This window comes from Antedon bifida, chromosome 10 (assembly GCF_963402885.1).
Source record: "Antedon bifida chromosome 10, ecAntBifi1.1, whole genome shotgun sequence".
NCBI lineage: Eukaryota > Metazoa > Echinodermata > Crinoidea > Comatulida > Antedonidae > Antedon > Antedon bifida.
This window is the reverse complement of record NC_136235.1, coordinates 3,282,150-3,405,361: the sequence shown is the minus strand read 5'-3', so window position 1 is coordinate 3,405,361 and position 123,212 is coordinate 3,282,150. Positions and strand designations below refer to the sequence as shown.

At 32.5% G+C, this 123,212-nt stretch overlaps 8 protein-coding genes across 8 annotated transcripts; 3 read left to right on the top strand and 5 right to left on the bottom strand.

Moving 5' to 3' along the window:
• Positions 1–3,367: 3,367 nt before the first annotated feature.
• LOC144854580 (acid-sensing ion channel 2-like) lies at positions 3,368–14,628 on the bottom strand. Its single transcript, XM_078712520.1, has 12 exons — positions 14,504–14,628; positions 10,707–11,254; positions 9,397–9,659; positions 8,269–8,387; positions 7,347–7,510; positions 5,984–6,091; positions 5,481–5,619; positions 5,107–5,179; positions 4,893–4,950; positions 4,521–4,606; positions 3,922–3,997; positions 3,368–3,565 (listed from the first exon to the last, which is right to left on the bottom strand). Exons 2-12 carry the CDS (start codon positions 11,136–11,138, stop codon positions 3,368–3,370), a joined length of 1,716 nt encoding a protein of 571 aa, XP_078568646.1. The 5' UTR covers positions 11,139–11,254; positions 14,504–14,628.
• A 3,254-nt stretch (positions 14,629–17,882) lies between these two features.
• Positions 17,883–42,600, bottom strand: LOC144854067 (uncharacterized). The gene is made up of 3 exons (XM_078711949.1): positions 42,026–42,600; positions 40,915–41,567; positions 17,883–20,939 (listed from the first exon to the last, which is right to left on the bottom strand). The coding sequence occupies exons 2-3, from the start codon at positions 41,470–41,472 to the stop codon at positions 18,702–18,704; spliced, it is 2,796 nt and encodes a 931-aa protein (XP_078568075.1). The 5' UTR covers positions 41,473–41,567; positions 42,026–42,600; the 3' UTR covers positions 17,883–18,701.
• Positions 42,601–49,817: 7,217 nt separating this feature from the next.
• LOC144854072 (ubiquitin-conjugating enzyme E2 W-like) lies at positions 49,818–59,919 on the bottom strand. Its single transcript, XM_078711957.1, has 6 exons — positions 59,782–59,919; positions 59,360–59,451; positions 58,915–59,017; positions 57,606–57,761; positions 57,117–57,192; positions 49,818–50,938 (listed from the first exon to the last, which is right to left on the bottom strand). Exons 1-6 carry the CDS (start codon positions 59,794–59,796, stop codon positions 50,925–50,927), a joined length of 456 nt encoding a protein of 151 aa, XP_078568083.1. The 5' UTR covers positions 59,797–59,919; the 3' UTR covers positions 49,818–50,924.
• Positions 59,920–60,780: 861 nt separating this feature from the next.
• Positions 60,781–64,367, bottom strand: LOC144854579 (leucine-rich repeat-containing protein 28-like). The gene is made up of 9 exons (XM_078712519.1): positions 64,304–64,367; positions 63,595–63,821; positions 63,424–63,461; positions 63,219–63,256; positions 62,877–63,014; positions 62,290–62,496; positions 61,814–61,916; positions 61,510–61,664; positions 60,781–61,240 (listed from the first exon to the last, which is right to left on the bottom strand). Exons 1-9 carry the CDS (start codon positions 64,365–64,367, stop codon positions 61,011–61,013), a joined length of 1,200 nt encoding a protein of 399 aa, XP_078568645.1. The 3' UTR covers positions 60,781–61,010.
• Positions 64,368–68,093: 3,726 nt separating this feature from the next.
• Positions 68,094–72,123, top strand: LOC144854873 (acyl-protein thioesterase 2-like). Its single transcript, XM_078712874.1, has 8 exons — positions 68,094–68,206; positions 68,961–69,068; positions 69,265–69,296; positions 69,439–69,504; positions 69,644–69,762; positions 69,896–70,071; positions 70,186–70,350; positions 71,151–72,123. The coding sequence occupies exons 1-8, from the start codon at positions 68,153–68,155 to the stop codon at positions 71,199–71,201; spliced, it is 771 nt and encodes a 256-aa protein (XP_078569000.1). The 5' UTR covers positions 68,094–68,152; the 3' UTR covers positions 71,202–72,123.
• Positions 72,124–74,548: 2,425 nt separating this feature from the next.
• On the top strand, positions 74,549–88,835 carry LOC144854578 (uncharacterized). Its single transcript, XM_078712518.1, has 22 exons — positions 74,549–74,564; positions 74,920–74,999; positions 75,828–75,941; positions 76,382–76,483; positions 76,924–77,043; positions 77,514–77,616; positions 79,781–79,946; positions 80,345–80,448; positions 80,603–80,733; positions 80,836–80,881; positions 82,043–82,290; positions 82,546–82,665; positions 82,806–83,006; positions 83,285–83,521; positions 83,737–83,937; positions 84,211–84,381; positions 84,635–84,961; positions 85,471–85,560; positions 85,728–85,917; positions 86,329–86,376; positions 86,558–86,590; positions 87,029–88,835. The coding sequence occupies exons 1-22, from the start codon at positions 74,549–74,551 to the stop codon at positions 87,568–87,570; spliced, it is 3,390 nt and encodes a 1,129-aa protein (XP_078568644.1). The 3' UTR covers positions 87,571–88,835.
• Positions 88,836–94,140: 5,305 nt separating this feature from the next.
• LOC144854577 (uncharacterized) lies at positions 94,141–110,214 on the top strand. The gene is made up of 21 exons (XM_078712517.1): positions 94,141–94,366; positions 97,301–97,397; positions 99,198–99,311; positions 99,603–99,704; positions 101,041–101,160; positions 102,433–102,532; positions 103,142–103,307; positions 103,668–103,771; positions 104,255–104,364; positions 104,455–104,491; positions 104,606–104,853; positions 105,012–105,134; positions 105,366–105,557; positions 105,967–106,203; positions 106,558–106,758; positions 107,075–107,245; positions 107,467–107,796; positions 108,555–108,644; positions 108,811–109,000; positions 109,519–109,569; positions 109,673–110,214. Exons 1-21 carry the CDS (start codon positions 94,326–94,328, stop codon positions 110,212–110,214), a joined length of 3,366 nt encoding a protein of 1,121 aa, XP_078568643.1. The 5' UTR covers positions 94,141–94,325.
• Positions 110,215–112,987: 2,773 nt separating this feature from the next.
• LOC144854466 (uncharacterized) lies at positions 112,988–118,197 on the bottom strand. The gene is made up of 7 exons (XM_078712426.1): positions 118,100–118,197; positions 115,002–115,205; positions 114,716–114,897; positions 114,213–114,401; positions 113,766–113,836; positions 113,524–113,625; positions 112,988–113,163 (listed from the first exon to the last, which is right to left on the bottom strand). The coding sequence occupies exons 2-7, from the start codon at positions 115,125–115,127 to the stop codon at positions 112,988–112,990; spliced, it is 846 nt and encodes a 281-aa protein (XP_078568552.1). The 5' UTR covers positions 115,128–115,205; positions 118,100–118,197.
• Positions 118,198–123,212: the final 5,015 nt, after the last annotated feature.

The window sequence follows — 123,212 nt, the reverse complement described above, 5'->3', positions numbered from 1 at the left end:
CTCTCGCTATTTGACCACCTGCCAAATACTGGACATCACTGGTCAAAGTGCAATCGATCAGTTATTTCAAGCTGGTATCGTTCTCATGTGTCAACAAAAACTATTTAGTAAAGTCTTAAGTGGACATCGATGGGACATACTGTCAGATATGAGATATGATATTAGAATATCTAGATAAGTTGGTAAGAAAACTATAATCGGATTTAATGTACACCGTGATACATTTTTGTTTAGAGAAAAATGCTCTTATTAAAGAATAAACGAATTCGTTCAAGCAAAGAAAGTATCCACTCGTTAGTAGTAGTTGTTCTGTTCATATGTATAACTATTACTACTATGGATTCATCTTTGTTAAATAAAAAAATCTCGTCATTTTTCTAAAAGCATTAATTACACTAGAAATGTTAATTGCATCGGTTCAGAGTTCACTTTCAATTTAACGCGACGGAATGGCACGCGACATAAAACCATCTTGATTGTAAATACCAATATAATTTGGTCATTTAGCAGTTTCATAAATCGTGTTGGCGATAATTGATTTCTTATACTGTTGGAGAAAGTGAATTTTCTTTTAAATACAAATGTCAAATGATTATTTCAGCACATAATTAGCAGTTGTAAATTTAATGACGAATGTTTTGCGCATTAATACAACTCGTGAAAACATCTACTGTAAACTTACACATGTATCATAATTTATGCAACATAGTGTTATCACCATAAACTAGGCCTATAATATGTATAACTTTTAAAATTAGATTGTTCTGTAGGTATTACTATTACACTCTAATAGCATAGCTTAAATGCAGGTCTACACTAGGACGAAACCAGAGACCATAAATCTAGATACATATAAATACATACATTTTTTCTGAAGAAAACAAAAGAAATTAGAAAAGTTTCATCCTAGAACAGTACTATAGAGTAACCATTTATACTATTTTCAATGAAATTTAATATCTCCACAAAACCAATCAAATGACGTCATAATCAGTAAGAACAATACATAGTAACAATACAACTATTATTGTTGTTATTGATCATGACGTCATTTTATTGGATTTTTCATTGACCGTATAAATGGTTATCCTATAGTACAGCTAGGATGAACATTGTCTTTAAAACTTCGATTGATTTCTGTAGTAAAAATGGTTGGTTATCATCTGTCGTATAAACGGACCTTAATTTGTACATTTCTATATGTGACAGTGAGCTGATACCATTCTATTCTCATATCATCATGTCATCGTAAGTTCAATGCCACTTTTATCACAACTCATCTTTTTCATTTCTTAATTTAAAGTAAAAGGTCTTTCACCTCCCTTTCTGAGAATCTGTTTTTTCTATTTTACAATCTACCTTTCATCTAGCCAATAGACCTTTCAGAAGTCCAAACTAAAAGAAGACACGCACCCCTTATATTTACGTTTGTGTATACGAGAGATCAAGATCATCATACGTGCATCAGTGTGCACAGTATGTGATACTTTGGTACCGTATCAATGTCCAAGGTTTTTCTTTAAACTGCCTCGTTTTATTTTCATTAGCAACATGTCTATCGCCCCATGATGTTATTCATGCACCTAACTAGAATATAATATTTACTTAAACTATTGAATGTTGTGTATATTACTATCAACGTTTATGTGTTTTTTTCCTATTAATTAAAACAATTTTATATTTTTTCTATTAATTAAAACAATTTAATTAATTGTAAAGATAAATTAAATTAGGCCTACAGTCACACACAGACACTTTTCATAACTCAACCCTTAATTGCCAGCAAACGCTGTTTAGGGTCACCCTATATAAATAAGGTGAAAAAAAAAAATAAAAAAAGTTCGTTCGTATCGTTAGTACCGATACTTTGTCTAGATGATGAATGAATAATTTACATATACTAAAATATACGTCATTATGACATAAGCCACGTGACGTAATATGACTTGTATTTATACTATTGCTCGTCAGTTGTGTTACACATCACTCGTGTATAACGAAAGATGCGAACTAATCTGTTGTTTAATTTAACAACGAGTCATCTTTAATTGAGCAACCCCAGTCTCGTTTTGAAATAGACACCAAATACATCCTGTTTCCAAAGATTATTTTCATGTAAATATCGACACACCAGAGGCAATAGATCAATAACCCATCTTTCAAAAACAAGTAGAAATGTACTCTAAGAAATATTAACTACATCATCATAATTGACAGCGAATATTTACAACAGAATACCTACAAAATAAAGAAGTAAGCAAAACCTCATAGCAGCTCAATATAGTAACTCAAGTAGTTATTAAGAAGTGAATTCTAGGAATTCTATTTTGAAAAATGATATACCTGTACACAGAAGGTAAAAATAATAACATAAAAGGTGTATATGCCTAAATCGAGAATTGAGACACTGTATAGAGATAAGAAAAATGTATACCTTGATGGACAAAATGAGTTAATAATTTCTGAACAATGACGTATTTCACCAATATATCCAGTGAAATAACATACGTTTAAAGGGTTTCTAAAAAAACAGTCATATAAGGTTATATTCATTTACTAACTAAATATTAATTTTTGTCATCCACTTATTACATAAGTTAATAGTTAATGTTAATATATAGCGCGTTCGACAAACAATGCCGTCTCAATGCGCTTTGGTGAAGTGGAGAAATAAATAAATAACCAGAAAAAGTCTACCAAACAAAACAAATTGACCAAGACAACAGAATGAGTCCGAAAACGGAACCTCACTCACCAAACTGTTTCACCAACTTGTCAAGACAAGCCAGCTAGTGGTTCTGAAGCAAGTATGAGAAAACTTTGGTCAAATAAAAGTAATTATCAAGTTTTTAAACAATTATGAAGAAAAAGGTAATAATACGTCACCACAAGAAAAACGCCTGATTCAATTTACACTATTTGCATGTCAGTAATAAGCAGAGGCAACTGTGGAAACAGACTGGAAATAATAAGGATATTAATTATAATTCAAATATTTAGTACATCAGGAAAAGAATACGACAAATGAATTTCGATATACATAATGACTAGTCATGACGACCATTCCAATATGTTTTAGAAACAATAGAGGGCAGCATTCACATGTTCTTAAAGAACATTTGAACTTTAAGTTTACATATTTAAACGTTTACAAATCTTCTAATTAGCATTAAGAAAGTTTGCACATCAAGTTGCATGGTATTTGGGGTGCTGACTGATTAATGGTAAAAGTGTGCACTGTGCTTACTAGTACTAGTACTTCATCTACGGTTAATTGTTACGTTCGAGTTGCACTGTGTAGTGCAGAATTGGTTATAAAATATCTATTTTATCAAGAAATGCTCTCAATATATATAACTAAATTAGTTTAATGCATTGTAAAGACGTTTCCATCTACTTTTCTTGTAGGTCGCACTGCCAAATTACTTTTAGATTTCAATAGGGTTTTGTAGAAGAAAAATCGCGATAAGTTTAAACACAGCTCAACTGCTTCGAAAACGGTGAGAATTGATAGCCCAAGCCAGAGTCCGACCAGTCCACCTACTGCCCCAACTAAGTCAATAGACTGAAAAAATAAAACATCGTTGTAAATTATTAAAATTATTATTAGGGACAACATGTAAATATTCTTATAAACAAAGGTCAGTTCAAACGGGAGAAATAGAAGAAATAAAGAAAAAAGGAGAAGAACATGGCGATAAGCATGGGGAAGTAAAAAATAAATAAAAAAAAAGAAAAGTAATAAGAGGGTAGAAGAAGGAAGAGGGAATATAATATACAAGGAAAGAATTGGAAAAGGACACAAAATAATACCAGAATAAAGAGGAAAAAAGGAATAGCAGGAAGTAGACGAAGCAGTAAAAGATAAAGAACTAGAAAACAAATACAACTGAACTTCAAAATAATGTTCCCCATAATTACCGTATATGTATAACTTTGTTGTATTATTTCAAAGTTGAGATCTTGGTAATATATGTCCAATGCAAGTAGATTTTGCCTAAGTGTAAACAAAAAAATGGAATAGTAGAATGGTAACATTATCAAACTGCACACCCGCCGAAAGGAAATGAATGTTAATAAAAAAAAATAATTGTAAATGCAAGACGAATCATTGTGTTTTGAATTTGAGATGAATAAATAAATAATAATAAGAAGACTTCAAAGGACGAAATATATACGAAAAGACTGACGGACCGATAGTAATGGTGATGTAGATACCAGTGTTGACCTATTAAAATAAGTACGATGAGCCATGATAAGGACGCATACATTTTCATGATGGTGATAATAATGATGTTGATGGGACATTTTGCATACTGTCGATGTTTTGTAAAAGAAAATTTGACACATATGGCGTGTCATAATTTACTGGAGCTGCAAAATCAAAGCACCCGTTGGTGGCGCTACGTAAAAAACAACAACTTCAGACTTGAGACATAACAATTTTAGTGATGAATAATTATGATAACATTATTTTTGTAGTGATGTTATAGTAATTATAACAATTTAAAAATTCAAACCTGATAGATTCACTGTCTTTGCAATCATCCTCTAAAACACGTCTTAAAGGTTTAGAGAAATTGAACAAACTTTCCTTCAGATTTTCCTTGTGAATAAAAAAATAAGGAGTATTTTCATTAAACTAATCACAATAATACCATGTATGAAATGATTGTTCTCATAAACAAGGTTTATTGATTGCATGCTAACAAACTATGTTACAATAGTTTTATACAACTAAACGGAGGAGGATTCTTATAGAATTTAGATTTGCGACGAACTACCTGCACATATGAAATGAATAGTTTTGGCAATTGTTGTCATTGGATCCAATTCCGTCGATTCCAGGTATCGGAATTAGCCTATAACCAACATATCATTCAAATACTTACTTTGTAGTTTTGTGAAGGCCAGTAAGACATCGAAATGTCACTATTATAGCTGATAGTTCTACATCAAATAAAAAAAAATACATTATGAATTTTGTCTCACTTGCAAGTTAATTTCAAAGACAATTGTGCTTATCTTCCAGTAGAAAAGCCTGATTATTATGTTTGTTACTGTATCAAAGGTCTATGTGTATTTAGACTTAGTGTCGTAGCCTACCTGCATGGCTGTTCGCAGGGACAACCGTCACTTAAATAAGTGAAATTCTTGGCGAAATCTTCAACACATTCATCTTTCAATAAAAACAATAATATAATATCATTGATTTAATTCACATCAATGGAAAATATATCGTGCTCTTATCTATGTTTGTATCTCGACAATAGGTAATATATATTGTGATTGGCTGTTTTGTATCACGTGCTCTATGCTATTTTATAGCATTCAGCAGTTAGAAATATTCAATGGTACTAATTAACGATCAGCCTTTTTGTAAACAAATTGCGAATTTTGTTCCATTCTGTAATAGGCCTACCATTATAATGTTGCTGTTTAAATATGTGTGTTGATGTGATATATTTTTTTTTATTTACCATCTGTATCATTAGAAAGGTCACACGCCCTAATTGTCTTTTCTTCTATACTTAAATGCGTCTCGTTGTAAGGATAGTATACGTCGTAACATTTACACGTTTCTATTAGTTTTTGTTGGTAGCAAGTCTTAGTACAGGTCTGAAACAGAAACAAATGAATATAAAGTTCTTACACCAACATAATTGTTATGTTTTATTTTATTAAACCATCACTTCCACTACCTGTCCTGCTACCTCACTGTATCAATATCTATATTATAGGCCTACCCCCTGTGTATAATACAGAAATACATCTTTATAAAATTCAAACATTAGGAAAGCCGCAAGTTCCATCATACCGTATAACTAACAATATTGTAAATTGTGGTTGTTTTATTAAGCCAACTGCCCATCAAGTGCAATGTTAACATCCCAAACAGTCGATTTTTTCTGCACTCCGTATCACAATCATTTTAATCATCTTCATCTTATCATAAAATCAGCATCTTCATTTAGCTACTAACCTGTTGACTGTATCCTACTCCATACATTGAATAGTGGTCAACGTAGTCTTCAGTATCTTCTAAGGACGTACAAGGTCTTAATGATCTTGATATTCGGTCAATTTTCACCTGTAATGTGTAATGTTTAATTTGATTAATGAAGCTACGTCTGTTTTACTTGTGCTACTTTTATTCGCTGCTTAAAATATTTTCCCAAAAAACTACTGATATTAGAATGTTTCAGTACATGCAGTCAAAACCACAGCTTAGAAAGATTGGTCAATTTGTTTTACACATGCGTTTACAGATAAGAGTAACAATAAGAAGGTACCGGTATGCTAAATTTTCTGCTGTAAGTTTGTTTAAAAAACATTTTATAATATGAAGAATGTTACAAATTATGTCAGTCACCAATGGATAATAGAAGTGAGAATAGGCTAAAATCCATCAAATTCTGCACTCACTTAATATACAAACACACACACACAAAAGGCAAGTTACTGGAAATTCAATTCAATCAGTTTATATAATTGTTCGTATATTTCAGTTTATGAATGTTAATGACTGTCACTGGAGATTTCATCCTTTCTTGTAGACAGACACGAAAGTGTAATATTCCAAAATAAATCGATTGATTGACTCGGTATTATAGTTCGTTCTTACGATGTAAATCTAATTGACATTGGCTATATTGACAAGTTCCCTTTGATAATGCTATCAGACAAAAATGACAAACACTAACTTTCACATTATAATAATGATAAACAATCATACAGTTATTTTCAAGAGAATATTAGTGTGTATTGTAGAAGAGGAATGAATATCCAATATTCAGTATTTATTTGTCTTTTTCAAATAATAAACAAAACATACAATCAAAACATCATTAGTCTCTCCATGAAAGGCATCTTTAATTAATTACGAATAAAGTCAATATAATAGAGTGACAGGAGACAGACTATATTATACTACTTTAGACTAGAGAAAAGAAGATGAATGAATATTCAATTCAATATTTAATTTTCGTTTTGAAATAATAAACAAAATATAAATGAATGAATGAAAAGGAAAGCATGGAAATTCTTTCAAATTAATTACGATTAAAGTCAAAACATAGTATTGCTGCATTTATAAAAACATTGTACTTATTTTCGTAGAGACATATGGAACGATTTATTGAAAGTTTAACATCATCTGAGTATACTATTTCCTCTATCACCACCCTCTCCCCCACCTACCTTATTCACCACCCTCTCCCCCACCTACCTTATTCACTGGGGACGGTCGCAAATGTAGATAAATAAGCACAAAATATGTTCAACTTCAAACAATATTCCTAGGCCTCATTGTGCAAGTTATTTATAAAGATAGCATATGATCTTACTTTTCTTAATGCGATTGATGTGTGGTAGCCAGGTGGAACATAGTAACCCTCGTCCTCTGGGAAGGGCATTCTGTTTTGGTCGTGAACCACAACCCGTACCCCTGCGCTAGACGAAACATCATACAGATATTCATCTTGCTCGATAAACAACACCAGACGCAAACCTGCAATAACAATACATTTTTTTATTCCTTCCAGCAGACAAATAAACAGAACACAAAAACAAATAGATGATGCAAAAACAACGGAAGTGGAGAGATGAAGAGAGGCAAGAGCAGTACAATCACCGGGAATGGTGTGCCCTTCCCATCCAACTTCCAGTACATTAAATAATTATTACAAATAACATTAAAATAATAGAAATATGTTTATATACAATAAAAAAAATGTTATTGCATTGTTAGTTAGTGTACGAGTTCTTGCAGAATGTAATGGAAAGGTTTGAACGCATTTCGACATTAAACTATTATCTGAGAGGAAATTAATTGTTTTAATTGAAAATACAGTACTTTAGTATTGCAAAGTAAATGGAACTAATAGTATTTGACATGGTGTTATTCTGAACATTTCTATATCAAGGTCGTATAGATACAGAGTTTAAGTGCCATCATTATTAACTAACACTAAAAATCAATCAGACCAAGGCTAATCAAAGAAAATCGCTCATTCTTCTTAAACACTTATTTATGTTTTAATAAAACAAATTTAATAATGAAATAAAAAGAAAAGAAAGACACGAAGGCATGTACTCCTTGTGAGTGTCGCATACACCACGTTGTATGAAGTTAATCAAACATAACATATTCTCTTTATTTCAATAAAATGTTAGACATTATGTTCAGATGTTTTCGATATACAGTAATATCAAAACAATTTTTGAAACGAAAACAATTCTATACTAATTAACCTTAATATACTTTACCTGAACTTGGTCCAGACGATTTAGTCCGTTTTGTTGTAAAATCTGATTTGTTGTCCTTTTTTCTATTGAAGGTATAGCAGTTACCATGAAATGAGTTGAAATATTCAAAGGTAAAATTTCTAAATAAAAAAAAACATAGCATTATTATAATATATAATAACAAGAATTAGGAGGTGTGATAATCAGGTTTTTGGATTTGCTATACCATTGGTATACAATAGTTTAAAGAATTAAATCAGACTTTAAATAGGTTATTTTGTAGTTTTAATCACTTCCACTTCCATAAAATGACAAAATAAATGGTATAAATTCAACTAAAAATCCATTGGTTGACAGCCAATTTGACTATTTTTTTGCTTTAAAGATGTATTGTCCCCCTGAAAAAATAATTCTAAAAACAATTTTTGTTGAATATTCCATTTTAATGTAACAGTTATCCACTTCGACCAAAAATTGGATCGAAAAAAAAATGTATTTACCTGAAAAAAAATTTTGGTTGAATTTAACCATTTATTTTGTCATTTTATAAGTGAAACATTATTTTTTTTCTATGGAAGTGATTAAATTTATTAAAATTACAAAATAACATATTCAAAGTCTGATTTAATTAATCTTCATTTTTCATGTTTTTGGGGGACAATACATCTTTAAATTACAGGTTTTTTCAGGTAAATAGATTTTTTTCGATCTAATTTTTGGTCAAAGTGGATAACTCTTATGTGACATTAAAATGGCTTATTCAACAAAAAATTTGTAATAATCATTTTTTCAGGTGGACAATACATCTTTAATAATGAAGGTTATGTTTTCGTACGGTTGTTCCACCTGTCCATACTAATTAGCATGAACACAAACCATCATAGTATTAATGATATGTGAATTAACAGTTAATAAAATATGTTAGTGTTTTTACTGGTTGGTATGTGTTTCGGAGTCATAAAACATTGTATAACGAAATCAAATTAATAACATCAAAATTTACATCCAATATTATACTTATAAAGGTGTTCTACCACGTTTTTAAAGATCTAGAATATCAGATGTAAATCACCATAACAATTTTAATGTATAGTCATGGAAAATAACAACTATCATATTTGCGTGAGAGACATAAACAAAAAAACTTACTCATGAGAACAGGCCAATCCTGCCCAAGAGCAGCTGACAAGCAAATCTTTTATCTGGTGTCCGAGTTTCTTTCTTTCTGTAAGGTTTTGGCCTGACAGTAAGGTTGCAAGTGTTTCCATTTCCTCACGAGCTACTGTCTCAGTCCCATATGGATCAGGCTGCGAGATAAAGTAGTCCCAACCTTGGTATTCCACTTCTTCGTCTTCTTCCTCCGGCCCTACATCATTGGGTCCATTTTGTTCTTCTGGTGGTAATCCATCACACTACAACACATTAAAAAAAAAATTTGAGTTCAAGTTTTAAGTTGAAACATGAAATCCAATTACATCTGATAAGCGTGGTTGCAATTAATTTTATATGATAAAATAAAAAAAAAATATAATAAGAACACATTACAACTATTGTTCTGTTTAATGGCCCCTCATGGCAAGGTGATCCTTTGTAATCGATTCAAGACAAAGCTAGCAGTTTTCCTTTTTTAAATGTTTTCTTTCAGACATCTATCAAGTATCCATTTAGATGTACTATAAGTTCAGAATATCAGATATGCGTACACCGAGTTTATATTGATTATAACTTTAAGTATGGAACAATAAAAACGGTATTCTAATATATAAATAACAAATAGAAATGTTTGTTTGTCGATGATGTCGCCTGGGAAATTGATTGAGATAGGATGGATAATCGAACCTCTATATTATGGTAATATTGATTGATGAGAAAAGTAAATTATTCTGGTAGACCAATACATTTCATTCGAATGCTGATTGTTTTGTTTTTGGTATATACAGTTTTCTTTTCAGATTTGAAACATTTGAACATTGATATTGTGTATCTGTTGAGGCAACAAATAGATAATGTGACTTGCCCCGAGATAATTTAATTTATCATACTATCTATCTACTATCATAATATTGTATTAATGATTGCAAAAACAAACCAATTAAACATAATATAATATGGAAATCAAGAATAAAAGTTATTAAACGGTTTATAAAGATTTAAAAAAAAACTTGAAATTAAGAGAAAATGAAGTTTATTCTTAGAAACGAATATTTCGTTTGAAGTTTTTAATGAATTGACTGATACATTTTGAAAAAAAACTCTTTTAGAGAGAATATATTTTTGGGAAGAAATAAATATTTCTAATATAATAATACTGTATTAACTCGTTGCAGTAGAAGAGAGGAGTTTTTCACTCTATTTTTTCCACTCTGGCTATATCATTTCAAGATCTTTTAGTTCAAATCAGGACTATTTATTTTTGTGGATATTATTTCAATTGTGAATTTAAATATAAATAAAGTTACCTGATCGCTTTCTTTTTTCTTATTCGATTCTTGTAATTCTGGATCGTCTACGTCTCCTAATTTTGACACTCGAATCGGATTGATATTACAAATGGTAACAGCAGGGAATTCTAGCTCACTATTATATTCAATATCAAGCTGAACATCAACCGGGTACGTTAGAAACTTTTCCACAAGTTCTTTAGTTTGATAAATTAAAAATCCGACTGCAACCGAGAACAGGAGGCTCCAAATAATCTTTCCTATCGTTGTTTCCGATCTAAGGATATTTGGTATTCCATGAGCAGTTGTGTTTTCAAATACAGTACACATCATATTTTTGAACGTTTTTTCTTCTTTTGTTCCACTACTAGTTGTAGAATCTTGTTTGTCAACAAATGCGTTTCTATAGTGGTTTCCTCCTCCATACGGAGGTTCCAGTTGGTTCGCCATTTCCAATGATGTTTTAAAGTCAGGATAAGCTACGATAAACCTTCTTTTTCTGATGTCATCGAATACGTACGACTCGTCGACGTTGTCATGTCGAAATGCGGGGCCAATTATAGAATCTTTAAAATAAGTAAACACATGAATTGATTTTAAATTATTCACCGGGACAACCTATAATTCTATAATTTCATGTGAATACAAATATGGATAGATATATTCTGTATAATTATTATGGATGACACGCTACCTGCACAATTTTATCACACTGAATTAGTTTTTTTTTTTAATAACCAATCAATTTATTCCTAGTATTAATCCTCACAATGAAAAAAAACCACTTTTGTTTAAGCAAAAAATTATATTTTATCCAATAATAAGGAATGTTTGTAGATTCTAAACATTATCTCGTTAAAAAAAATGTATACGACTTTGTGTTATGTTCAATCAATGTAAATCCAAAGATCTATGTATACTCATAGTGACACGCTCCCTACGTCACAAAAGATAACTTCCATTATCACTTAATACAAAATAACAGCCTAAAGAGCCTTGTGTAAATGAAGAAAGTTATAATTGTATTCGACACTGAGAAATGTGCGTGTTTGCATAGAGCAGATCGATATGCACGGATCTTAGACCTATAAAACATGTTTACGAAAGGATACCTCACCACAGAACAAAAGTTACAGTATGTGTTTTCGTGTAATCTATGCATAAACGTCTTCCAACTAGGTCATATACTGTACATGGCTTCAGTCGCGTGCTCAAGTTAGTGTTTACCGACCAACCGACCGACCGACCGACATAGTGAGCTGTAGAGTCGCGTTGCACGCACGCGACTAAAAATTGACATAACCACATTGCTGATTGAAGAAACACTGCCAACTTTATGAAACAAACTACAAATCTCGCATAACCTAGGTATATTGGGATTTCCTAAACTGTCAGCATAGTTATTACTTTTCTCTTTGTAGTGTCTGAAATTCTTTAATCATCCATTTCAAATATTTGAACAAGAGTTAAGCTGCCACTAGTGAGAAGATTGGAACTAAGCACCGCATCAGCCTGACGTAAACGTTCACCGGTTTCCTGTATATAGATGCCGTCCGCAAATGAACTAAAGCATTTGAGATGACACCAAGTATGCATACATGCCATATATCTCTTCAATGCCAAATTTCAACGAACCAAGAACACTAAAGCAGAACTCGTCGTTTCCTACTCCAAATATAATTATTCTCGGTTTGAGGATACCTAATATATTGATAAACAATCTAATACATTCAAAAGACGTTCTAAAATTCGGGATATTCTTCTGAAAGTAGTTCCAAGGAAAAGCTATTGTTTACCACAAATTGCATCACGCCATTTACTAGCATACCACTACATCCATTAACATTATAAAATATTGTTTTCTATTGATGAAAGTGCACTATTAAATTAATACAAAACATAATTACGAAAGTTAAATGATGTAATGAATTAATATATTTCTTAGATAATTGATCTATAAACCTACATTTGAAACCTTTTAGCTAAATTAACACAATTTTAAAACCAAACAACAATAAAATCAAATCAATAACTTTCTCTAACAATAAAATCAATCTTCGATAGCGTACGCAATTAATAAATAACAATCGATATGACATTCAAATACTTTCCATATACACATTAAAAACCAGGGAGGAGTGAAACTCACTCTTCCCTGTTATAAATAAGTGGCGATAAAATTATTTGTACACTGACGCTGTTTGGATGCAATTTCTGTATTTAATTCCGATCTGTATCTAAATGGTGAAAAAGTTACGGTCGTTGATTGATAGTAAAATGTGCTTTATACTTATTATAATTATCGACCTTTAATTAGTTTACAAACAATGTGCAAGCACTATAACTTACATGAGGGTTACATTGATACATTGTTCCTCTGAAATTTTGTTTACAATTGTTGGTTGAATATCCAATATTAATGTCACATACTAGATATTCACTTTGACCAAAAAATGGGGGAACCAAGGCCATATACATGACTGCAGTCGCGTGTGCAAATTTGAGTTAGTGTTTACCGACCGACCAACCAACCAATTTTATTAATCTTCATTTTTATATTTTCTGGAGACACCACGTCTTTAAATACATGTATACATATGGGATTAATATTCAAATAGGCCTACATAGATAAAACAATGAAAACAGGTTGGCAATAGATTATTATATATTACATATTTAACAATGGAAATAAAATAATGTTTTAATAATAAAACATAATTAGGCCTATATATATATATATATATAAGTTGCAGATAATGATGTAGAAGAATAAGCTTAACCATTCTAGGTATCAGATACAGTTACTGTACGACTCGTCAACAAAGAAACGATAAACAATGCTGGTCATCAAGACCAAATAAAAAAACTTTGTAGGTCTCATCAACAAAAATCTTACAGTTTGGCGATTTCTGTCACGAAGGTCTACGAAAAAAAAACTCGCGTTCGACTCGTCAACAAGACAACCTCCGTTAGACGAGTTCGTTCACCAAGATCGAAAAATAGAATTTCGTACGACTAGTCGACAAGAAAACTTACCGTTAGGCGATTACGTTCGATCAACACAACGAAAAAACTCGCTTACAATTTGTCGACAAGAAAACTTAGCTTTAGACGATTCCAGACACCAAGACCAAAGAACTAAGTTGCGTACGATTCAACAACAAGAAATCTTAATGTTGGGCGATCCGGCCAAGCATGACCAACGGAACAATTCGATCAACCACACATACAACCTTAATTCTTCATTATCCTAATATGAACAAGTGACTCCAGCCGTCGCACCTTATAGATATTCCGACGCCACTCGTCAAGTCGATTATATTGTTGGATGATTAATCTTGACATTATAGATAATTAAGTTGTTATCATAAGAATAATTTGACAAACAAATCTGTATCAGCGATTTGTAAGGATTTTAATAGATTGACTGTCACCAAGATAATTAATAAGTAGGCAAAAATAAAGAAATACAGAATATTAAAGATAAATTTAGATTATGCTGACATTATGGTGGTTAAAAGCCTAACGAATAATTTATTTGACCTCCGTTAATGAAGCGAGTGAGAAAGATAATTCCACAGAGGGCCTAATCCGAATTTCCTCAGTTTCCAGTTAAGCTTGAGGAGGACCAGAGTATAATACCTTTATTGAAAAGTTCGTAGTTTGTTTAAAACGAACACCAATTCATGAAAGGTCCCTTTTTCAAATTAGGAGCAGCACTGTTTCTTCTAAATCACATGAATGAATTGATTATGCACACCACGCGCCTATAATCAATAGATTTCCATATTAAACTGATATAAATTGAATTTTACCTGTTCACGGTTGTGTATGTCGTAAATACTGTACGACGCAACAAGTACTTTTCACGTTGTCCGAGTTCTGACGACGCCGAAAGTACATAATATTCTTTGATAATGTCCACCAGTAATGTCGACCATCAACAAAATATTACCATTTTTAGCACAGACTTTATATTATGTCGATCACCTACTGAATACCAAGTACGAAGTGACACCTGACGAGTGCTTTATTTATATTCCTTCGCACCATTGTTATGCAGATCTGGTTTCCTGGAGTACATTTTATGTGCGCCAGACAAGTAGTATTTTATAGAATACATTTTACATTTACCATTTTAAACCTAGTGCCACGGGTTACTTTTATATGTAAATATTGCTCATTTAGCGTACAGTATGTAATTATTTTGGATCAGGAAAATAATAATTACCACAGAGAATGACATCAGTATTATGGCCCTCGGCATGATCGTCGCATATGATTTAATTTGGTCAAGATCAATAATCAATGGTTGAGGCACTTTTCAACATAATTTCAGCGTCTAAATTAAGCCAATGTTGGGCTAATTTCATTTAAAATATAGCATAAAACATTCATCTTCGTGGCGTTTGATTCGTTAATACCATTTCACTCTTGTCCGATCGTACGTCATTAAATCACACCAAGAAACGCCCATCAATGATTGATGATCAATCCGCAAAAATTGCCTGGATTATGAGTTTGACTTGAAAGTAACTGAGCATGCGCAAATAAACCGAGCTGTTATTTTTAAGAGTTATCCACTGGTGGCGCTATAATGCAAGCGTCCAATGCACCAGTCCAATCCCTTGTTTACTCAATATTATTATACAGTAGCAATTGAAAAATATTAATTAACTAAGCTGTTTATAACTTTAGTTCTGTGTTACGGTCAAATTCTGAATAAATTCCCTGAATGGAGAAAGTAGAATTTTAATTAATAAACAACTTGGTAAGTGAAATGCTTAAGACAATGAATGCTAACAACTCGACACAACAATAATAACAATGTAATATGCTCCATTAAAGATATATTGTCCCCCTAAAAAAATATTTTTTGTTGAATATGTTATTTTAATGTCACATAATAGTTATTCACTCTCACAAAAAATTGGGTCTGAAAAAAATTTATTTACCTGAGAAAAATGTAATTTAAAGCAAAAAATGGTCAAATTGTCTGGAAGACAATGAGTTTTTGGGTAATTTAACTGTTTATTTTGTCTTTTTATAGGTGAAATAATTTTTTTCCCCCGTTTTTTTTCTTATGGAAGTGAACAACTTCATTAAAACTGCAAAATGGCCTATTCAAAGTCCGATTTTAAAAATCTTTATTTTTCATGATTTTGGGGGACAATACATCTTTAAAATATATACCGGTGAAGCTGTAATTTGGTGGTTAACGTGCTTGCCTTCCAATCACAAGGTCCAGGGTTCAATCCTGACCTAGTGCCAGGGTTGTAACTCACGACTCTTTCAACTCCACTCCCTAAACCTCAAATGAGACTTCGTTTATAAGCACGAGAAATTATAAAATAGTCTATCTTGCTTATAAACTTACAACCTGTAATTGGCGAACTGTGCTCGCTTTTGGATGAAGAAAAAAACAAAAAACAACTAGAGAGTTATAACCATAATGATAATAATATTTACCTGTAGCAAATATCTCCATTGTTATGTCATCAACAAACTATCAAACTGAAGAGACGGTGACGAGGCAAATCTCTAAAATACAGTGAGTTGTGATTTAACATCATTCAATGTTCTAATGGCAAATAACAATAAAAACGGGCGATTGATTGACAAATGCAATATTGTCTAATTATATTTATATTAGAAATATAGTCTAGTTTGAGGTTGTCAATAATGAGACGGTAGCACAGCTTGGAGGTAAACAATTGACTTTAATAATTATTCAATTATCGTTTTAGATAATTACATGATTACATTTAACTCTGATTGGTAACCTGTATACAAGTGTAATTGCTGAAATTAAAAACAAGAAAAACAAGTAAAACAGAGAACATGATGGTTTTAAAATAGAAAAAAAAAAATTATGCACACTTACTTGAAAAATGTATATAAATTATAAGTAAAATGCGACTTTAAGTGTTATAATAGGTACTTTAAGAGTTGGTCTTTTATAATAAGCAATATCTACTCACATTCCTCTTTATTATTGTCAATTTGCTGTTTTGAATAGTAATGGTCTTCACATGATAATAATTCACGCCCTCTAGCATGATGTTGTGACTCTTTTAGTTGATTCGCAATTTAAATAGCGCCCACCTTTTCAACAAAAAGTCTCGTAATTTACAAATGCATGTATATACCTGTTTGTTAGTATACAAGTACGTTTGTTTATCGTTTCGAGTTTTTTTCCAAACATTTACACACCCACAGCCCATACTATTCGTTTCAGCCAAAATCGATGACGTCACAAAAGCTAATAAAAATGTCGATATAATGTTCAATATCAGCCGAAATATTCAATAACACGCCCTCTTTTTCTGAGCGTTGGTTTATTGTATTCGTTACCATATTATCCTCAGTATTGACATCATCAAAAACTTTCATCAAATGTTGCTCACCTCTTTATATCATCATGATTAAAATTGTATACATGTATATGAATTATTATAGGGTCACCATTACCATCATCAGTATATTATCATGCCAGTCAACAAGACCATAAACACCAGCATCTACTAGGCCTATCACCACTTATTATGCCTACTTCCTTCAGCAGTGTCACATTGGAAACATGTAAGTTTCATCTGTTGTTCATCCCACCATTTCTTCCTCAATCTCTTCTTCTTTTACGTCATATTACAACTTATAAAAACAACCTATATATGTATTAGTTTATTTTTATTTGGGTGAAAATAAAAACAGCAAACATTAAAATGAGTAAAAAACATAAAAAAACATTGGAATTAAAACAACGCTAGCAATACATTATAGTGGTCTTGTATATATAGTTACTATAAATATCATCATATTATACTTTACATTGCAATCGAAGCTGTGAAGCAAATGTACAGAGTTTTGTTGTGCGCATGTCTCAAACATATAGCAATAGACAAGCAAGAAGACGTCATACAGATAAATACACACGCTTATTTAGCACATAATATCGCATACTATCAGGCACTGGATTGTATATATAGTTTACTCTGGGATAAATAAAAGCGATTGAAGCGAAATAAAACACAAGAATATATCTTAGACGAAGGTGAAATTAAATGAAAGCGTTATCTACAGACTTAATAAAATATTATGTATTGTTTTGATGTATTATGTTAATTTGGATGCACCACTTCTGTGTGTGCCACCGATGCAAAGGTGTCATTTCCTAATAAATTATATATATATTAGGAGTTTTTGTAATACCTAACTATATAGATACATATCGCAACTAAAGACAATATTTGAGTGCGCTTCATCAATATGCGTTGTGTATGCGATGCGGTTAAAATTGATGTATTCTTTCAAGCAAGTGTTTGCGTAATGTGTAAACGCATGCGCAGCTTAAATGTCAACCGCTTCTACCGGTTGTGCACGAGTAACATACATGATGCGTTCTCAGTATCTAATTAACAAGGTACTATATATAAACGTTAATATCTTTGTATACTTTATCTATGTTTCTATAATCCTATATTTGTATTTACAATAATGACGCATTTATTTATGTAATATACAATAATGTACATACACGTTTTATATACGTGTCACACACGATTTAGCATAATGCCTATATCAACAGAAGTATCGAAACGTGACGCATAATTAAAGAAAATGAAAGCTTTATGGCAACTACTTACCATACGCCCTTTGTAATTATATATAAATAGGTATAAAGGCAAATTTGCTATAATAATGGAGATATTTTGTCATTAGGTATAAACTACATTATTCTAAATGCTGCAGTGTGTAATGTTTTAAAGTGTACAGCCTTCATCATTATATCTTTAAGTGTCCTCATCCGCATACACTTAATATTTTTATATAGCTTTTATATATAATTTATTATATTATTTATAGTTCATATCATTTTTATATTATATGTTTAAATATTCTATTTACAATGCGATCCTTTTGGTATTTGTAGCTTCAATCAGCCTGAACGGAAGCAGTTTATTTGGCCTAAATAAAGTCAGTGGGCCGCCGCGCTCGATCACTAATAAGCTGACACTAATTGCTGTTTTCAACAGGCTGCTGTGTATTTCTGGAGGTGGGCATGTCCCAATCCTCCGATGCGCAGTGAAACCAAATTGCGTTCTTACTCTCATTGTTTTCTTGGCCATGTAAAGTGGATTCATCTAGAGATCTAGACTTCATCTGCGAACAAGCACCGTTGATAATTTTGCTCATTCCACGATACCGATGCATCGACAGATCAGGTGACATTCCTAACCTGATACCAACACTGGTTCCTTGACCATTTTCAGCTATTTTAGCTACATCATCAGTACATGGATCTGACACTGTCCTGTTCACTTCTACTTTGGTGGATCGTTCGGACGGAGGGGTTGTAATCTGACCATCAGAAGGACAGCTGTCACTCGTTGGCTTTGGTTCGGGAGACGATGGCTCTCTTTGTAATGGTTTGTGATTACACAATCTCAACCCGGTCGTAATTCCACTAAGCAAACCAGGTCTAATTTTATTTTTTCGTGACTTGCCCTTCCCTATTGACTTTTTAGCAAGTCTTGGTTGAGGACTGTTTGTTAGGCTACCTCCTGAATCCGTTGACGAAGCATTTTCCTTGTCGTCATCAATGGTTACACGCTTAGGTTTAGGTCCTTTCAGGCTTTGGATATCAGGACTTGCTGGGGATTTCGGTCTATCGTCCCCAGAACTGATGGCTGTTCTTAAGGCTGGTTTGAGAGACTTAGGAGAGCAAACGTGTCCATTCCCTTCTTGATCAGCTTTGATCCACGTTGTAGTATATCCATTGTCCAACTTCTGTACTACAACAATTCCTTCATCTGCGCCTTCATTTTCGACGGTGCTGCTGCCATGTTTCATAGGCGAGTGTTTGCGAAGTAGTGGTTCCGTTTCATCGGTTTCCCTCGCGTCATCCGTGGTAGGAGTGACGTCGTATTGATTTTGAGTTGTTAAGTAACGTTCACTTTTTGGAATTAGTTTTTCACTACAATCAGAGACAACTTCTGACGAGATCATGTCCATTCCTCTTTGTCGATTCAGTTGTCCTAAACTTGGTATACGTTGTCGATCAATAAATGCATGTAAATCATTTGTATCGTAATCGTCATGCACGCCACATATTGTGTTATGTCGATGTGGAGACATTTGGATGTCAGGATAGTCAACAGATGTATACGGATCAGAAGCCAAACTACTTGAGCTCTGACGGTTTGCGTGATCCGTGTAAGTAGTAGAACTAAGACTTCGATTTCTTGGATATCTGGGTGGTGGTAGTCGATCAGCAGAATGACACAACTTTACTTCTGGAACAACTGGTACCATTTGAAATTCAAGACCAGCAGTTTGACAGCAGCTTTGTGCGCTATCGAGTTTACTGTTACAACCCTGTGGAGGCATTCTATTTTCGCATGCACTGTTTTCGGCTTTGTTTCGCTCAGCTTCAATGACAACATCAATAGTAGCAAAGTCAACATCGTTATCATTGCTAACTAAACTGAGTAAGCTGCCGTTTTTCTTAGCTTTATCATAAGCATCGCGTCGCTTCAATGCCTTCTCTTGCTTACTTTGTTCTTTGTAGAATTCAGAAAAATTATTGACGATAATTGGAATGGGAAGCGCAATGAACAGTACACCAGAGACACAGCACACTGCGCCGATAAGCTTTCCAAGTTCCGTCTTTGGATAAATATCTCCATAACCGACCGTGGTCATTGTGATAGCTGCCCACCAAAAGGCCGCCGGTATGCTCTTGAAACCTGTATTTTCTTCATCTTTTTCTGCAAAATATTCTAAACTGGAAAACAACATTATTCCGAGTGCTAAGAACAAAATGAGCAAGCCAAGTTCCTTGTAACTCCTCTTCAAAGTGAATCCCAATGATTGTAGCCCGGTTGAGTGTCTGGCTAACTTCAGGATTCGAAGAATTCTCATGATTCGGAAGATCTGGATAATCCGCCGTACATTCTGGAATTTCAGAACCTGTTCGTTGGATACAAAGAGGGTAATATAGAACGGCAAGATTGCCATTAAATCGATCATGTTTAGCGCACCTTTAAAGAACTTCCATTTATCCGGTGCTGATACCAGTCTTAACACGTATTCTAGTGTGAACCAGGCTATACACACTTTCTCTATCATAATTAGATGTTCATTCTCATGTTCATGTCCATCTTCATCAACTACTGTAAAATTGTCTATTGTGTTTAAGGATAGTGCGATGGTCGATAACACAATAAACAATATTGATATTACAGCCACGACCTGAAAGATACAAATTATGAGTTATTTATTATTTGAATTTTAATCACTTTTTTGCTGTGGTTGATTTTCCCTTTGTTTTTGTATGACTATTTTGCGTTTTAATGTTTTTTGTATAAATTGTTATTACTTAATGTATTGATATTTTTCAATGTTAATGTTTTGATGTTTTTGTGTAAATGCAATACTTTCAGCTTCTGCTGCTTTCTGTTATATGTTTTTTTATACCGAAATAAATAAATAATTATTAAAGTAAAGCATCTTGTCTACAAGTTAAGCTTGGTTCTCATTTGGACGCAAAGCAACAACGTAGGCACAACGCAAGTGAGTTGACCAATCACAAGTAGTAGTTCAGATGACCCATTGCGCCGTGATTGGTCAAATGGCGGACTTACGTTCTTGCGTTGAGAAACTAGCTTTAGCGTGTGAAACTAAAACGCTTGTTTAAGCACAGGCCTAATCAAAATGCGCACCTAAGTAAGAATGTTAGATTTGTGTGAATAGATTCGGGGAAAACAGTCTGAGCAAAGATTGTAGGCCTATAGCGAAGCTAGTTGAGTTAAATTAACTTTGCATAGTATGTATATTGTATGTAAATTTATTGAGACATACTCAGGCAGGCAATTATAATTTGAAAAACATCTGCCCGATCAAGTATCTCCTTCTGGCTTGTGTAAAACTAAAACAAACTTTGGATAATTAGAAAGTTATCAGTGATAAAGGAATTTTGAGATGTGGACTATCATATTGACATTCTTTGCATCAATGTTATTAGTCCATATAGAGTAAATAATAAAGAGAAGAAATTAAGGAAAAGATTTAAGGGTTTTAGGCTCAACCAAGAAATAATTTAAACCTGGTTCTGTAGTACGTGTTTAACTGCGAATTATTTAAGCACTAGAACGCAATGTACGAACGTAGACGCAACGCAAGCGAGTTGACCAATGACAAACGACAATTCTAATAATCAATCGCTTTTGATTGGCCAAATCACCTATTTAAGAAAATCTTACATACTGTCTACAACGTCATAGGTTGAGTTTTCAAAACTTTATATTGAGTGAAATACCGAAAATAATAATGGCTATGAACGTTGTATCCACTTCTTCTTACATTCATGTATTTTGTTATCAAGAAACGACAAAAAGAAAACTATTTCGTCAAGTCAATTGATCTATGTTAACTGTGACATCATTAATGGCAGTACTTAATACTAGTTAAACCAAATCTAACATTCTTAAACGTCTCTAGAATATTCATGTCTCGTCTAAAACTACTTATCCTTTATAACTCTAAAATCAAGAAGATTTTTTTCCTGCCAGTATTAAGATGACAATATTACAAAATGTTTGCTACACAATTTGAGAGATTGTTTATATATTTTCTATTTATAAAAATCTATAACGTATATTCTCACAGTTTATTTTGATATATATATATAATTAAAAATGAAAAAGGAACCTGCATGGTAAGATTACTATAATATATATATAATATTATTATTATGATAATTACACATTACAGAAATGTGTAATCACCGATTTATCACAGAATTTGAATTTGTATAAGCAATCATAAATGGGATTTTAATAGTAAAGTCCATTAAACTAAATGCTAATCATTCTTGTTTTTTTCTTGGGAGAAACTGATATGTAAGAGAATATTGTGCATTTGAAATTGTAAAAGAAAATTATTAAAACTGCAAAAACGCGGTTTCTGGCCGGAGATAATTATTGATAATGCGTTGAAGGAACAATACAGTACAAGTTCAGTGTTAATACAAAAACATTGCCAAAATGAATCAATGTGACCGATGACGTCAACATAAAACAACATTTACCGATATCATGTTGTTCAGAAAAATAAAACAGTCAGTCTGTAACCAATAACATACAAAATAAACCGATATACCTTTGCATCAATAGTTACTGTATGCGTACGTGTTTAATTTTCAATATAAAATTTCAACATTTATCGTGACGTCAGAGAATTCGTAATGGTCGTACACGGTACTATTCTTCTCTAATTACCAGTGTGTGGATTGTGGATTTTGAAAATTAAAAATACAAAACAAATTGAAGTATAGTAAGGAAACCATTAAAAAGTACTGTATTCTATTTGATAGACGATATGATAAATGATGCTATTTCCAAGGAAGGTACCGACAATTAATTTAAAATATTCAATGTTAAATTGACTACGAGCGACAGGTATTACGTCATTGCCATGGCTAACACGAGCGGCGAAATGTCAACTATACTCTTTGTAAATTTAAATTATTATGATTTAGTTTCTTGTGGGATTTGTAGACTCGATGTCGAATTCTGAATAGTTAGTATTTTTCCTTCGGTTTATTCCAGGTTATATACACTGGAAATTAAAAAAATACAATTTGAAGACACTTCATGTTAAAATGTAAGTGATTTCAACACAGACTTTATGGTTCTACGTGAATTGTATGATGCAGATATTAACGTCGATTCTCAATATATTTCTATATACATATATGAAGTAAACCACTGTTTATTGAACCAGGGCGGAAAAGTGAGTTGGGTATAGAAGGCCTATTAGATTGAGTATTCGTTAACAAAGTATACCCTACGTCATAAAGCCTGAGAACAAGAAACTAAATCAAGGTCAATTTTAAATACGGTTTGTAGTTCTAGGTAGTAGATTCATATCAAAGCCTTAAGCTCTGGCAACACTATCAAACTCTATGTGACAACAAAATGTGATGTGCTCATATATATGAACATGATGATGTCATATCACTACCATATTTGGGCATATCACTACCAAATTTGGGCACATCACCCTTTTTTTGTGTCAAACTAGTGATAGTGTAGACAGAGCTTTAGGCATAGTATTTGAGCATGTAAACTTTCAACAAACTAACAATATTTACATAGAAAAGACGTTATTTCTAGAAAATATACTAATGTTTGGATTCATTTAAAAGCATAATCGATTTATTAAAACGTATTTATTTGTGATATTAAAGTATATAATATCTGACAAGAGCTTGATTGAACTATCGATACAGACGATGTAATATCTTCTGATATACGTTGACGGTTGTTTTACATTAAAACAAGTAATACACTTATACTGTTGAATATATATAAGCTTTATTGGATTGAACTTAATGTTGGTTGTCCGAAGACTGGAGAGAATATGATAATCTATTAACTGTTCACTGAGTTGGTATATTGTGGAATTTATAATAGCTCTAATGGGATTTCTAATGGGAGTTACTATAAACAAGTATAAACAAGTGTTGCTGTCCAGTGGTCCAATTTGCCCTAGCTTTCACTGAGGTGAAGGTGATGTGACATCCCTCCTTTTTAGTACAAGGTGTAATTGTTCATTAATTTACATGGTGCCTTGGGAATACGCTAATTTTAGTTAGTTATTCGGGCTATTTGAAGCATTAGTTATATACAGCTTTCTGTCCTATATTAGCAATTACATTTGAGATTATAAAAAGTTATATATAGTAGTTTCGATTGTACAAAATTCAGCTGTCCATATAGAGCTGCGAGCAGTTGTTTTCATTTAGTTCATTCGACAAAGTTACAATAATAAGTATTAGAGTTCATATTTGTTTTTATTAATTATTATTATTATTCTATAGTTCAATTTATTTTATTTTCTATCATCCTTCCTCGTCTTTCGAGTTTTACTTCTTGTTAGTGGTGGAGTGTAGGGTGGTATAAATGGTGGTTGTTTATCAATGGTCAAATCGTACGTATCCGGTCCAGATGAATGCGTTTGTCTATTCCGTATTTGATTTCGATTTCGTCGATATGTTCCATTTGTAGTTTCTACGATGTACGATCTTGGCTGAGGTAGTTGATTAGTTACGATACCAGGCGTCCATGTTTTTTTATGTGGATGCTGGATTGTGATGTTTTGGCCTTTCGAAAGCGTTGGAAGAAATTTTGTTTTGTTTTTATCGTGATGAAACTTTTGATCTGTCTGGCGCTGCACTAATTGTTTTTGTATCTGTTTGCTTTCAGGGTCGTTAGATTTTATCACTTCTGGTAGGTTTGCTTGTATGCGTCGTCTGTATAATATTTCTGCTGGACTTGGTAGATGTGAGTTTATTGGAGTTGCACGTAAGCACAGAAATGCTAAGTCTGGGTCGGTGCCAGAAATTTTGCATTTTCTAAGTGTTGATTTTACTGTCTGTATCATGCGTTCAATAAAACCGTTTGATCTGGGGTAGTGAGGTGAGCTGGTGGTATGAATTATTTTCCAATCTTTGCAGAATAGTTTGTATTGTTCCGAAGCAAATTGTGGGCCATTGTCGGAGATGATAGTGTGTGGTGACCCTTGTTCTGCGAAAATTTGTTTCGTTGCTTGAATTACAGCACTGCTCGTCACATTTGTGGGCATCTTCCGTATGAAGAACATTTTGCTGTAATAGTCTGCTATGATTAGATAGTCTTCTGAATTAAAATGAAAAAGGTCAGTTCCGAGAGTATGCCATGGGCGTTCTGGTATTTTCATAGGAATTAGTGGTTCTTTAGGTTGAGTGTTTTGAAATTGTTCACAAACTGTGCATCTCTCGCACATTGTTTTTATGTCGTTGTTTATGCCCGGCCAATATACGGCGGTTCTTGCTCTTAGTCGTGTTTTTGTTATGCCTTGGTGGCCGGCATGTAGTTGATCCAATATGTATGTTCTCATTTCATTTGGTATAACAGTTTGCTGCCCTTTTAAAATTATGCCGTCTTCTACGGTTAGCTCATCGCGCATTGACCAATATTCTTTAACGCCTTTGGAGAGCTTAATTTGTTTTTCTGGCCAACCTTCAAATATTATTTTGCCGAGTTCGCAAAGTGTTTTGTCACACTTGGTGTGGTGCTTAAGTTCAGTTAACCGGTTTTCGCTAAACTGTACTGGACACACTCTTATATCAAGTTCCGTATAACGTTGGTCCACTTGCTCATTTTCCTTTGAGCTTCCAATTCGGGAGAGTGAATCTGCCAGTGTCATTTCTTTACCTGGTTTGTATATGATCTGGCAGTTGTATCCTTGCAGTCTTAGTAGCATCCTTTGTAATCGTGGTGGAGCTGCATTCAAGTTTTTGAGGGCGATCATCTCAAGCGGCTTATGGTCTGTGTATATTATGAATTTTCCTCCATAAACGTAAGTGTGAAATTTTTCACACGCAAAAACTGCTGCCAGTAGTTCGCGTTCGATGTTTGCGTATCGTTTCTCAGTGTCTGTAAGTGCTTTGCTGGCAAACGCTACTGGCATTTCTTCGTTTTTGTCATTTGGCTGGAGCAACACTGCTCCGAGTCCAACTTTACTTGCGTCCACCTGTAATATTACAGGTTTTTTCGGGTCGAAGTATGAAAGTCGGATTTCACTGCAGATTGCCTGTTTTGTCTGTTGGTAGGCATTTGTATGTGCAGGTGTCCAACTGTATTGCGTATCCTTTTTTAGCAATCGACGTAGGGGTTCTGTCAAATCAGCGAGATGGGGAATAAAGGGACCCATGTAGTTGGCGATGCCAAGAAATTCTTGGAGCTCTTGTTTGTTTTCGGGTACTTTTAGTTGTTGAATGACACATATTTTCTTTGGGTCTGGTCGTGCCCCTTCGCTGCTGTAGACAATACCAAAAAATGTTATTTCTCGTTGCTTAATTTTACATTTTTTAGAGTTGAACATTAATCCTGACTCTCTCGCAATTTCCATCAGGTTGTGGAGGTTGGCGTCATGCTCGGCTTCAGTTTTGCCGAATATTGCTACGTCATCAGCTATCCCAATTGTTCCTGGACATTTTTCTAATATCATATCCATTCTCTGTTGGAAAACATCTTGTGATACGTTTAAACCAAAAGGAAGGCGTTTAAAACAGTATCGGCCTTTCGGAGAATTAAATGTTGTTAGTTTTTGAGAAGCATTGTCAAGGTGTATCGACCAGTAGCCATTCTTGGCATCAAGTTTAGAGAAGTATTTTGCTCCATTTAGTTTGTGAGTGAGTTCCTCTAAGGTCGGAGTCTTATGATGGCTTCTCTTTATCGCCTCATTGAGGTCTTTAGGGTCAAGACAGATTCGCACTGACCCGTCTGGTTTGATTGGGTACGTTATTGAACTTACCCAATCTGTTGGTTCATCAATTTTCTTTATTACACCTTTTGCTTCCATATCATCAAGTGCGGCGTTGATCTGTCCTGCAAGTTTAATCGGTGTTTTCCTGCAAGCGTGCACAATGGGTGTGACGTTTTTGTCCGTTACTATGTGGTACGGTTTCGCAAAATCTCCCATACCGTCAAATCTGTCAGGATACCTGTTTTTTAGGTCTGCAGTGTCTATTATCGGACTTGATTTGTTTTCCTTTGTTGTGATACTGCAATTGAATTTTATTAATTCTAGTTTCTGTATCGTCGGTAATCCCAAAATCGCTGGGCCTTTGCAATCCACAATGTAAAATGTTTCCTCTGTATAAATACAATTGGTTGGATGCTTGCATTTTATCGGTAATATTCCATAACAAGGAATATGTGCATCATTGTATGCGGTAAGTTTAGTGTTTGATTCTTTTAGGATTCCGCTTTTGGGATATCCTTGTGCGTTTATATGATTTGGGTACATATTTCCAAATATTCGCAATGGAAGAGTATTACCCTCAGCTCCAGTATCAACTTTGATGTTCAGTTCAGCTATTTGGTTTTCCATAAGTGGTAACTTTATGTCAAGTTTAGTGAATTTTTCACTAGCATTGATGCTGCTCATGCGCACTGAACCAAATGTCAATTTTTCCATATGCTGTTCAAGTAGGTCATCATCCGAATCAGACTCATATTGATTCATTGAGTGTATTCCACTTCTAGATTTTAGCTTGCCTTTTCCATGGCTTTTTGGTTTTTGTCGTTTTTGTTGATGACGGTCGGTACTTTGATCATTACGAGGATGCACATTTTGTTTCGACGATCTACACGTTTTGGCCCAATGGTTTAATTTACCACAGTTGTGGCAAGTTGAGCCATATGCTGGACATTCTCGAGGGCGATGCATTTGTCCACACGCTTTACATTTGTTTTTGGCACGTGACACGTAGCTTATTTTTGCATGTTGTGTATCAAATTCATCTAATTGCTTGTGGTGCATGAGGGATGCCTCGTGTCCCCTAGCTAGCGTTATGGCCTCCTCAAGTCTGTATTCTTGGTTTTTTGTGAGAAGTTCTTTTTGGAGATCTTTAAATATGGTTCCTATGGTCATTTGTTCTATGATTCTCGTTTCTTTTTCTGCGGCTGTAAATGCGCATTTTTCTGCATGGAATTTAAGTTTAGTAATGTAGTCATCAATCGACTCACCCGGTTGTTGTTTTAGTTTCTGAAGATACATTCTTGAGACACGGAAATTCGATTGTGGCTCTATTTGCTCCTCAAATTTCTCCCAAATAGTATTGATATTCTCCTTATCTTCTTCGGTTAGTCCCCACGAATCAAATCTTTTAAGTCCCTCTTCACCTACCATTAATAATAGATGGTTGATGCGGTCCTCCTGTGAAATATTCTTTACTGTAAAATACAATTCAGTTCGTCGTTTAAACATCCGAAACGAATCGCCTATGTTTGCAGAGTTCCAATCCATATGTGGTTGTTTATCCGCCATGATGCGTTGGTTTTTGATACAAAAATTCCTTTAAACTGTACTAGCACAAAGGTTTTTTTATTATATCCCACCGCTGCCACCATGTAATATCTTCTGATATACGTTGACGGTTGTTTTACATTAAAACAAGTAATACACTTATACTGTTGAATATATATAAGCTTTATTGGATTGAACTTAATGTTGGTTGTCCGAAGACTGGAGAGAATATGATAATCTATTAACTGTTCACTGAGTTGGTATATTGTGGAATTTATAATAGCTCTAATGGGATTTCTAATGGGAGTTACTATAAACAAGTATAAACAAGTGTTGCTGTCCAGTGGTCCAATTTGCCCTAGCTTTCACTGAGGTGAAGGTGATGTGACAGACGATACTAATTTATTATGGTCATTAATTTCCCTAGGCGCAATATGCGTGATCGTTGAAGGTATCAATTAGAATAGGCTCGCGCAGCTAATCAAGCAAGGAACGTGACTTATCGCACTAATTAATATTCTACTATATTTGTACATGGTAGGCCTATAACGATGATTTTTTTTCTACATGTACAATTATGGTATTGTATGTATGCGCATGCGTTAAAATGCATCAGCAAATTTAATAGACCTACTGCAATGAGGGTTGATAAAGGCTATACCTACTATATAAAAAAGGTATTCTTGCAAAAGCTATAATTACAGGCTTACTATAAATATTAATTAATTAATTAATAATTAAAAAAATAGCCTACTAAAAGCTACCTATAGTGATAGTCTTCTAGAAACTTTAGGCCTAATGTAATAAAAGCAGCTTTTACAAAGATACACAGTCTAATAAAATTAGCCTCATAAAACCTATAACAAATTAATTTCTTTTAAAAGCTAGGCCTAATGTAATAAAAGCTATGCTTACTGTAATAAAAGTTCTACTACAATAGTAGCCTCCCAAAAGCTAGACCTTTCTGTAATACGTAGCCTTAATAAATAAATACCCATCTCTGAGAAATATTAAGAAGATAACATTTTCAAAATAATGTTCTTCTTTTTATTGTGGTTGTCTACACATTTTTCTAAGGATTAGGTCTATATTATTTTTTAAAAGAAACGCTTCTCTCAGTTTGCGGCGTACAAGAACCACGGTCTGACTATTTTTGTTTTATTATAACAAAGATATATTATAGTGATATCTCTATGATTTTAAGTAACTGTACTTATATCTTTACTTTTTTTTGTCATGTTATCGCTCAGTCATCTATGATTGACATACGTGAAGAAAGTAATCTCATGATAAACTTAGAAAGTGAAATCAAGTGAAAACATGTAACTGGCGATATGTTGTTTCTTACTGTATGCCCTGCACGTCTCTATTAAGTGCGTTGAGAGTATTAAATATGCTTGCTGGCTGTGAAAGCATTCACCATATTCATTGGATAGGCCTTTATACTGTGACAACTTTATCGCATAAGATTCCAATGCGGTCTATAGGAAACATGCATGCAAAACAACTGCTAGAATTTTTTTTTATGTTCATTGAAATAATATAAACAAGTGTGACCTATATTTTCCTGTTTTTTTTAAATGACTATTTTTAGTAAGTAATCTAGGTAATATCATTTTTGGTATTTATATAGCGAATGACGTAATTGGTCGATAATATTTAAAGACAATAATAACATTGATATTAGGCTTTGGGGAAAGATGAAAGGCTAATGGTAATTACAATCTATCTGATGGATATTTTTGTCAATATTTATAAATGATGTTTTTGGTACTACTACTAGGTCATGTCAATAAGTCTGTTACAGAAGATTAGTCGTTATTTTATCAGAAGAAGTACAATGAGCCATTTGATGTTGGTTCAAAAAACACATTGGGGTGATCATAAACCTATATTGAGGGCCTACTATTTAAGAAAAAGAAAAGAAGAACTGGAATTCAAGCACGACTCTACCAGCAATATTGTTCAGAGTGATCTATCATTACTGTTACTACTATAATAGATAATTATAAATAAATGATAGGTACAACTATAATGTCTTAATTTCCGACCGAACCACCTTAGCCATTTTGACAGTACAGGTTTAATGAAATACCATAGATTTGGCAAAATGTATTTCTACAACAATAATAATTGAAAGACCGAAATAGAATACAATTGGAACAATAAAATAAAGAACAAAACAAAAACATCACCTATATCCCGCAGTGGTCAAAACAGAACAAACTGGTAAACAAAAAGAGGTGTAAAAAAGTGTAATGTCACAAGATGGAACATGTTAAAAAAGAAGTTTATTGGCTATTTTTATAATTGTAAATAATCTAATGATGGGACATTTGTTGTATAACCGTATATTGAAAAAGTAATTGGGTTCACCAGACGTGATCATCTTCGCTTGTAGTGGAACGGATAGACTTAATTAAAATCGGACAATCTTGTCAAAGCGAACAAACTTGCTGACAAGACAAATATGTGATGTGTAATCGTCAGGGAAGAACACATGTGACACGCTGTGTCTGATATTGAAATGAACAGGAATTCAGATGAGTACACCTGTATGATAATTATGTGTGGAAATTTACTTGATAGACAGGAAGCAAAATGGAGGCCTATTAAACAGTGTGATACTTAAAACATTTAAAGTTAAATTATTATAATCGATTATACAAAAATTGGTGGAAAACATAATGTAAGGTAACAGTGGCTGGATCTCTAAAATATACAAATTGAAAAAAGAGATTAAATTCGAAACAAAAATGAATGCAATTGTTTTTCGTCCGGACCAATAAAAGTTGGAATGCATACATAATGTATGCGTCCATATTTATTTGAGGTAGAAAGTCTAACGTCATTCTTTCCTGTCTGTTTTTAAGTGAATAATTAAAGAACACAAACAAAGAAACATACAATAAATAACATGGTATACTACGGTATTACATAAATAGTGTTGGACAATGATAAGGAAAACCTTTTAAAGTTATAACCGACTTCTAAACAACACTACTAATACATTCAAAGTATACTAACATATTAAACAGAAAAATCAGACATTGAAATTCAATTGTTTTCAAGACTATTCCAGATTATACTAACGGCTTAGAAATGGCACCACTAATTAAATAAAGAATGCATGTAGACCTATGAAAGTTTGAATTAAAAATGGTAAAGTATATTACTACATGCTGGATAACAAACATCAATAAAACTTAAACAAGTTGAAAATTAATAAAAAGAATACGTTAAAATAGATTGAAGAATCTACGCCAACATAGGCTTACAAATAAATTGAATTCTTGGATATTACATTCTTTTAAAGCTAAACAATTAACTATGTGTAGACAATTTGTCTAGAATGGAATGTTAGTACTATAAACATCATTCGAGTGACCGAAAACAATGTAACAAACATACGACAAGTTATAATAATGTGAATCAATGTATTCATTTAACTTACGTGATTCATGTCTGCAATTTTAATGAAGAATTTATGATCAGAAAATGTAAAAGCATGAAATAAATCATTTACTTCATAAATCGACACGTTATAGATAATAATTTGCTGAGTTGTATATGTATAAGTTTTTACATTAACTTAAAGATGTATTGTTCCCCAAAATCATGAAAAATGAAGATTAATAAAATCGTTGAATAGTCCATTTTGCAGCTTTAATAAAGTTAATCACTTTCGTAGAAAAAAAAATGCAAAAAAAATAATGTTTTCACCTATAAAAAGACTTATTTTAACTTAATTATTTTTTCAGGGGGACAATACATCTTTAACAATTGGAATGGTATTAATATATGGCGGTAGGACATAATGATGAGGAGGATACTAAATAATAATAATAATGATGATGATGATGATGATGAAATGATAATTACCATCACAATAAGTATAACCTACTAGTAATAGGAGATGTTCATTAAAGTAATTAACTCCAAGAATAAGTTTATCCTCTAGAATTCAACTTAGATTAAATTATATACATGTTGATACATCATTCTTAAATAGAGCCAGAAGTTAAATCTAATAGGCAATATGTTGAGATTTGCCTATCATGAAAAGAAATTTACTTCAAAGTAACAAGCCAAATACTATTAGGAATCTATTTTGTTCAAAAAATGTTTATTACATGCACGTGTATCTTATATTCTCTTTATGAATAGAGACGTTATTATTTGAAACCATTATGAATAATCAAGATTCCAAAACAATGCAATGAAAGCCAAGCTTCTGAGTTGTCATTAAACATTAATTTTACAAAACTCTGATATTTGTGATTTGTCATGGATTAAGTTGTAACAACCTTCTTGTATAAGATATTTTCATGACGAGGTAATAGACTAAGCAGCATCTCTAAACTAAACGGCATTCTGCGCATGCTCAGAAGTACAACATTTACATAACCTGACTATAGCAGCTTAACGGCTGCGGGCGCACACAAATTGTGGATATGCGCAATATGTTGGTTGGTTGGACTCAATAGCTAGCTGCGTGATTTACCGCGTTGTACTTAATATAATATAAAAAGCAATGATCAAGAAAAACACGTTGCTTGTGTGGTGTATTATGAGATATAGCATAACAATGTTGTAAATGCTTGGCGCATTTTTGTCATGACCTGATGTGCAGATGACATTAAAGATACCGTAATCCACTTTAAACTAAAATAATAAATAAATGATCTCAAGATCACTTGCCTATCTCGCGGAGTTTAATAAAAATAAAAATTACGTGTTTGGAGAGCTAACATTTTTAAATAATGTACCGTGTATACAGCACCTTTAACAAGGCTGCTTTTTGACCGATTAATGTTAATTTGAAAGAGTGAGTTCATTAACTAATACCCATTTCGATGATAAAAAATGTTGAGTAATACTATTAAACATTGCTATAGAGTTACTATAGTAACACAGCCAACCTAATAATCCGTATTGTTAATTTTGAAAACATTATCGAGGTTGGCAGATGAAGTATGTTTGCGCATGCGTGATACACTTTGAAACGTAAATGAAGCATCTTGTTCAAAGAGAGCAATTTTTACGAGTGATAATTAGATTCACAATTTCTAGTCTTTAGCAAGCGCTAAAATAGCATAGATAAGTCTAAGAAACTTCAATTAACTCATAAATATAAACATTCAATTGAGAAACATGCATACGGTTTTACAATGTTTTGTACGTGTGTATTGTAATATGGAGTTTGTTTGGATACTCCAGAAAACACATTTAGTATAATAATATGCCTAATAATTGTCAAACTGTCTGTGATATCTCTGGAAGTAAACATTGTATCAAGATATTTTTTCAGCATTTTAAATCTTGGATTATGTAGGTTCAGTTTGGTAAAATCTCAATTTGGAAAAATTCCGACTTATGTCTGATTTCGCCTCATATTTAAAAAGAACAAAAATGCATAATCCAAGTAATGCTAACTGTGAATGTTAAGTAAATACAGATACCGTAGTAGTAGGCCTGAGCCATGTGTTCTGATAACACATTAATAAGAACGAAAGTATAGTAAATAAGTGACCACCACCACTTAAATACCATTATCTCTCCTTTATTACACTCATAAAACTACACAATCACAAGGTACATAGTTGTAGGTAGGTAAAGACGTGACACAGGCAAATCCAGAAGATTTACGGTGTGTACCAATAATAATACTAAAATCTAGAAAACTTAATCAACAACACTAATCTATATAAATTAATAGGAAATTTGATATTTATATTCTAAATGTAATAATTGTACAGGTACGCGATTATAATAAAGAAAATAAATTACGTGGTTGAAGCAAGGCAATCTAACAGTACTGTTTGAATTTGTCGCAGCCAGACATAGGATCAAATGTTGTCATATGGAAACACAGATATATCACGTTGACACAGACCCTGGGCATGATCCGTTCTATGTTTTTCTTTCTGTACATCACCTTAAATTCAGTGGTACGTGGTTATTAGCATGAACATCTTCGAATGTTAAATGGATTAATATAGTAATTCTTATCTTCATTAGAAAGTAAAATGAAAACAACAATATATGACGTACGTCATTCTTGCAGCTGATTCTATAAAAAGGATAGATTTAAAGTGTCCAATTGTTTGCAAAGCAAGGTTAATTTTGCTAATATCGTGTATTTTAATTCATAACAAAGACACGCTAAATATACGTACCACTGTCACGAAAATACACACGTTATGTGGTTGTATACCATACTGCGCATGCGTGACTATTAAAATGTCAAATATACAATTTATGTTTATTGTTACTATTAGAAACAAGCGCCAAATTTCTATTCAACATTTAGTAAGTAATGCGACATCGTTTGCAGTGGCTATTGTGTCTACGAGTAATATGCTTTATTATTAATATTTCACGTTTTTGCCAACTAAAAATAGATCTATTTTCGGCTCATTTAAAAGGTCTCTATCGTTAACGTACGCCATGTGCCTACTAAATTAACAAAAGTAATCAATTTATTTATCCATGTTTTTCTATTTGCTCCATTTTGCACATTTTTAGTTAGAAGTGAATATATAATAATACGGCTTTCAGAAGCTCTAAGCATACATTATATTAAATTATTTGAACATCTTGTCTATTAAAACTATCAATGGTTATCAACAATTAGTATAAAACCCAGTAGAATGATAATCGATATTTTAAGCAGATCTCCAATTCAGGATTTATTAGAAAATTACTAATCACGAATCACTAATAATTATTAAGTCAGTATTATGTACCGTTTGACCGCACACAAGAGCCGCTAATGACACTCCGTAGACTACACCGACATACTTTACTTACAAACGAATAATACTTTAGATAATGATTTTTATAGCTACATTGCACCCGATTCCCAGTACTGTATCTCCACATACTATCTATTTCCGAAGTATCAAAGAAATTGATAATACAGCATCTCATTTATGTCACATGTGGTGCCTGTATCATGTAATAGGTTAAGGGTTAAGGCCCATTTACACTAGGACGATAACGATCGATGATAAATAGACAATGCATTTTTCATACATAAAACAAAAGAAATATAAAAACTTTTCATTCTAGAACTATAGAATAAAAATCTATGCTTCCTTTGATGAAAATGATATTTTTACATGTCCAAACAAATTACGTCATGATTAGTAAAAGCAATAATATCGTGACAAGACAACGATTTTATTGTTTTTTTTATCATTACGTCATTTGATTGGAATATAATTTTATTTTAATCAAAGACAGCATAAATGATTATACTCTATAGTTCTAGAACGAAAATCTTTCTAATTTCTTTTTGTTTTATGTAAAACACAAATGCATGCTTAGGCCTATAACATATTTATCGTCGATCGTTATCGTCCTAGTGTAAATGGGCCTTTAGGTTACACTAGATAGATGTGAATTGTGATGTTGTATTACCAGGTGGGAAGGGAAGTTCACTGCTCCCTGGTATTACCAAATATTCCTATGATATTTCGAAAATAGATACAGTACCCATAATCGGCTGTACATTGCAGAGTACGTATACTTTCAGTTAGCAGTACTTTTAAAGCTTTTCTTAATGCGTATAATATTGATTTAACATAATAATTAAAGGTTAGCTTCGGGTTTATCATTTCTGTTCATCATTATAAACGTTTGGAATGACATCGATAATAACCCACTTACTTTCAGACAGCGTAAGGTAAAGCTGTCATCAAAAACTGTATAACAGTTTGATTATAAAAACAGACAATTTTTGAACGTTGACATAATTTGTTTCTTTAGGCCATATACGTAAATAAGAAAATGGTAATAGAAGACTGGCTTTTCAAATGCATCTAAATGGTGCATCGAGGTATGCCGGTAACTTATTATATTTCACGGAAAACAAATGACAGTCTTAAAGCAAACATATACTTTACTGTCATAAATTGCATGCCTAAGATGATGTCTAATCAGGCAAATGACCGAGCATACATGCCTTCAATTTGTGAAAAACCGCGAGTAAAACAACCGACAACATACACCACAAGAAGAATATCAATTCAAATCAAGTGTATTATTCATAATGAAATGCTAACTCTTAAAGTCATTGAATATCAGTTGACACCCACGCAGATGAACTCGAATATTAGCAAGTAATGGACAGAACCGACATCAGGGATAACACAAGTCGACACGCATATCTAGAATTGAATTGTATTTTGGTAATTTTGGCCATATTTCTCTGTTTTAAAAGGAGCAAACAATACATGAGAAACACCAATGGAGTTGTCAAAAAGGTGGATTATTCTAAAAAATAGACGTTTTTAAAACTAAATAATGTTTTCATCCAATACACTGTACATTGGATGATAGACCTACATTTTATTAAGCCACCCTACCACATAATGCCGAGGCTTAGTACAATGAGCTCCTAACAGCTCATTCCCCTACGTTCAGAATGAACACGGGACTCACGTTTTATACTATCAAACTAGTTTGACAAAAAAGTTTGATGTGTCCAACAAAATGATGGTGATATGCCCAAATACGGTGGTGATATGCCTAAATATGGTAGTGATATGCCTAAATATGGTAGTGATATGACATCATCATGTCCATGTAATAGGATAATCATTTTTTTTTACATAACGTTTTATAGCTTTATACGGAATCATTCCAAGTATTATAGCCTTAACAGCGAAGCGTTTTGAAATAAACATTATTTCTATCTTCTAAGAAACATGTATGTTCATTTTCTAATATATTAATTTATAAGTACATGGTTAAATTGAAATCATTAAACCAGTAATACTATTAGGTTTAGTAGAGATGACATTATACACTGATTTCCCCGACCAATTTCTATGTTCTCATTTATTGTCTATTTGATATTGTTGATCTTGTCTTATAAATTACTTTATTAGGTTTCGACTAAAAGCAGTGCTTTTAAAATCGGACACAATCCGCTTCGATGACCACATGGTAACACTAACACTCATCAGGCGGACTGCTCATCATTAATTACACACTATCCCTCGTTATAGCCTGAATATTATGAATTTTGAGTTGTTTACTTATGCATATTATATTACAAATTTTAAAATCGTCACGCATCGATAAGTAGATACTATGGAGTTTTTTATTCATATTCTATTCAGAGAGATCGTATACTTCATGATAACATAGGCTAATAAGTACTACGACATTCCAAGTTCGATTTCCAACGGTTTAGGTGTACGTTTTCTATATAAATATGCATTTTATATGCATTATGGAACAGAACTCATGTAGTGTCAATATTTATGGCGGTTCAATCTCATTTGATAGCTCACTTTATTACGAGTGCCGTAGTCTTTAGATAAATATTCGATAATTGCACAGCAAACATAAATCGTCTAATGCAATTAGACCCACAGTATACTTGGGTGAAAGGAAATTTTAATATCAGGATTTCTAATAACTGAACTGAACAGGTAAACGTAGCGTGTACATTGTAATCATACACACAGTGTACATTTGTTAATTTCTACTCGTTAAGCTTGTATAACAAGATTGCTAGTTTATACGTTGTGAGAAACATTTGTAATAACCAAAAAAGGCACTACCGTAACTTTGATAGCCAATTGGCCTCAAATGGTATACCCTCTCCCGTGGCGGATTCAGGGAGAAATAGTGTGGGAGGGATCGGTAGGGTTTAACAAGGCCAACAGCCATAAAAAATGAACTTTCAAAAAGTAATATACTTTAAAACTTGTCTGTACATCAAAACAGTTCAAAAAGTACAGAAGAGCGATAAAACGCATAGTGATACCGGACCGACAGACAGACCGACAGACCGACCGACCGACATAGTGAACTATTGAGTCGCGTCCACGCGACTAAAATTGGTGACATTTAACCAATATGTGCTAGCGTTTGCTTTGTTAGTTGTGAAATAGAAGGGCAAGTTTCTAGTTGTTCTTTTACAGCGGGAGTTTTGATTTTTTTTCTCCGTAACTCTAAATAAAGTGAAACATTTTTTATTTTGTAAACAAATAAGCAGATCTCCGTATAACCTAACCAAAAATAAAGGACTGATGAGCCTGTACATCTGTACATTAAGGAGTGTCATCTCTGAAAATGTTGGTTGATGGGCTAATTTTTAGTTAGGTTATACCCTTTATATCATTAATCTATACTCAATTGATTTTACTATTAAAACGTGCATGTTTTAAGCTAAAAACGAATCAAAGAAACAGACGTTTAAATATCGAATAATCAATAATGTCCTCTAATTGCTGTAATCCGTTCAAATTAACTTGTAAGCATATGAATAGTAAAGGTATGATGATATCATACCTATATCAATGTGCTTTAAATAATTCAAACTAAGAATTGTTAACGATCGAACTAAATGTTCCCCATAAATAATCAAGAAGCAAACATTTCTTCTGGAAAGGTGAAGATGTTGTATGTGGAAATTTGATTTATTTCTTAACACGATTGATAAATCGGCAATTTATGAAGATTCTTTTTCATAGCGTGCCGCGAGTAAAATACGAGTTTCCAAGACACACGTGAACCTAATAACACAAGTTCTATAATTAATGAATACATGCCCGACATTGATACCTTGATATCGTTTTTGATAGCAACATTAACATATTTCATATTTACAGAGAAACAGCGGAGAGATGTTGGATAGACAAAAGGTGGACAAAGAAGCTAGCACCACTGACAAGCGAAAGCCTACATGGGAGCCGAAGGAAGGAAATTGCAGTTTACACATATTTACTGTTTAAATAATAATACTTAAAAACAATTAAAACCATTAATGGTAAAATCTTTCAATTAGACTACAATACTTCTGGACGTCTCCTCTACAATAGAAATCATAAACTCTGATCAGAGATTGTATATCGTAAAACATAAAAGCCAAAATAAGCCAAAGAAACGTCAAATACATAAAAAAGGAAAAGAAATTCGTAGATGTTTAACTGCTGTAAAAAAATGATGGTTGCTTGATGGACGGACTCTGGCTTGCCATACATTTTTAAAAAGGGATTTAACATCGTAAAGATTGATAATCTAGGCTAAATCGGCGACACTTATACTATTCTTTTCATATTAAAAAAAAAAAATCTACAAAAGTTACAATTCAACTGTCAAAAACACAATCCACGTTTCTTGTTTATAATCTGCTTAATTCCTCGTGTATAGTATATCTCAAATGTTTACCGGTATTATCTCTATCTCCCGTCTTTATTCATGTTTTATACATTTGAACTCATGTAAGTCCCTCACGTTCAATTAAATCGAACAACGATGTTTACAACCACTTAAAATCACATAACAAGAGTTATAATTAAAATATGTCATCTTGTACTGACTTGATTAAATTAGGCCCAATTGAATGTGTTATCTGAATATCTATCTTGTCTATAATATTGATTGATGATAAAAGCTAATTATTAATGGTATGTAATAAAGTCAAGTTGGTGTTCCAATCAGGTAAACGTGCTTTGAAAGTAATGAATTAATTAAAAATACATGCTATACACTACGTCATCAACACTATTTTTGACTTTATATCACAGGTATCTGGGATTGGTTAAATATAGTAAGAAGTGGTTTGATTTTAAAATAACGGAAAACATTTTTTTTCTAATAAATGGAGCAGAGGTACATGGACCTATACGTCTATAGGTACAGTAATTATAATAGGGAGACATGGTTTAGTTGAGATAAAAACTAGTGAAAATACAAAATAGAGGACAATGACGATGCCAATATGGCCGTGATAGTAATAAGAGTTGATAATAAAACGGCAGTGAAGACAAAGAGTCGAATTAGGCGATTACTAAATTAGTAACAAAGGTGACGATGACAACGTCGACGAAAAGATGATGATGTTGATGACTCACCAAGATGACGACGACGATAATAACAATGTTGCATTATGGAGTTCGAAGGAATAGATAAACAAACACATTATCATTTATTCTGACTTATATAATGCAACACTAGTTAGTTCATTAATTATTATTAGTCATGACTTATGTAAGCTTCGGTATTATATCCAAGGCAAGTGATTTCATTAATATTATAATAAATAACTAATAATTTCTTTTCATATATGTTGCTGTGGCATGACATTGGATTATAACTCAACGATTAAGAACGAAAACCACTGTACTTGATGAATGTGTATAACTTGACCATTGTTTGTGAGTGTATCACAAGAATAATCAATTTTATGCTAAATATTTGATTTGTTATGATTATTCTTGAATCAATTAATATATTACCGATTACAAAACTGAAAGGATAAATATCAACGAACATTTTTACATATGTTTTCACAGTCATAACAGATGTTACATTTTTATAAATCATACAAAGTGTGTACAATACTTACTCTGGCATACGATGACGAATTCGGTTTCTCCATTAGGTCCCAAATTCTTCTCCTCTTTTTGGCAAAACATCCAGTACCGAAGTTGTCACGATTTCTCTCCATTAAACTATCATTCATCCTCTTTCTTTCATTCAATATCTGTTCTTTCTTTTGAAAATACTTGTGTTGACAACAGTCTTCTAAGTACAACTCATCTATACCCCAATATTCCAAGTCATCACCAAAAGAAATCGGGCAAATATCCTCTATCATATGCAGTTTTCCGGTACGATAGAAATTAATAATAGCACTAAATGTTATCGGATGACGATCGAAATAGTATTCGTTTGACGACAGTATATAATCGTCGCATAAGGCCATTATAGTTTCATGGTTTCCGCATTCTTTAAGCCGGCCTAGCCGTGATCGCGGCAGACGTCGAAGCGTATGCCACAACACCTCATGTTTCACCCCACCGACATTTATTATCACACGTTTTGCACGAGTCCGTTGTTGAACAATAGTTCCACTGGCCGTGTTAAGATGGCAGTGAGAGGAATGTGCCTCCCCCTGATGCATAGTGAAGATGTGGTTACTGGTAGTCACACTGTAGTTACATGCACTTATCAACACACCAATGTGCAAAGACAACACCTATCAGCAAAGAAATTTAACTGAAATGTAGAAAGAAAGTACAAGATTTAGTGTAACAACATTACAATTACAATTCCAATAATTGTTTGTTTATTAGTTCCTATTCCTATCTTTTATAGTATGTGAATGTATACAATAATTGAATACCATCACTTGTTGGAACATGGTTACAGTTTCTTGAAGATACTTTCATGAACGTACATCTTTTGTTATTTCATTTTATTTACGCTCAATTATATACTTCAGAAAATAATATATAACCGCACTGTAATACCTTTTGCTTTGCATATTGCAAATATATCACAGCACTATCGTATCATATGGCTATTAATTTATAATCATCTTATTGTACTAACAGCCATAATGACTATGCATGGTAATATTAACAGTTATTCTGCATCAACACAGTTAATATGCTAATGCAATCATGTATGCAACCAAGCAAATTATTATGAAATAATTGCATTATATATCTCACCTGAAATGTGTTTAAGAAAATTTAGTAAAAATCTTGAGGGTTAAACAATATCCACATAATACGTTGATACCTGATGATGCCAGAGTCAGAGAGCGAGTGATCAGCAAATGTAGGTATAAAAATAATAAGAATCGAACATCAACGTGTACAAAATATATTCGGGTGAAACATGCATCACCCGCGGCCGTATACTTTAGTAATCAGACTATTAAAACAAGGTTGTATATAAACAATTCATATAGACCAGTGTTCGGATGGACAGTACGAATCAGAAATGTAAATATCATTACCAATCGATACACGCTGCAAAGTTGTTCCCATTTTTATCATAAGTATAAACTGTAGCAGTAGACACGAAAACAATTCAATTCGCACACACAACTAACGCATTTTTCTTCAGATGTGAATAAGAATACTGGTATTTGCAGGTGATATATAGATAATGGCTTTCCTGTGTAGTGGTGATAATATTCACCGCTGAAATGTACTCTTCTTTCCTTCTAAACGAATTCACGTTTAATAGCCATTTCACATTAGCAGTCGTCGGTTTCTCTCCATAACCACTGATACGACTGTCAATGGTAACCGTAGGCTAGCTGTTGCTTTATTACCAGCTTGTATAATCATAATGTTATGTTGAGCAGATATAGGCAGTTGCGCGTTGGAGCGTCGCTTAACGTGAATACCTAATGATCACCTTTTGTTGAATCTGAAATACACTTGTAGTTTGGCTTGTTACAACATAGCTAATGGAAATAATATAGATAAAAGGCTCGATTTTATTGAAATGGAAAAACTATCATCTCATTTTCGACAAAAGTGATGTGTATTGATGGATGTATTAACGATATCTCCAACAGCGCTGTTATTATCAATCCTTTGACAATACCATTGGGCGGTATAAGAACTATCAAATCGCAGAAACAAGAGAATATTACTATAATTATTTCAAAATCAATTTTATCTTTACTTTTCCGACATAAAATGTGATGACGGTATCGATTCAACCTTTCGGCTCGTGAGTTTAAGTAATATTTCATTACCACCACATTAGGCCTAACTTACAATTTCTCCCAAGTAAACCATTATTAATAATTTATATTTTTAATTATTTAAATTTACTTCTTCATTAGGCTAGACTGTTTTCAGTCTACACACAATAAAACATGATATTAACTAAATGAAAGAATGCTATTATTTTAATATTTCTTAACTTAGAGACTGTAACATTTTACATAATCTTAATGTATAATTAAACGTAAAACCGAGTCTACCTTAAAATGTTCTGTTTTAACTGAAAATACATCAATATTAAGGCAAGCCATACCATTAAAGTTAAAAAGAAAGTAAAAACAAAACAATATCGATTAGCAGCAAATTTACTATAATAACACATATTTTATCATCGTATTAGTAATAATCGAATTATCATTAATGCTGTGTTCTCACAACTTAAGAATCATAAACACTATATTTTCATTATCGAGTAATAGCTTATATTCCTCATCTGAATGCGTTAGCCAGATCAATTCTCCATATCGCCCTGTTTTTAGAGGATTTAATTTCATAGTCATGAACAGTGTCACGGTAGAACTGAGCATTAATAGATGAAACCTAATATTATACTGAATAATGTCAATCACCGTCTACCGGCATTTAATGGAGCTATGGCTGCGCAAGGTAATATTTTAAAAGTCGATAGTTTAGTTTACTGCGCATACTCGATCGTTTTGATGAGATGAGACTTAAAATTTAAAAGACTATAGAATTATATCACATAATCATCTTTAATCCCTCATAGCATAAGAAAAGATATGATCATTAATTTAAAATACAATTATTTTTATTGATTCCTATTATTGTATATGTTTTCATCGTTTATTATATTCCTTGTGTTATGGCTGCGAATGGCTGTGAATTATAGAAATAAAGGCCATGGAGAGGTTTCGTTCCCAGCTGTAGAGACAAAATGTTTGACTCAGCTGTGGAGTGAAAACTCATTCTGCGCATGTTCAGTCAAAAAGGGTATTTTTTGCTGACAAATCAGAAGATAGTTTCGAGTACTACAACTTAATGTTTCTGTTACAACTAAATGACCTGATTTTACAATTTCGATCATTTCAGATAATTTCTAAAAAACATGTTAAATATTCTTTAAAATCATTTAAAACGATAAGGTTAAAACTACAAATACAAAATATAAACATTATGATTTTACCAAATGAAGATTTATATTAAACATTTTTTTATAAATGTTCATCATTTAGCAACCTCATCATGTTGGGCACAAACGATTCCTCTACAATTTATTTTTTCTCATAGTGCATATAGTTTGTTCATTTAGATTGCGTGTTTAATGTAAACGTTGAAGACAATTCTGATTAAATTTGTAACCGTTTTTGCTTTATTTTATATAAAACAATGCCAACAGCCATAAGTCGCGTGCTAAAACGCATAGTGATACCAGACCGACCGACCGACATAGTGAACTATAGAGTCGCGTCCACGCGACTAAAAATAATATCAAGGAGTCACAGAACAGACAACAGATTCTGCAATTACTTCGATAAACAGTAAAATAATAATAGATAAACACCGATTAAACAATACATAAAATCAATCATGCATATCGTCTTTGTCAAAGCAAACTTAAATATTGAAATTTATATTGAATTGGTATTTGTACACATAGTCTAAAGCTCTTTCTACACTTGATCAAACTTTATGTGACAAAAAAAGTGTGATGTGTCCATTATATGGCTATGATTATGTCATATCACTACCATATTGGGCACATCAAACTTTTTTGTCAAACTAGTTTGATAGTGTAGACAGAGCTTAAAGAAGGGAAAATTAATAGAATGATGAACATCATTGCCTTTAGAATGCCAACGTAAAAAAAACCTATACCCTGACATCTGTCACTAATTACAAATGGAATATTTTACTGTCTTTAATGATTATTGTTCAATTACATTATTGATCAAATACTTAGAACAGTTTTGTAGTTAATTTAATTTATCAAATTAATTCATCAATGGTTGTTTATTTGATATCGTATCACAGAATTGGCATCATCGAAATTATTATATTTCTATTATACAAATAACATTTTAAAATAGGCCTATATAATACTAAAATAAAACTACGAGATGAATTTTTAAATTAATCAATTTTAGTACTGAGAGCATGCTGGTAAAAACATAATTCTGACCGACATAAATAGAGATTTGTTGCAAACACCAGGACCTGTATGATAACTTGAATGTTTATTTCAGTTCATTCTGCTATTCAGAGCATGATGGTAACAAAATGTACATCTTGGCCAATAACAGATTATAGTTCACCTGTGATATATCTAAGCGAAGAATGTATAATTTATTTCATTATGCCAATCGGGGTTTGGTAACAAATTGCTGTCCACCATTTAGAGTGCAGACTCAGTTTTTCTGCAGCGTATATGAAGACATGTTAATTAAAATATGTGTTTCTTCCGAACTATTAATGCTACTATTCCATTTTGTTTGCAGAATTTGATTAAAAGAGTAAACAAAAATATATCTATTATTATAATTGTTATCGAATGTACCAACAGCAGATTTCCTTTCCTTTGTTACAAAAATCATAAGACCTGTATGCATTAATCAATTTTATACAAGTACTTGCTAATATTCCGTAATAGATTACGTCATGATGACGTCATTGATTCTTAGATAAGCCGATCTTAGAAAATCTTTATAGGATCGGATACAAATAATGCATATTTTTCAGAAAATCTGATAAATATTTTTATATAGAAAACAAATATTGTTGGCATATTTTATCCATTACATTCTTGTTAGATTACTATGTTATAATAATTATTTTTAAAAATAAAGAAGATAAGTTTGTGTAAAAGGTGAATTTGTCATTATAGTTAAGCCTAACTCTTTTAATGTCACATTGAGCGTTAGTTCATGTCATTTTGATGCAATGACATATACAGGTCATATAGTTATTATTATTAATAAACAACTAGGTTGTAAGGCAATACAGACAATATTATTAGAAAAGCTATATTTCCACTGAGATTAGATATGAATGAATGTTTCTCAATAATGGTACCAAGGGGCTTTCATTCACACTTAAAAAATGATTCACTTTAAAGTCTTTGAAAGTAAAATGTATGATTTACTATTATAATCCAACTTTTCCTGATTCACCAAAGTTTTCAGTGATAAATAAAAGAAGGGTGATTGAAAAGACAACGGGAAAAGAAAATAAAGGCATAAACAAATGCATTCACTTTTTTTCGTTGTGTTGACACTCTTCCCGGTTAATGACAAGAAGAACAACAAGAAGAACAACATATAACAAAAACTCCATTTTCTCTCGAAATTGACATTGTATTATTTTAGCTGAATTGTAATTGGATAATTTATCAAATATTTGTCAATTACCAAAATGAACTCTGTATCAGTAATTGACCAACGTCAACTTATTGCCGCTTGCTGACGCAATTTACTCCGAGTTAGTGAGTGTAGAATACGTTAAAAGGTCACACAAATGCACTATTAAAATAGTTAATCGCTGTATTGAGATTTGCTTTTAATATTAAAAAGTCTCATATCGGTAACCAATCGTTAAAGAAGTTTATTTTAGTTAAAGGAAGGCTTATAATTAATTCAATAAAACTGAATAATAAGATTTTATAACAAATTGTCTGTTTTCTGATCGTGCTAAAATTGCATTCAGTTAAAAGGTTAAAGATTGTCCCCCTGAAAAAATAATTCTTCCACATTTTTTTGTTGAATATGCCATTTTAATGTCACCTAATAGTGATCCACTTTGACCAAAAATTGGATAAAAAGAAATGTATTTACCTAAAAAACTGTAATTTAAATAGTCAAATTGGCTGTTTTTAGTAGAATTTAACCATTTATTTTGTCATATTGTAATTGAAAACATTGATTTTTTTGGGTTTTTTTTCTACCAAAGTGATTAACTTGATTAAAACTACAAAATAATCTATTCAAAGTCTGATTTTATTAATCTTTTTCATTTTTTGCATAAAAAAATGTAAACCATTCCAAAATCGAAAAAAAAAAATGCACTAAATATTATACTATACTATATACTTAAACCGGGGAAGAGAGTCCCTTCTTATACTACTAATATATGAAAATCAATAGCATAACGGACGAAATTTGACCAATCACGTGACGGATCATTCGAGTCATTTTTCCTGCGCACTAAATAAGGTCTAGATACATAGCATTGCGTCCTAATAAGTGAGTGCCAAGTTTAATAAACAAGGCATCATGACGATGCTATTGTCCAAGCTTTTAATGAAATTCATTTTCGGGAAACCGTTTAAAAGGGTAGATATGAGATATGTATGTTGTGGGAGTATGTGTCCATGGGTGGATTACAGGTTGCTTGCGTTCGATTCGTCAGCGCGTGAGCGTACGAATCATATACGATTTGCATTGTATCAAATTGACCTATTTGGCCAGGTCAGTCTCCGCAATACAACCTAAAAGGTCACATCTTTACTACATGTACGCCAACTGCATTTTGTATTTCATAAATGCACGCGATGATTGGACAGGATTAAAGGGATTAAACTCTAATATCCATAATGTTGACCGATGTAGAGATGATGGATTAGAAAAAAAAGAAAAACTAATTTCCATCATTCTACCCCGCTGTCAAAGCAGACGCCATGCTAATTATTTACCGCATAAGTAGTCTATCATTTTTAATTAGGTAGATTTTTTATATAAAAAAAAATTTAATGCACATATTACCTTACTGAAATATATTATTTATTTTATATTATAAAATGTTACATAATTTAACGTCAAAACTACCTTGTTTTCATTGTATGCTCAGAAACTTTAACATCAAATTAATTCTTATCCACTCTCACCCCAACAACCGTGATATGATAAGAAACAAGGCCATATACATGGCTAAAGTCGCGTGCTTAAATTTGAGTTAGTGTTTACCGACCGACCGACCAACCGACCAAGCGACCGACATAGTGAGCTGTAGAGGCCATTTTGAACTTATGCTAATTAAAGCACTTTCTGGTAAACATTGGATAATATGCGGTGTAATATGATGTTTACTATTTCTAGGTTCAATTTTTATTTAAAAACATAAATGTGAGGTGGCATGCACCAGTTATACTTTCCAAATTTTGACGCCAGAATTGTCATTTGTTGAATTTTTAAAAAGGTCCAAGAAAGAAAGGTTGAAAGAAAGATAGAAAGAAAATTCTATATCATTGCCTTCATCATAATACGTTGGTCTTTTTCCAGTTTTATTTATCAGTTTTAATTGGAAAGGAGAGTTTGGATAAGATCTAGATTCGTATAATATTCATGTTTAAATATCAGTATGTATCGGACATTGTTCATTGTTGAAGTAGTTTATGGTTCTGACGCTGCAGTGATAATTAACACGAGTGTAACAACCAGAGAATAGCTAATGATAATTATGCGTGAACACATCCCTAACACCTAGCCTACTACTGTAACGGCATAGGTCTATCCATACAGTGCGTCAAACATACAAAGACGTGCGCATTAATACAACACAGCGTGTGCCACAAATGCGTATTATTGTTTTGTTCTTTTGAATTTGTATACCTGAAGCGTCTGCAGTGTATCTATTGTTTGAAATTACAAGTTAGATAGTTTGCAGTAATATTTCCTTATATCAAAATATTCTTTGTATTTGTATGAAAACAAAAAAGATATCTATTTCTTTGAAGAAATAGATACTGTACATAGTTTTACATTGGGTGTATGTAGTGACATTTCTTTACGGTCGATCTAAACTAGTAACATTGCCCTATTACATGTCTTAATATATTGGATAGACTAAAAAGACCATCGAATATTCGGTTGAACCTAATAATATTATTACCATTAAATTAATTTCCTTAGGCCGGACCTAATTAAAATGTACTGAATAACCGTTAGACTCAATATCTGCGTAGTCGCGTAGTGCGTTGTGAACACAAATGTCGATAGATTGTTTTTCATTTCGGTAATGACAATCCAAGCTTAAATGTTTGCTAACATACAGACCTATTCCACGTGACACAACGGTAAATAAATATAATATACAGGTACACAGGATTTGATTGGCAACACGACACACTACACATGACCTTTGACACTGCTACATGACGGCTGTAACATGGTAAACAAATACAGACTCAATAATACAGAGTAATATTTTATTTAATTACAGTACAATCAATTTCTTATTTTACATAATATAAACAGAATTGATGGCATAGGCCTACAAATAAATTAGTTAAAAATAAAATAAAATCATTGTTAAGTAACAATATGAAACGTTTACACAAAAGGTAAACATAACGCGTATTATAGTATTTCATCTAATATTTATTGTTGAACTAAAAAATATAAATGTTTGTATCAACTCTGAATTGCAACAATCATTATATAAAAATATAACATAATAATTCAAAATGTATAATATTGTTTATGTATTATTTGATTCCCTTGGTTTTGTCTACAGTATTTATAAATCTATCTTTAAGTTTCAATTTTCTCCCGAAAAACTATATTCTAATAAAAATTTATATTTTTTGATTAAAATAAGTGAGTATCTTGAATCTCGACTGAGTGGCTTGTTTTTGGTGTGATAGCGATGTTATATATTTTAACAGCAAATGGCATATTCTGGGTTTTTTAAATTTTTAAAATTAATATTTAAAAATTTTTTTTAATGTACCCCATCCCCCCACTTCTTTTCCCTATGTATAGGTATGTCAAAGTTCAACCGCCGTCAATACTGGCGATTGACTACCCTCTCCTTATCGTTTTCCTCCAAGCAGGTCTGTTTTGAGTAAAACGCTTGACTTGCACTAAATTCAATCCTGTCCATTATTAACCATCACAGGTATGTATAGCAATGCTATCAATGAAAGATCACTTTATACATTTGTATTAGTAACCCAAAAGTGGCCTTGCAATATAAAAAAACTTGTTTATTTAGCGTCATACTATAAAAACTAGTATAGTACCGTAAAACCTCGAAAAGAAGCCCTTATTTTCGAACGAATAAATAGAATAAATTTGAAATAAATGAGAGAGTGGTTAACCAAGTAAATTCCAAAATACATAGTACGTGAATCGAATAAAAGTTACGTAGAAATGAATTTAAAGCAAAATAAATGGGCGTAGAATTTAAAGCAAATATTATTATATGCGAGAGGCAAAAGAAAAAAAAACTTCATCATTATCATTTGACAATATTTAAATCATCTTTGTTGTTCATAACACAATTTAAAAAAATATATTTACGATCAAAGACAACTCGTTTCTTTTGAAGTGTAGTAAATTATGATTTGCATTTACTCACATCTTCCAATACTATAATCAATTATTATTATTATTATATGATATTATTTATATTATTAAGATGACGTTAAAATGATAAATAAAGTATACATTCTTCCCACAGAAAAAAAAAGAAAAAATATGTTCACATAACGTCATGATCAGTACTACGAACAATAACATCGATGAAAACTTTTCTAATTTCTTCTGCTTTCTGTAGACAAAGTGTATATTAATCTATCAATTGTTCATATCGTATGAACGGGCCTTTAGTTCTGGCATAACAAAAACAGACTGCCATACGTCTATATGAGTTGCAGTGGCACAAGACAAACCCATAAGATCAAAAAATTACTTTCAATAATCAAGTAATGCAAATTGTCTAACTTAATAAAATATTCTGCTAAAATAAGTATTTTAAACATTGATAAAATCTAACCCCCAGTGATCAATTTCTTTTGCTTTTTCCAGCAGGCATTCCCGCATATAAATATCTTTAAATTCATATCTGTAAAAGTTTGTAGAATCCACCTCAATCACACTTGATCATCTGTAAGGAAAATTACACAATTATATTTCTTTTTCTTGGGGCCTTATATCTTTCGTTGAAATACTAATATTTTGAATTACTTGAAAACATTTTATAGACTAGATATGATTTAAACCTACTTAACGAATAGTTAGAAAATACAATATTTTCAATATAAACATGAAATATGAGCTCAATCTGAAATAAATTTTGGAATATAAATTTTTATTATGAAATGTATTGACTATATAGCAATTATATGTTGAGTCGGATCAAGATAAAAATGTCCTGCAGTTGAATCTCTATTGAGGGGACACATTTAGTAACATTGTTCACGTAACAGTACAAAGGGGGTTTAACACTTAATGCATAATAATGAAACCATAACAACGAAATACACCGCCCCCCCCCCCCCCCAAAAAAAAAATCATTAATTGTAGCAATCATCAAACTGGATTATCATTAAGTCACAAATAATAATAATAATTATATTAATATTAAGTATTATTATACTGTATGCCAATATAATCCTGAAAACATTTTAAGTAAAATGCTACGTTTATTTATAAAAGCAGTTTTTCTGTCAAAACTGCTCAAAGCTATCGTGAATTAAAAGACAAACGACTTAAAACAGGCCAAACATCGCTCTCAAAGCTGAAATGGGTACTATAAAAGGGAGTTACATTTGTTCTCATACATATAATTCTAATTTGACACAAAATATTGACAGTATGTTTTAAACTTTGTTCCCACTTGGACACAACAACGTAGGCGCAACACATGCGAGTTGACCAATCACAAGCGTCAGTTCGGATGGTCCACATGTTGTGATTGGCCAAATTACTTGGAATGGGGTTATGTTCTTGCGTTTTGTCCAATAGGGGACCAAACTTTAGGAAATGTCTGTTGATTTGTGCCATAGGTTCTCTTTAGCTGGTGTTTCATAATAAATAATTACAATTTTAGAAGACGTTTTAAATACGTTGGTTTCTTCTTTTGAAACAATCCCACTAGACTCAATGTGTCACACACCAAATAGGTAAGTAGACCCATAATGACAGATGAGTTTACGATTTAGACAGATCCTACATTGTTGATATGACGAACTCTATGATGCAGATATGTAATATGAAATGGATTAAAACGCATCAATTTATGTGTATACTAACAACTCAAGGGAAATAAAATATCATCTTAAGATTCATTTCTATTAAGAGCTAATCGTAACTCACTTGTAGAATACGAACTCAATATTTAAATTGTATAAGGTGTAATAGTCAAGGCAATCTTCTTAAAAGACTACGCACAATAATACAAAACACTGTTGTTTTGACATGAACCTTATGCTGTTTGGGCTATACCAAGGATATACAGTAGCATGTAAATGTATAATGTACAATGCAATCGTAATTCTTCACCTTCCGCCACATCATCATCTTTAACCACACACTTATCTCCCACTACATCGTCATCTTCCGCCACATCCTCATCTTTAACCAGATCTTCATCTTCCACATCATCATTATCTTCCGTCACATCCCCATCTTTCACCACACCCTCATCTTTTGCTACATCATTATCATCTTCCGCCAAATCCTCATCTTCCGCCACACCCTCATCTTTCACCATATTTTCATCTTCCACCACATCCTCATCTTCCACCACATCCTCATCTTCCACCACATCTACAGCCAAATCCTCATCTTCTGCCACACCCTCATCTTCCATTATATTCTCTTCTGTCACATCTTTATCTTTCACCATATCTTCTTCTGCCACATCTTCATCTTCCGCCACACCCTCATTTCCCACCATATCTTCATCTTCCGCCACATCCTCATTTTCCACCAAATCTTCATCTTCCATCATATTTTCTTCTTCTGCCTAAATCTCATCATCCACCACACCCTCATCTTTCACCATAAATTCATCTTTCGCCACATTTTCAGGCACATCCTCATTTTCCAGCACATCCTCATCTTCCATCATATTTTCTTCTGCCACATTTTCATCTTCTGCCACACCCTCATCTTTCGTCACATCCGCAGGCACATCCCCATTTTCCACCAAATCCTCATCTTCCATCACATTTTCTTCTTCTGCCCCATCCTCATTTTCCACCACATCTTCATCTTTCGTTTTCTTCTTCCACCACGTTCTCATCTTTCGCCAAACTTATCCTATGCAGCATCTATTGCCATGTTCATTTCCACTAATATTGCATCACGATAGTTGTCGCTGTCTTGGTTACCATAATTCACATGTTCATTTTCACCAACATTGCGGATCATAATAGCGTTTTATGATGGTTATAAACATCTCCCTCCTCCAGTCCTTGTTGTCCTTTGTTACCGTTATATTAGAAGTTAGAAGTAATATGATGATTGTAAAGAATCTTAAATTAGATCACATAATTTATTATATGACGAGATGATGTAAATAAATATCGCTAGAATTGAAATATGTTGATAGGCATGATGAAAATGACTGGATAAGGTTTAATTAACTCAAGTGCTGCACTATCATATTTTTAATTAAATGTAAAGACTCAATAAAACTTTATTACTGTTGATTTACTGTTGCTACAACAAATACAAACAAAATCCTGTGAAACTCTTTCTATAAAAACAAATTCTAGATCTTCATTACGATTCTATAAAGGATTAAAGCAATCGATTTCAATTCTCTTGCGAAAATAAAATATGAAACTGAATGCCGAGTTTATTAAAAAATGTTTATGAGAACCTAGTATAAAATGACCTTAAATAATAACGAATGAAATATTAAACTAGAAATGATTAAAAACATGTCATTTGTCATGCATTTTTATTAACTATGGTTTCATCACCAAGATAAATTTTATCTTCAATCATTATCTTTTTTAAAAAATAAAAAGGCCAAAAGAAAAAAGGGTTTGTTTGCAGTCCAGTTTAACATTTCCATCTGATAATCCAAAAATCAAGATATGAATGGAAATCATCATTATCTATTTAAAATAATCTTTTGTTTGTCCTCTGTTTTTTCTTAAGCTCTCTGTACACTATCAAACTTTATGTGAAAATACAATGTGATGTGCCCATATATTGACATGATGTCATATCATTACCATATTTGGGCATATCACTACCATATTTGTGCAAATCAAACTTTTTTTGTCAAGATATCTTGCATTGGTGTTATCACTGATGAATGTAAATGAAATATATAAAATTAAATATTGCTAAATTTATAAAATTAAATATTGATAATTTTATTACTGTTATTATTGATATTATTACATTCTTTTGTATACGGTGAGAGAACACAACATATGTATAATACTTTATAAATACTACATATACTTAATAAAATCTTCAATTTAAATGCCAGACTTTTTCTGTCTTCTTTAAAGAGAAAGAGAAAAATGGAAATTGCCCTGCTTAAGAAATTAGAGTGGCGATAGTTGAAAGTGTCAACGCATATTTACGGCCAAAGTGTCAACACTTATTTACGGCCAACTTTTCTTTTAGCAAAATTTAATCCTCCACAGGGAAATGAAGTTACATGATATGAGTGATGCATAAGTAAATATTTATTAATTTAACTATTTTTATCTTAATTTTTAATAATGATAACATAAATATTTCATTACTGACAGTGGCAGTAGCTTATTTGGCTTTATGTGATGACTAACTTCCAGTTTTTAGAAAAATATTTACCGGAAAAAGGACATCAATCTGAACAACAGTTTTATTTCAGTGTATATAAAAAAGATTATCTTAATTCCTGACATTTAAAAAGTTTAGTCTGTTTTTGTTCCTTGATGATGTATTTTGTTATGTACATTACAATACAATGAAATAAGATTTAATAAAGGAAAAAAATAAATGAAATGTACAATTGTTTATGGTAACAATTTTACACTAGATTTTAAAAACTGCCCTTGTTTTCCCGGACAGCAGTTTGACAGCTTTGATTGATCAACACATAATGGAATTATTTAAAGGACATTAATGTCAAAATAAATTGTAACTGAATTAAGTAATTTTATTCTTCCAATTGCAGCTGTTTCTTGATTGAAAGGTGTCACAACTAGAAAATATTCAAATACAACTGCTAACATTATTACTAGCAAAAAGGTAAGTCTGTATGTTATGTTAATTATCTAATTGTGTTCATTTACTAAGTGTTGCATCATTTATGTAATTCAATAGTCTTTTTATGACTTTCACAATTGAATGTTTTATAATAGAGTTTTTCATCAGTGAGTTGTTCTGCAGAACTAGAAAATATATATTTTTTTTCCGGCACTATGTCGTGTGATAAACAAAATAAGTAACCATCCCTCTATCGAAGCTATTAGTAATATAATAAAAAAAAAACTTATGTGCAATTTCCATAATGAACAGTTTTAATCCAACCTTTTTTTTCATGATTTTTAAATTTTTTTTTTATTGTAATTTCTGTAATTGTTCTGCTGTAAGTAATTGGTTGTTTATATCTCAATGAGATCGTTTGTATTATAATGTTTTTTAGTCTGTATATAATATAATAATATTTTTTCTCATTCTCACAGATTTCCTCATCTTTATCGTTTCAAATTAATTAATTAAATTTCAGTATATCACCGGGCGGTTTCGAATTAATGTTCATTGCCTAATGTGTTAATATAATAATATTGTTACATTTTATATCAATGTTTATATTTTTTATTATTTATTTTTTTTGCCTAAGAATATGAAAATAAAAGGCATAATAATACAGGTATATACTGTATACTGTACTAGTAAACACAAAATAGAACAAATAATTACATGACTTTCTAACTAGGTCGAAGAAAAAAATTAATTTGTTGTCACATGAATCATAATACTAGATTTGCATATTTGTAATGATGTAGAAATATTGAAACATGATAGCACAAAAATGATTACAACTTAAATGATCTGATCAACAGCAAAGTTCAACTGTACTTGCAAAATTAAGTCTACTTCAAAATTATTGAATCTAAATAAATATAGATAATGGATAGATCTTGAAAAGATGCCACTATACTAGTTAGAATCGTTTTAATTAAAACAAATGATTGATGAAACACTAAGTCATATACTTTCACGGCATTTTTACAGTCCTGTATATTTGCGCTTTAAAAAAAATCAGTGTCTTTTATTTTTGTGATGAATACTGTGTCTACTATTATTATTATTATATACTTTTTGCATGCTATCCCTCAGTCTAATTTCATCTGAAATTAAAAGCGCACAAAATAGATGGTTTTTGTAATGCCTGCCACACTGATCAGCGTATATTGCAATCAAGAGATGGATGGAATTACAAATAACGACAATGTTTATAATTCAGATGTCTAAACTTGAGTTCATCAATGACATCATCATTATAGGACATGAATTGATGAGGCTTTATAATCATAAGCAACAGTCACATACAAACTGAGGATAGCATTTCAGTTTTATGCTGATATATTTTTGAAGCCAAAAAAGGCTTAATAAGGTAGAATAACATATCACTCAAATAGAAATTATGAGGTACACGTAACTAAAATGTATAATTTAAAGGCTTACACTTAAAGGCATACAGTACTGTATTATTTGCATTTTGTATTATTTCACAAAAAAGAAATAAGAATATGTAAACTCTATGAAATGAAAGAAATAAACGTTTATTTTTTTTAATTTGCAATATAACATGTGTGCCCAAAAATATAACAGACTACAACTTTTCTTCTGAAGTATTCTTTTTGAAACCTCAATACTTCATACGTAAACAAGTAAAAATATTATACATTTTGCACTGATGATGTTGTTCGGCGTAACAACGAATGACAAAGTCGTGTTAATTTTAATTTTCGGCAACATTATTCACAACATCACCTTAAACACTTTAAGGACTTACTCAAGGTGGAAAGCTTTTAAAAAATCCGTAAAAGCAGCAGCTGATATCAACTACTTAAAAAAGTAAAAATATAGATTCTTCAAAAATTATTAAATAGTCAAAACCAAATCCAATTGAGCATTCCATTTAAAGTAAATTAATATTAACATAGCACACTGTGATATTAACTTACTTTTTTTTCAATATTGAAATTTGAGATCCCTGTAAATCAATTGTGAATCTTAAATATACAAATGTATGATTCTACTTCTTGGACAATGAGGGGGTAGTTGTCCGGATATCCAAATAACAAAGTATTACAACTTACCATGATACCACCATCTTGTCTTTTTGGGATTTTTATTGCACGTTTTTACATAAAAGCTGTTGTCTGGAGGTCGTTTCTGAAAGATAAACAAGTTTATAGAAGGCTGAAAAATATAAATAGTCTTGTTCTGTGTTTACAAAAATAAACATTGTCTGTTTTACACTTTTCAAATTTTGAACTTAAGGGGCACACAACCTTTAAGAATATTTTTTTAAATTTATAAAAGAAAATCCGTATATCCTCCCCCACCCCTAGAACACAAAATTGGGCCAGCTTTTGAGTGTGGGACTATACCCAGGAAACAAAATTATTGTTAAAACATTTCTTGTAAAAACTCATCTGAACTGTCTAGAGAGAGGTCTACATCCAGAACAAGAGTCAATACTGGGACTGTACCCGGGGATATGCCTTTTTGTGAATTCAGACATTATACCTGAGGATATACGGTAAACAAAATGTCAAAACCCAAAATGTATTCGGCATACTAACCTTTTCTTTACAACTACTGAGCATGCTCTGGATGCTAAGGCACACAGTCTCAACAGAGAGGGCAGGAGACCAATCATCAGTTAGTATAGATAAACATATATGACCATTGCTGTAAATGTGTGGATGGACAGGAATATTGCTACCAATGAAAATTACCTGTAAAACAACACATTTATTTTATTTATTTAATTTCAATAAAAAAAATGATAATATGTTAAATGTTAAAGTTATTAATTCTTGGTCCTCAAGCTTGAATGTATTGTCCCCCAAAAACATGAAAAAATGAAGATTAATAAAATCAGACTTTAAATAGGCCTTTTTGTTTTAATAAAGTTATTAATTCACTTCTGTAAAAAAAAACAAAAAACAAAAATGATTTCACTTATAAAAAGACAAAAGAAATGTTTAATTGTAACTAAAAACCATTGTCTGACAGACAAAAGAAAATGTTTTTTGCTTTAAATTACATTTTTTTCAGGTAATTATTATTTTTTTTCGATCCAGTTTTTGATCAAAGTGAGTAACTATTATTTGGTATTAAAATTGCATATTCAAAAATAAAATGGAAAAAAATATTTTTTAGGGGGACAAAATATCTTTAACTGGAAACTGAGGAAATTCGGATTAGGCCCTCCACAGCGACTACCAGATCAGCACACCGGGAGATGATCCCCTATTCTTTTCGAATAGAGTACCAAGTCAAGTTCTTTGACGTGCACTATATATGTACATGGGACCAACGGCTTTACATTCCATCTGAAGGACGAAACAATGAGAGTAAATCATCTTGACTAAGGATAAAGTGGAAGAGTCTCAATTGTTCCCACTACATGCATACATACACTGGGCCATGAAAAGGACCTGAATTTATAGGTTTCAACAAAACTGTCTTGCATGGGGATATCTGTAGTAAAAAGGTAAGGTACTTTACACAGAAATTCCAAAAGCCTGTGCCTGAGCATGCAGTGCTACAGTATGTTTGAATGGAATTAACTTTCATTTTCAATACAGGAAGACAGTCAGTATTCTATTCAAAGTACTGAATTTACTTTCACTATTATATAGGCCCATATTCTGTGACCAGTAAAAGGAGTGGAGGACCAGTAAAAATGTAAATTTTACTTTGGGACTCTTGTCTAGCTGGTTACTAATAAAAAAAGTGTTTTCATGTTATTTACTTGCTTCAAATTAGTTTTAATTATTTCTGAAACTTTTTTACTGTTTCATGACCTCATGTTTAATCCAAGCTGTTTTATACCTGTGTAAACATCACTCAACACAATTTAATTACTTATTATGACCGACTTACTTCAGGAGCATCAAAAGGATATCGAGTGGTAAATTTAAATTGTAACTGAAACTGCTCGCCTTCATATAATGACGATTCCGCACCTTGTACATCCACATTCCATCTGAAAGAAAATGGGTTTAATTATTCGTCAGTTCACACACAACATAAAGCAATTCACAGTTTAGGACCATATGATATGATATGAAACCCGGGAGACAATGTCATACACTTTTTCTAATACTACTACTACAGTAATAATACTAATCTTGGTGAATTTAGTAATAATAAAAGTTCTGTTTATACATTTATGTTACAATATGATATGACACATGCTTGTCTCGAACCCATGCCTCTCACATGATGCTAGTACTTAGTACAATATACCTTACCATATTATGCCATACCATACCAATAGTCTAGTAGTAGTCTTTCTTAATATTAATATTTATTAAATAAATCTTACGTTTGTAGAGATTTTGAAGCAGATTCATTGTCAACTTTGATACCAGCAGGAGGGTTGGACACTAAATGAAGTAACTCCTTTTGTAGGCGTCTCTAAAATCATAGAAACAAACAAAAAAACAAATGAATTGTGTGTCATGTAGAATTTAATATTCTAAAAATTGCATACACAAATATTAAACCAACTTTGCAATTCTACAGTAACAAAACATTTTATAATGTTAACGAATGTCTAGGCTAGTTTCATTGTGCATTATCCTAGCTACCAGCTAGGCTTAATCATTATCTAGGCCCTAGAGCCTCTAGGCCTACGTTGGCCTCCTCTCCTGCATGCTGCTCTCATTGCAGTGGCCTCCAACTTAACTAGACTAGGGCCTAGAAAAGATGAATAATGAAATATAAAATACATATTTGTAATATTACCTCCATTGTGGCCATTTCACTTTGCTTCCATGAAATAAACGAAGATTATTCTGATTATTCGTTCGTGTTTAACTGGGAATTTACTAAAGTAAAAAAAAAAACGTATCACCGCGATAATCTCTGGGAATTTTGCATGGAAAAATTGTGGCGGAAGTTACGTCACGAAAAGAAGACGGATATGATACTACAGAGTATGGAACGCTAGAAAGCACTCAGAAACTGAGTGAAGTACTTGGCAAACAAGGGCAATCCGAGAGTGCATATCTCCGCGCGCCTACTGTAAAATTCCCTACATAAGATTTTCCCCGAAAATATATGTATATTTTTTATTTTTGTGTCTGCTGTAATTTCAGTACAACCGTGTGAATGTGAGTTTGGTGTAATTAATGGTTATGTAAATATTTTATTTTTTTAATTATTAATGTTTTTTTGTTACTAGAATCTTCAACATTCAGATGGAAACTTACCTGACTGTAGAATTCGAAACCTGAGCTGCACTGACGAGATCTAATAAGATCGAAACAGATTGGATATATATATATATATATACATATATCAGTCTGCAGATTGGACAAATCAGGCAAAGAACATTAATTCTAAACCGCCCGGTGATATACTGAAATTTAATTAATTAATTTGAAACGATAAAGATGAGGAAATCTGTGAGAATGAGAAAAAGTCGCCCCAACCGAGACTCGAACTCAGATTGGATATATATATATATAAATCAATTGTGTTGCGTAGCACTGTGTATATTATATATAAATCATACATGTCAAATTATAGAAACAGTATATATATATATATATCCAATCTGCAGACAGTACTTATATATATTTAAAAAATAGGTTAGTTTTTGTATGTTCGAATTGTACATTTTAGTATCTTCTTATGGGGTTTTGTGTTTACAATATTGATATTATCTGTTTTTGATAGACGGTAGCAGTTTACACCTATAATTTGAAATATGAAAACAAAATAGAATCTTCAGTACCTGTATACTCTTGAAATGTTTATTTATATATACATATTTGACTTAGATACTTTTCTGGTGGAACTAGTCTGAAAGCTTATTTAACTCCAGCAGAAATGCATTTTACTTTTTTAAAACTCTCATTTTTTTTATTATATATTATGATGTATCTTATGACAATAAATAAAATTGAATTGAACAAATCTTATTATTATACATAATATACACATACACAGATGTTCAAATGAAATTGACTTTATAACGGAAGTGGAAACTTAGTAAATAAGTCCAGACACTTTACAGAACAGCAAAGCCCTAAAAAAGTAATAGAATTAGATTGCCGATGAGTAGTTATTGGGTGCTTCATGAGATGAGGATAGCCAGCTGTAAACAAAGGCCTGTTGCAACCATGGAATTCACAGTGAGCAGTTGCAAATGCAGCCAGATCTTTTAAACTCCGTGGTAGTCTTGACATCTGTAAAATATCTGTAATTACAAAATATGATGATTACATTTTAGTAGGAATGTATTGCTTCTAGGGGCCTCCGGCCTGTGTATGAAATTTGGCAAAACTTAGGCGATGGGATTACACTCCGATTACATTAATGGAGTTTACCAAAGTTCTGTGTTCAACATTTGCCTAAATTAAGGGGCAAGATTATACTCGAACATGGGATTATACTTGGTTCTACATGGTTCTGCTAACTATTTATTGATTTTATCTGAACTAAATAAAATAGCAATAGCTGACGAACCTTTGTATTTATTAACAACTCTAAAGGACAGTTCGAGCAACGAGGTTACTGGTAATCCAGGACGTGACCAGATATTTTGAATTTCATCTGGTATGTGAGCAGACATATTGCCTTCTTTGAATTCTATGCGACGTGAATTGGATTCAGTTCCACACCTAAAAAAAAAACAATTTATGTTGGTAACCACTATTCTACATTGTATGGATGGTTTATACTGTATATAAAAAACTTGGGTCGGTCTGAGCCTGACATTACTTTTCAACAGTAGTGAATATGAACACTGTAATGTGAACGTTACACATACCGGTATGTTCCAACTTCTTTTGACCACAGACTAAAAGGCACAGACTTAACCAATCCATTGTTATCAGCATATACTCTTTTTAAATTTGCGCAGTACCCAAGATCTTAAAGTAAAAGAGAAAACTTTCCTACATCTTTCTCTTACTATTACCATAAACAAAATTACTTCTCTTTTATATACATGAGTAAAATAGAACAGTATGTCTTCTTTTAGGGTTTCAATCTTAAATAATCAAGATTGTACAGTATATTATTGTTTTTTTTTTTATTTTGATTCAATTTTTATTTTTATTTATTTTTATACAATTTAGAAAATCAATATTACATTACAAATATTTTCCAGCCAAATGAATGTATAAATATCGCAAAAAGTTATAATATTTGGAAAAAATAATAATGTTAATATGGGTTTACTTCAAAAACAAAAATCAAAGCAAAAATGATAATGAAAAAAATAAAGTACATAAAAGCACATACCCATTGGCAAGTACAGAAGCTTGTTTCCAGTAATTGATAATTCTTCTAAACAATGGAGGACCGTGATTTGTCGAGGAACCACACTCAAAAAGTTTTTGTCAAGATTTAATGTCTGTAGTGAAGAGCAATTTTGAATATCACTAGGTAGAGATGTTAATTTGTTATGGTTTAATATAAGTGTCACTAATCCAGTCATTTTGCCAATATCTATGGATGTAAAATATTACCAAATAAGTGGATGGTAGCGTACTGCAAATACATACAAGATCACAAAATGCATACTCATGCTTTACTTTAAAAAAGTACAAACCCCAATGTTAAAAAGATACATTATAAGCGGTTCTTCAGACACCACCCCATCCCCCGCCCCCCACCCCTCTGTAATAATGTATAAAATTGTATTATCTACCTCTGCAGATTAGAGAAAAAAACCCATTGAATTACAGTGCCGTAGCCATGAGATTTAAGGTGGTGCGGTTGTCGTGTGGGCCATGGGGTTATTTTTAAAGGCTTCTGCCAAAAAGTGGTCAGGTTGAAACCTTACCAAACCTCACCAACAAGACTGTAATTTTAACATGAATAGCTACCTGGTGAGAGATGAACAATGGAATTCTGTGACAAGACAAGTGTCTTCAATGATTTAATATCAAACACACAGCAAGGTATATGCGTAAGATTGTTCATACTGAGATCTAGCGATTCTAACTTTGACAATTCACTTATATCTATAAAGGAAGAGAAAAATAACATGATGCAATTATTAATTTATATTCAATTATTCATTAATATTAAACTATATGTAACTACTAACAGGATGAAAGTCAACTGAACAGAATTTGTTTGGATTATCAATTTTTAGAGCATGCATCTATTCTCTTCAAATCATTTAAATATTTATAAATGTCTTAAAAACCATAAAAACACATTACCTTCAGGAAGGTCAGTTATCATATTAGAAGGTAAATACCTAAAAACAATATATTATTAAACAATTAATCTATGGTATTATTATTTACAGTAATTGTTCCTTTATTCCTAAATTTCAGTGGAAAAATTTCATTTCATTTATAGTCATCACAAGCAGTAACCACACAACATTTGTTACTGAAATAATATTTTCATAGGTAAACTTACAGTTCTTTCAGGTTTGATAAAAACTTTAAATCTTGAGGCTATGGAGAGAAATGTTGTTTAACAGAATACCAACACATTACTAATATTAAAATGGTTTAAAAAATCGCTATTGAAATTTAATTAGATTTTTTCAGGTTAAAATTGATGAATCTCTTGTATTCTAACACTTACAAGTGTCTGTAATAGATTCCGTTTAAGGTAGATGCCTTCAACATGTAGAAAGGCATTATCTTTGAAAAGTTGTGTTGGCAATTCTGTCAATCCTTTATAATTAAGGTATACAAGTTTGTGGCCAAGAATTCTGCATTCTTCTAATATATCAGTAATACTGTTAGCCTCCCTGTCTTCTACTTCTACAGTTTGAGGTCTGGTGCTACTGCATTGTGTACTACTACTAACTAGTCATTCTGCATTCTATCTGAAATAATAACAACAATTTTATTTTAACCAATTTATTGAACTTGCAGCAACTTGCAGTTGCAATGGTATTTTGTACAGAATGACACCATACAGAGTAGGCCTACATACATGATCTTATGATTATTATTATTAGGAGAGGCGCCGGTGCCCTTATAGTATTACTGCCCTCCAACCACTCTTCTCTGAGAGTGATCGACTCTCCACGTGTTTGTGGTTAATTGCCACAGCATGCCTTTTACATACTGTACTAGCATATTATTATATTATTAATATAATATTAGTTAGGCCTAAAGCTTACATTATTATATATCAGGCCTAGTTAGGCCTACTTAGTTAGTCTACTAACTAGGCTAAATAATTCTTTCCTAAAGATATTTAGGCTGCTAGGAGGCCCAGGCTAAAAAGTTCCTTACTTCCGATGTGCCTCTCGGATGCTTGCCAATGCTTCTCGGATCCTCACCCAGCACCCACACAGGTACGTATTTTTGCTGGCCCCTCGTTTGAGGTATATTAAAAGAGGTCATTCCAAAGAATATATATCACAAGAATGAGTAATCCGCGATTTTTGCATGAGAAATTTGTAACAGAGAGTGATGCCGCCCTCATAAGGGCGGATGTATACCGACTAAATAAGACTTGATTTAATAGATATTGTACATGTCACATTAAATAGAATTATGATAATATATTTTGCAATTGTAAACCATTTTATAATACATATTTAATAACAAACTAGTGTACATTCACTTCTACAGACAATTATTTTCTAACATGCTAAATTAGTTCACAAAAAAGGCCTAAAACAGCAACACCAAAAATCAACGAAGCGTTACTCAGCACGGCCTATTCTTTACCATTGCCGCGTACTAATCTACGCCCGGTAAATTAGGTATTGTTTTTATGATATAAATTAGTATAAAATACATGTTATTAATAGAATACAATGTTAAATTTCATTGACATTTATTTGTTTTACCAGAAACAAGTTAAATATAGGAATATTATTAAACTATCCTTTGTGAAAACGCGTAAACACCAACACGCCCGGTAGCGCTATCGTAGCGCCCGGTTGATGAAGCGATCTGTTTATTCGGCAGTTTTTACTAAATAAATTGCATGAAACGAACAATTAAATATCCAAACAGCATTTAATATGATGTTGGCATGTAGTTGATAGCATTTTTTATCATGAAAATACTACCGGTGGTCCAGCCTTTGATTAGTGTAACCGTCACAAAAAGTTGTATACATCCCAGATACATCCTCACTTATGGCGGCGCCCTACCACATGGACAATATTACTGTTACAGGGAAAATCGCGGATTACTCATTCTTGTGATATATATTCTTTGGTCATTCTGACACTTCATTCATTCTCTACTTCTCTACGGAGCGCCATTTATGCCTTTATTAACTCAATAATAGAAATAGTACTACGGTAACTGCTCAAGTGGACCCAATTTAGCACCAGGGTAACACAGTGATATAAAATAGAAATAAGTCACTACTTTTAATATCGTTTCGTATGTTAAAACACTGTGCTCAAGTGGACCCAATTTGGCACCAGTGTAGCACTGTGATATAAAATAGAAATAAGTCACTGAATGTTAATATATTTTCGTATGTTAATACACTGTGCTCCTGGCAGTGGACCCAATTAAGTTTCAATATATTTTCGTATGTTAATACACTGTGCTCCAGTGGATCCAATTTGGCGCCAGTGGTGGAGCACAGCGAATTAGTCACATACAAAAACATTGAGAAAAAAATACTTCTGGAATTCAAAAATATTTCAATATAGTTCAATATCGCTTACTCCATCCGTAATGGAAAAGAAAAATTAGTTTCAAGCCATATCAGTGATTTTAATAACTTGCGTTTATCTTAGATAAATACTTATTTAGTGTCCCCGGAAAGTCCACCTATTCATTGAAGTATGAAATTAAATATTAAGTGTCTAGTACAGCCCATCCATAGTTGAGGCAGAGCTAATAATGAAAATAGAGCCCATAATTGCACTTATACTTATACTTACTATACATTATGATAATGTTAAAATTTCAACTATCCAGACGCGACTTCAACATTTTAGGTGGGGTTTTCTACTTTAAAAACTCGACTTCGTATATGCCTAAGGCCTAGCCCGGCGGCGGAATTAGTCTAAGCTTCGAAATTGGTCTAGAAATCGGCATCTTTGCAAATGTTCTATATTTGATCTTATTTCACTCTCCATTAACCTCATACAAAAACCATCGGAGACTATCTGTTTAAAACATGTTTATTCTGGGACGGCGCGGCCATACACACCAACTACTATGAAGAATCGAATGTTGCAACATTGATTAACAAAATCAAAATTTAACGGTGGGGCGCGTTGACCGCGAATGACTAACCATCTTTCCTACTACACCTGCACAAACTCATTTGTATAACAACGAACGGCATACCAAACTATGATGAGAGATACATTCTCTTCTCAACACGTAACGCGTAACGAAAATAATTAATTTAGAAAAATTGTATTTTTACATGATTTGAATTTCTAATAAAGATTAACAAAATCAAAATTTAACTTTTAAATTTAATTTTGTGGCGTGTTCACCGCGTAGGACTAAAAATACCATCTTCCCAATTACACCTGCACAAACTCATTTGCATAACAACGCAGGGCTTATCAAACTGTTTAAAATAGCTACAAGGTCCCCAGAAATGACACCTATAGTATTTTGAAACATGATATATAAGAGTCTTCACTACCCCACCATGATTGGGGCTGAGTAAAGACAATTTTGAAAAAAATATTTATTGAAATATGAAATTAAAATATTAAGTCTCCAGTTAAGCTCACCATGGTTGGGGCAGAGCTAAGAATGAAAGCTTAGTCCTCGGAAATTATGAAACGAAATATAAAAGTCTTCAGGACCAGCCATACAATGGTGATTGTTTCCCAAGTGTGAGACATGCAATGACGGTAATTCAACAAAACAAAATTATGAAATACAAACAGAGCTAGCACACAAAAGCCTACTTACTAATTTCAATATTTCTATAATTTAGAAAACAATTAGAATTATCATATCACCTTTGATAATTATAATGCTAAATTTCAACTATCCAGATGCGAATTTTAGGTTGGGTTTTAAAAAACTCGACTTCATAATTATGCTTCAATTTCGAAGATCTGCTTAAAACATATTTATTTATTCTACCATAAACTTTTATTCACAACATATTAGTAGGCCTACAATACACTATCTTGCATGAAACGGATATTTAAAAGTACACTATATAATGTGTAACGGTAGAATTACAATTCTAATGTAAAAGATTAACAAAATAAAAATTGAACAGTGTTGTGTGTTGATCGCGAATGACTAACAATACCATCTTTCCCACGAACATGTGCACACTCATTTGCATAACAAACGCACGGCATACCAAACTACGATGAGATAAAATTAATTCTCTTCTAAACACGTAACGAAGAGAATTAATTCCCTTTTTTACATTAAAATAAATTGAGGGCGCTAAACATAAAATTTACACCACCAAAGCAGTTTGCGAGAGCCAAAAAAAAAAAAAAAGATGGTAAATGTGCTCTCCCTGCCTCAGCACTAAGGCCCTGCCACAGCCTTTTGGGGTCGTTTCCACCACATCACCAGATGCATTGATGTTGTCGCCTCATGATGTGTGGTGGAAAGGGGGACGTATGATCTGTGAACCCCAAACACAGTGGCTCGCATAGCCTTAACTCTATTCCACCGACCAGCGTGGGAATCGAACCCACGACATACGTGTTGTTAACACGACGCTCAGACGACTGAGCTAACTGATCATTTTGGTTTTAGCAAGCTTAATAGGATATTCATGACGTAATGATCAATTACGTAATACACGTATAAATAGACTATTATCAGCTTTTCAATCATGTACTTGGTGGCGTAACGGTTAATGCTCAGTTTTGAGTGCTACCGGCTGGGGTTCGAACCTCGACGGATATTTTTTTTTTTTTTTTAATATTGTTTTTTTTTTAAATAGAGATATGTGACACTGTATTGTCGAACATGTATGGTACCATACCGGTAGGTATTCAAATATGCTTAATATGAAAAGATATTAAAATTCAGTGACTTATTTCTATTTTATATCACTGTGCTCCACTGGCTCCAATAGTTCAGTTCAACCAAGTAGACTTTTCTACAGACGTTACGTAGTACAAATTGAATAGATAACCTTGCTTCATCGACCAAATTGGTATGTTTTTAGAACCTGGAAGAATAGATGTTGGTTTATTTTTTTATGAAGATCTATGATTTTATTCAAAACAAAATTGCTGCTTAAAAATTATTTAAAAGCAACACCTGTAAGAAATTTACTTATTTATAAATTATGTAAATAAAGTTGATTCAATTAAAAAGGTTGTTAAGCAAGCTAAATTCAATAAGCTAGGCTAGGCTAGCCTCCGAATCCTAGCTTCTGTGTTGTGTGTTGGCTAGTTCGCCCCTGTTAAGAGTTGGTAGGCCTAGTCAAGACAAGGCCTAGCTAGGCCTAGGTATGTAGTAGTAGGTCTAGGACCTATTTCCTCGGTCAGGTAGAGTAGTAATAGAGCCCAAGCCATCCATGTCTACACATTCAATATGTTAATTATTATTTTTATTATATTGGCAGACTTTTTTTTACCTTTAAAAAAGCAAATAAAGGAAGAAAATGAATACATATTAATAATAATAGTATACTAAACCTATAATATATGCCTAGGCCTATATTGATTTGAAATGGATAGCCTACCTAGGCATAAATGATAATATAAAACATTTGTTTTAACCAAAAATATTGATGAAACAGAATTTTTAAAAGCTGATGAGACTTTTTTTTGTTTTTGTTTTTCCCATTCATGTGACGTAAAATGAGTTTATTTGTGTTTCACTCGTCTCTGGTTAAACGATGTGACCTACTACTATATTTGTGTTGAATAAACAATGATTTTAATATTATTTAGAACCATTCTGACAATAATAGATTTGATATTGCTGCTGGTAGTAGGACTACATACTGTAAAATGTTAACTATATCTACTTTATAGCTACTGTATTATATATGTTTTCTCTTGTTGATAGATAACACTCTTATTCCTACCATCACTTGTACGGTGTATGTGTGGCAATTCATACTCAATTATGGCCGGCTCAGCAACAGTCAAGCCAACAGCAAAACATACAGCCTCGGTTTGTATCAACCTTTTAATTTACTTTTTCAAATGTTAATTAATTCACAATTTTTACTTTCAATTTGTCCAATTGACACATCCTTTGTATGCCCTATTATTATTATTATTATTATTATTATTATTATTATATATTTTTCCTATTCATAGTAATCAATTTGTGCCTAGAATGGATATTAATTTAACTTTTTTTTCAGGTTATCTTTCTACATGGCTTGGGTGATACTGGGTAAGTGACAATATAGTGAAAATATTTGTTTTTAAATAATTATAATTAAACAATAATTTATATACATCATTAATTTTTGTGGTGTTCTCTTATTTTTTATTGTGTTCTCTTATTGTGTTTTCTTATTTTTCATTTGTGTTAGACATTCATGGGCTGCAGGACTAGATTCGTTTAAAGAACCTCATATCAAGTACATTTGTCCAACAGCGTAAGTATTAATTAACAATTATTATACTGAATAAATGAAATTGTACAAATAAGACACAAAGAATAAGTAACACAATAGATACTATACACTATACGGTAGCAATTATAAACAGTCTAAAACATTATTTTTTTTTACATAGGCCCACAATACCTGTGACTCTAAACAGTGGATTTCAAATGCCTGCCTGGTTTGATATTGTTTCGTTATCATTTACTGGTAGTGAAGATTCTGCTGGTATTATCAATTCATCTAAACTTAGTAAGTCTTCAATTGTGTTAAGGTGGGAAAATGAGTTCACATCCATTACATAATTGTTTACTCTCTTTATATTCATTATTATTACAATAATTTAACAGTTTATTTACTAATTCAAATTAAACCATCTTTTAAGTACAAAGTATTATTGAAGAAGAAATGAAAGCTGGTATTGATCGTTCAAGAATCATAATTGGTGGTTTCTCACAAGGGGGCGCTGTAGCTTTGTACTCAGCACTGTCAAATCCGCAACCCGTTGGTGGTGTAGTTTGTCTAAGTTGTTGGCTTCCTTTGCATGCATCTTTTCCAGAGGTTAGTGGTGTAAACATATTTATTAAAAACAAACTTACACCACAAATGTCAATATTGTGCCATCTATTAGAAATATAAAAATAATCATGAAATGTTTTTGTTTATATGTTGTAGGCTTCAAAAGGTGACAATTCATTCCCAATTCTTCAATGTCATGGTGACCGTGACCCTATGGTGAATTATAAATTCGGACAGATGACTGCGAGTGTAGTGTCCAAAATGTGTACAAATCACACATTTACAACCTATCCAGGGCTAGAACACAGTTCATCAGCAAAAGTATGTAAAATATGATAAATATAAAAGAGTGACTCTTTCTTGTAGAATAAAACAGATCATTTTATTGTATTAAATGATAATATACAGGGACGATGACAAAACTGACCGTGACAATTAAATTAATGATGACAATGTCAAAGAATAGTGACGATTGCCAATTAAGATGATGACAATGCATGGTATCAGTTATGACTGAATGGTTCTGACGTCAGTCAAGGATGGTGAAGATAATGTTGTGAATAATGAGATGATGATGCATCAACAACAATGATGAAATGAGGATAATGCACAGTATGCTAATGCACAGTATGATGATGCTCTCTGTAACAAGAATAATAGGTGATTTAGTTGTGTATCGGATGATGTATGCTTATAACACTTAAAGATGTCCCCCAAAAACATGATGAATGAAGATTAATTAAATTAGACTTTGAATCAGTTATATTGTAGTTTTAATAATGTTAATCACTTCTGTAGAAAAAAAAACGGAAACAAAATTTCACTTATAAAATGACAAAATAAATTATTAAATTCAACCAAAAACTCATTTGGCTGGCTGCCAATTTGACTAATTTTTGCTTTAAATTACAGTTTTTTCAGGTAAATAATTTTTTTTCTATCCAATTTTTGGTCAAAGTGAATAATGTGACATTACTATGGCATTAACAAACAATTTTTAAAGAATTATTTTTTTCTGGGGGACAATATATTTTTAAGAATAATAGGTGGTTTAGTTGTGTGTTAGATGACCATGTCCAATTGGATGATTTTTCAAAATGATTTACCTTTTATTTTTACAGGAAATGTTAGATGTGAAGAATTTTATCTTAAAGGTGTTACCACCAATTTAGTAATTTTGCAATATCATCGGAAATTAATATATTTCAACAGTATTTCAACGATATGGGTGACTGCTACAACTTACTGGTTCTTCAGACTTACCACGACTCATTCATACCTTTACAATTGAAATTCTAATACTATTTAACATTTCATACAAAAATGTATTGTTTATATAATTATTCCGTATCCATTTTTTAGACAATGTCTTTCAAAATATATAATTCATTGTAATTATTGTAATAATGTATTAGCACATTTTGTAGTAAACATTTATATTTGTGTATAGCATAATCACATCTGTGTATTACTTAGACGTCTGGTATAACCTTTCAAAAGTGGTTGCATCAAATGCTGTACCGTGAATTCTACAATCTATTGATCGATGTTATTTCAGGAGCTTTCCACTGTATTAAAAGCATTATATAATGCAAAATTTGAAATCACTTATTTTACTATTTGTTGTACCCCTCATTTGTTAATTTGGCAACAGCATGGAACTAATGGTGGAAGTTTATTGTTCCTAACTCCTTAATCACAAGGCCTGTGTTATAAATCTGGAATTGGCCGGATATCTTTCTTCCTGGTTAACGCTAAAGTTTAACTTTCTATTTTTCCTTTTCTCGTTTTCCAAATTTGGTATTAGTTTGGTTTCAAAGAAAGTTCTGATCTTAACGCAAATCTTTGCTTGTATTCTTAGATTAATAGTAAGTGTTACCATTAAAGTAAATTAGAGCCAGAATCCCCATATTATCAGTCGAAAATAAAATCTTTTGAGATGTGGGTACAATTGATACAACTCTAGTACTTTCTATATTTGCATAGTATAGTAAACAAGTTTGATTCTTATAAGATACATTTATTAAACGTCAGTGTTGTTTAATACTTATTCTTTACGGAGGAAATATTAAAAGTAATACTAAGTACAAAGTATTTTTTGTCAATGTCAATTCTGTATATTGTGACGAAAACATTAAATTTGCAAACTTGATGATACAGCCAATGTTTTCTAATTGACTATTCTTTGACAAAGTGCAGAAGTTATGCCATGTACCTTCTTTTGACAAACTGTGTGTTATTCAACAGCATGGAACTAATTGTGAAAGTTTGTTGTTTCTCATCCCAAAATAAGGCCTGTGTTATAAATCTGGCACTGGCCGAATATTTAGTTTTAAAGAAAGTTAATTCATAAAATTAAAAATTAAATCTTCTGAGATGTGGGCACAATTGTTACAAATCTTCTTTCTAAGAGGGAAACTAAATCGGGTTGAAAAAAGGTAGATTCAATAATTACTCCATTGAAAACTTACGTCACCAACCGTGCAATTATTTTAGTATAATAAATACACTACAACAGCAGCCATGCGCGACATGAGGGTCATTGCGCGTTCGAAAACCAACTTGCAGTGTAGTTTTGTGTTAAAAATATTTTCATGAAAGATGAAATGTTATAGTTTTCTAACCATTTTATTTGTACTATTGCACTCATGAATTAGTCATTATTTGTACAATATGACACGCAAGTCTCTAAAATGTCTCTAACCATGTTTCTACGTTTGATTCTGGTAAGATATTTTAATTTGTGTTTTTTTAAATACTAATTCTTTACGGAGGAAATATCATTAAAACTAATACCAAAATATTTGTTGTCTTATTTTTCAATGTTGAAAATATTAGCAGTTTGTAGGTTTCTAGAAATCAACGTGACAACCTTTGGACTGTAGATATTTAACAAAGGGGAAATTAATTGCAATCATTTATCGAAAATTTAAAGGAGAACGAGATGACATTGATATTTCAAATGTAGTTTATCAATCTTTAAAATATTTTTCTTTCAACAAATAAATAAAATTCCGTTCCCGCCATGCTCAATGCTATATCAATTGTTTGTATTAAACATATCAATTTGTTATTTCTCGTTATTCTTTTGTTTTTTAAATTTTAATCTTAAGCTTGGTTCCCACTAGCGACGCAACGTAACGCAATCTACGCAACGAACGAAAATGCCCTTCCGGTAATTGAGTTTGCCCCCGCCTGCGTGAAATCATGGCTGGGGAAAACACAATGATTGGAAGGGCATTTTCTTACGTTGCGTATATTGCGTTACGTTGCGTCCCTAGTGAGAACCAAGCTTTAGTCGTAGCGTTGCGTTACGTTGCGTCGCTAGTGGGAACACGCTTGAGAGTTTCCTTATAAAATATGTGTTTCTAACAAAGTGTATTTAACAATTGTAAAATGATTCTAAATTTAGATAATCATTTTATTATTGAACTTGTCGTGTGGTTTAGGACACCCTTTATCCCCCTGACTTAATCCAGGATTTAAATTGCTTACCTACTACTTGAACTTTGGTAAAATCTTATTGTTTGGTGGGCGAATTCTAAATAATGCCCCGTAGAGATTTTAAATCCGAGTAATTATTTTACTAAGGCGTGGTGGAATGTGTTTCGGTTCAATAATTTTCTACTCCATTCATTTTTATTTTTCAATAGACCTTGATATGAAATACAACTAAATCTTGCACTGTATTATATAGTTATATAGTCGGTATTTAATTGCAAACGTGGTTTGATTTAATTTATCAATAATGATTTTCATTTGATAGTAACTATTGATTGTACTGTATAATATAGTTAATTGTAGATATATTAACCTTGGTTTCACTGTTTGTCTCTATTTATTTACTCATTTCAGTTAATATTAGACATTTTTAGACAAACAATCGATGTTCAAAACACAGTCATTACAGATTAATCATTTGATTTTCATTTTTCGTCATATAATTTTCTATTACAATTCCTATATTTCCATTTAAAGCAAAATACTACCAACTTAAGTAAACACGACAGTTTCAAGACACACACATGAGTGTTTTAAGTTTTGCAATTCAACCAGCTCGCAATTTTCTTTCTGTAGGTGGTAAGCGATGCAGAAATAATGAATAGCAACCCACTCGTCCCGAACAGCACGCACCTGAGATTACTGTAGTTGTTATGAAAAAATAACAAAAAATTCGATTAGTTATGCACCACTCCTTGATTTACAATTGTGTTAAATTCCGTCAAGCTAATTTTTACGATAAATAAAGTATCAGACAATATAAGTCAGTTTGCCACCGAGCTTGCCAAGAACACTAACAATGAAGCGCTTACTTTATAAGCACATTAAATTTAAATATGTAGATTGATCTTGGTTTTACTGACACATTGGAAACAAATAATGGAGCGTTTTGATAGTAGTGAGTAAGTATACACGATTTTTTTTTTCATTTAACTATAAATAACAACAAAAATTAAAACAAATAATATTTACTATAAAAAAACTTAAATAATACTGGTTAATCAATTTTAAATTCATTATGTTGAATGTTATTGGTAAGCTTTTGTTATTTTATCTTCCTTAAAGCGTGGTTCCCACTAGCGACGCAACGCAAGGACGTAACGCAACGCAAGCGAATTGACCAATCACAAGCGATGGCTTATTCGCTTGTGATTGCTAACTGTCTATAACTTCGCTTGTCATTGGTTAAAACGCTTGCGTTGCGTTTACGTCCTTGCGTTACGTTCTAGTGGGAACCAAGCTTTATGTTCGTTTAGGAAGAATATGACATAATGATAACACGGCTAAAAATACTGTAATTAGGTAATGAATTATACAATGAGCCCTCAGAACCAAGTTATTCACAATGTGTGTGTAATTTATTTATTAACAGTAACTTGTTATATCAAGCTATCACGGCAAGAGATTGGACGGAGGTGGAACGCCTGTGTGCCTTTGAACCACAGCTTGTAAATACTATTTTAGACAAGGTATGTCTTAAGCTCTGTCTAAACTATCAAACTAGTTGTGTGATGTGCCCAAATATGGTAGTGATATGCCCAAATATGGTAATGATATGACATCATCATGTCCATAGGCACATCACATTTTTTTTGTCACATAACGTTTAATAGTGTAGACAGAGCTTATGTTAATGATTAGTCTAATTAAAATTGACAAAAGTGATTTTAAACTAACCAGTCTGCAATTGTTAATAGTATGGTAGTTAGTTAGCTTTCAAATAAATGTTTATATTTAGAAATTTTTATATGTAAAAAATGAGTAACATTGAAACAAATTGCAAACTAAATCGCTATTTATTTTGGAAAAACCATATGAAATTATGCATAAAAATTCGTAGAATTATAAAACAACTTAATAAAAAAAGCCCTAAAGATATAACAGTATACATTATTACGCCTCAAGAATTGAGATATAGACAATAACAATTTAGATTTATAACAGTATTGAATAAAACATGTAAAATAAGAAAATAAAGATACCATTGAAATTGAAAGACAAATGGCTGTACATAGAACGCAAAAGCTTTTCTTGTGGATGACTAGAAAATTGGGAGAATATCAATAGAGACAAAATATAGGCCTACTGTATAGCAGTGATGCGATGCGGTAATTGTTTTATAGTCTTCAGAATGTTAATAATATCAGTGGATATATCCATGGAGAAATAAGTTAGGAGTTAGTAATAATAATTAGTTAATAATAATAAGTTAGTTAGTCCTAACTTATTTCTCCATGATATATCATAGAACAATTGGAGATTACGATTATTGTGTAGTGTCTGTTTTCTTGTTTTAGGAAAATGAGACATTATTAATACGAGCTGTGTGGTTGTATCATGTGCCAGAAAAGACAGTAATTCAGCTCATAGCTCAAGCATCAAGTGCTTGTCTTCAATACCAAAAGCCATTTGTGAGTACCGTGTGAATTCGTGTGTAAAGTTATTATTTGAAGTTATGTACATTATGTTGAAATTATATACTAATTTTGATACCTTATTCAAAAACATAAAAAAAACAAGGCCAACAGCCATAAGTCGCGTGCTCTCAGAAAAAAATGAACTTTCAAAAAGTAATGTACTTTAAAACTTTTCTGTACATCAAAACAGTTCAAAAAGTACAGAAAGCGATAAAACGCATAGTAATACCGGACCGACAGACCGACAGACCGACAGACCGACATAGTGAACTATTGAGTCGCGTCCACGCGACTAAAAACTACTACAAAGTAAGTGGCAGGAAACACAAAAGGGAACTAAATACTTTGGCTAAGAGCCAGTGTTACCAACTTACCAAGTAGTACATAAATATAGCATTTCAATAAAATATATCAACAAATATGTTGTTTCACAGAGTTTGTCTACTGTTGTTCATTACTTATCTGGAAAAGGATATTTTACCGCATTGAAACATGTCTTGGAAAGAGAAAACCAACTGGTGAATACTTTGGGACAGGTTAGTAGATTACAAATGATTCATTCGGCATCTTGACGAATTAATTATTTGAGAATGTACTCTTTGTGATCGTAATCTTAAAAAGTAATCGTAAAAAGAGAGATAATTGATATGATTAAAAATTATCCGGGAAAACGCAAAAAGCAATACGTAGAGTATGAGCATTTTATTCGTATTTTGGTACGTATACGATTAGTTTTCCAAAACCATAGTATAACTTGTTTCTTACAATATGGACCTATGTAAAGTGATTTTATTTATAAATCAATAATATTAAGCCTATACGTTATAATGTCCAATCTACAGTGACCCTTTAGTTCACGAAAATATAATTCCAAAATCAAGAATTATAGAGCAATTATGAAATTTGATTATTTATTATGCTTAAACTGGTTATGTAAGCATATGCATTTTCAATTTTTATAATTTTCTACTTTCAGTATTTTGGGAAGACACCATTGCATGTATGCCTCGAATCTTCATCATTAACTTACAAGCAACATCACGAGACTGCCATCTGCCTGATGACGTATGGAGCATCTTGTTCAATTAAAAATGAGGTAAAAATGGCCATGGAAATATAATTTTTTGTTGTAAAGATGTTTTCTTTAATAATCTGTTATTTAAAAAAAGACAACATGTAGGCTCAATAGCATTTAAAATAGTTTTTAACATGCATTTTTATGTATTACATTGTAAATGTTCTATCACCTGACTCACTGAATTATGCCGAGAAAATTCATGAAGACAGGTTTATCATAATGAATAGGTACAAAATATTCTTAGTTCCGTAATTGGTGCAAGTTTAAGACACTATATTATGTGGATTCTACCGGTGGGCCTACAACCAAACAATAACTAAAGTACCGTAGGGCACACAGTAGGTAATAGGCATTATTAATTGTACTGTGTATTGTATGTATGTATTCTTACACATAGTTATATACAGTAGGCCTACAAGAGGTTTTAATTTACCATTTAACGCAATTAAAATTCTGTAAACGTTGAATTAATCTATTGAATTGTGTAGGATGAGAAAACACCAATTGATCTGTACAATGCAAACAAGTGTACGAGTTATGATAGGAAAACTAGAAAGATGAAAAAACGAGAGCTCATACAACTGATAGAAGGCAAGTGAAGTTTGTTTTACTACTTCCGATTACTACTTTATTTTATTTTTTTTAATTAAAAAATAAACCGGGTGTGTGTTTATAAATAGTATACAATACACCATAACTCTATTGTATTTGACGAGTGCTAATTTATATACTTTTCAAAATTTGAATGGCAAGTTTTGAGACTTGTATAAAGGTATGTGGATAAAATATCAGTTGTTTTGTTCAAACCCAACTAAACAAGAGATCTTCATTGGTTCAAAAGCTTGTAATTGTTAGGGTTCGATGAATCATGAAAAACCACAGTAATTTGCTTGATTTGTGTTAATTCAAAAGCCATTCAAAAATTGTGTGAGGTGTGAGAGGGTGAACTATCCAAAATTCTTTGAAATTTCTAAACAAACAAGAAAGGGTTTAATTTGGTTCATGAACAAAATATAAACCTGCAACTAAATCACTGAATCATGGAAATCTCAGAATAAATTGTGATGATTTAAATTTATTTTTTAACGATTATCATTTCTATTTAAATTTATTTTACAAAATATAACTCAATACAATGGTAATCTTTTTACATGGTTAAATATAATTTGTGCTGAAAACCAAATAAACTTTTTAAAGAACAACATTTTTCATTTAAAATAGATTTCAAATAGATTTCAGCAACTATTTGTATTATTCCAAACTTCTCAATTATCTAATTCTCTAAATTATCTATTCTAAGCATCTACAAAGTATCGTAATATGTAAACATTTTCCAAAATAATTCTTAATTTATTTAGGCTATGTTCAGACCCATGGCGTTAGACCGTTTTAGCGTACAACGTTACTAGCAAGGTCACATTACAAACCGCAGAGAAAAAAATGAGGTGTTCAGACCCATAGCGTACGATTATCGTTACAACGGAAGTGCGTCACTCAGGTGGTTTCTAGTTGCATATTCATGTGCTCTTACCCACGTGTTTTCATCATTATTTCCACTGTATATAGGCCTAGATCTCAGCCCTACAACTTTTAAAAAACTTGCCGTAAATAAAACATACCTCAGCATTTATTTAAGAAAAATATAGTAAAGCCAAATTTCTGTTTCTATTGTTTTATTTTGTAGTAAAAAACATTTTCCCCAGGCTCTTGTGTTACGAAAATAAAGCAGGCCTCCTAATAATGAAGATGGAGATTGTGTTAACCACATGGGTAGAAAAAATTGATTGTGATTAGTCCAGACCAGTCAGTTAAAAAAACACCCTTAACTTGCTAATAAAAAAGACACAGCTCCCCTTGTTTGTTTACTTATTTTTTTAGGAGTTAGGGGGTTTTCAGCATTAAACTTGTCCAGTCTAGTCTGCCTTGTATATATATTTAATGAGTGACTTGATGTACCACCACGCTAGTTTTTAGCTTGAATGAAATGCGTGAATGGCTCTTTAGCTAGGCCTACCTAAGGGGAAGGGATCGTAGTCACTGTTTAAATACAAGGTGCATTTATTTATGTCATTTGTTAGAAAATATAATGGTAATCAGTTGATACATGTAGTTTGTAGCCTACAGTTGTATTTGTAGCCTAGTTAGGCCTTATTTATTCTGGCCTCTTTGTTGTTGAAATCCATCTCTCACACATTGACGATACAAGATGTCAGCCTAGGTCAAACCTTGTTTCGCGTCATAACAGGAAACGTTCTGATTGGATACAACGTTGACTTACAGTAGCGTCGTACGCTAAAACGGTACTATCAACCGTTTTCCACTACAACGTTACAACCGTTGTACAACGCGTTGTACGCTAATCCCCAACTGTTCAGACACACATTCTTTTAGCGTCGTACGCTAAAACGGTCTAACGCCATGGGTCTGAACAGGGCCTTAGTTAAAATTCGTTTTTGCCAGTGGCCATCCGACTCTTAAATTCTTGAACTTTGACTCTTGTTATATTGTACTGTGTATTGTGATATTTTGTATATTTTGTAAGATCATTTTAATCCAGACCTTTTTATTTGAATTGCCCCGTGTGGGATGATTACAGAATTTTGAATTGAATTAACCTCGAATATTGTTGTAAAGTACTTTTATAAACAACAATGTGCTGCAATCATGTCCAACAATGTTGCAACAATGTCTTATGTCTAAAAATGATTATTATTATTAATAAATTATTATTATTATATTCATGTTTGTATCCTAGAATTTTCAATTCCGGCAGAAATTTTAGCTAGAGGTGACGAAGCTGTTACAGTTTACAAGGAAGCTCTACAAAATGCTACAGTTACAATAGTCAATTCAAGAAGTATGTTCCTTGGAAAAGAAGGAGCTGGCAAAACAAGTTGCATAAAGGCTATTCTGGGAAAAGCGTATGTTCATGTTAAGATTAGTATATTCTGTGTAAAAGTATGCAAATTAATACATACCGTATTATATACAAGGGGTCTCATAATTGATATTAAGTAGTGTATTTAAGTATGTATTCATTCCATCAGTCATGTCATGTTGCTCAGTGAATTGGATGTAAGCCTCCAGTAGCAGAACCGCATGTTATTAAAGTTTCAATATTTCATTTAATAGTGTAGATGAACAAAAACTTCTGAAATTTGGCAAAGTTTTCATGCGTAGACAGAAGATATATACTACTGTTGTACTTAACCTGGATTACTATACTAACTACATTTTATCTTAAACAGTTATATAATTCGAATGATGTAGTTAATAATAACACATTATGACTTTTCTGTAACGTTTTATTTATTATCAGGTTCGATCCGAAAGAACAGTCTTCCGATGGAATAACTGTTGCAAACACACTCTTTGAAGTGTCTGGGGACGATTACCAAAATTGGCAGGAACACAATATTGACGGTATTTAAGTTCTATAACAACATTTTTTTTTAAACTGTAACAGGTTAATGAACAGGTTTCTACAATACTTGTAAACATTCATGTTTACAAATGTGTCCTAAAAATAATGTATGATTATAATTGTTTTGGTAATTAATCTTATTTGTATTTATAGAAATTGAATTATCTAATAAGATACGAGAAGAAGCAGTAACAGACTATGTGGCAAAAACGCTATTACAGAGACAAAACAGCACTAAATCAACTTCGTCGATGGAATCTGAGCTAGACAAATCTGAAATGATGGTATTTAAAAACTTGTTTTCACTTCAAAGAGATCATGATTATTAGATGGATATTATTATAAGTATTAACATAATTATTGTCTTTCTGTTGATTATATAACAGGATACATTAGAAGAAGATGCAGACGTATTGAATCTAGAGGGAAAAGGTATTATTAAAGGACATCTTGACCGAGAGCCATATTTTAACAACGTATTAGGGATGTACATATGTTTTCAGAACAATCGCGAGATTTACGATATCGCCGCGTGCGCGTTTGCCGTACAGCTGTCGCCGTAAATTGCTGTGACCTCACAAGTGCATGGCAACATTTACCTCATGAGTTATCACTGTTGTTAACATACAAGAGATAGGTACCGTCACTTTAATTACTAATTTGACCTGTATTAGGCTTAAATTTGCCAACATTTTTAATCTGGTATTTTGAAGAAACACTTCAATATCCAGATAGGCAAAGGAAACCATAAAAAATGCAACATTTATATTTTTTACGATTTAATTAAACAAAGTTTAAAAAAAAGTCCCACGAGGGCTAGCTGCACCACTACTAGCTAGGTATCGAGTCGGTCCGATTGTTTTGGCCGCCGTTTATGAACACCGAAATTCATAAACTTGTATAATTTACTCACCATCGTCTTTTTGTATAGGCCTACAAGTGTTAAGCCGATGGATTACTATACACATCATCGTCTTTATTCATCAAAATTCACCGCGATCATCGTATTAAAACAGTTTTTAGTTCGATAAGGTTGAATGATTCCAGAGCATTATACGTCATTCATTCGTTTCTAGCTATTCTTTCGGGTCAATAGACAAGTTTGGCAAATCGCAAAAATTTCTAGTATTAAACACACTAAAATAAATCGTAACAATTTAAATGTTGATTATTTGTTTTTTTTTTTTTGCTTATCTGGATATTAAAGTGAAAAACACCAGACTAAACACTTTGGCAAATTTAAGCCTAATACAGGTCAAATTAGCAATTGAAATGACTGTACCTATCTCCTGCATGTTGAAAACACATGAGGTACGGTAGATTTTGTCATGCACTTGTGACGTCACAGCAATTTAAAGCGACGGCTGTCCGGCGAGCGCGTGCGACGATTGTTCTGAAATCATAATGTACATCCCTAATACGTTGTTGAAACATGGTTTCTCGGTCAAGTTGTCCTTTAACTATCTCTATATTATAATAAGCCTACATGTACCATTCGGTATAATATTATTGTTTCTTCTTTCCATCTTGAATTGTATTCCTATTTTGTTACGGATATGCCTAAAAATAAATACTGTTTTGTATTTACCTTAGATAAAAGAGGAAGTAACGTGAGTACACTGGAGAAGAAATTTCCTGAAGAATTCCACAAATTGCTAGTTGATAAAATTAGTGATGAACTCGATGATACTACGACACAGCCAGTAGGCATGCTTGGCAAACTAAAGCAATGGACATCTGGAGACAAGCAACCATTGAGTCGAAAAAATTCCACGAAACCACAAAATATCAGTAGCATTTGGGATTATGCAGGCCAGCTGACATATTACATAACACATCGAGTGAGTATAACGTATTATAGTAAATCGCAAAACGTCAACCTTTTGTTTATTTGATGTTATAGGCTTAAGATCCCGAGTTATCTGTTTATCTTTAAAAAAAAGGGGGGGTGTTTAAATAAAAAAGCAGAACAATTTGCGTATTGCACTTGACAGCGACTAAACTGTTTTACTAAATGTTAATAATTTCTCAAACTGATTGAGCCGTGTACATTTTACCAAATTCGCTTCGGTAAAAACGGCCTTTGTTTCGTGTAGTTGTTCCTGACAGGAGGCGTTACGTACATTGTTGCGTTTAGTGCAGTAGACGGATTACATGAGATGGTCAAAATAAGAGATGTGAATCAAAGTACTGACTTAAAATCCCCGAAAACTTGTGTAAGTACCAAAACTTCATTAACTACTTGTTATATCTAATGATTCATTCATAAATTATATGAAGATGTTTATAAGTGAGTCTTTCCAAAAGAACCACATTATTACTTGTGTATATATAGTTATAGTACAATTGTTTTCAGGGCGTTTTGGGAATGACAAATTTGGGAATGATTGTTTTCTGGATAAGGTCCATTTACGAACATGGCGTGCTACAATATGGTAGGCCTAAGCCTAGCAATAGAGAAGAGAAAACAACAAACGGCGTAGTTTTACCGCCAATCTTGTTAGTCGCGACTCACAAAGACCTACTAAATGGAAGTGAATCTGAAAAAAATGCCAAGGTAAGTGACATGATTCATTAATGAAGAAATAATGTTGCTTAATCGACTGTAAATATTGGGTTTATTAGGTAATTCATTATATAAATATTATAATTAAATCTTGTAACATCTGGAATACATCTTAAATGGTCTTTCAAACCGGTTCCGGCACGTTTCCAGTACGGTGCCCGCATATCAAATCAAACGTCATCGTTTCGTTTTCACGCTGCTACGCCGTACCGAAACCGTGCCGGAAAATACCATTAACGTAAGTAGTTAATAAACTTTTTATATTACAGATTGATGCTATGAAACAAGAAATACTTGATGCTATCAAAGACACGCCATACGAAAAACACGTAGATCCTGAGATACACATTGTTGATAACAAATCTGGTAGAGGAGTTGAGAAACTCAAAAGAAAGATTGGAATTTTTACGAATGCTATGAGGAGAAAAATTCCAATCAAATGGGTCGATTTCCAAACCAAGATACAAGAACTTGGTAAAACAAGAATACTGATACCTTTGAAAGAGGTAAATTGGTTGTTAATCTAAAATATATTACAACTTTTTTCAAACAATAACACTGTATAATGGTGATGATCATCATTATTCTTATTCTGTCGGTAATAAACAATCTAACAATCTGACAGGTAGGTAACATCTAGCTGTTAGAGAGAACCTGGGAGAGGATATCAAGTGCAGTTCTTTCTGAGCTGAAGAATGTTTTCTATCATTGTTCTTTTTAGATAACACACATAGCGAATGGATGTGACATTGTTGATACAGAAGAACTGGCTTTAGTTCTGAACTACCTTACTGACACAGGGATTATTCTCTACTCAAGGAAGAAAGAGAAATTAAAGGATGTAGTGGTAATCAACGTAAAAATGATGATTGCAGTGGTTTCAGATATCTTTACTGATAAACTACCAGACAACATTGAGAAAGTAAGCTACCATGTAGTGGAAAAAATGTAATTTAAAATTATATGAAAATAATTCGAATAACATAAAGAGCTATTTTAAATTTTTCTTGGTTACTTCTTAAGTTCAGAAATTACATCTTAATTTAACGTCTGTAAAAACAGATGTCAATTTATTGTCTGGTGTGACGTCATCACGACCATTCAACGCTAACTAGAAATCCACCACAATGTAGCAGATTTGAACATAAAACTAGACAAGACAATAAGATAACTATTTTACTAATCATTTTTTTAGTGGTCAACATTAAATGAATTATGGAATACATTTAGTGTTGAGGGAATCCTGGATGAGGCGTTACTACGACATTTATGGCGGAAATTGATAGAGGAAGATGAAAGCTACTTCGATATCTTCTTAGATGTATTGAAGATCTTCGACCTTGTATTTGAAACGCAACCAGTAACGGTGGGATGCTATTGGTATTATTTATATTAGTGAAAAGGCTATGTGGATCTCTTTATTGTATTAGTAACATGTTTTTTTTGATAAGCCAATAGAATAATGATTCATGTAACATTTCAACATTTTCATGAAACTTCGTAGTTGGTGTATGTATACTTCTAGTAGGCCCTATATCAAAATTATTTCAATTACCTAAAATAGGCACACTTTTAATTCTCAAAAAACTATAACGACAAAAATGAAATTTGTTTTACAGAACGATCAAAAAGAAAGTAGAGTGTTCCTGGTACCTTCCCGAATACAAATTAAAGGAGATGTATTGGAAACAATGAAAGATCAGAGTAACATGGTGTCGATCTATCTGACTGCCCCCAATCCTACGGACTTCCTTCCGGACGCCGTCTACCACATGTTGATTGTTGAATTCTTACACCTCTCGAAGATTAAAGAAAGGAAAAGTGATGATATTCAATTATACCAAAATCGTAGTGATTTTGGTTTTGATAAACACGTTGTCAGTTTTGGTGCCGTTGAACATAAAGATCGTAACGGAAAGAGTGAAACACAGGTGAACGCATTGAAGGTAGGCAATCATTTGTTACCTAATCGTTATATTTTGAGCTAGGTATAGGCCTATGCCTACATTTTTTTATCCTTACAAAGACAAAATATATACGCATACTAGTTTTACTAAAATATACTATTCAACAACAACAACCAAACATTATTTACTTCCTTTAATCAGTAAACTATACCCATTTATTATACTAGCATACTAGTTTTACTAAAATGTACTATTCAACAGCAACAACAAAACACTATTTACTTCCTTTGATCAGTAAACTATATCCATGTATTATACTAGCATACTAGTTTTACTAAAATATACTATTCAACAACAACAACAAAACATTATTTACTTCCTTCAATCAGTAAACTATGCCCATTTATAAGAACTCCCAACCCTACCAACCTATTCCAAACATCCCTGATCATCGATAACAATAATAATTATGTAATAACAGAATATTCTTCATGTTTTTTATAGTCAATGACCTCTCAGTCGCCTTATTTTATTATGTTTTTCAACAGTTTCAAATAGCACGCAGAGTTGAAATTGACAACGATGACATAGGTACGGTCAGGATGGTCGATAGCCCACAATCGGCTTTTTGCAAAGAGGTGAGATACATAACATGTTAATGTACACGGTGTTGACGTATTGAGATTTAAAACGAAAAATATGTTGGCAATATATATTTATTTGTAGGTTATGATAAATAGTAATCTTAAAACTATATATATATTATATATATATATTATTTGTATGATTATTTGTTATTATGCAGATTTTAGATTATCTACAGGATCATTTAGCAACTAAGTGTAAAGTCGGCTACAAACTGTCCGTACTTTGCATAGCGTGTAAACCTTCAAAGCCTCATTTTCATGATCTACAACGATGCTTAGACAACCCGACTGTTCCATGTGAAAGAAACTCAATGGTTACACAGGGCTTCCAAAGACTGTTTCTAACAGGTAATTATCAATTCATTCATTCATCTTTTATTTCGGAAAAAAAATTCTCCATAGTTCAGCAACAAAAATAACGAATACACATATATATATATAAATATGTAGATATATAAAGAAAAAAAAAAAAAAAAAAAAAAAAAAAAAAAAAACCAACGTTACATAGACACGTGGATAACAATGTGCAATTACTTGACTTTCACGATAGGCATATAGGCCTAGGTCACAAATAAAACGTATGTTCTTTTCTAATAGTTTCTGAAAACTATACAAAAATATATGCATTCAAATACATGGAACACTTGTAAGTAATGTAGAACTGTTGTCACACTTAGTATAGGTAAGGCCGACAGATATACAGTTGTATGCAATCAATAAAAAAGCTTATATTTAATGGAATCGATATTTTGTTTTCAGATCCAAAACGGCCAACAATACCGAAAAAACCGCCATTGATAAAGCCAGGTAACTAACTTACACTAATCTATATTATAGTAATTTTTTCACTTAATTAAACAAAGTTAATATATAATATTTGATAATTTCAGTTTAGAACTGAAGTTTAGGCGCATAAACAATAATTCGTTGGCGATGTACTTTTACATTTTGATATCATGCTTATTTTGAATTAAACCATATTTTTTAGCCACAGGACAGCAAGTAGGTACTTTAAGGCGAGGTAACTATACAAAGACTTTTTTATAATAGAAATTACCCCTCCTCAATATTAAAAGACGATATACCAAGTTATTCGCGTATGATTCATTGGCGATAAAAAACAATATAATAATGATAATTCAAAGGAGATCATGCCTACATCTCCAAAACTGCTGCTAATAATAAAAATTGTATTATCAATAATAATACAAGTATTTATGAAAAATAAACCTTATTTAAAATAGTTTTCTTTAAACAAAATCGTTTCGTTTAATAATGATAACATTTGTAACGAGTTATTAAAAATAAATAATATAAAGTTGCTATTACATATGCAATAAGAAATAATAATATAAATGACATTACGGTATTATGTTACAGAATAAACTATATATTTCTATAATTTAGGTAAATAATAAAATAACAGCAATCATTATAACAGTTTATATTGTCTTTATAGTATCTCGGGAAAAGACATTTCAGCAAATGTTGATGCAGGTGTCGAAATGGTTTGAGGAACATATTTCACTTGATATGCTCAAGACGCTATGCAAAGACAAAATAAAGTGTCTAAGCGACTTACAGAAGGCTGAAACCCCCAAAGAATTGTTCGAGTTTATGAAAAACGATGGCCATCTTTCGGCTATCAACTTTAAAATTATCATCGAAATAATCGATGTCACTGGTAAAACGGGGGTTCTGGAGGTCAACAAACTGTTAAAGGACACTTACGAAAAAGCCGACCATCAGATAAAATCTTTCACACTGTATCGCCAAAAGCTGATCGATTTCGGTACCAAACTGGGAGATGACAACATAGCAACACTGATCCAACTAGAGAATGTCTCTAAGAAACACAGAAACAACCAATGGACTGTGATATTGGATCTTGAACAAAGGGGTATCCTAAACGAACATTACTTGCAACCATTTATCGATAATTTAAAAGATAATGAATTAACATCAGCGGCTAAAATATTAGAAGAAACTACTCAGTGTTGACAAAATATGTGCTTTGGATGTTGTATGGACAGACAAAATCGCCTAAATACATTGGATAATCAACATGTAGACTATAGGCCTAATAGTAAGTTACGGATTATTTCGCGCCACTGTGTACATTAGCATCAATTAAAAAATCAGGTTTATTTGAAAATAATAAAATAGTATTGTAGATTAAATTGAAATGCACCAAATTTACTTATCAAAACATTTACGTCTTTATCAAATTTCCTCTATGAACAAATTGTCTCCATAACGGTCTGCCAGTGGCCGTTCTATAAGTTTCTGGAAAAGTAAAAATTGGAAGACGAGGCTTTCCTTCTTTATTCTCTCCACCAATTTTCAAAACCAAGCTCTCTTCCCATTCTGACAATATACTACTGTATGTTAATCTTGTTATAATAAACTATTGATTGTCTTTTGTTTGATATAGGGGCCACATTTAACTGTCGTACGACCATAATCATGTACCATCATATATTTCACCGGCATTTGACCTTGTTTAGCATACTTTTTTATTTTGATCGATTGATCGATTTACCAATTGATCGATATTAGTGTTCTCTATCTATAGTTTCAGTTATTAGCTGTAGCAGAAGCTGACTAATCAGATTATTAATACCAACATTGATAAATGTGGTTTTATTCCTTTCCTTTTTGTTAATAATGTGGCCTGATTTTAAGTGGTGGAAATATGTATATGACTTAACCATAGCAGAAGTTACAAATTCAAAGAGTATACGTTTAGAATATTTCAAACTATTTCTTATAGATTTATTGCCATTGTAGTGGATAGGCTATCTTCATGTAGCTTTTGTAAACGGTAATAAGGTAGCATGGATGTATTTACTTACTTCAATTTTAATAATGAATAGCTTAAAGCCAGATATGCCAATCACATGAGAAAAATATCAATTTAATCTAAACTAAACGATAACGTATATTGGTTTGATTCAGCATTATTTGTGATGGGGCATCTAAGTTTTATCGTTAAAGTGACTGTTATACACCTTGACTACTTTTAGTTTTATTTAGTTATTTTACCATGTTCATTTATAAAAATTGTACTAATTATAGACCTACAATTTGACGATATTTCATTTAAAAACGCTCTCATAATGCGATACTATATCACATCTATATACTTTTGGAAAATAATGATAGTCGACTTAAACCTAATCTAGAGTATATACAATAATAACAACAACCATTACAATTAAGGTATAACAATGTTTTGATTTAAATACTATTTTCTATAAGGTAATTCCTCCATTCTTTTTTAATTATCAGATACTGATTATATTTATTACATTGAAATTAAAGTTTATTGTTTTTTAATGATACAATAATATGTAAATATGGGTAAATATAAGTAATTAAAAGTGAAAAACAAAACACTTCAGCCAGTTTTGATCTCTGTTTCAGTTGCGTACAATCAAAACGTTTCAACTAAAGTGGTATATAGGGGAGGCTACATTATCAAGTAGAAGCCACTCTTGGTCACTTTCTTCAATGCTTTATTTGTTGTAAAACATTTCTTATAAAAAAAAGTGGGGGGGGGGGGGGGGGGGATAGAGAATTGGGTTGCGAAGTAATTGGGTGTGTGTCCATAGAGATTTTTTCCCTAGTAAACACAAGATGTGATATTTTATTTTGTTTTGTGAGTGGGCTGGGTATAATCCACCATGATTGATTTTGAAAACAAAAAAATTCAGATAAAATAAAAAAACGATAGTTGCTGAATTGTAAAGAAAATCAAGAAATATAGCTAATTTTATGAAGCATATTGTTTGCCATCGTCGCTCGATGGACACGGTTTTACAGAAACTTCTGTAACATTAAAATTGTTGGCATGAAAGACATTTTACAAAACTTTCAGTGAAATTGTTAATTATCTTTACAATTTTTGTTTTGGATCTCAAGATTGCCGTGAAGACTTAATATTTATGTCAAGTTCTTCAGGTATAAACATATTCTTCCACCTTCATCGTGTGTTTCGTGTATTACCAATGATTCACTTATAATTTCACTCTTCCCTGGTTGCATCATAAACGTTTCTAAATGACTTGGGTGTTACTTTTTTTTGTTAGAGGCCCCCACTAGAACCTTTATAACAAACAAGAACACTTGTCATTGTTTGTTAAACCTTTCCTCGTCGGTAATTCCAACGGATTGGTATCACGGATGACTTCATGAACTTCATACAAAATTTATTTTGTTATGATCAATGAACTTTTTAGAAGGCCTCCAACATACACAGTATAGGTCTATAGAACCTATATAACTAAACAAGAACTTCACATTGTTGTTAAACCTTTCCTCGTTGGTGCTTTCAACGGATGGGCATCACGGAAGGCTTCTCAACTTCACAATCAATTTATTTAATTCTGAATGTTTTTTATTATCAATAATAAGTCGTGTTATTTATACATATTTTTATGGTTAATTTCAGAGTTCTCTTTAAAACATAATACTGAATGAAGTCATCATTTTGATTAGGGTTGGCTGTTGTATATTAATATTTACCTTGAATTTACCTTAAACTGTACGACTGTGAGAACTACTAAGTGTTTCCCTGCTACCAGTTAACCTAGGTAAAATCTGTTTGAAGAGCGTATTAAAAATGCCTATGTATACAAGTAGGCCTACAGTCATAATTTTATCCAGAAATTCAATCTGAACCAAGGTGCGTGTTGGAATGTGTCACGGTTCACTGGTCTTTTTGTACGCAGTTGACAAATACCACTAACTTATTATACTGTATTTATAGTATTAACATTATTTTGTCATATATATTCTCAGTTAACTATTTATTTTATAAATTCTATTTATTCTTGTTTGATAAATTAAAGATTGTTTGGGATATCACAGGGAAATTCTATAATACTATACAATTTAAAGACAAAATACCAATGAATTTTTAGACCTAGGCCCATTGTTGGCAAATGAGAAATATACTAAATAAAAGTTAAACCTACTGTATTAACCATAACCATGCATTTACTATCATAATATCAATACAGTATTCAATAACATACCAAACAAGAAATACAAAATGCTTGGCAGGGGCAGCTTAAGCAAAATACATGGCTGTAATTCAAATAAGCCAGCTATTCATAACATTGTATGATGTTCTGTTCAAACAAACATGGCACTTTCATTCTTTACTCAACAACTACAAGTAAACTGAGTGCTTGCGTTATTGTATATTGTTATTATAATAACTCACTCCCTATACAGAATGTACCTAAGATTAGATTTGAAAAGAATAACAAGTTTTGATTAGTTATGCACCACTCATTTTTAGAGTCACAATTGTGTTGCATTCCGTCGTGCTCATTTGTTCGTTAAATAATTTACCAGAATAGAATCTGAATGTCGATTTTCCATGGACCTTACCAACAACGCTAACGATGGAGCGGGTTCTTTATAAGCACATTAAATTAAAATAATGCAGATTTGTTGACACATTTTATGAAACCAACAACAAAAATGGAGAGTATTCATGCTAGTGAGTAAGTACACGATTCGTTGTTCATAATCTTTCATTTTGATCATCATTCATTATGATCACTTTTCATTATGATCACCTTTCATTATGATCTCCTTTTACTATGGCCACCTTTCATTATGATCACCTTTCATTATGACCACCTTTCATTATGATCACCTTTCATTATGACCACTTTCATCATAATCACAGTTCATTATGGTTACCTTTCTTTATGATCACCTTTCACTATAGCCACCTTTCATTATGATCACCTTTCATTTTGATCACCTTTCATTATGACCACCTTTCATTATGATCACCTTTCATTATGATCACTTTTAATTATGAACACCTTTTCATTATGAACACCTTTCATTATGAACACCTTTCATTATGATCACCTTTCATTATGATCACCTTTCATTATGATCACCTTTCATTATGATCACCTTTCATTATGATCACCTTTCATTATGATCACCTTTCATTATGATCACCTTTCATATAATTATGTATGATCTTTATTTATTTATTCTTTATATTGAGTTGCCTCTTCAGTCTAAGACTGTTCTCCCATATGGAACGCCTCCTCTGCCTTCAGTTCACATTTATCATGCAGTACACACCAATCGTCATGCAAAACACACCAATCGCCATGCAGTAGGGCCTACACACCAATGGTCATGCAGTACACACCAATGGTCATGCAGTACACACCAATGGTCATGCAGTACACACCAAACATCATGCAGTACACACCAAACATCATGCAGTACACACCAATCGTCATGCAGTACACACTTATTTAGTTATTTTACCATGTTCATTTATAAAAATTGTACTAATTATAGGCCTACAATTTGACGATATTTCATTTAAAAACGCTCTCATGATGCGATACTATATCACATCTATATACTTTTGGAAAATAATGATAGTCGACTTAAACCTAATCTAGAGTATATACAATAATAACAACAGCCATTACAATTAAGGTATAACAATGATTGTTTTGATTTAAATACTATTTTCTAAAAGGTAATTCCTCCATTCTTTTTTAATTATCAGATACTGATTATATTTATTACATAGAAATTAAAGTTTATTGTTTTTGAATGATATAATAATACGTAAATATGGGTAAATATAAGTAATTAAAAGTGAAAAACAAAACACTTCAGCCAGTTTTGATCTCTGTTTCAGTTGCGTACATCCTAAAACGTTTCAACTAAAGTGGTATATAAGGGAGGCTATATTATCAAGTAGAAGCCACTCTTGTTCACTTTCTTCAATGCTTTATTTGTTGTAAAACATTTCTTATTAAAAGTGTGGCGGGGATAGAGAATTGGGTTGTGAAGTAATTGGGAGTGTGTCCATAGAGATTTTTTCCCTAGTAAACACAAGATGTGATATTTTTTTTTGTTTTGTGAGTGGGCTGGGTATAATCCACCATGATTGATTTTGAAAACAAAAAATTCAGATGAAATAAAAAAAACGATAGTTGCTGAATTGTAAAGAAAATCAAGAAATATAGCTAATTTTATGAAGCTTAATGTTTGCCATCGTCGCTCGATGGACAAGGTTTTACAGAAACTTCTGTAACATTAAAATAGTTGGCATGGATGATGACATTCTACAAAACTTTCAATGAAATTGTTAATTATCTTTACAATTTTTGTTTTGGATCTCAAGATTGCCGTGAAGACATAATATTATAATAATAATAATATAATAATATAAGTTCTTCAGGTATAAACATAATTCTTCCACCTTCATCCAGTGTTTCGTATTATCAATGATTCACGTATGATTTCACTCTTCCCTGGTTGCATCATAAACGTTTCTAAATGACTTGGGTGTTACTTTTTTTTGTTAGAGGCCCCCAACATACATAGTAGGTCTAGAACCTTTATAACAAACAAGAACACTTGTCATTGTTTGTTAAACCTTTCCTCGTCGGTAATTCCAACGGATTGGTATCACGGATGACTTCATGAACTTCATACAAAGTTTATTTTGTTATGAATGAACTTTTTAGAAGGCCCCCAACATACACAGTATAGGTCTATAGAACGTAACTAAACAAGAACACATTGTTGTTAAACCTTTCCTCGTTGGTGCTTTCAACGGATGGGCATCACGGAAGGCTTCTCAACTTCACAAACAATTTATTTAATTCTGAATGTTTTTTATTATCAATAATAAGTCGTGTTATTTATACATATTTTTATGGTTAATTTCAGAGTTCTCTTTAAAACATAATACTGAATGAAGTCATCATTTTGATTAGGGTTGGCTGTTGTATATTAATATTTACCTTGAATTTACCTTAAACTGTACGACTGTGAGAACTACTAAGTGTTTCCCTGCTACCAGTTAACCTAGGTAAAATCTGTTTGAAGAGCGTATTAAAAATGCCTATGTATACAAGTAGGCCTACAGTAATAATTTTATCCAGCAATTCAATCTGAATCAAGGTGCGTGTTGGAATGTGTCACGGTTCACTGGTCTTTTTGTACGCAGTTGACAAATACCACTAACTTATTATACTGTATTTATAGTATTAACATTATTTTGTCATATATATTCTCAGTTAACTATTTATTTTATAAATTATATTTATTCTTGTTTGATAAATTAAAGATTGTTTGGAATATCACAGGGAAATTCTATAATACTATACAATTTAAAGACAAAATACCAATGAATCTTTAGACCTAGGCCCATTGTTGACAAATGAGAAATATACTAAATAAAAGTTAAACCTACTGTATTAACCATAACCATGCATTTACTATCATAATATCAATACAGTATTCAATAACATACCAAACAAGAAATACAAAATGCTTGGCAGGGGCAGCTTAAGCAAAATGCATGGCTGTAATTCAAATAAGCCAGCTATTCATAACATTGTATGATGTTCTGTTTAAACAAACATGGCACTTTCATTCTTTACTCAACAACTACAAGTAAACTGAGTGTTAAGTTATTGTATATTGTTATTATAATAACTAACTCCCTATACAGGAAGCACCTGAGATTATATCTGAAAAGAATAACAAGTTGATTAGTTATGCACCACTCATTTTTGGAGTCACAATTGTGTTGCATTCCGTCGTGCTCATTTGTTCGTTAAATAATTTACCAGAATAGAATCTGAATGTCGATTTTCCATGGACCTTACCAACAACGCTAACGATGGAGCGGGTTCTTTATAAGCACATTAAATTAAAATAATGCAGATTTGTTGACACATTTTATGAAACCAACAACAAAAATGGAGAGTATTCCTGCTAGTGAGTAAGTACACGATTCGTTGTTCATAATCTTTCATTTTGATCATCATTCATTATAATCACTTTTCATTATGATCACCTTTCATTATGATCTCCTTTCACTATGGCCACCTTTCATTATGATCACCTTTCATTATGACCACCTTTCATTATGATCACCTTTCATTATGACCACTTTCATCATAATCACAGTTCATTATGGTTACCTTTCTTTATGATCACCTTTCACTATAGCCACCTTTCATTATGATCACCTTTCATTTTGATCACCTTTCATTATGGCCACCTTTCATTATGATCACCTTTCATTATGATCACTTTTAATTATGAACACCTTTTCATTATGAACACCTTTCATTATGAACACCTTTCATTATGATCACCTTTCATTATGATCACCTTTCATTATGATCACCTTTCATTATGATCACCTTTCATTATGATCACCTTTCAATATGATCACCTTTCATTATGATCACCTTTCATTATGTTCACCTTTCATATAATTATGTATGATCTTTATTTATTTATTCTTTATATTGAGTTGCCTCTTCAGTCTAGGACTGTTCTCCCATATGGAACGCCTCCTCTGCCTTCAGTTCACATTTATCATGCAGTACACACCAATCGTCATGCAGTACACACCAATCGCCATGCAGTACACACCAATGGTCATGCAGTACACACCAATGGTCATGCAGTACACACCAATGGTCATGCAGTACACACCAATGGACATGCAGTACACACCAAACATCATGCAGTACACACCAATCGTCATGCAGTTTACACCAAACATCATGCAGTACACACCAATCGTCATGCAGTACACACCAATCATCATGCAGTACACACCAATGGTCATGCAGTACACACCAATGGTCATGCAGTACACACCAATCGCCATGCAGTACACACCAATGGTCATGCAGTACACACCAATGGTCATGCAGTACACACCAATGGTCATGCAGTACACACCAATGGTCATGCAGTACACACCAAACATCATGCAGTACACACCAATCGTCATGCAGTACACACCAATCATCATGCAGTACACACCAATGGTCATGCAGTACACACCAATCGTCATGCAGTACACACCAATCTTCATGCAGTCAAATATTGCGTAAATTATACCGTCACCTATCGACAAAATCGAATATCACGTGACGTTTATTAGACGGCTGTAAAACTAAGACTATTTAACCTTCTTTTATGGAATTCAATAATTGCAATGGCCTCCTAGTCGCGCCTATGTCTCGCATAATAAATTATTGTATATATAAATAACAGAGCATATGGAACGCCTCCTCTGCCTTCAGTTCACATTTATCATGCAGTACACACCAATGGTCATGCAGTACACACCAATCGTCATGCAGTACCCACCAATGGTCATGCAGTACACACCAATCGTCATGCAGTACACACCAAACATCATTCAGTACACACCAATCGTCATGCAGTACACACCAAAAATCATGCAGTACACACCAAACGTCATGCAGTACACACCAATCGTCATGCAGTACACACCAATGGTCATGCAGTATACACACCAAACATCATGCAGTACACACCAAACATCATGCAGTACACACCAATCGTCATGCAGTACACACCAATCGTCATGCAGTCAAATATTGCGTAATTTATACCGCCACCTATCGACAAAATCCAATATCACGTGACGTTTATTAGACGACTGTAAAACTAAGGCTATTCAAACTGTATACTACAGCAACTCACGATGTCTACTACTACATCGCACGTGCTTTATGACTAAAATGGCTCGCAAAACTATTAAAGCAATCTTGGAATCTATAGGACGTAGGCGCGGCTAGGAGGCCATTGTAATCATTGAATTCCATAAAAGAAATAATAAATAGTCTTAGTTTTACAGCCGTCTAATAAACGTCACGTGATATTCGATTTTGTCGATAGGTGGCGGTATAAATTACGCAATATTTGACTGCATGACGATTGGTGTGTACTGCATGACGATTGGTGTGTACTGCATGATGTTTGGTGTGTACTGCATGACCATTGGTGTGTACTGCATGGCGATTGGTGTGTACTGCATGACGATTGGTGTGTACTGCATCATGTTTGGTGTGTACTGCATGACGATTGGTGTGTACTGCATGATGTTTGGTGTGTACTGCATGACGATTGGTGTGTACTGCATGACGATTGGTGTGTACTGCATGACGATTGGTGTGTACTGCATGATAAATGTGAACTGAAGGCAGAGGAGGCGTTCCATAAGAGCATTCACAGAGATGTGTAGCGGTTAAAATAAGTACAGTATGTCAAGCATAAAAGAAATCTTAGAGTCGATGGCCTTAGTTTTACAGCCGTCTAATAAACGTCACGTGATATTCAAATTTGTCGATAGGTGGCGGTATAAATTACGCAGTATTTGACTGTATGACGATTGGTGTGTACTGCATGACGATTGGTGTGTACTGCATGACGATTGCTGTGTACTGCATGATAAATGTGAACTGAAGGCAGAGGAGGCGTTCCATACTCCCAGAGGGCCCAGTGTATTTTATGATGAGTGACAGTGGCTGTGTGTGAACTAGTACACCGGGGTAACCCCATACTCGTCTCGAAAGATGTACTAGGTTATTTAAGTGCACATGAGCTAGATGTGTACAATGGACATATAGTTTAATAGTCCTTATCCGAGAAGACTTGTTCTACCACCAAAACCCTGGAGCGAGTGAGCCTCGAACCCTTGCCGATGTTATGGCTACGTATTACGGTCCCACTGTCTTAATAACCGCTCGGTCACTCACTCGCTCGAGCTATGTCATCCTTTCATTGATAATAACTATAATAATACAACCAACAGGTGCTTAATGATCACCTTTATATTCATCCTTTTCTGACAAGCTTTATGTTTTGTTTACACTTTATTTAACAGCAACAAATTGTGGCAAGCTATTGTTTCAGAGAAATGGCCAGAAGTTGAACGACTGTGTGCATCCGAACCACAACTTGTAAATACTATGTCAGACGAGGTAGGTTGTTATTTTATATCAAATGATTAGCCTAAAAATGTTTTGATTTATACAAATTAAAACATGTACGTTATTTGGAACAAGGCAATCAAGATTGCCTTGTTTGGATTTAACCTTCACGAATGTTTTGTATATAAATCGTATAGGCTTGTCTCATGATGCTGACTGTACATGTAGAACGTTAAATAATGACACTTTTTGTCTAAATTACGTGAATTAAAATTAAACTCTAATGAAATTTGATTTATATTGATGTATCAGTACAGCTAAAAATTACTGCAACGTAACCCACGTTCCAGCTTCGTGCCTACTTCGTGGCCACGATTTATAATTGTTTTTAATCGCGATCCTACGAGAGGCATTGTTTTGCCCCACGCGTCTATTGTTATGTGTTGTTACAAAGTAAACAACATTGTTATCAATGAATCAAAAGGGCAACAGTGATTGAAAATACAGCAGTTACGCCCGATATTTGTATTGCTAGCTAGGCCCAGAGTCTAGAGATTAATGTTTTAAAAAACGAAGTTAGTACCACACACCCTATGCTATTGAGTTCGTACAGAGTACCAATCTAGCATGCCATGCAGTATAACTACTAGTACTAGGCCTATTATATTAGGCCTACCGTAAATGAAACCTATAAAATACGTCAGAATGTTGCCATGCAATAAAAATATAGTATACGGCCACATTGTGAATTAATCAAATTAAACATCGTATCGCTATGTTTTAAATTCGACGACATTATTATTAACAAAATAGGAATGTTCCCACTACTAGGCCTAACGGCACTCATGCGGCCGGTGAACCTCAGTGAAGTGGGCCACGGCCAACTTTGTTTCAACATGTTTGATTTGCGTATCCGGATATTCACCCTCTGGACATTTACCCCCCGGAAAACTACCCCCCGGACAACCACCACCTGGACAACTACCCCCTTAGGACAACTACCCCTTTAGGACAACTACCCCCCGGACAACAACCCCCTTAGGACAACTACCCCCTGGACAACTACCCCCCCCCCCCGGACAATTACCCCCTAGGAACAACCTGACTCTGCAACAGTGTATAATAGGTTGTTGACCGGGGGGTAGTTGTCCTAAGGGGGTAGTTGTCCTAAGGGGGTAGTTGTCCTAAGGGGGTAGTTGTCCGGGGGGTAGTTGTCCGGGGGGTTGTTATCCTAAGGGGGGTAGTTGTCCTAAGGGGGTAGTTGTCCGGGGAGTAGTTGTCCGGGGGGGAATTTTTCTAGACAAACTCTCGTACGACGAAATGAAACGAAGCATTTTATCAATATTTTAAATATCAACAATCGCTATAGGCTCTGGGCCTAGCCAACAAGGCCTGTAGTAGCTAGGGAAGGCAGGCCTACTCGGGCTTAGCTGTAGGCTAGGTTACGCGTGGGAACGAAGCAGTAATTAATAGCTGTACTGAAATAGTAATACATACTATAATCCTCAGTTGAGATATAATTAACTGTTATTTTCCATACAATAATAATGATTTACACAATAGATAGGTAGGCATATGTATTATCAACATCAACATACAATATCATAATATCAAATATAAAACAATTTTTATTCACAACAGTACGCTTTTTTCTGAATAAAATATTTAAGAATAAGGAAAAAGAAAATTATAATTCAAAGGATATTCATAATTCAATAATTATGATAGTATATATTTTATGCATAATTATTTATTTTTAATGTCTCTCTTCAAAACAAATTAAAACCTGTACATAATCCATATACGCATCGAGTCACTTTAATGTAATACTATGTATGTTTGTTCTGTTAGGAGGAGGAAACGTTATTAATGAGGGGTGTGTGGTTGTATATTATTCCAGAAAACTTAGTGATTCAGCTGATTGCTCAAGCATCAGATGTTTGCCTTGAATACAGCTCGCCATATGTAAGGACAATCAGATAGAAATCACAACTATTGCGTATACCTTGATTTACATTGATCTTGCAAATCATATTCATGTTTAGTTCCCTTAGTTGTTGGGTCTTTTATTAATGGAAAAGAAGTAACATACTCTTTCCCAGTGTAGGTTGAACTTCAGAAACAGTAAAAATTCTGTCCTTCCTATCTACAGTGCACAGATCTGAAGACAGTTAATTAAAACAAATATGTTGAGTATCGTTATACGTTATGTTATTTTATATGTGACGATTGTTTTATGTAATTTTGTGTTCACAGTGGCCGCCTACTATTCTTCATTGCTTATCATACAGAGGGTACTCGATCGCATTGAAACTTGTCTTAGAACGAAACAGACAACACGTGAATACATCAGACAGGGTGAGTAGAGTACACATTAATAAAACAATTTGCTTTAAAATAGATTTGAAAGGTAGACGATCGACGTTAAATGCTATATGGTTATATAAGATAAGATAATGTGTTAATGTCATGGTCACAAACATATGTTCTATGTAAATGCACTTCTATAAGCAAACTAACATAATAATGTAAATCAGATTTCCTATTATTGTATGTAGTTTAAAGACTGCTTACACACTAGGACGATAACAATCGACGATAAAAAATGAACATAACCCTTTCCTTACATAAAACAAAGGAAACTAAGTTTTCATTCTAGAACTATAAAATAACCATTTATGATTGATCAAATGACGTCATGATCAATAAGAACAATAACATCGTTGTATCGGTACGATATTATTGCTCTTACTAATTAAGACGTCATTTGATTGGACATGATAAATATCATTTTCATCAAAGACAGCATAAATGGTTATTTTATATACAGAATGAAAAATCTTCTAATTTCTTTTGTTTTATGTCTTTATCTTTTTATCGTCGATCGTTATCGTCCTATTGTAAATGGACATTTAAGCGATTAAAACTGGATTAATTAAAAATGCAATCGTTTTCATGTACGCCTTCCACTCTTCCATCTACTCTCAACCGTTATAAGAGTTTTAAGAGTTCCACAATCGACTGTACAACACCGATGTGTCTGATTAATCTCTGCCCGTACCTACAATAGAGACTTTGTACCGAAAAGATTAAAATTATGGGGGTATGTTTTCTTGCGAATAGTTATAGAACACGTTATTGACATTGATTTACTTACTATTTTGCTATTTAATTACAGATATTTAGCGATACACCATTGCATGTTTGTCTCTATTCATCGTATTTAACTTACAAGTACGTTGTATCGGTACGATATTATTGCTCTTACTAATCATGACGTCATTTGATTGGACATGAGCAATATTATTTTCGTCAAAGACAGCATAAATGGTTATTTTTTATACAGAATGAAAAAAAAAAATTTCTTTTGTTTATGTTTATCTTTTTATCGTCGATCGTCATCGTTCTAGTGTAAATTGACCTTTAGGCAATTAGGATTAAATAAAATTGCAATCGTTTTTATGTACGCCTTCCTCTCTTCCATCTACTCTCAACCCTTATAAGAGTGTTATTGATCCCTAACTGTTCCACAATCCACTGTACAACACCAATTTATCAGATTAATCTCTGCCCGTACGTACAATAGAGAACTAGTGCCGAAAATATTAAAATTATAGGGCTATGTTTTCTTGTGAATAGTCATAGAACACGTTATTGAAATTGATTAACCTACTATTTTGCTATAAAATTGCAGGTCGTTAGGAACACACCATTGCATAATTGTCTCGAATCATCGTTTTTAACTTACAAGCAACACCATGATACTGCCATCTGCCTGATGACGTATGGAGCATCGTGTTCAGCAAGACCTAATGTAATCATCATATATAATTATATTATTATTAAATTAATGATTAGTTTTTACTCAAATTAAAATTAGGTTTTTAATAAATTAATGTTTTTACGAGTAAACACTTTCTGACGCAATAAGCAGTATACATTTAATGATTAGATTGTACAATTTAAATTTTGTGATAAAACAGTAGCTATGCTTCAATTTGGGTACAGACGTATGGAGCATCCTGTTCAATAACTACTCATCATGTAAGCATCAATATTATATAATTAAATTAATGATTAGTTTTATTTTATTTAATGATTACAGTAGATTGCACAATTTAAATGTTGTGATAAAACAGTAGCTAACAATTCAATTTGGGTACAGAAGGTACTGTATGGTGGGCGAGTCATTAACGTGATATTTACAGATAGAAACATTTCAAATAAAATAACACAGTGATGTAATATAGCCTGTTTCTCTGTAAGCATTAACATTCGATTATTACAAATAATGGTTTCAGTCAAACTCAAACTTTATTCGAACAACGCTTTTGGATCAGAAGCACACGCTTATGAAACGGTGCGTTCTAACATTAACAATGCAGTTACAAAAATAAATTACATAACAATTAAACAATTAATAAAAATGATCAGTAGGTAAATTTAAATAAATAAAAATAGTATTGCAGCCAAAAAATACTTAAATCAATGTGGATGATTTTTCAAGACTATCAAATATTGAAACTATTAGAAAAAGTATTTATTAATAATGTAGATAAAATAATAAATAATATTTAAAGTTATTAATTTACGTGATGGGCGGTCAATCTTAGTATAGTCTTTCTATACCTCTATGCAGTAGTTAAGTATTGTTTACAAGGAAATAATATTAAAAGGTCATCAAGTAGTACATAATGTTGCTTTTCAATAGTACCATTAGAAAAAATGTCCAAAAATGATCATACCCAAACTATACAAGACCATATACGTGAATTAAAATGTAAGTCTGTCATAGTAGCACGTTTTGCACATTAATATAAAAAGTGGTCTGTATTTTCTACTTTATGATTGTTAGACTTACATAATTTGCAGAAACCAAACTGTGTATTCCTCGACCATTTATTCATTAAATTGAATCGGTCTTGTATTTATAAGTATTACTGTATGCTATTAATTAACACTATTTAGTGTTTTAACTATTATAAGTAGGCTAGCCCTATAACGAATAATTTATTTTACTTGATTGATTACTTTAATTGATTACGAAATAGTTTTGTAAACATGTTTGCATTTATTATTTGTTTAGGACAAAACACCGATTGATCTGTATAATGAAAATGAGTGTTCAAAGTATGATAAAAAAACTAAAAAGGAAAAAAAACGAGAGCTCATACAACTGATAGAAGGCAAGTAGATTTTTTACACCTGACATTGTTATGTATTGTTAATTTACTGTTAGAAAATATAAAGTAGGTGTGTGAATAAATGAGATTCAATGAAACGTAACAATCGTAACTGTCCATGATAGGTTTGTTATTATCTATTAAACCGATGGTAATAATTCAAATCCTGTTGATGGATAAAAATAAACAGAAATTCGATTAAGCTTCTGAACAGACAAAAGTGAAACTTATTAATGACCATGTGACTATAAAGGTTCACTGAATCATGAAACACTTAAAGATAAGCTGGTTTATCAATGTAGTATTGTGACATTTTGCTGGAAACAGTTTACTAAACTAATATGAATAGTATAACGACGTGCTTGAATGTGGCATTTATTTGTTAGTGATTACTATTATATTTCTCTGTTTAGCTTTAGCAAGATTAAAAAACGCATCCTAATAAATTGAAAATTTACTATAAAATTGCGTCTTAGGCCTACATGGTAATCATACCACTGGTCCAAATACTTACAATCTGAACAATTCATTTAATATAACAGTTTGTTATTTCACTTTGATAAAATAAATGCATGGCACCAATAATTTATTATCCATATATTTGTGTCTTAGAGTTTTCAATTCCAGCTGAAGTAATTGCTAGAGGTAAAGAAGCAACTGCAGTTTTCAAAGAGGCTCTAAAAAATGGTACAGTTACAATAGTCAATTCAAGAAGTATGTTCCTTGGGAAAGAAGGAGCTGGCAAAACAAGTTGCGTGAAAGCTATTCTTGGAAAAAGGTATGTTTTTTTTATGATAATATGTAGATTATTTTACTGAATTATTCTATTGCGTATAGAATTGTCGGCGAATTTTAATCCTAGACCTAACAGAAGATTAAGACAATATTCCCAGTGTTGTATTATTATAATTTAAACATTGTTGGTGGTCGTCAATTTTAGTGAAGACAACTTGAGGAATCCTATACTTAAAGTTCATGTTTCATAGTGTAGAGATGTCCAAAAACGTCTCAAAACAGCAGTTTGATGAAGCTTTGCCTAGGTAAAGCACAAAGTCAACATGCTTCAAAACAGTTAATTTCAATAATAATTATGTAAACATTATATTATGACTGTTTAGTAATGTATATTATCGTTTAGATTCGATCCCAAGGAACAGTCTACCGACGGAATAGTTGTCGCAAACACACTGGTTGAAGCGTCAGGAGACGATTACCAAAAGTGGCAGGAACACAATATTGACGGTATTGAAAAAGTATAGTGTTAAAGGTTCTTGGTTGGTGATTTTCAAAATTAGTTATTTATTGGGAACTAGATCTAATGAAACAGGTTTTTTTCCAATTATTCATTTCTAATATAGCATGATATATTGCATCGATGGAAGATCGCAATAATATTTATGCCGACCATTATAAGATTGTTGGTATCTTTAACATACTATATACAGAAAAAAACACATACATTCAGTGTGAGGAATTAATGGTACAAAAACAATTAATATTTACCGAATTAGCACCTGAAAGAATGTAATGATGGTGGTAAATACCTTCTAAAATTTACTAAGCCTGAATAAACATCAGTTCGAGTAAAACAAGGAATTTAATTGTTTAATTAAGGGTAAATTGGTATTATAAACCTGTTTGTTGGAAGAAGGTTTATCCCACATAATCTATAATGCCTCCTTGATATTACGTAGTTGTAATATAACGTTATTATGTATTTTATAGTAATTCAATTATCGAATGAGATTCGAGAAGAAGCAGTGACAGAATATGTGGCAAAACAATTACTACAAGGAAAATCTAGCACGACTTCGACATCATCCATCGAAGTTATGGTACTTTTTTCTCTTCTACTACAAATTATTAGAGTATTATTTGTTGAAGAATTAGACGAAATGTTAACTTATCTTTCTGATTATTCGTAGGATGTTTTAAAAGAAGAGGAGGAATTGAATCTAAAGGGTATAATTATTATTGTCCGTTTTGTATTTTTATTACGATCAGAATTATCATCAGTATCGTTTGTATTTTTAATGATGAAATAGAAATAAGCAAATAATGTTGTATTTGCCTTAGATGACAGAGGAAATACACTGGCAAAGAAGTTTCCTGAACAAATTCACAAATTACTTGTTAATAAAATCAGCGATAAACTTGACACAACGGCCCACACCGGTGGAAGACAGACAGTTGGTGTGCTTGGTAAATTAAAATTTTGGGCATCCGGAGACAAGCAGCAGACATCGAGCCGAACTACTAAACCTCAGAATATTAGTAGCATTTGGGATTATGCAGGGCAGCTGACATATTATATAACACACCGAGTGAGTAGCAACAATACATGGTCAAAGTTTTACCAATATTTAATCTTTTGTATGATTTATCTTTAGTTTTAGGTCGAAGGTAAAAGCGGGAGGTATCAGTGTTATTTGTGTGGTTTGCCGTTCAATTACTTTATTACAGTACACTTTATTCCGTTTAGTTGTTCCTGACAGGAGGCGTTACGTACATTGTAGTGTTCAGTGCAGTAGATGGACTCCATGAGATGGTAAAAATAAGGGATGTAAATCAAAGTACCAACAAGAAGAAAGCTCCAAAAGATTGTGTAAATTTATATATTATGATTTGTTTTCTTTTTGAATTCTAAGGGAAAGTTGTTACTCCCAGCCATTGTGCCCCAGTTAGTCGGTTGACATATAGCTTATCAAGCCGAAGTTTCCTCTTCTTACCGTTTGAAAAGTAATTATAAATTAATTTGCGGTAATATATGACTAGCTGTTTAGAATGTCTTGTGCCTGTAGATTATAGTTATTGTACAGTTATTTATTGTTTTCAGGGATTTTGGGGAATGACGAATTTGGGAATGACTGTTTTCTGGATAAGGTCCATTTATGAATACGCCGTTGTGCGATATGGTACGCCTAGCATAGAGAGAAGCTTAAACGGTGTAGTTTTACCGCCCATTATACTAGTCGCTACTCACAAAGACAAAGTTAAAGGAAGAAACGAAGCTGAGAAAATTGCCAAGGTAAGTGACGTATAAGCTTGATAACATTTATTTAAAAGATAAGTTATGTATATTTAGATTTGAGAGGATTAGCTTTTTTACCTTCACTTTCTCTACCCTAAAAGAGAGATGAATGAAAATAATAAGAATACTATTAAAAGATCACCAAAAGATAATGCTGTTTGAAATACATTTTAAGATTAGAAATACATTTTACACCAATAGATGCAATACATTTTTAGAATCAACGTTGTAATGAATTTTAATTCACAACATAATATTTCTATCAGTAATACATTTAATAATGGTGCCTTCAATATGAAGAAACTGTATTCTCTCATCGACTATATTGGACTTATAGTATAATTTATATATACAGTATATTGTACTGGTTATATGAATACATGTTTAGTTATGTTTGATATTACAGATTAAGGCTATGGGGCAAGAAATACTTGAAGCTATCAAAGACACACCATACGAAAAACACGTAGATCCTGAGATATACATGGTAGATAGCAAATCTCGTAGAGGAATTGAGAAACTCAAAAAAAGAATTGGAGTTTTCATGAATGTGATGAAACGAAAGATTCCAATCAAGTGGGTTGATTTCCAGACCAAGATACAAGAACTTGGTAAAACAAAGCTGTTGTTGTCCTTAAATGAGGTAATTTAAAGTCAAATAATTGCAATGTTTTTCTTTCAATCAAAGATTTTAGTAATTTAATATCAGGAAAAATGTAGGCGTAATTACTGCTGATAAAAATAACCACTTTGAAGGAAAATATTATTGTGAAACTGAAAAAAGATTCAAATTGTTTATATTTGTGACCCGGAAATGTGACAAATTGTCTCCTTCACTTCTAAAAAAATGCAATTTAGTCCTCTATATGCCGTTCATTCCCGTTACACAGTGGTATAGGCTGTTTAGTTGACTGCGCGTTCGAAAATCAATATGTAGGCCCTAGTTTATGTATCAAAAATAATTTATTGAAAGTGTTCTATTACCTCCTTCTTCTAGATAACCAAAATCGCAAATGAATGTGGAATTGCTGATGCAGAACTGACTATGGCTTTGGACTACCTGAATGACACAGGGAATATTCTGTACTCTAAGAATGAAGAGAAATTAAAGCATGTAGTGCTAATAGATTTACAAACGATGGTTGAAATGGTGACAGAAATCTTCACTGACAAAATACCAGACAGCATCGGCGGAAAGGTAAGTTGACATCTTGCCCAGCTTGATTAGAATGAGATGTGAAAGATAAACTAATGAAATTATCATAATTCGAACATTAAAAAGCATTTTATTGTTATGACATCTCTGTTACTGCCTAACTTCTGTTTCTGAAAAAGTTTGTTATAAATAAAGTGATTGTTTGGCATAAATACGAATCCAAAAAATAATAGCTGTGATAAAAATAAAATAAATTAATGCTAGTATGTACTGTATGTCTATTACAGGCAATTGATACATGTGTTTTTATGATTCATAGTTATCTATTAATTTTTGTAGTGTATGTTGTTTTTTATAGTGGTCTAGATTAAATCAATTATGGGAAAGATTTAATGTCGAGGGAATTCTGGAAGAGGAATTAGTACGTCATTTATGGCGGAAACTGATTGAATTAGATGAAAGCTATTTGGATATCTTCTTAGATGTATTGAAGATGTTTCAACTTGTATTCGAAACGCAAACTGTGACGGTGAGCTTTTGTTGTTTCTTAACCATTTATGAATTTACACTGGGTAAAAAGCCATTTAAAAATGGTTTCAATATGGACACTTCTAATTCTTACTGTCATTTTACAATTTCTACAACATTTCTTAACATAAATTATCTTACAATTGACCTCGAAGTTGGCGGGAAACAATGGGAGACATATTTTAATTCAATAAAAAGTAGTGAACAAAATCTCTTTTATAGGATGAGGAAAATGACAGTGACCGAGTGTTCCTGGTTCCTTCTCGGATACAAATTAGAGACGATGCATTGGAAGTAAAGGAAGATTCGAGTAACATGGTGTCGATCTATTTGACTACCCCCAAACCTATGGACTTTCTTCCTGACGCCGTCTACCACATGTTGATTGTTGAGTTCCTACACCTCTCGAAGATTAAAGGACGGAGAAGTGATGATTTTCAATTATACCAAGATCGTAGTGATTTTGGATTTGATAATCACGTTGTCAGTTTTGGTGCCGTTGAACATAAAGAGGATAACAAGCAAAGAAGACGACAAGTTAGCGCATTGAAGGTGCGTATTTATTTTTGGCTACCATCACCACACCAAAGTTCTAAGTCAAAATCGGAGCACATCGTTCACATTAGTCCTACGAACAGAGAATTTTTCTATTTGTTAACACTCACTAAACAGCAATCATTTGCAAATTACACGATGAAGGTTTGTGGAGCCTCAGCTGGTGGTTAACGTGCTTTCGTTTTTAGTTTCTCCCTCAACCTAATAGGAAAAAAATAATGCTCCCTCCATAAGCCGCAATTAAGCCCGATATAATTCTACTCATCCTGTAATTAGCAAGATGTGCATAATATTAACACAAATGATGGCAAATACACACATACAAACTACTGTAAATTATGTACGATGTTACAATTGCTCAGGCTTAGCAGTCTCATTTGATCATATTGGCAGCCAGGCATATAAGCAATCATTAGCAAAGTGACAGCGTCAATTGTTAACACTATACCTCGTTCCTTTCCACTCCTCGAATGTGCCACAGTTTAACATATTGCCTTGTTACTGTTACAAAAGTAAGCCTACCTATGAGAGTAATGGAGTCCAGTATTATTTATCTCTTCTGACCATTTGTTTCTGTTAGTAACTCACATTTATAATTTAAACAATTCCATAATAATTTATTCATTTAAAATAAACTATTTATGTATAATTTCTTTCGTCTAACTACGAACATACTTTTCTAATTTACAAATATAGCAAATTTTGATATAATTATAAAATAATTCATGATGATTGACTATTGTGTTTTTTAACAGTTTCAAATAACACGCAGAGTTGAAATTAGCAAAGATGAGAGAGGTATTACCAGGCTGATAGATAGCCCGCAACCAGATTTTTGCAAAGAGGTAAGGCAATCGTTCAATGGATTGATGTTAATGCTGTTGACCTAATTAAGATTGGAATTGAAAACAACAATTTTGTCATATTTGTAAATTATGAGAAATAGAAATCCTAAAATGATACACAACATCGGTAACACAAATAAAAAAAAACATTTATATTATCACGTAGGTTTTAGACTTTCTACAGAAGCATTTCGAATCCAAGTGTACAGTCGGCTACAAACTGTCCGTACTTTGCATAGCGTGTGAATCTTCCAAGCTACATTTCCATGATCTACAACGGTGCTTAGACAACCCGACTGTTCCATGTGGAAAAAACGCAATGGTTACACAAGGCTTCAGAAAACTGTTTTTAACAGGTGATTATCAAAAAAAATGTACAATTATTTGGCTTTATATGTAACGAATTGTCTAGATCGTCTGTAACACATATTGAAGCCAGATAGGATAATCCAGGTGGGTGTGTGTGTGTGTGTGTATATGTTATCAATGGTAATTGAATGGATTCTATATACAGAACGGCCATTAAAAGGGTTATCCACAAATGTTCGAAGCCAGGTAACAAACGAATGATTTTATAATAATATTTGTAATTAACTCTTCTCAATATTACTTTACCAATTGACATAAAACATCAGAAAATATCAATATCTTTTAAAACGTCTAAAAACTCACTTGCACCCTGAAGCATTTCCTGTTCAAGCGGCTCTGAACATTATATGAATAACGGCGCCAAGTTCGATTGATTGATTGATTGATTGATTGATTGATTGATTGATTGATTGATTGCTTGATTGAAAGATGATACTGGCGATTTACTGTACGTCTACCTTATGTAATATTAATACTTATATTTAATGGAACAATATTTTTTTAGGTACAGAACGGCCCGACGCAGAACCATTTGAACAGTCGAGTCAAAGCCCAGGTAACTTAAAATGACTTTTTTAATAATAAAAATTAGCCATCGTCAATATCAAAAGTGAATTCAGCTTATAAACAACTTAAATATATGTATTTATATAATATAGGATCATTCGAAACAGAATTTCGGCAAATGTTGGTAAAAACGTCACGCTGTTATGATGAATACGGTTCACTTGACCAGCTGAAGATGTTGTGCAAAGACCTGATAAGACCTTTCAACGATCTACAGAAGGCTGAAAGCACAATGGAGGTGTTTCAGTTAATGGAACGCGCCGGTTATCTTACTGCTACCAAGTTTGACGTTCTCATCGACGTAGTCAATGTCACTGGTAAACAGGGTGTTCTGGAGGAAAACAAACTGCTGAAGGACACTTACGAAAAAGCCGACCATCAGGTAAAATCGTTCTCATCGTATCGACAAAAACTGATTAAATTCGGTAACGCACTTTCAGAAGACAATGTAACAACGCTGATCCACCTAGAGAGGGTTTCTAAGAAACAATGCAGCAATCAGTGGACTGTGATATTGGATCTTGAACAAAGGGTTATCCTAAATAAACACAAATTGGAACCATTTATCGAAAAGTTGAAGAAGAATGAGTTAACATTAGCCGCTGAAGAATTAGAAGATAGTGACGAGTGTTGAGTGAATACAACATGGTTTACCGGTACCTAAATATAGGAAAGAGAAGAGTCGGTCTTACATGATATGTTAGTACCAGGCTAGTTAAAGAATAATGTGTAGAATATACATCGAGCCTTATGACTTGGTTGCTAAATTACTAGCTTTACGCTAAGTAGTCTTCTGACTGCTCCGCTGGTCTGCTTTGTTTCATGATGTAGAAGTCTCAATCCAATAATCAAAGGCAGATTTCACAAGGAATATTGGTACACCCCCGAGAGACAGCTTAAGCCCATTGTTATTTGTCACCTACCTCGAACATGCCAGCAACTATCAACTCAGTATATCCTGATGACCTTGATTTCATCTCTCGACATTAACTAGCGCAGCATCGATGACATCGAACGGCTTCTCGCGTCGCTAACTTCAATCTTGTTGTCAACAAAGATAAAAACCACATTCACCTGTATCAGGAAACAGACAGCAGAGTCCGAACGAGAATGGCGGCAGGTAAAGAAAGTTGGCTTTTTTTATTGGGAAGAAAGAGGATAAGAAGCTTTCTGCAGCAGCCTTCAGAAAACTAAACAAAGTAATGGTCAAGTAATAAAAAGTTTAAGAAAAAATCTATAACTGGGAAGTGAGATTGATGTAACAAAGAACACGTTTCACAGTCAATTTATTCTATAATTTAATCATGTTCATTTTGCATAAATATACTGTACAATTCATTGATATTAGTAGTAACTTTGATTAAGAAATGTATTACAATGTAATTACTATGGTTTGATACATTTTAGTGGTGAGTAAGGTTTATCGTTAAAGGTAATACGGTGGTATGTTAGTTTATATATTAATTTTTTTATTTCAATTAATTGATTTACAATGTTTCCTTTGCATAAATAGTATAATCATCGATACATTGGCTTGCTCAGCATGTTGGTAATTGGTCATTTAAATTTTGTTATTAAAGGTATATATATGTGTAGTATATTAGCTTATTTTCTTGACTATACATTTTCCCATGTTCATTTTGCATAAATATATAATATTCATTAATATTAGTAGTAAGTTTGATTTAAAAATGTATGACAATGTAATTACTATGCTTTGATACAAAATTAATGGATAATTTAAGGTTTGTCGTTAAAGGTAATGCGGTGGTATATTGTTTTACTGTATTTTTCATTTACCATGTTTCTTTGCATATATTCATTGAAATTATATGTTGGTTTGATTTAGAAATGTAATTACTATGCTTTGATACAAAATGTTGGTAATGGATAATTTAAGTTATTTTGATTTAGAAATGTATGACAATGTAATAATTGCTTGGTTTGATTCAGCATGTCGGTGTTGTTGGGTCATTTAAGGTAAAGCGTACTATATATCTGGTGAATTAGTTTATTTTCGTGACTATATTTTACCATGTTCATTTGCATAAATTGATATTATGTTAGTTTGATTTAGAAATTAGTTGTGATTTATTTAGCGATTGATCAGCTTTGTGTTTAATGTAACGTGTGTAAACCTCCGTAATTTTGTATATTTTATTACTTTATTATACTTGTTATTTTAACATATTCATTTTAAATAAAATATATATTAGAATGTATACACACTTGTTATCCATATTTTTGTTTCTTTTTAAAAAAACTATTATAATGTATTAACATTACAGTTTGCATACTGGAAAAGTGTGTATATATTCCCTGTTACAATTAAGGTACAATAATATTGATTACCTTACAGTACTTAATATAACAATGACTAAACTAGTAGTTTGTGTTTCTCTGTCTACAGCAAATCATCTGCTATTCTTTCTTAACCCATATAACGGAATTTATAAGTAAAAATGGTTCTATGCCATGACCGTTAAATTCAGCACTATTTACCGAAATACTAAAACATGAAAAGCATACGTTTTAAACAGAGCAGGTTAATCTTCTGTTAAGGTAAAAAGCAACAGTCCTATAGTTGAATAATAAAATTAATTGGATATAGTATACATTTGCCTGAAGCTATTATGCTAAACTAAGTAATATAATACAAAACGTATAATTCATTACAATGGATACATAATAATAAAAAATGATATAATGATACTATATTTCGAATACTTCAGACAGCTGAGGCTTGCTATATATTTCCTATGTTTGTTGATTTATTATTGCTTAAGCTTATCATTGTGTATTATAACTTTATAAATCAGCTATCTACAGTTTTACACTTCCCAAGTAAATAAAATAAAATTTAATGTATGTTTTATCTATGTTCCTGATTCGTACATTCGAGAACTTCTGAACTTATCTACGGTTTTACACTTCCCAAGTAAATATAATCAAATAATGTATGTTTTATCTATGTTCCTATTTCGTACATTCGAGAACTTCTGAACTTATCTACGGTTTTACACTTCCCAAGTAAATAAATACAAATATAATGTATGTTTTATCTCTGTTCCTGATTCGTACATTCGAGACTCATGATGCTGTTACATCGTACAACGTTCAGGGTTAAGATAATCCACGATAAAGTGATCTCTACAGTGAATATTCTATTGGTGGGTCAACTAAATTTAAGGTAGTCGTCTCGGTCACAATATTTTGTTGTTCTTCTTGTTGTGTAGTTTTTTTGTAAACAAAGCAACACCCTTTTTAAAACCGACTAAACTGGATGTGATATATAATGCGAGGGTAAGAGTCTACATAACCAAAATGTAGATTTGTATTATTCTTGTTTCTATTATATGAATTAAGGTGGTAGAGTCAAGTGAGAAAGGGAATTGGCTGGACCTTTTTTACTTCTTTCTTTTTCGAACAATAACAGAATGATGTGTATGCCCATCGTTTACTATGCCTACACGTTGTTTTAAGTTCAGGCCTCGCGTGAACATACTGGGTATTGATTCGCCAAGGCAATCATTTGGAATCCATCCTTCTTTGTTGTCTTTAAGATTTACAGCTCGTACCCAACCTATTGAAATGATAAAAATGTAGAATTAAGTAAAAAACGTATATGTTACTTTATTTTAGGTCAATTATATTACAATCGATTGAATATATTTATGCTTTCAAGTATATGCCACTGTTGACTACGCTGTCGTACTTACTCTACCTATTTTTCTGTTATGCTTATTTTACAATATACGAACTGTTTCAGAATTATGTATTTTACAAATAAAACGACATACTGAGAATTCAACGTAACAGCAAGTAATACTTTCTAGGCCAATATCCAATTCGTGTGATATGAGAAATAATTAGGTGACCCTACTGTAGGCTATATTATAGCTGTTATGATATGATGATAAATGAAGCATCATTATATACGTACCAGATGTTTTATCAGTCAATTCTACCTCGTCACCAGCATCCACTTTCAATTCACCTCTGTCACTTCCAAGAAAATGTTTAGCAATCTTGTACTTGGGTCTACCTGCAACATAAGTTTGGGAGGCTTTAGTACGCTAACCTATGGGCGTCAACATAACCATCCTTTACCTTACTATCCTCAATATACTGCAAACTTAAACGATATTATAATGTTGAGAATGGTTCTTTAAGAAGAATGCTTACTCCATGAGGCATATTGTTCCCCGACGTCACCAGAGGGTCCGGATAAGGTTTTCCGCCAGAATTCGAAACTTCTGCAATATTAAAATAGTTGAAGTTTATCAGTAACAAATACTTTAAGGACATCTAAAGCAGATTGGCATGACGTTATCATAAATTCATCAGCATATTCTCCCGGTACTTTTAGAGACGATGACCTTCGGGGAAGCTTGGTGTCAAGCGACATCTGGCTTCCTGAGAAGTTGAAAGCCAGAGGCTAAGAAACTATAGGCTATGTTTATTGTCTATAGACATGGAAATCGGGCCCGTTCCAACATGAAGAGTTTTCAGTAGCATTTAGACTTTTATCTATTCACTTTTAATAACATGTTTTAATAGCAAACACGTTTACAGATGACTTCAATGTTGCTAGTATAAGTATTTATCGTACATGACCAAAAAACAACAAACCTGTCTTGCGAAGATTCCCAACAAATATAATACTTCATTCTCTCACATGTATCCTTGTGCATAACAATCAAGAACACATTCATTGGCAAACCGTTCTTCTTTGGTACTTTAAACGGATATGTTTCGCTGGATGGCTTCTCAACTTCAACAAAATTCTTGTTGGCACAATCGATGAGCTTATACTTAACACTAAATATAGGAAATGGTTTTTATGTATAATTTATTATTCTTTGAATAAAATGTAAAACAGTGTTTGCTATATAGTCGTTTGTTTTAAATCAAATAAAAACATAACTTCATCCCGTTCCAATGGCAAAATTAAAACACGAATAACTAAATTTTGTCAACCACTTCAACCTAACAGTGGAAGACCCAGCTGATAAAATTTCTTTACTTATAATAATGTTGCCACTTTTGCTATATTTGAATTGCATTTAACCACCGCACATAACCTACCTTAAAACTGCTAAACGACTGTGTACAATTTAATTGTGTATGCTTACCAAATTTGTCTGTCTTTCTTGTATTGTTTTTCGTTGATAAGCATCATCACTCGTTCGAATGTTACCAACTTTACATTCGATTCTAACTTCTTCCAGTCTTTGCCACCTTTTTTCTTGCATGAATACACTATGACGTCATTCCAACTTTCAACCCAGCTCTCATTACTAATAAGTTTCTCTGCCTATAGATAACATCATTTATCATTTTACTAATGAATTTTGAAGCATAATAACCTCATAAAGTATATTGCTTAAATAAAAAGACATGATGTTTCTACAACTTTACCTCAGATAAAGTTACACCTTCAGTTTCTTCAAACTCCATTTTATGAAGAATATTTGAGACGTGTTTATGTTCTTTCTCTTGCAATTTACTATCTTGTTCTTCACATTCTTTGATAATGACTTTCATATGTTGAACAAGATCACGAGCCCATCTTAACACTTTTTCATCCGGGTTACAATATTTCTCAATTGCTTCTTGAAGACTCTTACCACAAAAGTAACAATAACAGCAATACAATAAAGTGAACATAAGGTGGATTGTGCTCAAATACTCGTTAAATAGAAATCAGTTTGCGAAAAGTGAAAAACATGTTTATACCATATAAATATTATTTAATTTTAGGCTTTGTTTTTATTTGATAAATTTAGTCAACGAGTAAATTTTATTTTAAACAATACACTTCTGTCAAGTTTGATCTCTGTTTCGGTTGCGTACATTCGAGAACTACTGCTTCTCAACTAACGTGGTATATATAATAATCGGGAGGCTACTACAAGTAGTAGCCACTCTTGGTCACTTTCTTCAATGCTTTATCTTGCTGGTTTGTTGTAAAGCATTTCTTTGTGTAAATGCCTTTGCATTATAAAAAGAAAATGGGGTTATAGAATTGGGTTGCAAAGTGGTTGGGAGTGTGTCCAGGAGATTTTTAATCTAGTAAACACAATTATTATGCTATTTCATTTTGTTTTGTTCTACTACATCCATGAAGGTGACGTCCAAGTGAGTTGGCTGGGTATTCCGCCATGATGTTGATTTTGAAAAAAAAAATCAGATGACATAAAGAAACGATAAACTAGTTGCTGAAATGTAAAGAAAGTCAGGAAGGCATGCTAGGCTTATCTATGTAAATTGAATCGCATCGGTATTCATTAAATCAAGTCAATGACCTGTGAAGAAAATGTAAACATAATAAAACATAATTTTGTTAATCGTATTTTTATAAAAATATTAAATATTATATTTAAGCCTATTTGGTTTATATCGAGTCTGAAATGCTAACTATCATGAAGTATTGTTACGTGTTGTTTATTTATTTGACCATCATAATATCAATACAGTATTCATCCTACAAAACAAGACATTAAAAATGCTTGGCAGAGCAGATTAAGCAAAATGCATCGCTGTAACTCAAATAAGCCAGCTAATCCATAACATTGTATGATGTTCTGTCCTTAATCAAACAAACATGGCAGTTTCGTTCTTTACTCAACAACTACTTCAACCTGAGTGCTTATCAGTTATTGGACTATTGGACTCACTCCCTGTAATACAGAATGCACCTGAGATCTGAAAAGAATAATAATTTGATTATATGCACCACTCATTGTTAGGGTCACAAAGTGTTGCACGTCGAGCTAATTTGTTTGTTGAATAATGTATCATATAATAGAATCTGAATGTCAATTTGCCATGGACTTTACCCCCAACAACACTAACGATGGAGCGGGTTCTCTATAAGAACATTACATTGAAATAATGTAGAATAATATCCCATTTTATTGACTTATTTTACGAATCCAATAATAATGGAGAGTATTCGTGCTTATGAGTAAGTACACGATTCGTTGTTCATGTTCACCTTTCCTTTTGATCACCTTTCATTTTGATCACTTTTCATTATGATCACCTTTCATTATTTTCAACTTATATTATGACCACATTTCATTATCCATCTTTTATTACGGTTGAACTTTCTATATGTTCACCTTTCATTGTTCACATATTATCATAATCTTAATATTTGCCTTTCATTATGATCATCTTTCTATGTATGATCTTTATTTATTTATTCTTTATACTGGGTTGCCTCTTCAGTCTAAGACTGTTCTCCCCGGGGTGTATTATGATGAGTTTGTGACAGTGGCTGTGTGTGAACTAGTACACCGAGGTAACCCCCACTCGTCTCGAAAGATGTACTAGGTTCATTAAGTGCACATGAGCCAGATGTGTACACTGGACCTACGTTATAGTCCTTATCCGAGATGACTTTTTCTACCACCAGAACCATGGAGCGAGTGAGACTCGAAACCTTGCCGATGTTATGGCTACGTGTTACGGTTCCACTGTCTTATTAACCGCTCGGCCACTCACTCGCTCGAGCTATGTTATCCTTTCATTGATAATAACAATAATAACTAGAATTTAATTCGTCACTTTGACGAATTATAGGTGATCATTTTTATAATTTTATTGATATTCAATTTTTAAAAAAACATGCACATACGTTAAATATGACCGCAAAATATTGATATATGCAATCCTATTACCTGATGCATACAGTATATGCTAATGGTGCTGATTGGTGCCATAGAATATATACTCTATACGATAATAACAATAATAATAAAACTAACAAGTGCTCAATGATCACCTTTATATTCATTCTTTTCTGACAAGATTTATGTTTTGTTTACACGTTATTTAACAGGAACAAATTGTGGAAAGCTATTATTTTAAGGAATTGGCCAGAAGTTGAACGACTGTGTGCATCCGAACCACACCTTGTAAATACTATGTCAGATAGGGTAGGTTGTTTTATATCAAATGATTAGCCTAAAAAATGTTTTGATTTATACAAATGAAAAAATGTACGTTATTTGGAACAAGGCAATCAAGATTGCCTTGTTTGGATTCAACTTTCACGAATGTTTTGTATTATAACTCTTATGGCAGGCCTGTCTCTGCTGACCGTACATATAGAACGTTAAATAATGACAATTTGTGTTATAAATTCCGTGAATTAAAATTAAACTCTAATGAAATTTGATTTATATTGATGTATCAGTACAGCTAAAAATTACTGCAACGTAACCCGTGGCTACGAGGTATAATTGTTTTTGATCACGATCCTACGAACTGCATTGTTTTTTGATCGCGATCCTACGAGAGGCATTGTTTTGCCACGCGTCTATTGTTATGTGTTGTTACAATGATTGAAAATACAGCAGTTACGCCCGATATTTTTTTATTTAGCTTACCTAGCTATAGGCCCAGAAAAAAAAAATCAACGAAGTACCACACATCCGCTATACGCTATTAAATTCGTACAGAGTACCAATCTAGCATGCCATGCAGTATAACTACTTGGCCTATATTACCTGTAAACGGCCCCTTTTTCAGCGGCGGGTAAGGTGATTTGATTTGATTTGATTATTTGGGTTAACGATGACCACTCCACTGAGCAAACCTTATGAAATTCGCTCGACCACCGATGTTTCGCGTGTTTTTTTTTGTTCGCTACCAGTTGGTGCACTCTTTAATGTGGGTCATAGGTTATTTGATTTTATTCAAAGAATATATTATTATTTTAGCGGTGTTGGCTGATTCCTTCGTATAGGGTCATATTTATAATTACTTTTTACGCAATCGTAGTATTATTTTGGGAGATATTGTTTTAAATCAATTTTTCTAGACAAACTCTCGTACGACGAAATGAAACGAAGCATTTTTATCAATATTTTAAATATCAACAATCGCTATAGGCTCTGGGCCTAGCCAACAAGGCCTGTATGTAGTAGCTAGGGAAGGCAGGCCTACTCGGGCGTAGCTGTAGGGGTAGAATTCGTCGATCCAAGGTGGGTTATTATATTGGCATTGTTCTCTTTTGATAGCTGGTAACAATGGTGTATATTCAAGACCTTCCATCGTAGGCATAGCAAAACAAAGCCGCTCGTATTATCGCGATCCAAAAACAATACCTTCCCTGTCGTATCGCATGGGAACGCGTAGGCACGCGTGGCAACGCGATCAAAAAACAATACCTTTCGTGGAAGCGCATGGGATCGCGATCAAAAGACAATACTTCGTGGGTTTGCAATCATAAAACAATGCCCCACGCGTAGGCTAGGTTACGCGTGAGAACGAAGCAGTAATTAATAGCTGTACTGAAATAGTAATACATACTATAATCCTCAGCCCAGTTGAGATATAATTAACTGTTATTTTCCATACAATAATAATGATTTACACAATAGATAGGTAGGCATATGTATTATCAACATCAACATACAATATCATAATATCAAATATAAAACAATTTTTATTCACAACAGTACGCTTTTTTCTGAATGAAATATTTAAGAATAAGGAAAAAGAAAATTATAATTCAAAGGATATTCATAATTCAATAATGATGATGATAGTATATATTTTATGCATAATTATTTATTTTTAATGTCTCTCTTCAAAACAAATTAAAACCTGTACATAATCCATATACGCAGTGAGTCACTTTAATGTAATACCATGTATGTTTTTTCTTGTTAGGACAATGACACGTTATTAATGAGAGGTGTGCAGTGGTATGAAATTCCAGAAAACGTAGTAATTCAGCTGATTGCTCAAGCATCAGATGTTTGCCTTGAATACTTCAGCTGGTCAAGTGTAAGGGCAATCAGATAGAAAACACAATTATTGCGTATACCTTGATTTACCTTGATCTTGGACATCCTCCTTGATCTTGCAAATCATCTTCATGTTTAGTTCCCTTCGTTGTTGGGTCTTTTATTAATGGAAAAGAAGTAACATACTCTTTCCCAGTGTAGGTTGAACTTCAGAAATAGTAAAAATTCTGTCCTTCCTATCTACAGTGCACAGATCTGAAGACAGTTAATTAAAACAAATATGTTGAGTATCGTTATACGTTATGTTATTTTATATGTGACGATTGATTTATGTAATTTTGTTGTTCACAGTGGTTACCTACTATTGCTCATTGCTTATCAGACAGAGGGTACTCGATCGCATTGAAACATGTTTTAGAACGAAACAGAAAATACGTGAATACAGATGGGGTGAGTAGAGTACACATTAATAAAACAATTTGCTTTAAAGTAATGTAAAAGGTAGACGATCGACGTTCAATGCTATATGGTTATATAAGATAATGTGTTAATGTTATGGTCACAAACATATATTCTATGTAAATGCATTTCTATAAGCAAACCAACGTAATAATGTAAATCAGATTTCCTATTATTGTATGTAGTTTAAAGACTGCTTACACACTAGGACGATAACAATCGACGATAAAAAATGAACATAACCCTTTCCTTACATAAAACAAAGGAAACTAAGTTTTCATTCTAGAACTATAAAATAACCATTTATGATTGATCAAATGACGTCATGATCAATAAGAACAATAACATCGTTGTATCGGTACGATATTATTGCTTTTACTAATTAGGACGTCATTTGATTGGACATGATAAATATCATTTTCATCAAAGACAGCATAAATGGTTATTTTATATACAGAATGAAAAATCTTCTAATTTCTTTTGTTTTATGTTTATCTTTTTATCGTCGATCGTTATCGTCCTAGTGTAAATGGACATTTAAGCGATTAAAACTGGATTAATTAAAAATGCAATCGTTTTCATGTACGCCTTCCACTCTTCCATCTACTCTCAACCGTTATAAGAGTTTTAAGAGTTCCACAATTGACTGTATAACACCGATGTATCTGATTAATCTCTGCCCGTACCTACAATAGAGACTTTGTACCGAAAAGATTAAAATTATAGGGGTATGTTTTCTTGCGAATAGTTATAGAACACGTTATTGACATTGATTTACTTACTATTTTGCTATTTAATTACAGATATTAAAGTTAACACCATTGCATGCTTGTCTCGGATCACCGCATTTAACTTACAAGCAACATCATGATACTGCCATCTGCCTGATGACGTATGGAGCATCGTGTTCAGCAAGACACGTTGTAATTATCATATATAATTATATTATTAAATTAAGGATTAGTTTTTACTCAAATTAAAATCAGATTTTTAATAAATTAATGTTTTTACACTTTTTGACGCAATAAGCAGTAGACATGTAATGGTTAGATTGCATCATTTAAATGTTGTGATAAAACAGTTAAGTAGCTATACTTCAATTTGGGTACAGACACAAGGTACGGTATGGTGAGCGTGAGTCATTAACGTGATATTTACAGATAGAAACATTTCAAATAAAATCACACAGTGATATAATATAACCTGTTTTTCCGTAAGCATCAACATCCAATTATTAAAAATGAATGGTTTCAGTCAAACTCAAACTTGCAGCCAAAAAATACTTAAATCAAAGTGGAGAATTTTTAAAGACATATATATTGAAAGTATTAGAAAAAGTATTTATTATAATGTAGATAAAATAAATAAATAATATTTAAAGTTATTAGTTTACGTGATGGGCGGTCACTCTTAGTATAATAGTTAAGTATTGTTTACAAGGAAATAATGTAGAAGGTCATCAAGTAGTACATGACGTTGCTTTTCAATATTACTATTAGAAAAAATGTCCCAAAAAGTATCATACCCAAAATATACAAGATCATTTACGTGAATTAAAATGTAAGTCTGTTATAATTATAAGTATTACTGTATGCTATTAATTAACACTATTTGGTGTTTTAACTATTATCAGTAGGCTAGCCCTATAATGAATAATTCATTTCATATGATTGATTACTTTTAATTGATTACGAAATGGTTTTGTAAACATGTTTGCATTTATTATTTGTTTAGGATAACAGAACACCGATTGATGTGTATAATGCAAATGAGTGTTCAGAGTATGATAAAGAAACTAAAAAGGAAAAGAAAGGAGAGCTCATACAATTTATGGAAGGCAAGTAGATTTTTTACACCTGACATTGTTATGTATTTTTAATTTACGGTATCGTTGGAAAATATAAAGTAGGTGTGTGAATACATGAGGTTCAATGAAACGTAACAAACAAAGCACAATCTTATAACGCAATCCATTTTATCATTATTTTACCGAATCTCAATTTTTAATACTGAATATCAATGTTTATATCGTTTTAGCTCTGTAATATAAATTTTCTCTGTATACTTATTTGTTTTATCATATTTAGATTTCAACAAAATATCAAAATATTTTCTATTATCTTTTAACCTCAGACTGTGTAATATCACTTAAATATTCATTGATAGATAGATAGATAGATAGATAGACAGATATAACCTTTATCGTATTGTTTATCATTGCAATAAAAGTGGGCTGCTCCCACAAAAGAGAAAAACAAGCGTAACTGTCCATGATAGGTTTGTTATTACCTATTAAACCGATGGTAATTCAAATCCTGTTGAAACGTTTACTGAATCATGAAAACTTCAAGATAAGCTGGTTTATCAATGTGGTATTGTGCCATTTTGCTGGAAAAAATTTGGATCCAAAAAGGACACTAAATAACTACAGTCATTGAATCATAGCAAACAACAAGATAAGTTGTTAGTGATGATATGGATAGTATAACGACGTGCTTGAGGCATTTATTTATTACTGATTATTCTATGTTTGATTCTAAGCTTTAACATGATTTAAAGACGCATCCTAATAAATTAAACATTTGCTATAAAATTGCGTCTTACATAGTAATCATACCACTGGTCCAAATGCTTACAGTCTGAACAATAATTTAATATAACAGTTTGTTATTTTCGGAAAAAATGATCTTTTTCTTTGATAATATAAATACATGGCACCATTAATTTATTATCCAAATATTTGTGTCTTAGAGTTTTCAATTCCAGCTGAAATAATAGCTAGAGGTAAGGAAGCAACTGCAGTTTTCAAAGAGGCTCTAGAAAATGGTACAGTTACAATAGTCAATTCAAGAAGTATGTTCCTTGGGAAAGAAGGAGCTGGCAAAACAAGTTGCGTGAAAGCTATTCTTGGAAAAAGGTATGTTTGTTTATGATATGTATAGATTATTCTACTGAATAGGTAAAATATGTTAATAATTCAGAATTTATTGCGTATAGAATCGTTCTTTCAATCGTAAATAGTACAGATTTTATAGCGAATTTTAATCCAAGATCTAACATAAGAACAAGTTAGTAATTTTAGTGAATTAAGTGTAAGACAATTGAAAGCCTATACTTGAGTTTCAAGGAGTTCATGTTTCATAGTATAGACATGTACCAAAAATGTCTCTAAGCTGTTTACCAGGATTCTACTTTGTCAAGATCACTCGCGGTAATTTTGGATTCTGGCCAATCAACGACATGATTGATGTGACGTCAATAACTTTTTTATGTTAGTCCGTCGAGTCCAAGAAGACAATAAATAGGCTACCAGTGCCGTAGCAGGCTTAGCCTAGTATTGGAGCTTCTTATTATTCATACAAACAAATACGACGTGAATGATTGTTTGCATAAAAATAAGACATTAGGC

What these genes read in the sequence shown, in the direction of transcription:
- LOC144854580 (XM_078712520.1), bottom strand. Translation starts at nt 11,138, where the DNA reads ATGGCGAACCAACTGGAACCTCCGTATGGAGGAGGAAACCACTATAGA. An exon ending in AGAAAAAAGAAAGCGATCAG is followed by an intron (nt 9,660 to 10,706) that starts GTAACTTTATTT and finishes AATGTGTTGTAG; the next exon opens with TGTGATGGATTACCACCAGA. An exon ending in GGATTGGCCTGTTCTCATGA is followed by an intron (nt 8,388 to 9,396) that starts GTAAGTTTTTTT and finishes TTTTTTATTTAG; the next exon opens with AAATTTTACCTTTGAATATT.
- LOC144854067 (XM_078711949.1), bottom strand. Translation starts at nt 41,472, where the DNA reads ATGCATCAGGGGGAGGCACATTCCTCTCACTGCCATCTTAACACGGCC. An exon ending in ATTCGTCATCGTATGCCAGA is followed by an intron (nt 20,940 to 40,914) that starts GTAAGTATTGTA and finishes TGTATCTTTCAG; the next exon opens with GTCGTGGCTGTAATATCAAT.
- LOC144854072 (XM_078711957.1), bottom strand. An exon ending in ATCCTTTTGATGCTCCTGAA is followed by an intron (nt 57,762 to 58,914) that starts GTAAGTCGGTCA and finishes GTTGTTTTACAG; the next exon opens with GTAATTTTCATTGGTAGCAA. An exon ending in TCAGTAGTTGTAAAGAAAAG is followed by an intron (nt 57,193 to 57,605) that starts GTTAGTATGCCG and finishes TTTATCTTTCAG; the next exon opens with AAACGACCTCCAGACAACAG.
- LOC144854579 (XM_078712519.1), bottom strand. Translation starts at nt 64,367, where the DNA reads ATGACCTCTTTTAATATACCTCAAACGAGGGGCCAGCAAAAATACGTA. An exon ending in TTATCAAACCTGAAAGAACT is followed by an intron (nt 63,257 to 63,423) that starts GTAAGTTTACCT and finishes TATTGTTTTTAG; the next exon opens with GTATTTACCTTCTAATATGA. An exon ending in AAAGAAGTTGGAACATACCG is followed by an intron (nt 61,665 to 61,813) that starts GTATGTGTAACG and finishes TTTTTTTTTTAG; the next exon opens with GTGTGGAACTGAATCCAATT.
- LOC144854873 (XM_078712874.1), top strand. Translation starts at nt 68,153, where the DNA reads ATGATTTTATTCAAAACAAAATTGCTGCTTAAAAATTATTTAAAAGCA. An exon ending in CAGCAAAACATACAGCCTCG is followed by an intron (nt 69,069 to 69,264) that starts GTTTGTATCAAC and finishes CTTTTTTTTCAG; the next exon opens with GTTATCTTTCTACATGGCTT. An exon ending in AACACAGTTCATCAGCAAAA is followed by an intron (nt 70,351 to 71,150) that starts GTATGTAAAATA and finishes TTATTTTTACAG; the next exon opens with GAAATGTTAGATGTGAAGAA.
- LOC144854578 (XM_078712518.1), top strand. An exon ending in CACAGGTGAACGCATTGAAG is followed by an intron (nt 84,962 to 85,470) that starts GTAGGCAATCAT and finishes GTTTTTCAACAG; the next exon opens with TTTCAAATAGCACGCAGAGT. An exon ending in CCAAAGACTGTTTCTAACAG is followed by an intron (nt 85,918 to 86,328) that starts GTAATTATCAAT and finishes TTTTGTTTTCAG; the next exon opens with ATCCAAAACGGCCAACAATA.
- LOC144854577 (XM_078712517.1), top strand. Translation starts at nt 94,326, where the DNA reads ATGAAACCAACAACAAAAATGGAGAGTATTCCTGCTAGTGA. An exon ending in GAGAGTATTCCTGCTAGTGA is followed by an intron (nt 94,367 to 97,300) that starts GTAAGTACACGA and finishes TTTATTTAACAG; the next exon opens with CAACAAATTGTGGCAAGCTA. An exon ending in CATATTATATAACACACCGA is followed by an intron (nt 104,854 to 105,011) that starts GTGAGTAGCAAC and finishes TATTCCGTTTAG; the next exon opens with TTGTTCCTGACAGGAGGCGT.
- LOC144854466 (XM_078712426.1), bottom strand. Translation starts at nt 115,127, where the DNA reads ATGAAAGTCATTATCAAAGAATGTGAAGAACAAGATAGTAAATTGCAA. An exon ending in AAGAAAGACAGACAAATTTG is followed by an intron (nt 114,402 to 114,715) that starts GTAAGCATACAC and finishes TCCTATATTTAG; the next exon opens with TGTTAAGTATAAGCTCATCG. An exon ending in GGAACAATATGCCTCATGGA is followed by an intron (nt 113,626 to 113,765) that starts GTAAGCATTCTT and finishes CTTATGTTGCAG; the next exon opens with GTAGACCCAAGTACAAGATT.